This window comes from Oncorhynchus nerka, linkage group LG7 (assembly GCF_034236695.1).
Source record: "Oncorhynchus nerka isolate Pitt River linkage group LG7, Oner_Uvic_2.0, whole genome shotgun sequence".
Taxonomy (NCBI): Eukaryota; Metazoa; Chordata; class Actinopteri; order Salmoniformes; family Salmonidae; genus Oncorhynchus; species Oncorhynchus nerka.
In genome coordinates, this window is record NC_088402.1 from 54,510,144 (window position 1) to 54,632,376 (window position 122,233).

Sequence of the window (122,233 nt, forward strand, 5' to 3'; positions counted from 1 at the left end):
GCAGCACAAACATTACAGACAGGGGAAGGGAGCTTCCTAAAAGTCAGAGATGATGTGCAGTGTGTGTGTGTGTGTGTGTGTGTGTGTGTGTGTGTGTGTGTGCGCCTCTCTCTCTCTCTCTCACACACACACACACACACACACACACACACACACACACACACACACACACACACACACACACACACACACACACACACACACACACACACACACCAGCCCCCAGTCTAAACTTGTCAGGGACACCTCAGGATCTTTTAAACATTTTTCTAACTTGATTCCCTGACCTGGAGACCTGGTTACCCGGGTTTGTTATGGTGGTCTCCTTTCGGATTCCCACTTGGCACCACAAACCCAAGACCCGCGTCGCTCTCAGCACCTACTTTTACAAAACACCCCGCTGCTGAAAGGAAATGTCAATTGTGTGTGTTGACAAAATATGCACGCTTATTTTCTTTCTCTGGTAAGTGCAGTACTTCCCTGGAAAGAGGGAAAGAGAGGGATGGGTTGAAGGGGAGCCTCTGCACATTTCATCATGTGAAGTGAGGATGCTCTTAGAGGCGTGAGAGGGGGAAATTGGGAACCCTCTTTACCTAGGGTTTGGTGTGAGAGATTGCCTCCCCCACTGGTAATGTACTTATGTGCATTGAGACACAGTCCAAGTGGCGACACATTGTGTGTGTGTGTGTGTGTGTGTGTGTGTGTGTGTGTGTGTGTGTGTGTGTGTGTGTGTGTGTGTGTGTGTGTGTGTGTGAGAAAGTGTCAGACAATCTGTGCATTCCAGCTCAACGTTTTCAACACTTCCCTACGGAACACTAGCCACTGGCCACAGACGTCGGTTCAATATCTAGTTTTGATTTACATTTGGTTGAGTTGTCAACTATGGTGAATTCAATGTGAAAGAGAGAGAGAGTAGAGTACAGTAGACTATATGATTACAGACATTGACCCTTTCTCTCTCAGCGTATTCACTGTCAAGCCACTAACACCTCTGTCTGATCACAGCCAAATTACCTAGTTCCTCAAAAGGACAGACATGGAAACAACCACACATTCACAGCCCAGTAAGCTGTACAACATCAGACATTCACAGCCCAGTAAGCTGTACAACATCAGACATTCACGGCCCAGTAAGCTGTACAACATCAGACATTCACGGCCCAGTAAGCTGTACAACATCAGACATTCACGGCCCAGTAAGCTGTACAACATCACACATTCACGGCCCAGTAAGCTGTACAACATCAGACATTCACAGCCCAGTAAGCTGTACAACATCAGACATTCACAGCCCAGTCAGCTGTACAACATCAGACATTCACAGCCCAGTAAGCTGCACAACATCAGACATTCACAGCCCAGTAAGCTGTACAACATCAGACATTCACAGCCCAGTAAGCTGTACAACATCAGACATTCACGGCCCAGTAAGCTGTACAACATCAGACATTCACAGCCCAGTAACCTGTACAACATCAGACATTCACAGCCCAGTAAGCTGTACAACATCAGACATTCACAGCCCAGTAAGCTGTACAACATCAGACATTCACGGCCCAGTAAGCTGTACAACATCAGACATTCACAGCCCAGTAAGCTGTACAACATCAGACATTCACGGCCCAGTAAGCTGTACAACATCAGACATTCACAGCCCAGTAAGCTGTACAACATCAGACATTCACAGCCCAGTAAGCTGTACAACATCAGACATTCACAGCCCAGTAAGCTGTACAACATCAGACATTCACAGCCCAGTAAGCTGTACAACATCAGACATTCACGGCCCAGTAAGCTGTACAACATCAGACATTCACGGCCCAGTAAGCTGCACTACATCAGACATTCACAGCCCAGTAAGCTGTACAACATCAGACATTCACAGCCCAGTAAGCTGTACAACATCAGACATTCACGGCCCAGTAAGCTGTACAACATCACACATTCACAGCCCAGTAAGCTGCACTACATCAGACATTCACAGCCCAGTAAGCTGTACAACATCAGACATTCATGGCCCAGTAAGCTGTACAACATCAGACATTCACAGCCCAGTAAGCTGTACAACATCAGACATTCACGGCCCAGTAAGCTGCACAACATCAGACATTCACAGCCCAGTAAGCTGTACAACATCAGACATTCACGGCCCAGTAAGCTGTACAACATCAGACATTCACGGCCCAGTAAGCTGCACAACATCAGACATTCACGGCCCAGTAAGCTGTACAACATCAGACATTCACGGCCCAGTAAGCTGTACAACATCAGACATTCACAGCCCAGTAAGATATATAACATCAGACATTCATACAGATGGGCCCAAAACAGCACAGAAGAATACCAGAAAGCAACCTGTAACCAAAATGTCCAAAAACTCTTAGATAACTTTCTGGATACCACATTCTCTCACAGTGAAGACGGCATCAATCTATCAGTACAAAACATCAACCATATATTCACGCAAACGGCAAAAGAAGCACAATTGAAATGGATAAAAAACAAAAGAGAAAAGACCACAGATGACAACTGGTTTGATGCAGATTGTAAAATTATAAGGAATAGACGTAGAACACAACAATAGACGTAGAACACAACAATAGACGTAGAACACTTTCCAACCAAAAGGATAGAGACCCACATAATGGTGAATTACGCCTTCATTCCTGTGAGACGTTAAAACTATATACACTCAGATCCAAAAAAGCACAGTACAACAGCAGGCAGCTGACACTAATTGAGGAGTACATAAACACAGACAACTTGTGGCAAAATTGTAAAAAAAAAAACGTAAAAAATCGAAACAAGAGGAATTAGCGATACAAAATGGTAACATATGGACAACACATTTTAAAACACATTTTAAAACAAAACACCGTTCAAATTGACACAAACGCAGAACAACACCAAATACAGGCTCAGTGAGCACAGCCTTGCCATTGAGAAGGGTAAGACACAGGAAAACCTGGCTCCCTGTAGAGGAAAGGTTGTGCAACCACTGCACAACAGCAGAACCTGAGACATTCTGCATTTCCTGACAAAATGTCAAAATTATAAAACAATTAGAGTGTAATTTCCCCAAATTTGAAACCCTTATTCAAGGTTTCAAAGACCTCTCTGATGAGGATAGGCTACCCGTGCTGTTTGGAGGAGGACACAGAGAGCTGTGGGTTGGCAGCGCACTACATTGCTGCCTGCCATAAGATGAGGGACAGTGTCTGACAGACCAATCAACCTGCACATGTCCTCTACTGTATGCTTATTGTTATTGTTGAATGTATGGTTATTTTGACCCTTGGTTATTGTTGTTACTGTTGTCCCATTGACAATTTAGATTCTTATTTTAATTTATTTTTTATATTGTAAATATCCAAAATAAGCTTTGGCAATATGTACATTGTTACGTCATGCCAATAAAGTGAATTTAATTGAATTGAGAGGGAGAGAGAGAGAGAGAAAGAAAAAGAGAGAGAGAGAGAAAGAAAAAGAGAGAGAGAGAGCGAGAGAGAGCGAGACAGAGAAGGATATTGCAAAGATTAAAGAATAGAGAGCTCAACTGCATTCCCTCTGGTTGTGACCTGAGTAACAAACTGATCTCTCAACCAGAGGTTGCCTGTGACAGGGAACAGTATATGTAATGGTATATGTTTCTGTTGAATTACTCGTTGAATTACTGCATTCATGTTTTTGACTGTTTCTCACTCTCTCCTCTCGTCTCCCCCTCTCTCTCTCTCTCTCTCTCTCTCTCTCTCTCTCTCACCTCCCCTTTCTCTCTCTCTCTCTCTCTCTCTCTCTCTCTCTCTCTCTCTCACCTCCCCTTTCTCTCTCTCTCTCTCTCTCTCTCTCTCTCTCTCTCTCACTCTCTCCTCTCGTCTCCCCTCTCTCTCTCTCTCTCTCTCTCTCTCACTCTCTCCTCTCCCCTTTTTCTCTCTCACTCTCTCCTCTCGTCTCCTCTTTCTCTCTCTCACTCTCTCTCTCTCTCTCTCTCTCTCACTCTCTCATCTCGTCTCCCCTTTCTCTCTCTCACTCTCTCCTCTCTTCTCCTCTTTCTCTCTCTCTCTCTCTCACTCTCTCATCTCGTCTCCCCTTTCTCTCTCTCACTCTCTCCTCTCGTCTCCCCTTTCTCTCTCTCTCTCTCTCTCTCTCACTCTCTCCTCTCGTCTCCCCTTTCTCTCTCTCACTCTCTTCTCTCGTCTCCTCTTTCTCTCTCTCATTCTCTCTATCTCTCTCACTCTCTCCTCTCGTCTCCCCTCTCTCTCTCTCTCTCTCACTCTCTCCTCTCGTCTCACCTTTCTCTCTCTCACTCTCTCCTCTCGTCTCCTCTTTCTCTCTCTCACTCTCCCTCTCTCTCTCTCACTCTCTCCTCTCGTCTCCCCTTTCTCTCTCTCACTCTCTCCTCTCGTCTCCTCTTTCTCTCTCTCACTCTCTCTCTCACTCTCTCTCTCACTCTCTCCTCTCGTCTCCCCTTTCTCTCTCTCTCTCTCTCTCTCTCTCCTCTCGTCTCCCCTTTCTCTCTCTCACTCTCTCCTCTCGTCTCCTCTTTCTCTCTCTCTCTCTCTCTCTCTCTCTCTCTCTCTCTCTCTCTCTCTCTCTCTCTCTCTCCTCTCGTCTCCTCTTTCTCTCTCTCTCTCTTACTCTCTCTCTCTCTCTCTCTCTCTCTCACTCTCTCCCTCTCTCTCACTCTCTCCTCTCGTCTCCCCCCTCTCTCTCTCTCATCCAGTTTTTGCATGTGGAGAAAGTTATGTAAATGAAACTGAAAAAAGGCCTCTCCCTTAATATGCAGAAAACATGCATGAATGTGTGACGGCCGAGCACAATGGAGATACGGAAGGAAGGAAGGAAGGAAGGAAGGAAGGAAGGAAGGAAGGAAGGAAGGAAGGAAGGAAGGAAGGAAGGAAGGAAGGAAGGAAGGAAGGAAGAAAGGAAGGAAGGGGCACTTCTCCTCTGAGGATGCTGAGGGCCCCAGCATTAAGAAGGAACCAGAGGGGTCTCTTTGAGGCGAGAGCACAGTGGGGCACTGAGGGCTGGGGAGGTGGATGAGACATGAGCTTCAGGACAGCAGAGCGTTACGGAAGGCAACCAGGCGCCACGGAAAACCTCCCAACACAATGCTGGGGGCAGGCCAGGGTCAAGTGGAACTCAAGCCCCTGGTTTTGACCAGGCCTGTGGGTGTCTCTGACCCTCTTCTCTGGGCCTGGGGAGGTCCTGGGAGCGGACAGGCTGTCTCTCTCAGCAGACCCTTTCTCTCCTTCAGCCAGAGGTCTTCATCGCTCCTCCAGGATCCAATCAGGGGTCTGAAAGTGGGGCCTCGCCAAAATGAACACAGTTTTCACACGCGGTTGCTCTACATTGAGTTATATGACAACTCATGCTGAGATACCCATTACGTCACCATGCGATATTGCGCTCTACAGCACTTCATCACCACTACCTTTACTGACAGCTCAGCTTTTGCCACTGAATGTTTGCCTGTGATCGTAATACGGTTATTGAGTAGGGAGTGTCTGACAGACCAATCAACCTGCACATGTCCTCTACTGTATGCTTATTGTTATTGTTCAATGTATGGTTATTTTGACCCTTGGTTATTGTTGTTACTGTTGTCCCGTTGACAATTCTGATTCTTATTATTTACATATTGTAAATATCCAAAGTAAGCTTTGGCAATATCTACATTGTTACGTCATGCCAATGAAGCGAATTGAGAGAGAGAGAGAGAGAGAGAGAGAGAGAGAGAGGTGACCCATTATTGACCTACTGAACACAAAGCTGAGAATATCTCATTCTCCGTCTGGAAATTCTTAACACATGACTCTCGCTCTTGCTGTTAGAAACCTTATATGATCCTTGTACCTATCCTCTATGTCCCTCAGATGAAAGATGCTGCATTCAGGTCAGAGGAAACACAACTACCGTGAGGCTGGCACTCACTGGTCACTGGTCATGCTGACCACCTGGTGACCCTGGTCAGCTAGACCAAAGGCTGCGTGGGTTCACAGGCATCCTGTTTATGTATGACCTCTGACCTCACAGTGGGTAAGGCCTCAGATGTGTGGATGAGCTACAGGGAGCTGGTCAAAGGTCCAGTCTTCACAGAGCAGTGCAGTGAACCTGAATTAAACTGGGTAGCTGCTGCCCAGGTCCCATCACACTGGCTTTTAAGGCTTTATGGTCACACAGGCCCTTCGGCGAAGCGCACTCTCCCAGACACACACACAGGAGTGTCTGACTCTACAGTATCTCTGACAGCGGGGTTGGTGTATAAGTAGAGAATACAATGGAACAGATTACTGTGGTGTGGAGTTGTGTAGGGAGACCCTGTGGTCATTTCCACAGATTTCTGCCCAGCTAGCATATAACATTCTGTGAACCATATGTTTCTTAGGTGGGACTTTCAGTACATTTCCTACAGGCTTCCTCATGATTGTATTTCAGGTCATGCTCTCAAATTGTTCCCGAGAACATTAAGAAACAAATGTTTTCTGTGTGAATTTCAGTACTTCAGCATACTGTTTTTCTGCAGGATTCATCAAGGTTCTAGTTAAAGTCATGTACTTGGAACGTTCAGAGAACGTTAATAAACAATGTTCTCCTGTGTGAATTTCAGTACTTCAGCATACTGTTTTTCTGCAGGATTCATCAAGGTTCTAGTTAAAGTCATGTCCTCGGAACGTTCAGAGAACGTTAATAAACAATGTTCTCCTGTGTGAATTTCAGTACTTCAGCATACTGTTTTCTGCAGGTTTCCCCATGGTTCTAGTCAAAGTCATGTTCTCAGAACATTAAGACAACGTTCCATAAAAACCACAAGAAAACACTAGTAAGAATCTTCTACGTCCTCATAGTTGTGTTCAGGTGTGTTGGCCACACCTGATCTTAATGAGTGCGTGTTTCCTTTGAAATGGGGTCTATTTGAATTGAATAAAATGAACAGCTTAGTATGAATAAAAATATTAAAAAACACAGAATGCTAGCTATGTCCTGGTGGCACAGTGGACTAATTCCATGAATAGAAAACAGAGAGTAAGTAATAGGTTCAAATCTCACTGCCTCAATACAAAAAGTGTTTGCATGATTAATGCCGAAGCAAATTCATTTCCAAGGGTCCTATCTGCGCTTGGAATTAAAAAGAGTCAAACTAACCAAGCAGTGTTATTAAAACATGTTCTAAGTATGTTGTTTAATTACCTTCAAATAACCTATAATTTCCATTCTCGGAAGGTTAATAAAACATCCCATGAACACTTTCAGGGAACCATAGTAAAACGTTCTCAGAACCTCCCTGCAACCTAAAAATGTACGTTCCCAGAACAGGAGAAATGTTCACTTCCGTTCTCAGAACATTTTTAAAAAAGTTACGTTTACCCGTCAGGAAACGTATGGCTTCGTTCACAGAACCAACTGGAAACCAAAAACGTTGTTCCCACAATTTCCAAGGAACCAAATGTGTTAACTGGGTACAGACTAAGATTCTGATAAACAATGAGTAACAGGTAGGGAGGTAAACAAACAGACACTATGACATCAACACGTGACACACAACAGACGATACGGAAACACAGGTCACAGGCCACCATTGAAATACAGAACCGTAACACAAAGGCCACTGTATAACAGAGCCATATTTCTACAGATCGGCCCACTTCTCTCGCTCTGTGCCACTGGGTCCACTCTTGCCCCCGACAGTGCTTGTGTTTCCTTCCGCCTGCCTCTCTCTCTCTCTACTGGGTTCTGATCTTATGTTTTAGCCATCAGGGTACTACTGTTACCTCTCTGCTCAGTATTGACACCAGCCAACATCAACAGCAGAGGTGAGGACACGATGATGACTTAGCCATGCTGCCATGGTCAAAGATAGAGTCGTCTCAGCCAACAGCACCACCATTCACTACTGCTCTCTGGTGGTGGATACCAGAACTGCACTGCACTCCACAGGACGGTAAATTGAGATCCGGTTGGATAGATCAGATTAACTAGAACCACATGTTTACAGATGACCATGAAATATGGTTAAGCGATGGCGGCTTGGGTTCAACCCATCATAAATTATAGTAATCTAGAGGTATTGCTGTTTTAGCCCTACAGTAACAGAAACATTCATATTCAAATAAATTTGTCATGAGGAAAATTTAAAACAGGAGTACATTTTTGAAACTGCATTTTTCCCCCTATCCTCAGATTCTCTCTCACATTGTTTTGGGTTCTTTCAATCTCACCAAAGGAGGACTGAAGTATTGGATTCTACACCATCTGCCTGAAAGAGACTACTTTACCATGGAGAGATAGTCAGTTCTACCTTCATACCGAGTGTGAATGGTATCTATGAAGGTGTGGTTGTGTCCCCTGTGTAAATTATTATCTATTATCTGTAGAGGTGTCACTGTTCCCTTGTGGGAGTGAGTGTTGTCTGAACATGGCAGGTATATGTTTTTGTCTGCAGTTGACTGTGGTGTTTTGCAGTGTTGGGGAGTAGGGAACTAAATTCAGTAGTTAATTACTTGTTGTGCCATGTAGTGGTGTAGCTAACTACCGAAGCTAACCTATTTTTTTTCCCACAAAAATAAAATATGCAATAATTTTGTTTCTTTTTCGGCATCAGACCTGCCATGGTAACACTTTACTTGACACCTAGTCATAACACTGACAGTCATCCCCTTGTCATAACTGCAGAAATAACGTGTCATAAGCTGTTATAACACGGTCATGACACGCCATATATTGCGTGTCAGGCCTGTTGTGTCAAACTCACAAAACCTAACACACAAGGCAAAACATTACATCATTTTTTTTTTTATTGACTATATTACATTTCAATTGTCAGACATGCACCTACCCTAAAGCTCAGTTGCTGATGACCAGGATGAATGCAGGAGCGGGACAATCACACTGACGTCTGATAGGCCTATCAGGTGCATGCCCTCTATCAGGCTTATATGATTCTGATAGTCACAAGGCTTCTTGACAGTGTCATAAAGTGTATTTTCTTAGTCCAAGTCAAGTGACACGGGATGGTCAATATGCTTCACGAAAGTGTCAAAGTTAGTTTCCTACAAGCGGAATTAAAATATGAGAAAAAAAAAGAATTCACGACAAAGGATTTAACAAACTTTCAAATGAAAAGAAACTTCTTGGCAGGGAGAAAACTCATTTGAATAAATGTAGATTGAAACTTAGGTGTCAGTAAAAGCCACAATACAAATCAAATCCAATTTTTATTTGTCACATACACATGGTTAGGAGATGTTAATGCGAGTGTGGCGAAATGCTTGTGCTTCTAGTTCCGACAATGCAGTAATAACCAACAAGTAATCTAACTACCAATTCCAAAACAGTGTAAGTGTATACAGTGTAAGGGGATAAAGAATATGTACATAAAGATATATGAATGAGTGATGGTACAGAGCAGCATAGGCAAGATACAGTAGATGGTATCGAGTACAGTATATACATATGAGATGAGTATGTAAACAAAGTGGCATAGTTAAAGTGGCTAGTGATACATGTATTACGTAAGGATGCAGTAGATGATATAGAGTACAGTATATACGTATACATATGAGATGAATAATGTAGGGTATGTAACATTATATTAGGTGCATTGTTTAAAGTGGCTAGTGATATATTTTACATCATTTCCCATCAATTCCCATTATTAAAGTGGCTGGAGTTGAGTCAGTGTCAGTGTGTTGGCAGCAGCCACTCAATGTTAGTGGTGGCTGTTTAACAGTCTGATGGCCTTGAGATAGAAGCTGTTTTTCAGTCTCTCGGTCCCAGCTTTGATGCACCTGTACTGACCTCGCCTTCTGGATGATAACGGGGTGAACAGGCAGTGGCTCGGGTGGTTGTTGTCCTTGATGATCTTTATGGCCTTCCTGTAACATCAGGTGGTGTAGGTGTCCTGGAGGGCAGGTAGTTTGCCCCCGGTGATGCGTTGTGCAGACCTCACTACCCTCTGGAGAGCCTTACGATTGTGGGCGGAGCAGTTGCCGTACCAGGCGGTGATACAGCCCGCCAGGATGCTCTCGATTGTGCATCTGTAGAAGTTTGTGAGTGCGTTTGGTGACAAGCCGAATTTCTTCAGCCTCCTGAGGTTGAAGAGGCGCTGCTGCGCCTTCTTCACGATGCAGTCTGTGTGAGTGGACCAATTCAGTTTGTCTGTGATGTGTATGCAGAGGAACTTAAAACTTACTACCCTCTCCACTACTGTTCCATCGATGTGGATAGGGGGGTGTTCCCTCTGCTGTTTCCTGAAGTCCACAATCATCTCCTTAGTTTTGTTGACGTTGAGTGTGAGGTTATTTTCCTGACACCACACTCCGAGGGCCCTCACCTCCTCCCTGTAGGCCGTCTCGTCGTTGTTGGTAATCAAGCCTACCACTGTTGTGTCGTCCGCAAACTTGATGATTGAGTTGGAGGTGTGCGTGGCCACGCAGTCGTGGGTGAACAGGGAGTACAGGAGAGGGCTCAGAACGCACCCTTGTGGGGCCCCAGTGTTGAGGATCAGCGGGGTGGAGATGTTGCCTACCCTCACCACCTGGGGGCGGCCCGTCAGGAAGTCCAGTACCCAGTTGCACAGGGCGGGGTCGAGACCCAGGGTCTCGAGCTTGATGACGAGCTTGGAGGGTACTATGGTGTTGAATGCCGAGCTGTAGTCGATGAACAGCATTCTCACATAGGTATTCCTCTTGTCCAGATGGGTTAGGGCAGTGTGCAGTGTGGTTGAGATTGCATCGTCTGTGGACCTATTTGGGCGGTAAGCAAATTGGAGTGGGTCTAGGGTGTCAGGTAGGGTGGAGGTGATATGGTCCTTGACTAGTCTCTCAAAGCACTTGATGACGGAAGTGAGTGCTACGGGGCGGTAGTCGCTTAGCTCAGTTACCTTAGCTTTCTTGGGAGCAGGAACAATGGTGGCCCTCTTGAAGCATGTGGGGACAGCAGAGTGGTATAGGGATTGATTGAATATGTCCGTAAACACACCGGCCAGCTGGTCTGTGCATGCTCTGAGGGAGCGGCTAGGGATGCCGTCTGGGCCTGCAGCCTTGCGAGGGTTAACACGTTTAAATGTCTTACTCACCTCGGCTGCAGTGAAGGAGAGTCTGCATGTTTTCGTTGCAGGCCGTGTCAGTGGCACTGTATTGTCCTCAAAGCGGGCAAAAAAGTTAGTCTGCCTGGGAGCAAGACATCCTGGTCCGTGACTGGGCTGGTTTTCTTCTTGTAGTCCGTGATTGACTGTAGACCCTGCCACATACCTCATGTCTGAGCCGTTGAATTGAGATTCTACTTTCTCTCTATACTGACGCTTAGCTTGTTTGATAGCCTTGTGGAGGGAATAGCTGCACTGTTTGTATTCGGTCATGTTACCAGTCACCTTGCCCTGATTAAAAGCAGTGGTTCGTGCTTTGTTTCACGCGAATGCTGCCATCAATCCACGGTTTCTGGTTAGGGAATGTTTTAATCGTTGCTATGGGAACGACATCTTCAACGCACGTTCTAATGAACTCGCACACCGAATCAGCGTATTCGTCAATGTTGTTATCTGACGCAATACGAAACATATCCCAGTCCACGTGATGGAAGCAGTCTTGGAGTGTGGAGTCAGCTTGGTCGGACCAGTGTTGGACAGACCTCAGTGTGGGAGCCTCGTTTTAGTTTCTGTCTGTAGGCAGGGATCAACAAAATGGAGTCGTGGTCAGCTTTTCCGAAAGGAGGACGGGGCAGGGCCTTATATGCGTCGCGGAAGTTAGAGTAACAATGATCCAAGGTTTTTCCACCCCTGGTTGCGCAATCGATATGCTGATAAAATGTAGAGAGTCTTGTTTTCAGATTAGCCTTGTTAAAATCCCCAGCTACAATGAATGCAGCCTCCGGATAAATGGATTCCAGTTTGCAAAGAGTCAAATAAAGTTCGTTCAGAGCCATCGATGTGTCTGCTTGGGGGGGGAATATATACGGCTGTGATTATAATCGAAGAGAATTCTCTTGGTAGATAATGCGGTCGAGATTTGAATGTGAGGAATTCTAAATCTGTCACCTGTCACACCAGTTCTAAACATATTGGTCATATGACAAGTTATATCAGCTGTTATGACATATGACACCGAGTGTCAAGTGAAGTGTTACTGACCTGCCTAATTCTCACTTGAAACAGTGTTTAATAGAATTACATTATTTTAACATACGACCACAAAGTGATCAGTCTTGCAATTTGTAGTCTATGACATTTCCAATTGTCATATGAACACAAAGTAATTTGGATGCAGTGAACTACCCAGCTAGCACATAACGTTCTGAGAACCATATGTTTCTTAGCGCTTGGTGAGAACGTGGTTTATTTGCACACAACTTTCTGGGAATGGTGCAGGATAGTTGCTTGGCTTTTGAACATTCTCAGCACATTTAAGGGACTTCACAAAAGAGGACGTAATTACTTTAATAGAACGTTCCCTAAAAGTTCAAACAAGGTCACATTTTAGGTCATGTTATAGGAACCTTCTCCAACTGGTCTGACATTGGGAATGTTCTCGAATAGTTCAGAGAATCCTGAGAAACTGTAAATTTCAGTACAATGTTTCCTACAGGTTTCCTCGTGGTTCTATGTAAAGTCCAGGAACATTAAGAAAACTTCCCATAAAATCCACAAGGAAACTTAGTAACATTCAGGTGAGTTGGCTGTGCCGACTAATTGGCTACACCTAATCTTATTGTGTTTGTTTCCTTTGAAACGGGGTTTGTTTGAATAGACAAATGAACAGACTCGTATGAGTTTTTTAAAACCATGACACGCTAGCACCATTCTGGTTGTGCAGTAGACCAATTCCATGGATAGGAAACAGAAGATCATAGGTTTGAATATCACTGACGCCATGTGACAATAAAGAAATGTCTTTACATGATTAATGCCTAAGTAAATAAAGTTCCAACGGTCCCATCTGTGCTTGGAATTAAAAACAGTTCAATCAGCTATGTCTCGCTCCAATATAGCTTAACGTCTTCCAGTGTAATGGGTAGCACGGCAAACTAGAGAAGCTTCCCCAACACTGGTGTTTTGGATGCTTTCCAGACAAAACCACAGGAATCTCACATCTGCAGTTCAGTAAATAATCCATTGCCTCATGGAGCTCACGGAAGGTTGTGCACAATTTACAATCAACGCAAAAGGATGTCATTTTTCAACAAAACGTTTATTGCTATGATGCAACCATAGAAAACCAACACCAGAAGAACCTGGTAACAACTGAAATGTACAAAGGGAGTGCAGTACACGTGTGGCTGTCTTAATTCCACAGTTCTTTGTGCGTGTCCCCAGTCATACCAGTAGAGGCTCAGTGCAGGTGGAGGTGCTGCTGGAACCAAAGCACCACGTTGAGAAAACAGTCAGCCTGAGTGTCCACACGAGCCAGAGAGTGGGCATCCTCCGCAAACCAAAGCAACCTGCAAGGGGGGGAAGCACAGTTGTGTTTATGAGCGGACAATGTAGGAAAACAAAAACAACAAATGTCTTATTAGACAAGTTCAGGTAGTCCCGCCCTGTTTCAGTTTGTTTTGCTTCCGTCGGGTACCTAACAAACACTGCCCAGAGTTCACAGGTCAATGAACCGTCTAATAACATTGCTCAACTAGGACGGCGCTGCATAGCTGCCGTCTTATAGGCTCCTGACCAAATACTGCTATTTTGTGTGGATTTTTTCCTCCACTGAGCTTCAACTTCATTTGTACATAATGTTTCTGCCGTCATTTCCTGTGACGGAAAACAGCTTCTGGACATCAGAACAGCAATCACTAACCTCGATTCGGATATAGATTTCTACTTCAATGAGTCGGCAGCTCTGGTTGTTGACCCCGGACCCGATCCCCGGGACTCGAAAGTGGAAGCAGCGGCGAAAGAGCAGCGGTGTCATGATTAGGCTATGTCAGCGCGCATCTAGACCGCCATCGCCGTCTGTTTTGTTGGTGAACGTACAATCACTAGAGAACAAACTAGACAAGCTCTGTGGGCGACTATCCTATCAACGGGACCTGAAGAACTGCAATATCCTATATGTCGAGGAGTCTTGGCTAAACAAGGACAATACACCTCACTGGCAAGATCAGAAGGCAGTGTCGGGTAAGCTGAGGGGTAGGAGGTGTGTCAACAATACAGTGCCTTGTGAAAGTATTCGGCCCCCTTGAACTTTGCGACATTTCAGGCTTCAAACATAAAGATATAAAACTGTATTTTTTTGTGAAGAATCAACAACAAGTAGGACACAATCATGAAGTGGAACGACATTTATTGGATATTTCAAACTTTTTTAACAAATCAAAAACTGAAAAATAAGGCGTGCAAAATTATTCAGCCCCTTTACTTTCAGTGCAGCAAACTCTCTCCAGAAGTTCAGTGAGGATCTCTGAATGATCCAATGTTGACCTAAATGACTAATGATGATAAATACAATCCACCTGTGTGTAATCAAGTCTCCGTATAAATGCACCTGCACTGTGATAGTCTCAGAGGTCCGTTAAAAGCGCAGAGAGCATCATGAAGAACAAGGAACACACCAGGCAGGTCCGAGATACTGTTGTGAAGAAGTTTAAAGCCGGATTTGGATACAAAAAGATTTCCCAAGATTTAAACATCCCAAGGAGCACTGTGCAAGCGATAATATTGAAATGGAAGGAGTATCAGACCACTGCAAATCTACCAAGACCTGGCCGTCCCTCTAAACTTTCAGCTCATACAAGGAGAAGACTGATCAGAGATGCAGCCAAAAGGCCTATGATCACTCTGGATGAACTGCAGAGATCTACAGCTGAGGTGGGAGACTCTGTCCATAGGACAACAATCAGTCGTATATTGCACAAATCTGGCCTTTATGGAAGAGTGGCAAGAAGAAAGCCATTTCTTAAAGATATCCATAAAAAGTGTCGTTTAAGCCACCTGGGATACACACCAAACATGTGGAAGAAGGTGCTCTGGTCAGATGAAACCAAAATTGAACTATTTGGCAACAATGCAAAACGTTATGTTTGGCGTAAAAGCAACACAGCTCATCACACTGAACACACCATCCCTACTATCAAACATGGTGGTGGCAGCATCATGGTTTGGGCCTGCTTTTCTTCAGCAGGGACAGGGAAGATGGTTAAAATTGATGGGAAGATGGATGGAGCCAAATACAGGACCATTCTGGAAGAAAACCTGATGGAGTCTGCAAAAGACCTGAGACTGGGACGGAGATTTGTCTTCCAACAAGACAATGATCCAAAACATAAAGCAAAATCTACAATGGAATGGTTCAAAAATAAACATATCCAGGTGTTAGAATGGCCAAGTCAAAGTCCAGACCTGAATCCAATCGAGAATCTGTGGAAAGAACTGAAAACTGCTGTTCACAAATGCTCTCCATCCAACCTCACTGAGCTCGAGCTGTTTTGCAAGGAGGAATGGGAAAGAATTTCAGTCTCTCGATGTACAAAACTGATAGAGACATACCCCAAGCGACTTACAGCTGTAATTGCAGCAAAAGGTGGCGCTACAAAGTATTAACTTAAGGGGGCTGAATAATTTTGCACGCCCAATTTTTCAGTTTTTGATTTGTTAAAAAAGTTTGAAATATCCAATAAATGTCATTCCACTTCATGATTGTGTCCCACTTGTTGATTCTTCACAAAAAAATACAGTTTTATATCTTTATGTTTGAAGCCTGAAATGTGGCAAAAGGTCGCAAAGTTCAAGGGGGCCGAATACTTTCGCAAGGCACTGTAGCTGGTGCACAAACTCATTTTAAGGAAGTCTCAAGTTTTTGGTCACCTGAGATCAAATACCTCATGATAAGCTGAAGACCATACTATGTACCAAGAGAGTTCTCATCTACAGTACCAGTCTAAAGTTTGGACACACTCATTCAAGTGTTTATTTTTACTACATTATAGAATAGTGAAGACATCAAAACTATGAAATCATATAGTAACCAAAAAAGTGTTAAATCAAAATATATTTTATATTTGAGATTCTTAAGAGTAGCCACCCTTTGCCTAGATGCCAGCTTTACACTCTTGGCATTCTCTCAACCAGCTTCATGAGGTTGTCACCCGGAATGCATTTCAATTAACAGGTGTGCCTTGTTAAAAGTTCATTTGGGGAATTTCCTTCTTAATGCGTTTGAGCCAAATTCTATAGTAAGTACTGTGGTATTCTATAGTAATCTGTAGTTATTTTTTCATGTGGGCAGGATGATGGATTATATAACAAGCGGTTGTCACCTGACGGGGGAGCCCCTGCTCTTCAGAGAGCGGTACAGCTCCAAACCTTGGTGAGGGGACACTCTCCTGTCTTTACCCCCCAGCATCAGGAGCACTGGGGACTTGATCTGGACACAGAGGAAACCAAATGATATGCTTGTCTCATTGACAGCTTATAAGGGAGCGTGCTTGTATTTGTGTGCATGAACATCAAACCTGAGGTGCGTAGGATATGGGGGATTTCTGGAGCATGGTGGTGAGAGCCTCTGGGGTGGGCAGCTGGTCATAAGAGTACTGCAGCCCCACACAAGAGTAACGCCTAGGAAAGGTAGAGGGAGACAAAGGACAACTATCCATCAACCAACCAATTAATCACATTGTAAAAATAACCATTTAAAAAAATACAAGTACTATGCAAATACAGTCTTAAATATGCAGTGCACACAGCTTCCATCCCCTAACTAGTGCACTTTAATTAGTGTTTTACAGTCTCCACTCTCCAGTCCTATACACTGATAGACAGGGACAGAGAGTGTCAAGTCTCACCAGTCCACGATGTCACTGGTTCCCAGTAAGGTGGCAGCGTTGATGACTGGGTTCCTGACGGCACACGCCTTGTAGAAGTCTGGGTACTGGCCAATCAGGTGGCAGGCCAGGAAGCCCCCGTGGGACCCACCCATCACCACCACTTTATCAGGGTCAAGGGTTAAGAGCTTCTCAGCAGTTTGGTCAGCAAGGGCAGTTAGTACAGCCCTCTGGGAATGATAGTTAGGTTGAGGTTAGTTGCACAAGATGTGTTAGTAGTATTGAGTTAGAATACAAATTAGCAACCTGACTGGCACCGCGGGTTGAGAAACACAGTTGTATTGAAGGCTCTGACTGTAGATATTTTCAGCTGAGAGCTCACTCAGTACCTGCACATCCTTGACGTCTTGGCTCCCGATGTTCCCGGCCAGAGAGAGGATGCTGTCCTGGCCAAAGCCAGTGGAACCCCGGTAATTCACTACAACACAGAGAAACAATATTCTATCAGTGGATACCAGTGTGTGGATGTGAGGCAAGGAGGAAGTCCACTATCTTACCCATGAGTACAGCAAAGCCCAGTTTGACCAGGACTGCTGTAGTGACATTCCACTCTGCAAAGAACTGGGAGTGCGGCCCGCCTGGGAGAGAACACAAATAAGCTTCAGTCCGCCGTGAGCTCTTTCATAGATCAGTTCCCATATACATAAGAGTCTCAGAATAAGAATGCCGATCTAGGATCGGTTAATATACAAATTAAATATACAGCGAAGATTTGATCCTAGACCAGCGCTCCTACTACAAGATGCTTTATGAATATGGGCCCAGGATCTAGATTGTCCAGAGGTTTCTCTCACCATGGATAAACACCACCAGAGGGACCTTGGTGCGTGACGGAAGGTGGTTTGACGTAACCAGCAGGGCCCCAAAGTCTAGGCCAGCTGCATAAGAGACACACAACTTAATATTATTGTTTTTTTTCTCAAGGACATAGTTATGGCAACCAGACAAGTTCTAAACAACTATGGACTGACTCACAGTACTCTGGGTTCTCCTCCTGGGGCGTAGGGATGATGTCCAGAACATTGACGATGGCGCCACGTAGACACGACTCACCCAGAGGGTCCCAGGACACCTCCTCCTCGTTCAACGGAAGAAAAGCCACTGCCTGCAATTACACAAAGCATATATGTTAATGTACTGCAACTGTACATGATGGGATATGACCAGGTAACCTAAAGGAGCACCGTGTGGTATAGGGGTAACCTAAAGGAGCACCGTGTGGTATGGGGGTAACCTAAAGGAGCACCGTGTGGTATGGGGGTAACCTAAAGGAGCACCGTGTGGTATGGGGGTAACCTAAAGGAGCACCGTGCACCTAAAGGAGCACCGTGTGTGGGTAACCTAAAGGGGGTAACCTAAAGGAGCACCGTGTGGTATAGGGGTAACCTAAAGGAGCACCGTGTGGTATAGGGGTAACCTAAAGGAGCACCGTGTGGTATAGGGGTAACCTAAAGGAGCACCGTGTGGTATAGGGGTAACCTAAAGGAGCACCGTGTGGTATAGGGGTAACCTAAAGGAGCACCGTGTGGTATAGGGGTAACCTAAAGGAGCACCGTGTGGTATAGGGGTAACCTAAAGGAGCACCGTGTGGTATAGGGGTAACCTAAAGGAGCACCGTGTGGTATAGGGGTAACCTAAAGGAGCACCGTGTGGTATAGGGGTAACCTAAAGGAGCACCGTGTGGTATAGGGGTAACCTAAAGGAGCACCGGAGCACCGTGGTATAGGGGTAACCTAAAGGAGCACCGTGTGGTATAGGGGTAACCTAAAGGAGCACCGTGTGGTATAGGGGTAACCTAAAGGACCACCGTGTGGTATAGGGGTAACCTAAAGGACCACCGTGTGGTATAGGGGTAACCTCAGTGTTTCCCACAAGCACATGGAGTATCTAACCAAATATAAAAAAAGTAACCAGGTGGGATCACCCAGGCCAGGTGGTTAATCATTTTCTGGGAAACAAGCTCCATTTTGGTGTCCTCTAATACATTCTAATGCCTCGATTCCAGCCGAAATAATCAAATTATTGAATACTTTTGAGTTTTGATTTTTGAAAATTTGATTTTTTTCTGGTATTGTGTTTAAAATTAAAATGACTGAAATGTATGAATCCAGTGTATTGTTCATGTTTATTATATATTGTCTATGCTTAGATGCTCAGGACAGATTTTTTAAGTAAGCAAACAAACCTTTATAAAACATTTATCCAGTCTTCTCTTGAGATTAAAGAATTTTACTGCAAGACATGAATTGCCACAATGTTTGTTCTTCAAATGATATTTTATTAAGACAAGACAAAAATTACCAGTATGCGAAAGATGAAGCCAAATGAACTCTTACCGATGCGATTCGGTAGACTACTGACAAGTCACTCACTTTTAACGTCCTGATCGAGTTCATATCGAAAATTCAAAACGAGATCTTTAGTTTACTTGTCCCGATGCGATACCATGGACATACAACGTAGTTGTATGATTTATGAAATGGTAAGGATATGAGATTGACTTTTCAGGTTAGACAACATTGAGTCAAGCTGGTTTGTCAATCAAATCACAGTTCTGCCCTACCAAGCAACAGAGCAGTAAATGCTCATAGAGTGAAACTGAAAAAAACAAAAAGGACTTGATTTATTGTCCAGCCAAATTAATTGTAGGCAGATCATTGGAGATGTGGTTGTCTTACTAAGGTCATTTTTTATTTACATTGACATGATCTTTGACCTTAGATGGCAGTTACTGCCTTCTAGCTTGATACAGCAAATGAAATGCCTTTCCATGACGATTCTGTTACACAAACATGTGTTCCCTAGTTGCGCCTTGATTGGCTGTGTTCTGTCACTCAAGGGGACAAAAACTACAGGTAGAGTTCGAAAACTCAAGCCCCTTGGGTGCTGTCATAGGCTGCATTCCAAACACTTAAGACACATCCTTTCCCCTCAGCTCTCAAATTAAGTGGACACTTCTGATGACGTATCATGACGAGTACACACTTGCAGAGCAAGGGGCGAGGGAGGAAGGAATGATTTTTTAAATGGACCGTCCTTGACCAGAAATTCATCACTCATTTATCCTGCGATGATTGTGTTTTCAGCCACCGGTGGCTTATGGGTGCTTTATATGCCCTACAGTCAATGATTGCATGTCTATATATTTATTAATATACGCCAACTGTATGATAGCTAGCGTTAGCCTGCCTAGCTGGAACTTTGAAGGAACATTTTTTAATTCTACAATTTCCAAAAGCTAACCAAACAAAAACATATGAGACGTGTTTGTGTATTAGCAGCACAATTTCTAACTTATTTACATTCGTTTTTACTTACTGTTGACTCCATATTGACCTTGAGGTTTTACGTTTTGGCTGACTTTTCTTAACGGATGTACAATAATCGTGAACTGAATTATGGGGCGTTTCAGGACCCTATGTGAACATAATTGCACAACCACAAATTCCATTAAAAACAAGGGCTGAAGGGCTTTACGTTGGAAACTTCCCTTGCTTGGCTAATCATTTGGACCGACGACAAATATGGCCGCAGGGATTCCCCCAAGGGCCTAAGGCGAGGGTAAGTGGATGAGAGCGTCTTTTCTGTTTGAAACGCATCCATTGAGTTACATTAGCAGTGCCCATCCAAGAAGGCTCAAGGTCGTTGGCCACAGATAAAATGCCGTCAAATCACATATCTACCGTAGCTTTGATTGTACTGACCATGTCAACGTCATACATTCAAAATATTAGCGAGTAGTCATCATGAATTAAGTCGACAATCTACTGGCAAATCGTTGTCATATGAAGAGAAATGACAAAACTTATCGGTGCTCGTCGGCCGTTGGACATCAACATTACACACCAAGTAGGAAATCGCTAACTCGCTAATTCAACAATGAGTGATTTGGAAGGAATCAGTGGCTAACTGCAAACGTTGCAAAGCAATTACTAGCCTGCTATTCAGTGGAGTGGGTGTTTAAAAGGATAAACATTGAACACCATGGAACAGAAAAGGTTGAATACATTAGCCGTGCTGTCAATCCAGCATGACTTCTGCAGCATTCAAAACAACTGGAAACTCGGAAATCTCAAGACACATTTATTTAACCTCTAGTGACACCCCATCCCATGAACGGGACCGTTGTCATCATCTGACTAATTAGCATAACGCAACGGACATAAATCTTCCTAGAAAATATTCCTATTCGTGAAAATCACAAGTGGAATATATTGGAACACAGCTTAGCCTTTTGTTAATCACCCTGTCATCTCAGATTTTCAAAATATGCTTTACAGCCAAAGCTAGACAAGCATTTGTGTAAGTTTATCGATAGCATAGCATTATGTCTTGCTAGCAGCAGGCAACCTTGTCATGAAAATCAGAAAAACAACCATATTAAATCGTTTACCTTTGATGAACTTCGGATGTTTTCACTCACGAGACTCCCAGGTAGATAGCCAAAGTTAATCTTTTGGGAACTAACATCAAGGCGGTGGCCCGTTCTTGTAGGTTCATGCTCTACAACATCCGCAGAGTACGACCCTGCCTCACACAGGAAGCGGCGCAGGTCCTAATCCAGGCACTTGTCATCTCCCGTCTGGATTACTGCAACTCGCTGTTGGCTGGGCTCCCTGCCTGTGCCATTAAACCCCTACAACTCATCCAGAACGCCGCAGCCCGTCTGGTGTTCAACCTTCCCAAGTTCTCTCACGTCACCCCGCTCCTCCGCTCTCTCCACTGGCTTCCAGTTGAAGCTTGCATCCGCTACAAGACCATGGTGCTTGCCTACGGAGCTGTGAGGGGAACGGCACCTCAGTACCTCCAGGCTCTGATCAGGCCCTACACCCAAACAAGGGCTCTGCGTTCATCCACCTCTGGCCTGCTCGCCTCCCTACCACTGAGGAAGTACAGTTCCCGCGCAGCCCAGTCAAAACTGTTCGCTGCTCTGGCCCCCCAATGGTGGAACAAACTCCCTCACGACGCCAGGACAGCGGAGTCAATCACCACCTTCCGGAGACACCTGAAACCCCACCTCTTTCAGGAATACCTAGGATAGGATAAAGTAATCCTTCTCACCCCCCCCTTAAAATATTTAGATGCACTATTGTAAAGTGGCTGTTCCACTGGATGTCTTAAGGTGAACGCACCAATTTGTAAGTCGCTCTGGATAAGAGCGTCTGCTAAATGACATAAATGTAAATGTAATGGGAAAAAAATATTTTTGTAGGCGAAATAGCTCCGTTTGTTCTTCACATTTGGCTGAGAAATCGACCGGAAATTGCGGTCACGACAAATATTCCAAATTAGCTCCATAATATCGACAGAAACATGGCAAACGTTGTTTAGAATCAATCCTCAAGGTGTTGTTCAAATATCTATTCGATAATATATCCACCGGGACAATTGGTTTCTCAGTAGAAACGATTGGAATAATGGCTACCTCTGTACTTTACGTGAGATTTTCTCTCCGGGAGCATCATGTGACCACTTGCGCAATGTAGCCCCCTACGGGAATTCTTCAACATAAATGCGTAAAACTACGTCACAATGCTGTAGACACTTTGGGGAATACGTAGAAAGCGTAAGCTGGTTCATAGCACATTCACAGCTCAATGGGGACACATTGGCACTTGCGCTTTCAAAACCTGGGGCACTTCCGGATTGGATTTTTCTCAGGCTTTCGCCTGCAACATCAGTTCTGTTATACTCAGACAATATCTTTACAGTTTTGGAAACGTTAGTGTTTTCTATCCAAAGCTGTCAATTATATGCATATTCTAGCATCTTGTCCTGACAAAATATCCCGTTTAAAACGGAAACGTTTTTTTTCCAAAAGTGAAAATACTGCCCCTAGAGTCTCAACAGGTTAAGCAAGTCAGCCATATCAGCTATTATTTTTTAAAGGCAGCAAATGTGGCTGAAAGAACAGTTTCGCTGCCAGACAAGGCTCCGCTGACAGGCAGGTGTAGCAGTGATAAGGATTCACTCTGGCGCTGAAAAGAAAGCTCTATAGCTGGGACAGCTTTATGTAGGTCTTAGCCGTTTTGTGGGCACTGTTGGTCACCGTTATAGTGCAATTAAATGTACCGTTTAGTGTTGTGTAGTGGCTTTGCTAACATGCACCGAAAAATAAAAAACTTGGGAGGGGGAGTTTGTCCCACCAAGATGTACATGCAAAATGGCCATGGAGCACAAGAAAATAAATGAATGTGCCAGAAAATAATGTACGAAGTGGATTTCGACTCATCGTTAGCACATTATATGGGACATGCAAATTGACTCACAGACAATGAAAGAGCATCATGCTCTCTGAGGAGCTACAGAAAGATGGGCTCATTGTGATGGCTGGCACATAATTTATGGAACGGTATCAAACATATGGAAACCACATGTTTGACTCGGTTCCATTTCAGCCATTACAATGAGCCCATCCTCCTGTAGCTCCTGCCACCATTCTCCTCTGTGCTCTATCCCTCCGTGTAAAACAATGCGACTACAAGCACAGCGTACACAACACACACCCAGGAGGTAGAGAGGCGGGACAGACAGGAGACTGTCAAACCAGCAGCGTCTCCCTGTCGTCGCTCACTGACTGACACGCGCTATAAGATGCATATCATTCATTTTAGTGGGAGAGGGCTCGGTGGACTTTCTTTCCACCCAGACTTGTGAATTGTAAAAATTTGCAGTTAATTTAAGTGGAAAAAGTACCCGGGTGAAAATGTGTGTGTAACCGGCTGTATAGCTGACAGCCGGTGCTAATGGAAAATACTGTAACCTAAATGCCCAGAGCTCTGTATAGAGGTAACCTAAATGCCCAGAGCTCTGTATAGCTGACCCAGAGCCTGTATAGAGCTAATGGAAAAGGTAACCTAATGCCCAGAGCTCTGTAAAACCTAAATGCCCAGAGCTCTGTATAGAGGTAACCTGAATGCCCAGAGCTCTGTATAGAGGTAACCTGAATGCCCAGAGCTCTGTATAGAGGTAACCTGAATGCCCAGAGCTCTGTATAGAGGTAACCTGAATGCCCAGAGCTCTGTATAGAGGTAACCTGAATGCCCAGAGCTCTGTATAGAGGTAACCTGAATGCCCAGAGCTCTGTATAGTGGTAACCTGAATGACCAGAGCTCTGTATAGAGGTAACCTGAATGACCAGAGCTCTGTATAGAGGTAACCTGAATGACCAGACCGTTGTATAGGCGTAACCTGAATGACAGGAGCGATATATGAATGACCACAATACTGTATTACCAGGCGTGGGGCCTCGTTCAGATGGGAACAGTGGACCACCATCAGGTTATTCTGGATGGTGAGCAGCTTCCAGCTCCCAAATTTCTCAGCTGAGGGGAGAGAGAAAGATAGAATGGTTTGCTACAGTTCAGACATGTTTCAGTTTGAGAGGCTCGAGATGAAAACCTAACAGACTAATAATCATATAAAAGGAGAGCTTACGGTCAGAGATGCGAGTTACTCTCCTAGTGGTCCTGTCCACTACAAAGAGGTCCTGGGAGAGAGGGAGAGATGGGAAAGTGAGATCTTGGAGTACAAAATTATTTGCGTCCGCTTGTGTGCATGTTTACACTATACCCTCCAGTTCCTCCGGGCGCTACTGAAGACCACTCTCTGGCTGTCTGACGCCCAGCAACGAGGTGGCAGAGCCTCATACAGCCCAGCAAACTCATCTAGGGACAGACAAGGGGGAGGCCACAGGAACGGGAGGGAGAGGGATTGATAGATTGGTCCGGGGAAGGAAATGGGTGAGAAGCAAGAGATGGAAAGTGCAGTAGGAATGAGGTGCCATTCTATGTCAAGCTCAAAATGTTGCGTTGAAGTTATTCAATTTCTGTACCTTTCTTTGGCCTATTGACTACATCCACCAGCAACGAGATATTCCTCATCTCCAGGTCATACTGTGGACAGAGAGAAGGTACGGATATAACAGTATAATAGTGCAGAGTACCACCAGCGAAGCATAAACAGCACTCCACTGACCTCCAGACCATCCTTGCTTCTTTCTGATAAGGCGATAACAGTTCCTTCATGAAGGGGCTGGGAGCAGGGGTCTTGAGGTAACGCTGAGGACTAGGGGCAAGGCTGGGAGCGGGGGTCTGGAGGTAACGCTGAGGACTAGGGGCAAGGCTGGGAGCGGGGGTCTGGAGGTAATGCTGAGGACTAGGGGCAAGGATGGGAGCGGGGGTCTGGAGGTAACGCTGAGGACTAGAGGCAAGGCTGGGAGCGGGGGTCTGGAGGTAACGCTGAGGACTAGGGGCAAGGCTGGGAGCGGGGGTCTGGAGGTAAGGCTGAGAACTAGGGGCAAGGCTGGGAGCGGGGGTCTGGAGGTAACGCTGAGGACTAGGGGCAAGGCTGGGAGCGGGGGTCTGGAGGTTACGCTGAGGACTAGAGGCAAGGCTGGGAGCGGGGGTCTGGAGGTAACGCTGAGGACTCGGGGCAAGGCTGGGAGCGGGGGTCTGGAGGTAACGCTGAGGACTCGGGGCAAGGCTGGGAGCGGGGGTCTGGAGGTAACATTGAGGACTAGGGGCAAGGCTGGGAGGGGAAGGGTCTGGACTGGAGTCTGGGAGTTGGGAGGCTGGGGACTCACCTGCTGCATGGTGAGACACTGGCTGTGGGGGCCAAAAACCTGTCCCTCCAAGTACACCAGGAAGCGTCCATCAGGGCTCAGACGGGGGGACGAGACAGAGCTGGTGTCCCCAGACAGACACTCTAAGGATAGACAAAGGGTTGGAGGTTTGAGAGGAAAGATAAGCTTTGTTGTTACTTCACTGCGAATTAACAAGTTGTTTACCATGACAATGAACAAATCAAGAAAACATAAAATACTCACCACAGTTTCCTTCCAGGTCCAGACAAAACAGAGCTGACCTGAAATTAGATGTTTTCATTTGAGTCTTTCTAAAACAACACACAAGGGCATCTCTTGATCAGTCTATTACTCTGGAATATTGATTAGTGAGATGACGTAAACATAGTAGACTACACAGGCTGCTCCTTACCTCCTATTGGAGCAGAACCTCAGGCCCAGTCTGAAGGGCTCATGCCACCAGCCCACAAAAAAAACACACTCGCCATCATGGGCCCAGAGAGCCTGTGTTAACCAGACAGGCAATCAGCATGACAACAATTACTGTACATTACATGGCATAACATGATATTACATAGACTTACATGATTACAAGACATGTGACTGGTGATCCTTCTAGTGAAGTTGCAAAAACCATATGATGCTCTGCTAATACCTTCATGGGTGTGTGTGTGTGTGTGTGTGTGTGGCCCCATTTTTGCTCACCTGGCCTGGGGAAACATGTGAAGGGACACCCTGCAGCACTGTTACCGTGCCCTTGGCCACGTCGGCCACACACAGCACTGGGACACTTTTACTGGTCAAGCCTTCCCCCCAGTCCTCCCAGTACATACTCCTGTCCTGATGCACAACAGGGGAAAGGAAGGGTGTTGAAGCCATGAAAATAAAATAAACAATGGATCATGTTTACGCAACATAGCAGCCATCCTAAGAGTCCTTCCAGAACCACCCGAATGTCAGACTGCATCCAACTGAATGTATGGCTAAACATACAAAGACAATGAATAGAGGAGTGAGCAGGGTGTTTCGGATACCTTCTCAGAAGGGCTTCCCAAGGGTCTTGCTGTTGACACTCCAGCTGATGGGCTGGAGGCTGAAGTGTATGAATCTCCTATAGACCTTTTCCCCTCAGCTACATACAGCAGCCTGCTCTCACATGTAGACCAGGCCAGGCAGCCAAACTGAGCTGCACATAAACAGACGGCGAACAAGAGACAAAGACAGACCGACATGGAGAGAATGACTGGCTGAAGAATTCAAGCAAATGGCCCTGATTAGGTCCACAGTGGAAAACGTCTAGTATCAGACAGAATACTCAGAGCACCGTAGGCATTAAAACCACCCAAGAAAAGGCCTTTACCATCCTCATACACTCTCCCATGTTTGTTGAGAGCTGTGAGATGGATGATCTTTTTTAAGCTGCTGTTGCTCCACACCTGAAAATGAACAGACCCTATAAAAGTTCAAGCAAACCAGTATGCACCGTATCCGGGTGGGTGAAGGAATTTAGCCAAATGATGACCGACACAGCCAGACCACTCCATCCTTACCTCTAGGAACTGTTGTCCAGCAAACTGACCGCTGGTTTCCCTGACAACCGCCCTCAGATCTCCAGACAGGGAATAGGAACTCAGCAATCTATTTGAGCAGAAAGGAAGAAAACATGGAAAATGGCAGCTTAGAGAAGGACCTATCGTACCTTTAAATAAATACCTACACAAATCTCACACACATTACGTCATCAACACCAGACACTGGGATGGAGAATGAGTGGTGGGGGAGAGTTAATCTGCCCGTCTGTCTACTTACTCGCCGTGTAAAAGGCTGCAGGGGCCTGGTGGTTGGATGTCTATGTCGGTCTCTTTACTGTAGTTTTGAATCAGTGTCCACTGCTGGGCATAGTGCAGTCTGGCTCCCCGGAAGGTCTCACTCTGACTCCACTCTGATAGGTGTAGGCAAAGGAGAGGTTAATAACTATGATTTTTTAATTTATCAATACATTAAAAAAAGTAATTCAAACTATTTTTTCCAACCAAGCAAACATAATAGCATATGTGAAGTCAAAAAAAAAAAATACACATGTTCATGGCACAGACACAAAGGTAAGTCCTCTATGTAACTCTAAGGTAGCAGCAGAGACCGAAGAGGAAGCAAGAAACCCCACACCCTAATTGTTTCTGGTTACATTACAGTCAGTCATTGTAAATAAGAGTTTGTTCTTCACTGACTTGCCTAGTTAAATAAAAGGTTACATTTAAAAAATACGCCCTTTCAGTTTGTTAACCAACTCCGAAGCAGAAGAAAATTGACGACTTCAAAATGGTGATGGCCTCAGGCGCTACCGGTGGGCTCACAGAAACCATAGTGGGACAGTTACAACGTTGCGATCTCTATTACATCTCTATTGTGTGTGCGTGTGTGTGTGTGCGCAGTGTCTCACCTGCAATTAAAGTGAAACTCGTGCCGTTTAATAGTGCCATGTAGTCATTCGCCGTCACGAAGGCAGAAATAGGGGTGGGATACCCACTATATTCACGGTACAAAGTGCTGATAGCATCGGGTTCCATTCGTGCCTAGGTGCAGTAGCGTTAGTTAGACAGGCAGCTGTCAACTGTTTTTGGAAACACTTTTACAGTGCATTAGCAGGCTAACTAATCACTTCCATCGATTACAGGTGATATTAAAGCCATGTGACTGCATGCATTCAACAAACTATGTATCAGCTTCATTTTAAAGGCTAGAGAGACGAATGTTAAGATAAACATAGACGGAACACAAATGTCCATTTTGAGCTAAAGTGGTACTTGTAAAATAAGTAATAATAACAATAGTTGTCTTTTACCAGGAACTCCATGTCGACACGACGGCCGATACCATTTAATACAGGGGCTGATGGAAGAGACCAAACGCAAGGCGGCAGCAGCAACACATTTTGTAGGATTTCACAAAGGAAGTGATTAATGGCGCCTTGGGATTTCACCCCAACTCTGACGTCACACCAACTCTGGTCCAAAGAATCCCAGATAGCACTAACCATTAAAAAAAAAAATCTCCTGCCCCCTCCAATCCCACAGTGATACATAAACTCAGCAAAAAAAGAAAAGAAACGTCCCTTTTTCAGAACCCTGTCTTTCAAAGATAATTCGTAAAAATCCAAATAACTTTACAGATCTTCACAGATCTTCATTGTAAAGGGTTTAAACACTGTTTCCCATGCTTGTTCAATGAACCATAAACAATTAATGAACATGCACCTGTGGAACGGTTGTTAAGACACTAACAGCTCACAGATGGTAGGTAATTAAGGTCACAGTTATGAAAACTTAGGACACTAAAGAGGCTTGTCTACTGACTCTGTAAAAACACCAAAAGAAAGATGCCCAGGGTCCCTACTCATCTGGGTGAACGTGCCTTAGGCATGCTGCAAGGAGGCCTGTGGACTGCAGATGTGGCCAGGGCAATAAATTGCAATGTCCGTACTGTGAGACGCCTAAGACAGCGCTACAGGGAGACCAGACGGACAGCTAATCGTCCTCGCAGTGGCAGACCACGTGTAACAACACCTGCACAGGATCCGTACATCCGAACATTACACCTGCGGGACAGGTACAGGATGGAAACAACAACTGCCCGAGTTACACCAGGAATGCACAATCCCTCCATCAGTGCTCAGACTGTCCGCAATAGGCTGAGAGGCTGGACTGAGGACTTGTAGCCCTGTTGCAAGGAAGGTCCTCACCAGACATCACCTGCAACAACGTCGCCTATGGGCACAAACCCACTGTCACTAGACCAGACAGGACTGGCAAAAAGTGCTCTCACATGAGTCGCGGTTTTGTATCACCAGGCAGGGGTAATGTTTCCATACCCTGCATTACTCATATACTGTACTCTATATCATCTACTGCATCTTTATGTAATACATGTATCACTAGCCACTTTAAACTATGCCACTTTGTTTACATACGCTACATTACTCATCTCATATGTATACACTGTACTCGATACCATCTACTGCATCTTGCCTATGCCGTTCTGTACCATCACTCATTCATATATCTTTATGTACATATTCTTTATCCCTTTACACTTGTGTGTATAAGGTAGTAGTTTTGGAATTGTTAGGTTAGATTACTTGTTGGTTATTACTGCATTGTCGGAACTAGAAGCACAAGCATTTCGCTACACTCGCATTAACATCTGCTAACCATGTGTATGTGACAAATAAATCTGATTTGGTCGGATTCGCATTTATCTTCGAAGGAATGATCATTACACTGAGGCCTGTACTCTGGACCGGGATTGATTTGGAGGTGGAGGGTCCGTCATGGTGTGTCACAGCATCATCGGACTGAGCTTGTCATCATTGCAGGCAATCTCAACACCATGCGTTACAGGGAAGACCTCCTCCTCCCTCATGTGGTACCCTTCCTGCATGCTCATCCTGACATGACCCTCCAGCATGACAATGCCACCAACCATACTGCTCGTTCTGTGCATGATTTCCTGCAAGACAGGAATGTCAGTGTTCTGCCATGGCCAACGAAGAGCCTGGATCTCAATCCCATTGAGCACATCTGGGACCTGTTGGATTGGAGGGTGAGGGCTAGGGCGATTCCCACCAGAAATGTCTGGGAACTTGCAGGTGCCTTGGTGGAAGAGTGGGGTAACATCCCACAGCAAGAATTGGCAAAGTCCATGAGGAGATGCACTGCAGTAAAATGCAGTTGATGGCCACACCAGATACTGTTACTTTTGACCCCCTTTGTTCAGGGACACATTCAATTTCTGTCAGTCACATGTGAAACTTGTAGTTTGTCTCAATTGCTGAATCTTATGTTCATACAAATATTTACACATGTTAAATTTGCTGAAAATAAACGCAGTTGACAGTGATAGTACGTTTCTTTTTTTGCTGAGTTTAATTGGTACCTTTTCATGCCTTGCCTTTGGTATCTGCAGTACAATGTCAACATTCAAATATATTTTTTAAACCCACTTAAGGAAAATAATCAACAAATAGTCTTGGTGTGAGTGTTTATTACATTTAATTTATCCATAATCAATTAATTTGCCGAACCCTTTGGGTTATTATAGCATTGCTTGTCAAAATACATCTCCATTCTTCAATGCACTCCTTGAATACATACATATGCATTTGTATATACATATGCATTATGCACAACCAACCTGCATAAAAATATACATGAAAAATTACACCATAATTCTCTTAGTCCTCTTCCCATATTTGAAGTCTAAAAATAACTTACTTTAAAAATCATACTGTTCTCCCACTTTCAATAAATTAGAAAGTAAAATACATGACCAAAAATGGTTTAGATGTTCTTCCAAAATACTAATTAAAAAAAAAGAAAAAAAGGTACAATAAACTACCTTTTTGTTTTATTTTCAGGCATCTCATAGGTCAGTTTTATTGAGGTGTTAAATAAAATAAAAACACACGTTTGCACTGTCTGCAAAGTCCCTGGTATGGCAGCAGCCACTGGGTCCTGTGAGACGAAGGGTAGGGAGCAGGATGACAATGCAACGTTACAGAAGGTTCACTATAGAAATGTACTGTGTAGAACAGATAGGATTGTCTGTCATTTTGACTAGGAAATCATGTCAGCTCTATTCATTACATTGGTCTCCAACATTCCAGACCTTTAGCTTCAATGAATTCACCCCAGTATTCTTCTCAGTCCTCGTCCTATATGGCTACGGCACTTTCATAAATTCCTCACATCACATCTGCTCTCTTGTCCCTCACTTTGTTCCTTAGTTTAGTCCTGGCTTTGAATGCCGCGGAGTTGAACAGATGCTGTGAGAGGAAAATAAAAACAGGTTAGACTTATACCCTTCAAAATAAAGAATGCCAATATGGAGGGCAGTCCTGTGAAGACTAGGCAAACTCATAACATTTCATGGTACTGCTAAATCAAAACGGACCAGTACATTTTTGTTTAACCGACATGCATTTACACTGAACAAAAATAAACACAACATGTAAAGTGTTGGTCCCATGTTTCATGAGCTGAAATAAAAAAATCACAGACATGTTCCATTCGCACAAAAATCTTATTTCTCTCAAATTTTATGCAAACATATATATTTTTTAACACCCCTGTTAGTGAGCCTTTCTCAAGATAATCTTTCTACCTGACCAGTGTGGCATATAAAGAAGCTGATAAAACAGCATGGGCATTACACAGGTGCACCTTATGCTGGGGACAATAAAAGGCCACTTTAAAATATGCCGATTTGTCACAACACCACATATTTTTCAATTGGCATGCTCACTGCAGGAATGTCCACCAGAGTTGGTGCCAGATAATTGAATGTTCATTTCTCTACCATAAGCTTCCTCCAACGTTTTAGAGAATTTAGCAGTATGTCCAACCGGCCTCACAACAGCAGAGCATGTGTAACCACAACAGCCCAGGACCTCCACATTCGGCTTCTTCATGTAGTGGATCGTCAATGGGGGGCTTCTAAGGAGTTTTTCTGTCTGTAATAAAGCTATTTTGTGGGGGAAAACTCATTCTGATTTGCTAAGCCTGGCTCCCCAATGGGTGGGCTGGCTGTTAAGTGCGTGGGCCTATGCCCTCCAAGGCCCATCCACTTGGCTGCACCCCTGCCCAGTCATGTGAAATCCATAGATTAGAGCCTAATGAACTAATTTCAATTGATTGATTTTCCTTATATGAACTGTAACTCAGTAAAACCTTTGAAATTGTTGCATTCTAAGTTGATATTTTTGTTCAGTATAATTAGACAGCAGAGATCTCACATGAAATGCACCATGTGGTTGTTGAACAGATAAGTGTCAGGTTAAGTGGGTATTTGTCAGTGGTCGTGGTTTCATGACGAGTGGTTATGTGCTGGTGGTAGGTGTGTTTGGAGACAGTCATAGGCCATGGGGGTCACCTTCTCGAAACGGGAGATCTTGCTGGATTTGACAGACGAGTCCAGTATCAGGGGGGGTCCCAGGCCAAATATGTCCCTCACCAGCGGGTTAAACTAGAGAGACAAGACCAGGCACACCATTGAAAACTAGCCATTTCCAAAGGATATATAAGAGGCAAGCAAGCATCAAACACCTTCCAGAAATATTTGATTAGAACATGCTGGTTGCAGAGATAGTCTTTTTATAGCATAGATATCAACTATATCCTACAAACACAATTATAGACCTAGATGTTTGCTCAAACCTGAAGATGGTGTCTCACTCCAGACTCCAGCACCTCTTTGAAGGCGTCGTAGACCCTCCTGCGCATCCAGCTGTCGATGTAGATGCCCTCCACACCAAAGCGGATCTTCTCCTCGGAGAAGTCCTCGTTCTGCACGACGTCGGGCAAAAATATAATTAAAAAATAATAATCAACATGACATATTTCTCTCACTGACTGACCAACGGTCTCCAGTTACAGTGACTGGCCTGGTGTGATTTAAAAACCCTTGAGCAACGTTAGAACCTTGCACCGGTTCAGGGCGACTCGTGGTTCCTCACCTCGATGTAATGTAGCACCTCTCTGAATATGGTGCGCTGTTTCCTCCTGTCGTTCTTGGCACGGTGCTTGTTGCCGTCGGTGGCCAGGCCCTTCAGGGACTCGCACAGCGTGTCGCTGTCTTCAAACTCAAATTCCTACACAGAAAAACAAAGATCAGCGGGGATTTCCCCCCACTTCCTCTACATTGCCTGCATATTGTGTTTGAGCTGCCGAGCGAGTAGAACCAGGGCCTGTATTCACAAAGTGTTAGAGAACGTCGGTGCTGATCTCAGATCAGCCACCCCCCCTCCCATGTAATCATATTCATTGTGATCGAGAAAGCAAAACTGATCAGAAATCAGCACTTCTACTCAGATGCTTGATCCTTACAGCCCCGGGTTGTTCATTAGGCAAAACATACCCTGTCTAGATCTCTTCCCAGTTCAACCAGCAAGGCTATGGTCTCCCCCACAGCTATCCTGTAGTTCACGTCGCTGCTCTCCAGGCAGGCCTGTAGCTTGGGTAGATGTCTGAGCACAAGAGGAGACAGAGGACGTGAGATGAGCAACGTGGCAGGTTATATATATATTCAGATCCTGGTTGTGTCTCAAATGGCACCCTATTCCCCATGTCGTGGTCATGCAGTGCACTTCTTTAGTCAAATATGCAGGACAGCACTACGGCACTAAATGGGGAACGGGGGTGTCATTTGAGACACCGTCGGTCTGTGTGTGTCACTCACAGGTCCAGCAGCACAGTGAGGCGGGAGGCGGGGCAGAGGGTGACGAGCAGGGCCCAGGCATGCAGGGCAGCGCCGTGGAGCCCAGGGATACCGGCATTGGGGGTGGGCAGGGTGCCCTCGCGGTTGGGGTACGACATGGTGAACACACTCTCCAGGTGACTCATGGATTTCACCAAGTCCTGCCACAGAGGGAAAGAGGAAAGTATTATGACAGAGAAAAAGCGAGAGAGAGAGTTCAGACTCAATTTCTGGATCTTGATTTTTCATACTACATCTCTTTTCCAGCTACAGAGAAATAGGATGAAAAGGATTTCTAGAGAATCTCACCTCTCCGTCTTCCGCAGCAGAAACGTAGCAGCACATACCCAGCGCTCGGGCACACTGCAAGAGGAAGAGGGATGAACAGCTTTTTAAAAAACGGCAACTTACAAGAAGGCACTCTTAGTGGAAAAACTGCCGTCGACAACAGGAGTGTGACGAAGGCCAACGGTGACACTCACGCTCTGGCGGGCGGCCACACTGGCACAGCCGTCAATCATGATGGCGCTGAGGACGGGCCGGAGGATCTTGAAACCCTCCTCACCCTCGTCCCCCCCGCCGAGCTGCACACACAGCTGGGCACACACGATGGCCGCAGCAGCCTGCTCCTCTCCACCACCTGAGAGAGAAGAACGGAGAGAAGGGACAGAAACAGAGTAGAGGGACGGAAAAGGGGTCAGATCCCTTTTTACAAGCTCGACAAGAGAAATCCGGCTATCGCGGGACTTGGTCAATCAGAAGATTAACTGAATTCGTAGAGCTTCAATTCAGACTCGATGAGGGTCCATTTAGGATAGAAATAGTTACATTTCAAGCCAAATAAAAGGTATGGTAGAGCAAGTGTAAGTCCTAATCATCTTTTCAAGTTTTTACTCAGACCAGCACCACCTAACGTGATGTACGTTTGACTATATTTACCACCGTAATTCATAGACCACAACCCACACACAGTGCTGTGGCGTCTCACCCTTGCGCAGGCTCCTCTCCAGGCAGTCGCTGACGGTGAGGCGTCTCTCTAACAGGAAGTCATAGAGCAGCTTGGAGGAAAAGGCCCCTCCCAGAGAGTCTAGGGCTGCCAGGCGCGTCTTTGCACTGAGCGGGATGGGAGGAAGGGCCACGTCAGTACGTCGCTACACATCTCTGCCTAATGCTGTCGTTACGAGAGGACAACTCTTACACCATTGTTGGAAGTATTCGCAGCACTTGACTTTTTACAGAGTGGGATTTGTGTAGATTGTTTGTCAACGATTTACACAAAACTCTCTCTCATTGGAAGATTTGTATAAAAAAAAAAAAACTACATATCATGAAAAATAAAACACTAATATATCTTGATTAGATTAGTATTGAGTCAATACATGTTAGAATCACCTTTGGCAGTGATTATAGCTGTGAGTCTTTCTGGGTAAATCTAAGAGCTTTGCACACCTGGATTGTACAATATTTGCACATTAGCTTTAAAATTATTTAAGGTCTCAAGTTGTTTGTTGATCATGCTAGACTGACAGGTCTTGCCATCGATTTTCAAGCAGATTTAAGTCCAAACTAACTAGGCCACTCAAAAATATTCAATGTCGTCTTGGTAAACAACTCCAGTTGACATTTGGCCCTGTGTCTTAGATTACTGTCCTGTGGAAAGGTGAATTTGTCTCCTGGCATCTGTTGGAAAGCAACAGACAACCAGGTTTTCCTCTAGAATTTTGCCTGTGCCTAGCTCCATTCCATTTCTTTTTATCCTAAAACCTCCTTAGTCCTTGCCAATGACAAGCATACCCATAACCCCATGCAGCCACCACCATGCTGATGTGTTGTGTTAGCCCCAAAAATAATGCTTTATGTTCAGGACAAAGTCCATTTCCGTGCAACATATTTTGCAGTTTTACTGTAGTGTCTTATTGCAAACAGGATGCATGTTTTGTAATATTTTTTAGTCTGTACAAGCTTCCTTCTTTTCACTCTCAATTTTCTTCCAGTTCCTCTCCGGCAACTGAGTTAGGAAGGACACCTGTGTCTTTGTAGTGACAGTCATAGACTGTTCTCTCTACTACCGCATGGCAAGCGGTACCGGAGTTCCAAATCTAGGACAAAAAGGCTTCTCAACTGTTTTTACCCCCAAGCCATAAGACTCCCGAACAGGTAATCAAATGGTTAGCCGGACTATTTGCATTGTTCGCATTTTTTTCGCACTATTGGTTAGAGCCTGTAAGTAAGCATTTCACTGTAAGGTCTACACCGGTTGTATTCGGAGCAGGTGACAAATACACTTTTATTTGATATTGATACACCATTCAAAATGTAATTAATCACTTCACCAGGCTCAAATGTCTGCTTTTTTTATTTAAAAATGACTTGTACCCATCTACCAATAGGTGCCCTTCTTTGCAGGGCATTGGAAAACCTCCCTGTTCTTTGTTGTTGAATCTATGTTTGAAATTCACTGCTCGACTGAGGAACCTTATAGATAATTGTATGTGTGGGGTACAGAGATGAGGTAGTCATTCAAAACTCATGTTAAACACTATTATTGCACACAGTCCATGCAACTTATGTGACTTGAAGCACATTTTTACTCCTGAACTTATTTAGGCTTGCCATAACAAAGAGGTTGAATGCTTATTGACTCAAGACATTACATTTTTTTATTATTAATTTGTAAACATAATTCCACTTTGACATTACGGGATATTATTGTGTGTAGGCCAATGGCAAACAATGTAAATTAAATCAATTTCGAATTCAGGCTTTAATGACAAAACGCAGAAAAAGTCAAAAGAGGTTCGAATACTTTCTGAAGGCACCGCATGTTCCTATTGTCCATTTAGTCAAGTACTAGCAGCATCGGTGGCTTTCGTTTTTTGTGCAGTAAGAATGTGTACAATAAGTCCTTCCGTAAAAACATTTTAAAACCTGTGAGACGCACCTTTTGTCCATCAGGTTATCTATGCATTGTTTCAGCTTGTCCTCTGTCTCCTCCTGGGCAGTCTGTTCATCTACTGGCTCACCACCTCCCCCTGCGGTGGACCAGATACACAAGGCAATGATGCTGTCCTCTCTGTCTGTGTGTGTGTGTGTGTGTGTGTGTGTGTGTGTACCCACCAGTGGCCTCGTCCACTACTGAGGCGCTCTCGCTGGCGCTGCTGTAGTGACTGAGCACGTCAGACGCCAGCTCATCATCACTGGCACCCGACTCACCCTTCACCCCATTCCTCCCGCCTATGAGAACAAGAGAAAGAATTGAGGACAGAGAGGAGAGGAAGTGAGAGCAGGACAGGGGGACCGGGAGGGGGAGGAGAAGAAGAGTGAGCTCGAAGTGAACCATGTCGCTGTCAGTGGCTCAGCTGTTGGTGTCCGTCAGTAATGATATCCTAGGAACCGCTCCTTATAGAGAGCAGGGTCTATTCTGCCCACGGTGCTGACACGAGCACATCCGCGTAGCTAAACTGGGAATGCTGGCCGCGTTGTTCCTGCGCCCATGACAGCGAAGGTAACTGAACTAAATGGCTATCGCCCCGCACCACTCACGTCTGTCACTATGAAGTGCTTTGAGGGGCGAGTTAGGGGCCATATCACCTCCTTACACCCTAGACCTGGGGTTCTTAAACTTTTTCAGCTTGATACCCAAATGAGAAACTAACAGTCAACCCATGACCCAAATCGTCCTCCATAGGGCCAAACTAAGAAATAACTGTGTGATTATAGATGTATTCCCATAACTCGTGACCCAGCTCTAACATGCCCAGGGCTCACTTTGATTCCCGAACCATAGTTTATGAAATCGCCATCCCACTTGGACAAGAGAAATACCTATTACGAATGCTGTTCATCGACTATAACTCAGCCTTCAACACCACAGTACCCTCCAATCACATCACTAAGCTCAGGGCCAATGGGTCAGAACCCCTCCCTGTTCAACTGGGTCCTGAACTTCCTGACACCAAGTGGTGAAGGTAGGCAACCACACTGATCCCCAACAGAGGCCCCACCAGGGTGGCGTGTTCAGCCCCCTCCTGTACACCCTGTTCACCCATGACCGCGTGGCCACGCACTCCTCAAACAAAATCATCAAGTTTGCTAACGACACAACAGCCTGGTTACCAACAACGTTGAGACCGCCTACAGGGAGTAGATTAGAGCCCTGGCAGACTGGTGGAAAGAAAATAACCTCACCCTCAACACAAATTAAAGATTGTGGACTACAGCAGAAATCAAGCCCCCATCCAAATCGACGGGGCCGCAGAAGAGGGTCAAAAGCTTCAAGTTTCTCGGTGTGCTAATCACTAACAACCTGAAACGGGCCTTTCACACAGTGTGGCGAAGACGGCCTAACAGTACCTCTTCAAACTCAGGAGGCTGAAGACTTGGCTTGGGCCCTTACGACCCTCACAAACTTCTACAGGTGCACAATCGAGAGCATCCCGTCAGGGTGTGTCACCGCCTGGTACGGCAATCGTACCATCCGCAACCGCAGGGCTCCCTAGAGGGTGGCACGGTCAGCCCGACGCGTCACCAGAGGCACACCGCCTGCCCTCCAAGAAGATCAAAAGGACCTCAGCTACCGAGCAAAGGCCTGTTCACCCCGCTAACATCTAGACGGCAGAGACAGAGGTGCATCAAAGACGGGACCGAGTGACTGAGAAGCAGCTTCCATCTCCAGACCATCAGACTGTTAGGCAGTCAACACTTGCAGCCCTCTGCCCAGTATCCTGCCCTGAACCTTGAGACTCCTGCCCTATGTACATACAGTCACAGAACACTGCTCACTTAAATGGTTACATACTACACATAATATACTGTATTCTAGTCATGGCTCATCCTAGGTCATTTAGAGAATTTTTCTGGATTATGTGCGTTTTATTTGTTGCATTGTTGGAGCTTGACGCACAAGGATTTCGCTGCACCTGCGATAACATCTGCAAATCTGTGAATGCAATAAATGAATAACCTTTGATTTGAATCGACTGGCACTGCCATTAGCACAGCTTCCGGACTGTGGCCCTGACCTGACAGGTGGCAGAAACACCATAGTCTCCATAACATTAACATTTGACTGGTTCTGCACTGTCTACTATTAAAACTACAGATACCAACTGTTGGGCAAATGTTGATTTCCTGTCTTAATTCAAAGTGAGGGCCAGCTCTTCAGGACAACCTCTCACAAGTCTTTCAACTTGTACATGTGATTCAATTAAATCAACAGTATTTCTGGTCAATTGGATAACATTTGACTTGTATTTTTCCCTCTTGATTTGACAGTTCGTCTACCATGGAGGGCTTTATGGATATCAATGAGATCCATGACCTCAGTGGCCCTGACACAGGTATGACCTTTCCTCTTACTACAGTACTGTTCCCTGTAGACGCCATAGTTTCCATGTTCCACAGTGAGGTAGGACCCTCTGGGTCACACTGACACGACCTGCCTGACCCCCATCCCACTCACTGCAACGACTATGTGACTGGCCCACGGTAATCCTGACAACATTAGAAAGTCCTGAGCCAGCATGGGAGCCTAACCCAGTCCTGGCCAGTCTGACCCCCCCACAGCCCAACCCCCCACACTTCTACCTATATCTCTGTCCCACTAGCCCAGCCAGTCATCTGGCCTGCCCTAGCAGAGAGAGCTTTACTGGAGGAAAGTTCACCGGGCTGACAGACCTGGACGGAGGGAATCCAGCGATACAATCCCCTTCCTGTTCAATACAACATTATTGTAGTGTCCTCAGGCTTGTATAATAGTATGACCTCCAAGCGTATGTAATATGGGCTCCCAAGTGGTGCAGCGGTCTAAGGCACTACATGTCAGTGTAAGAGGCATCACTACAGACCCTGGTTCGATGCCATGCTGTATCACAACCGTAATTGATTGGGAGTCCCATAGGGTGGCACACAATTGGCCCAGCGTCGTCAGAGTTAGGGTTTGGCCGGGGTAGGCCAATTTGTTCTTAACTGACTTGCCTAGTTAAATAAAGGCTTAATTAAAAAATATACATAGTATGACCACATTTACTATGAAGTCCAAAGATAAACAATGGCTTCCAGAAAACATGTCCATTAATTTAGTTTCTATTCTACAATGACTGCCATTGATTTAATTCAATAAGTGTCACTCATCTCACCACTCTGTTACTAGTGATCCTGAGTGGGCCTTTATCAGTCACGTGACTTACTGGTCAACCTTGACCCCCCTGGGGGAGTGCGTGCCTGTGTTCCGAAACACCATGCACGTGTCAGCCCATAGCGATCACTCAATGTTGCCACAACTGTCTACAGTGCACCTCAGTCATGCCAAGGGGAGGCGCTTGAGTGGCAGGGCTTCTCTTCTCTCCAGACGTCCAGTGAGAGGAAAGGGCGGGACCTCATTGTCGTCACCCCCCCCTTACTGGGGAATATACTGTCTCTCACATACCAGCATGGGCTTCCTGTGCCCACATATAGACTTAGTCTTGGCCAATCGGGTCTTTAACACAGATTTTCATAAGCAATTTCCCAGCTGCTCAAGGTTAAAAACCTAAGTCAGATTCTGGCACATCACAACATGACTGGAATTTCAAACAGATTTCTCTGAGGAAAGAACGTGAACCATAGAGCATCAAAACAACACAGGGTGTATGCGATAGGAAAGCTGACGAATGGTAATGCTATGGTTTTGAGAGAGTGCCATGCAGCATTCTGAATGAAGCCTCTATGAGAAGAGTGAGGTCAGTGAGTTGGCTAACATGGCATCACAATCAGGAGAGGGGAGGGTGGCGCTGGGAGTATCCATCTGGTGATACAGCGTTAGCAGGACAGAGGGGGAGAGAATGCTGGGAATCCTGGGACATGAGACCAGCTGAGGTGATGTAAGGTAGGGGAAAACATATGGCAGTCAACTCCCAAAAGACAAGAGCTGTGTACAAATACTCATATGAATCACACTATTTGTGGCATAAATTGAGTATGTGGTACTCAACTGGTCATAGTACGGATATAGTTAGTACGCCAAAAGTTCCCGGATGTCGTTCTAAATTCGCCCAAAATATGAAGTATACAAGCAAGTGGACACTATTTCTGTGCTTTTGGGCCCATAATGCATTTCTTCAGCAAATGGGCATGGCTTCACAATTCTCAGATTTGAAGTAAACGGCAGAAAATATACTTTAACTAACTATGACAAATGTTAAGAAAATGTAATAAAGTAATGACTTTTCAAATGAGTTACGTTACACATTGTTGGCAGAATTAGTTAGCTACGCTATCCTTATGAACCACATCGCATTATAGCAGTAATATGTACCGGTATGTTGTTAACTAGTTACCTAACGTTAGTTGACTACTAATACTTTGAACTAGCCAGGCAGTATATTAATTACAATCTAACTAACCAACGTTTATTGAGTTGATTATTCGCGTCATTCTTAGCTAAGTGTCATTGTGCGTTCTCAATGGACATAGACAGAATTAACAATCCACTTCGATTTCAGAGCACTCTCGTCTGAGTGTGCCAGAGTGCAGAATAACGGATGAATTTATCGAACGCTCAACACCCATTGAATATATGTTGGCAAAAAAAAGCGTAATTAAATTGTTGCCAGCAGCACAGTTAAGGTCACCAACACTCTGGACAACAAACAGTCTAGCCAGCTCTGCCAGGGCAAGTAAAATGGTCAGAGTGAGTTCTGTTCTCTCATTTGTGTCTGGAAATAGCTAGCCAACGTTAGCCAGGTAGCTTGGGTGCTTGACTGCTGTTGTGAGGTCAGAAAGCTCGGATCAACCCTACTCCTCGGTCAGAGAGCGAAACACTCTGAATTTACGAACGGACAATCTGACAACGCTCTGGATTTACAAACGCCCAGAGCGCACTCTGGCACTCCAGATTGCATTTACGAACACACCCGAAATCATAAAATGTCTAGCTAGACATTTGTTATGCTAACAAGCTAGCAAGAGGTTGCAAAGCAACAGCATCAACTTCCAGGTAGACAGGCGAAGCACTAGTACGCTCAACTGAAATGATACCGATGGTTTACAGTATACTGAAATGACCTAATAGTATATAGTATGTTGTATATACCCATTAAGTATGTAATATACACTATGTTAGTATGGGTATTTGAACACAGCTATGGTTAGGAATGCTTGAAAGCAGCTATCACACCTGCAACATCATGGGCCATGCAAGACCATATTAATTGTGACAATGACGTCTAATGGTAAAGAGGAGTTAAGTGGGTGGGGAAGTATTGGAATGTGATGGTCAAACGGGAATAGTTGATTGATGGCCATAGGCATAGAATGGGTCCAGGTGACAAATGAGGAGTAAGGTTTGAAGCAGGCCAAAGGGTTGGAGCTCTGCTGTGTTACCTTTGAGAGACAGGGGGCCCTTGGCTGACAGCTGCAATTGTAGAACCTCATGTCGGAGAGAGCCTGTAAAAGGGGTTCAGGTGGAGAGGGGAGGATGGATAGCAAGTTGGCCATGGGTGGAGGAAGAGACTTTTAGACAGAGACTAAACCTCATGTTGCTTTCAGAAATGTATCGCTTGCTTCCCCCAGACAGTCTCCTCTGTAAACCCGTCAGGACATTTTCTACAGTTGATGAATTCTGCCATCTTTAGTAGTCATATGGAGAGTTGTGTGTAAGTGTAAAATCTACTATGAGATTAGTCTGTGGTTGTGATAAACCTGGATTTTACTTGGAGATAGCTAGCTAATGCATTCTAGTTGAGCATAAATTCATTATGATCCATAATTTGGAGGTTTCTGACACACTTCTGACATTTGGCCACCTGTACATCTGGCAAAACTGAGTTTCAGCTTCATCAATCCGACACAGAGAAGAACCCAATGGCATGCTCCTCTTCTCCCCCTCGTCATATCCTTCTCAAAATCCATTGGATGAGAAAGCCAGAGGTCCCTCCCCTCTGATCTTCTCCTCCAATGGGTTTTGAGAAGGAGACGAAAACGTGAGGAGTACGCCATTGAAATGTCCACGGGAGATGTGTTGCGTCAGCATGTGATGTGCACTACTCACATCAAACCACAATTTACCAGGGGCGGCGAGCAGAACGCCCTGCTAGTTATATTGCTACAAGCGCTGACAAACCTGTGGTCGGCACACGATAGGTATTACGAAAAGCGCACACACAATCATTGTAACTGTATGTCCCGCATTCCGATCTAAACGTGTGAAATGTGACAGCATTGCGGTCAAAGGACCAGGCTCGAGTCGTGTTGGCCCATCACAGGCAAATGACCTCACATGAGACATTTTCAGAGACTGACACGAACCCTGCTAAAAAAGAATCTCAGGGACAAGCGTTTTACTGTTCATGCTTGTCTCGCTTTAGAGCAGACCTGTCACTAACGTTATGTTACACTATGTCACTTTGAATGATCAAGTGGTAAATTATACAAACCAAAGTTAGCTAAGGCAAGATGAATTGGCTAGCTAGGAATACAAAAATAAAACAATGCATAGCATACAGTTTTGTCTTATAGCCGTTATAATGTATTAGTATCAAAGAAATTTACATTCAATAAGGAAGTACTATAATAGCTAGTAACTTTGTTCCATATGCAGATCAATTCTGGCAGTTGCACAACACTTAGCTAACTAGCTATGCCATCTTACTTTGTCCAGTATAGAAGATATTACTTCTACTACACATGATCGTGTGTTGGTATAAAAATTAAAAAAATAAAGGGTTAGCAGTTAGCTTACACTTGTTTGAACCACGTTTCCCTTTTTTAATCCTTGGCATGTCGCCAGTCAGGTTTCTTCACCACTTCCCTTCCAATTGTCAGCAGGGCACCACCGGTGTCAGTCTTTTGACCACAATCCCAGAGGATATTCAAGTTCTCAGTTTGTGCGATGACACCAGATTTCCAAAACAAATATAGCCAAAACTTGGCTAGCCAAACTAACAATACACCCACGTCGCGTTTTCAGTGGCACCACGCTTCAGCCACCACGGCAGACAATATCATTGAGTTAGCTTTACAACTCGATGAATCTCGTTTTCTTCAATGTTTCAGAATATATTATCTGTGATTGTCTCCGGGTAGCCGATATCTAATGCCAGGTTGAGATAGAAAATATTTGTCAAAGTGTTTGGGACAGAGTATCGAGCACATTACTGTTTCAAATTCCACCATCTTCTCCTCAGTAACCGCTTTCCAGACCGGACATGCTCCACCTCTTTTTAGATATTGTAGGCGAAGTTGGGTATTGTAGTCATGGGATGATTCTCACTCAAGTGCCCAAAGCATGAATTCATCGAATCAACCTGTTTGGGTTGTCTGTCTGAGGATTTGTGTGGTGAGAAACGGAAATAACACTAGCAGTTTGAAACTAATTCATTGGTTTATTTTGTGCCTTTTATCGTGTTTAATTATTTATAGAATAATTTATAAACAACACAATCTCAGTTAAATGGACAAAAACACAGTGCATTAATCAATCTCCATTGAGGCATTCCACAACGAAGGGAAATGTGTATTATATTGTGAATTACACCCTATATGACAAGGAAAATAAAAGGGTGCTAGATACAAAAACGACATAATTACCTAGCTATACAAAATGAAGGCATTCACACGTCAATCCCAAAACAGTGAGACAATATTTCAGTCGTACAGGGGAGATGCGAGACGCCGAACACCTCTAAGTTACTTTACAATAGTCCATGTTAACGCATATCATCAGTGATGTAGTGGTGGGAGAAAAATATATAGTTGTATAAAACTGATCGCCAGGTCCCCTGTGAAAAAAGTAAAGGTCTCTATACTTTCGACAAATTTCTCCGTAAAAGGTGGGTCATTTGTTGAATTAAAAAAAAAAGGGGATGAGCTGCACTTAGCCTCCACTACACACCGTGTTTTGTATTGTTAAGTTTCACTTTGTTGGGAATGTTGTTGGGAACTAAGATCATTGTACAAGCCTAATGACATATAATATCACAATTTGGAATCATATGGAGAGTTTGGTCCTGTTGATATATAGTATTAGGTTAGTAATTAGTGAACATTTATGTAACACACACGTCATTGGGTCACGAAGCCTGCAAAATGCACGTTTTTTAAAAATTCAACGTCTAATTGGTATTAGAAAGGAGAAAATAAGTTTTGCACACTAATCCTGTTCAAGCGACATCCTGCTTTGTCTCTTGGTTTACGTAGCACGTTACACTGCTTTTGAGGACCAGTCAGCGATTTCCCTGTCCTGTCCTCCCAACCGTATGGCTCATTCATACAACTCACTGTGGTCTGAGGACCATTAACACGCTTCAGATAACAGGAGTGAAAAGCCTCATCATCAAGGGTTCAGCTGTGTTTATAGTTGTGTTGAGCTGTGGCTGCAGGCGAGGCCACACACACACACACACACACACATAACCCGTTTTCTGTTGCTAAAGAAGCCTCGCCGTCCTTCAGCTTTGAGTGTCAATGCTCGAGGTAAACACAAGGGGGCAGAATTGCTCTGATAAACTGATCTCTGGTGGGAGAAGGTATGTCTGGTCAGGTCACTGTCCACTGGCATGCAGGCTGATCGCATAAACTGGGTGTCCATTGAGAGACAGATCTACTGGCCAGAGTAGTAGTTCGTAGGCATAAAGGGCTTCTTGGTGACCACCGGCTTCTTCCTCACCTCCACCTGAATGGGAGTTCCATTCTTGGCGTATGGTGCATCCACGTAACCCATGGCAATGTTCTGCTTCAGGCAGGGGGAGGGGCAACCACTGGTGACCTCACCTGAAGAAAAAAAAACTGATGAAATGAAAGTTGAATCTAATCTCAAAAGCAATCCACACACAGCTGCATTTCAACGGAACAGTGGGCCAGTTGGGCCTAAATAACACGACAGTGTAGGCCCACTGAAAGATAACTGAAATAATCAGGCATGGCATCCTGATCCTAAGTAGGTATGATAACATTTTTACATATGATTATTCAAACCTCACCACAGTGAAAATACATAGATTGTTCTTGTATTTTGTCATAGCTAGTAGAGATGCTCTAACTGACCCTGAGGATGGGGGTGTGCTGTCTGACAGGGGGTCCCGAGGACACCAGACCCACACGCTTCCTCGCTGTCTTCGCCTTTATCTGGGGGAGAATGATCTCCGCACTGGGGAAATCCTTCGCCTGACGCCGTCGCTTTCCTGCAAGTCCATCAAGCAACCAGGCGGCAGGGTAGCCTAGTGGTTAGAGCGTTGGACTAGTAACCGAAAGGTTGCAAGTTTGAATCCCCGAGCGGACAAGGTACAAATCTGTCTTTCTGTCCCTGAACAGGCAGTTAACCCACTGTTCCTAGGCCGTCATTGAAAATAAGAATTTGTTCTTAACTGACTTGCCTGGTAAAAATTTTAAAAATTAAACCCAATTAGCACAAACAGAGACACAAACGTACACACACACACACCAATACTGCTCTATAGGGGAGTGTATAATTTTGAGGAGTCACCTATAGTCCACAACAGGGTTGCCTCCACAGGGGTAGTAGACTCATCAATGTCGTTGCCATAGAGACAGAGGCCTGCTTCCAGCCGCAGACTGTCTCGCGCCCCCAGTCCGGCCAGCTTGACCTCACTGTTGGCCAACAGGTGCTCAGTCACGGCCACCACGCCAGACTTAGGCACTGAGATCTGAGCAGGAGGAAATGTCTAATACTTGACAGGTTGCTTCACAGGGAAATAAACACATTCTTGTTTACAAAGGCCTACTGCTTTCAGACAAAGGAAATGCACACAAGAACATCCACCTCTACTGAAGTACCAGAAACGAGTGAAAGAGACACCTCCACTCCATCCTCTCCGGGGGAACTACAGCAGGTCAGCCTGCAGCCCTGGATCCCAAACACTGTGGCCAAGGTGCTGGTCATGAAGGTCAGCTTGCTGAGGTCATCTGTCAGACCCGACTGGAGCACCTGGGTCATGGAGGGACCTGAGGAGGACATGTACAGGGTTGTATTCATTAGTGCACACTGTAGCCAAATGTTTTTCAATTGGAAAACAAAAACAAGTGTTTCTTATTGGACAATATCAGTTACTCGCTCCCTGTTTCAGTCTGTTTTCTTCCATTTGGTGCCTAATGAATACGACTCAGGTCAAACACTACTTTAACGCAGGGCCATGTTCAGGAGGGCACAACGTTGTGGAACCTTCCGATATAAACATATCGAGTAGAACCGTTGCCATAAGAGAACTTCCCTTGAACGGCAATCAAACATTACTCCAGAAACTCCAGATCCACACCATGGCCAGCTGCTTTAAACTCTGCCAGTCTAGCTTACAGCAAGCACAGAAAGTCTCAGATAAACTAAACACATGACATATTATCAAAGCATTACAAATCCATCCAAAACTTTGATGTCTGCAGACTACTGACCTTCATGTTGGCGGAGTCCTTGTCTGCACAGCCAGCGTTGGACACCACGTAGAGGTAGCCTTGGTCTGTCTTGGTGACGATGAGATCATCATTCATTCCTCCCTTGTCATTGGTGAAGGGGAGCGTGCCCTTGAGATTTAAAAAAAGTGGGAGGAGTGTGTGTGTGTGTGTGTTATGTGTGCTTGTGTCTGTGTGTGGGCATGCACGCACGTGTGTGCCTTGGCTTTCAGACATTTTTCTCACCTGGTTGTCCGTCAGCTCTGCTACGTCTCCAACAATCATAGACTCCATGAATTTCCCTCGGTCTCTCCCCCATGGACTTTGCTCTGATAGAGAGACACAAAATGGACGCTATAGCCAATACAATGACTGCCGGATATCTGACAGTTCCCAAATCTGCATAGTGAAATCCCTCTCGCCTGTAACACGTGGCTAGACGTCGAAGATGGAGCGGTGCTGGCGAGTGCTTGATAGGTACGATGTGTTCAGTGTTCCCGGATGCCTACCTACCTACTCTTCTTAATTTACGATAGAGAGTGGAACGACAGTCCTACATACATTCTTTACAATGGTAAATAGCAGTGAGAGGTGTAAACAAGGTCTAAACTAAATATAACATGCCACTCTTAAAACGGATTAGTTCTCAACCCCTCGTTTTTCCACGGGGATACTATTAATCGAAGGAAGATTTCTGAGAAGGACCCTGTGACTGTGCAGTGGACTAGTCTAGCCTTGGAGAAAGACATTACATTCTATTAACATGTGGCAGTAAATCTCCAGCAGCGTAAATGATGAAATGAAATCTCACGAGAACTGAGAACCGGGACTATGAATGGAATGGATTGTTCATTCAAATAGATTAGTTCTCGAGATAATGGTTCTGAGGCGGGGCTATCAATAATCCCCTACTCTCATGCTTTTAATTAAAATCCACATCGGTAGCAGCCTGTCAAGTGAGGGCATCGGCGCAGGTGTGGAGGCATTCCGCTGGGACAGATGTAGATTTGACTTGCATGACCAAGTGTGTCACAAAGAAGAGGGGGAAAAAACCTGGAGCATGAAAAACATGATCACTGTTCTGTCATATGGTTTATGCATCAAAATAAGAACAAAATCAAGGTTTGATAATAAAATATATCGAAATCTTATACAGTTGAAGTCAGTTGATGTCATAAACTATAGTTTTGGCAAGTCGGTTAGGACTGTGCATGACACAAGTAATTCTTCCAACAGTTGTTCAAAGACAGATTATTTCACTTATAATTCACTGTATCACAATTCCAGTGGGTCAGAAGTTTACATACACTAAGTTGAATGTGCCATTAAACAGCTTGGAAAAGCTTCTGATAGGCTAATTGACATCATTTGAGTCAATTGGAGGTTTCCTGTGGATGTATTTCAAGGCCTACCTTCAAACTCAGTGCCTCTTTGCTTGACATCATGGGAAAATCAAAAGAAATCAGCCAAGATCTCAGGAAAAACATTGTAGACATCCACAAGTCTGGTTCATCCTTGGGAGAAATTTCCAAACACCTGAAGGTACCACGTTCATCTGTACAAACAATAGTACGCAAGTATAAACACCATGGGACCACGCAGCCGTCATACCGCTCAGGAAGGAACGTTCTTTGGTGCAAAAAGTGCAAATCAATCCCAGAAAAACAGCAAAGGACTTTGTGAAGATGCTGGAGGAAACAGGTACAAAAGTATCTATATCCACAGCAAAACGAGTCCTATATCGACATAACCTGAAAGGCCGCTCAGCAAGGAAGAAGCCACTGCTCCAAAACAGCCATAAAAAAAGACAGACTACGGTTTGCAACTGCACATGGGGACAAAGATCGTACTTTTTGGAGAAGTGTCCTCTGGTCTGATGAAACAAAAATAGAACTGTTTGGCCATAATGACCATTGTTATGTTTGGAGGAAAAAGGGGGAGGCTTGCAAACCGAAGAACACCATCCCAAACGTGAAGCACGGGGGTGGCAGCATCATGTTGTAGGGGTGCTTTGCTACAGGAGGGACTGGTGCACTTCACAAAATAGATGGCATCATGAGGCAGGAAAATTATGTGGATATATTGAAGCAATCTCAAGACATCAGTCAGGAAGTTAAAGCTTGGTCGCAAATTGGTCTTCCAAATGGACAATGACCCCAAGTATACTTCCAAAGTTGTGGCAAAATGGCTTAAGGACAGCAGAGTCAAGGTATTGGATTGGGCATCACAAAGCCCTGACATCAATCCTATAGAAAATGTGTGAGCAGAACTGTAAAAGTGTGTGTGAGCAAGGAGGCCTTACAAACCTGATTCAGTTTCACCAGTTCTGTCAAAAGGAATGGGCCAAAATTCACCCAAATTATTGTGGGCAGCTTGTGGAAGGCTGCCCAAAACGTTTGACCCAAGTTAAACCATTTTTAAAGGCAATGCTACCAAATACTAATTGAGTGTATGTAAACTTCTGATCCACTGGGAATGTGATTAAATAAATACAAGTTGAAATAAATCACTCTCTACTGTTATTCTGACATTTCACATTCTTAAAATAAAGTGGTGATCCTAACTGACCTAAAACAGGGAATTTTTTACTAGGATTACATGTCAGGAATTGTGAAAAAACTGAGTTTAAATGTATTTGGCTAAAGTGTATGTAAACTTCCGACTTCAACTGTATATGAAAAAATAATCCAAAAGTAGGTTCAAATGAATATACAATATTTCCAAGCACAAGGCCAACTGCATATACAAATATTTTAGAATTGTTACGTTTTGGGTGGCTTTTAGTGAGCTGCATACATTTGCCCTGCAGGTTGATGGAACAGTACCTCTGAATTTGAAGCATGCCTCTCCTGCCTCGCGGCTAATCCGAGTCCAGCGCTCTGTAGACACTCCCTCGGGTCTCGGAAACCGAATCCGAACCCGCGGCCGCCAGACAGCATCCGAGCCCACATCGTATCTTCATTGCAGACGAAAACACTTTCCATAAACACGTCGCCGTCGCCAACTCTTTCGACTCCGTACTCGGAATTCTGCTTTCTCGATAAAACAGCGACCATGGTCAGACCAAGGAATTTTGGGAAATGTAGTTGATTAAGTTACACATTCTTCAAACATTTGGAGGAAAAACACTACACAGGCTGGGATTGTGTATCAACACTAAAATGTTGCTGGCATGAACAAAGAAAGATCGTACATGATTTGTTTCTACACTTCTCTTTCTTTCTATACATAAATAGTATGCATATTGTAATAATTTATGATTGTATAGGGAATGATGACGTTATAACAACATTTTCACACAAGCTCTGTCTTACTGTCTTTGCCTATTTTTAAAAACGTGAATACGCCTACTGTCAGGACACTTTCAAAACACAACCATCTCTGTCAGGAGGTCTGGACTTCCATGGCACAGATAGTAGGCCTACACTGAAGTCTCGCATAAGGTACTGTAGCCCAGGGAAGGGCAACTAGTGGCCGAGGGGAATTTCAAAATTGGGTTCCGCATCAACAGTTTTTCTCTTGTTATGTCCGTGACTGATAGTCAGGCAATCAGCCATATGTCAGCAAAACAAAATGTGATTGGTAGTTACTCTAGCAGCCAGCAGAGAGGCTCCCATTGATCATGTTTGTCAGTCTCACTCAGCTCTCACATTAAACTACAAACATCTTTTTACACCCCATGGCAAAATGATTAGAATTGCATCAAATGTGTTATGAAATTGCTAAATATTATCTCTGCATGGCAAAATGTGTAGAATTGCAGCAAACTTGCTTAAAACTGTAACATTTCTGGATCTGGGGTGATGGTACAGTAGCCTACCTCTCAAGCAGTAGCAATGTGTTACACTATATTGTGTCTCCTCATCCACTTCAATATAGCCTGATGTGTCTCACATTGAATAGATAAACTGTTAGCTTTACACTGTCATTGGATCACTTGTTGAATTGCATATGAATAACATATTAACACACTAAAAAGCAGTCTATTCGGGGACCTTTCACTTTGCTCTGGGTTCTGTTGCTTACTGTGTCTCCTCTGCCCCTGCTGGATAATGGAATGATCCTATGGCCCAGTAGCAGCTATTAATACCACCTTAGTTCCAGCTTCTATTTTAGGGTCGAAGCTGTTAGGGTAGGGGCTAGCAGCAGGGAACAGGGCAGGGTTCGGGGTCACAAGACACAGACTCAAAACACTGGGACTGGACTCACTTCCGTGTGACGAGGCAGTATTTCAACCTGGACTCTATTCAGAAGGCTAATACCGTGGTGGATGAATATTCTGTTTGTGTGTATTATGGTCCTGCGTTCACCTCACCTTTTCCATCATTTGTTGTCGACACGTATCGGGAACGTATTGAAAGCAGCTTTCTGTTCTTGTGGAGACACACTCAGAGACATGTGAATTCAGTATCTTTCTTCTGTATCATCATTAACAGAAGGTAAGAACAGAGAGAGGGAAGAACGCAAGGTGGCTGATTTTGGTGGATGGCACTAGCTGGACACTTGATTGATTGTGTGGATATTGTGTCCCGAAAGTTTTTGGGTGAAGCCCGGATACCAGAATAGGAAAAGGGGTAGAAATGCTTGGTTTGATGAATCATCCATGTGTTTTTGTGTGTGTGAAAGTATTTCATGTGTCCCTTACATCATCAAAATAATAGTGCCTGCCTATCAATGCCATCATGCCAATATGTAGCAGCTTAGTGTGCTTATAGCATTGTTGTACAGTACATTTGTTCTGATATCAACTAGGCTGCATGGCTAAAATGGCTTCTTATTTTGGCTTGACGTGGGGGAGAAAATCGCAGCCGGACAAAAGGCCTGTTCTCAATCAACTCTCCACTGGTCTTAGCCCTGAGTCCAAATTCCACGTTTCAGATAACAGTTTTATATAGATTTTCAGCAGTAACATTTAGAAATCTGGTGTCCATGACAGGCCATGTGGGTTCAATTTTGTCGCCCTCTTCTCTCTCTCTTCCTCCTTCCCTCAAGGGGAAATGGCAAAACCCCCTCCATCCCCTATCACTTCAGTATCATCCCCTACCACTCCAGTATTTTTTACCCGGATCAGTGATCGGGACCTAACTGAGATCGAGCTACATTCCGTGGAGTCCATCAACGACCTACACCGAACCCACCCAGAATACAACCACAAAGGTACTAGACATTGCATTTATAGACTTGCATCCAAAGGCACCACTGAAATGTGCTGCTCATTGTTCCCCATTGGTTATAGTCGCTATAATCTCCACTGTCTCTATGGTCTCTTCAGGCAGCAGACGACCTCCTCTTCCTCCTGCTCCCTCCACCAATGGGAACCCCCATCTCAGGGACAGACCGGTGGTCTGTCAGACGGGGCATCCAATGACAAGTCTATGGCAGAGGACGTTCCGAGACCTGTTGACGCCCACCTCGTTTCGATACACCGTGATAGCACTGATGCTATTGATGCTACTTCTTATCTTCTATTTCTTAGGTAAAGCTATTAATTTGCTCTTTCTCAATCCAACGGTGCCTGCACGTTTTGCCTTGGTGTCCCTTTGTATGACTGTTTCTGCGTTCCCCCCTCCAGTGCAGCAGGGCAGCACTCTCCGGTCCCTAACTAAGGCAGTGACGGAGAGACAGGCTGCAGCCCTAGAGATCTCTCAACTCATCCAGGAGCTGCAGGCGCTGTGCCATAACCTCTCAGCCATCACAGGAGGACTCTGAGGAGCAGAGGTCAGAGGTCACTGAAAGGAGAGGTCACTGAAAGGAACACCCTTCACCCCCTGGCCCCTGAGGGACCTGTCCTACAGGCCCCATGGACAATGAGACTGTTACACCAATATCAAGTCAAATCCCTTCCCTGCACATGGTATTGGAACTTGGGCCCATCCATAAACAACTCCTAGCCCCTACTCCCATATGAGCAGAGCCCAGGTGTTATAAAACCCACAGAGAATGTTTCCTTATACTGGATATTTATATGTTTGATTTGGTAGACATATAACACAAAGAAGAGACTCATACAGTATAAATGCAGGGTTCTGAACACTTTATAGCATCTATAGGAACCACACTCTTGAACTGACAATGAATGTACTCACACAACTGCACTGCCACTGTTCTCAATTTGATTTGGAATTGCAATGAGGCCATTGTACAACAACTAAATAAACAAGAGGTATTATTATATTATATATTGGTGATAGAGGCTATCCTTTCCTGACACTCCTCACCTAAGTATTAGTGATCGAGGCTATCCTTTCCTGACACTCCTCACCTGCCCAGTCCTGATAGCACTGGCACAGGAAGTTAGCGAGAAGGCGACAGAGGTCATGACACGGGTCAAAGAGGAAGTTAGAGAAGGGGCCAGAAAGGAGGATCATGTGGTCAGAGTATGGGTCCTGTCTGGCACAGCAATCGTTGCCATGGTATCGCTCTTCGCTGCACCCCTCTCTTCAGGGTGCTGATGTACTCTCCCAGTTCAGAATGAATGTAGTCCGTCAGTATCACACACTGACGAGAGGGAGAGAAAGGTTCATTTACAAATACAAAAAGATAATCTAATAGAAACTGAACTGCATACACCGTCATGGTAATAATGGCAATAAATGTACATTATAGTGGATGTGCGTGCACAGACTGAGGTCTTTAGGATCTGATCTTTGACTTAGCGAACCTCCGCTCCCCCCACAGCACTGCTCCTGCTTTCCCCAGTGCTGCCCTCTCTCCCAGTGTGTGCTCCAGGTCCATCTGCACGCACACACACGCACACACACACACACACACACACACACACCACAGGAGGTTGGTGGCACCTTGATTAGGGAGGACGGGCTCGTGGTAATGACTGGAGTGGAATCAGTGGAATGACATCAAATACATGATTTCCATGGTTTCCAGGTGTTTGATGCCAATTCATTTGCTCAGTTCTGGCCATTTTTATGAGCCGTTCACCCCTCAGCAGCCTCCACTGACACACACACACACATCTTTCCTGGTGTGTGCTGGTATCTCCTGCCAGGTGTGCCCATCTGGGCACTGTCAACATGCCCAGATTAATGGGAGACCAACTTTATTACTTTACCTACAACTTAGGTTCATATCATCCATGAGAATAGTACATTCTGCCAGATATTATATCAAAGACGGTATAATATTCATAACATAAGAGCATCAGTGGTAGTGGGTTTTTCAGAAGTGATTATAACTCAGTAATTGTCAGAAGGTGAGTGTAGCTGGTGCATGAAGTCAGGCGCAGGAGAGCAGAATGAGTGAGCAACGTACTTTACTCAACAAGGCACAAGGTAAACAATTACACTTGACCAAAACAAGACGGTAAAGATAACACACGGGTGCACCCGTCAAAAAAACAGCCATCAAAATAAACCTAACTGAACATGTAATAAATATTTGTGGAATGGAAAACAGGTGTGTGAAAACAAAGACAAAACCAAAGGAAAAAGAAAAGTGGATCGGCGATGGCTAGTAGACCGGCGACACCGAGCGCCGCCCGAACAAGGAGAGGCACCGACTTCGGCGGAAGTCGTGACAGTACCCCCCCCAACACGTCCTCCACCGGCACCCGGCATCTTTCCTCCGGACCATACCCATACCAGACCCTGGACGTGAACTGGGGACCCTGATCAAAAACTATGTCCTCAGGCACCCCGTAGTGCCAGAAGACGTGTGTGAACAGGGCCTCCGCAGTCTGTAGGGCCGTAGGGAACCGGGCAAAGGGAGGAGATGGCAGGACTTAGAAAAACGATCCACAACGACCAGGATCGTGGTGTTGCCCTGTGAGGGAGGAAGTCCACCGACAGGTGCGACCACGGCCGTTGCGGAACGGGTAAGGGTTGTAATTCCCTTTGGGCAGGTGCCTGGGAGCCTTGCACTGGGCGCACACCGAGCAGGAGGAAACATAAACCCTCACATCCTTGGCCAAGGTGGACCAACCAGTACCATCCTACTAAGGCAACGCACCGTCCGACCGATGCCAGGATGACCAGAGGAGGGTGACATGTGGGCCCAATAGTTCAAACGGTCGCAGACAGCAGACTGAACGTACAGACGCCCAGCTGGACACTGGAGGGGAATGGGCTCTGTGCATAACGCCCGCTCGATGTCTGCATCCAGCTCCCACACCACCGGTGCCACCAGGCAAGAGGCCGGAAGTATGGGAGTGTGATCCATGGACCGCCCCTCTGTGTCATACATCCGGGACGGTGCGTCTGCCTTAGCGTTCTGGGAACCTGGTCTGTAGGATAGATCATAGTTCATAGCCCACCTTGCCTGGCAAGGGTTTAGTCTCCTCACCGCCCAGATAAACTCCAGATTTCGGTGGTCATTCCAGATGAGAAAAGGGTGTTTAGCCCCCTCAAGCCAATGCCTCCACGCCTTCAGAGCCTTGACAACAGCCAACAGCTACCCAATTACTGTGTTCCATCACATCATAGTTTCGCTCTGCCGGGCTGAGCTTCTTTGAAAAGAAAGCACAGGGGCGAAGCTTTGGTGGCGTGCCCGAACGCTGAGAGAGCACTGCTCCTATCCCAGCCTCGGACTGCATCCACCTCCACTATGAACGCCAAAGAGGGATCAGGATGAGCCAGCACGGGAGACGAGGTAAAGAGAGCCTTCAGCTTTCCAAAATCCCTGTCCGCCTCCGCTGACCACTGCAGCCGCACCGGTCCCCCCTTCAGCAGTGAGGTAATGGGAGCTGCTACCTGACCAAAACCCTGGATAAACCTCCGGTAGTAGTTGGCAAACCCCAGACACCGCTGCACTTCCTTTACCGTGGTGGGAGTCGGCCAATTACGCATGGCTGCAATGCGGTCACTCTCCATCTCCACCCCTGACGTGGTCTTGGAAAATGGAAAACAGGTGTGTGATAACAAACACAAAACCATAGGAAAAAGAAAAGTGGATCTGCGATGGCTAGTAGACCGGCGAGGCCGACCGCCGAGCGCCGCCCGAAGGAGAGGCCCAGACTTCGGTGGAAGTCTTGACAGTAAATGTTATACTTTACCTTGTTGAGTAAGTGGAGTGTGTGGGCGAATGCCAGTGCAATGCATAGGACAGTACAGGAGTGGCATGGGTGGCAGCTGATCACTAGCAATTAGCAATCTTAAAAGGTGACTCATAGAAAACATGTAACAAGACACTTAAATACACAGTTCTTTATTTCAACAGCAAGTGACATGTGACATGGGTGAATGGCCTGTGGTCAGCCAGGCCCTCAAACTCAGATGTCCTTGAAGATAGGAACTCCTTTAGACTTCTCGGTAGGGTGTCTCCTCAAGGGTCCGAACCACCAGCTGGGCCGGATACTGAGGAGGAGGAATAGAGGGAGGAGCAGGTGGAGGAGATAGACAATAGGGAGGAAGGGGAGGAGGGGATATAAAGGGAGGACGAGCTGAAGGAGTAGGAAGACTAGAAAGAAGAGGAAGACAGGGAACACTAGGTGGGGGAGGAGGAGGCGGAGGCCCTAGAGGAAGGACCATGTTTCTCATTATTTCACCCAGTTGTATGTTTTATTTCCCAACACCCAATTTTAAAGACAAAAATTATCGTTATTGCTTAATTATACCACGGCTGTCAGCCAATAAGCATTCTGGCTCAATCTACCCAGTTTATAATGAAACATTACAGGATAGGCGCTACAATACACACTAGGTACAAACTGCCACCCTTCACTCACACCACCAAATAAGGACAGATAAAAAATAAAACATAGTGACAGCGCTTGACACAATGTAACCGTTTTTGTCCTAAATGCATTGCGTTTACAGTACAGAATGCAATAAATAATGGAGGCCATCTCTGTGAACTCCATCAAAGGCAACATAAATCGTGCTGGTTCGGTAGTCTGTTTCTTAAAGTGCACTGAAACAGACTATTCTAAAGGATGCCTCGACCTCAAGCACTCATCCAGGAACCTTTCTTTCAACATATTTCCAAATATCCAAGACCTAACTGCCAATGTTTGTATTCGGTTAAAGTGCAAAGCAATTGTGAAAAAAATGCATGCTCTTATAGCCTAATGCCACAACTAATACCTACATTTTCGGGGTTTCACGCTTCTCCCGCTGAAAGTGGGATGCACCGTTCCTGGATCGGTGATCAAACTAATCTGTCTATGGTTCAGTCACTTTCACTGGTCTGCGATCAGGATTTAATCACGTCATGCACTCTGTCGGGTAATACACTAGAAAATCTTTGGCTGTGAGCTCGTTTCAATGTGGGCTCCCGAGTGGTGCAGCGGTCTAAGGCACGTCCCTGGTACTGCAGTCCCTGGTTGGAATCTAGGCTGCGATTGGAAGTCCCATAGTGCGGCGCACAACTGGCTCAGCGTCGTCTGGGGTAGGCCGTTATTGTACATAATAATTTGTTAATTGATTTGCCTAGTTAAATAAAGGTATAAAATTGGGTCATAGCATATTTTAGAAAACAACAGGAAATAAACCATATAAACTCAAGTCATTGGATGATTAAATAGGGGTGACCCCCCCCCCATTCAAACAATGGCTCTTCTATAATCAGGAAACCTTAACATGAAATAAATGTATATTTTCACCCAATACAACAAACACACTGACACAGCAATATAATAAAAATGTCTGCTTTATTCTTATCCAGGACAACTCATTCAGAATGATCAAGGAGAAATAAGCACTATATTTTTGTTTGACATTGTCGGAGATGGTGCTTTATCTCTGAATTGGTCAAAGTAAAACAAAATAATGAATATATAATAATACATTAATCAATACAACATGTGTGGATTAATGATAATAACAATAGCCCTGAAACGTAGGGTCCTCTGTGGTAATCACCGGCACTAACTGAATCAATCAACAACAGCAGGAGAGCTTTCAGAAAGGACTCAACCCCAAATAAACACTTTTAAAAAAAAATTTAAATCATATTTTATCAAAGCTTCGGTTTATCTTCATAAAATGATTCTAAAACTTCTCTTTAAACCTTTGCATTTTTTACTTTGCTCTCTTTTTAAATGTATTTTCTTTTTCACCAGGTGTCTGTATTTGAAAGTGTGGGTGGTGCCTGTGTGTGCGCATGGGTCCTTGGCTGAGGTTTGGTGTGTGTGTGTGTGTGTGCATCTGTGAGAGAGAAAGGACAAGCCTTCATGTCTGAGTGCATGCGTGTAGTATGTCCTTGCTGTGCTGTGGCGGTGGCAGGGTTGTATCAGCAGGGACATTGCTTTTTCAATTCAAACAAAGAGGCTGAAGCAGGTTCAAGGAACTGTAAGAGGGCGTGTGATATTTCAGGGTGAGTAGAAAGTGTGTGTACACCTATTAGTGAGCTTATAAAGGAGGGTTGAGCTAGAAAATCTGTGTGTCAGGGTGTACTTATACTATGTAAGTGGTGCGTCTGAACGTGTAGGTATCTTTTCATTCATGTAAATTTGCTTGTGTAAGGCACGGAGAAGGGTGGTCAGTCTCTCAGGTCCATGCTGGAGCCAAACAGAGCTACCAGCTGCTCCTCGTAGTGGGTGATGTTCCTCTTCATGATCTCCTTACAGGAACCCAGCAGACGCTCAAACGCCTGAATGTCTATTACTGAAAAACACAGGAGACAGCATCACTCACACAGCTGCACAACAGATAGTGAATATGACCCAGGTGTCAATCTAACAACCAAACGGAAGCAAACAGGCCGAAATGGGGAGAGACTTCCTGAACTTGTTTTCATGTTCCGTTGCAAAACGCTTCACTACGGTGCGCACTAATGAATATCACCCTGTTGTAGCGTACCCTCCTGTATAGTTTATTTGCGAAGGTTCTTTGCCATGCTTAGCGTAAACACTCCAGACCTTCCAGTCAAAACATTGCAGTAAAACTATAGTGGAGCACGCTAAAGTGAGCAGATATTGTTATTTAATTCATATGACAATGTCGGTACCCTAACAATACGCCTGGAGAATTGTGAGATGTGCAAACACTTTTGAATTCATAAGAGCTGAACATTATCACGAGTACGTCTAAGGGAAACAGCTGTGTAGCTATGCGTTTAGGGGGGAGATATTCATCTACAACACTTACAAGCCAGTAATCTACCATTAAGAGATTCAGGGAGACACAACAGACAGAAAATCTCTCTCTCTGTCACGCAGATGGACACCCACTCATGTGTGTGTCTGTGTCAAAATAAACACAAACGCATGCGTGCACACACATCTGTAAACGTATGGCGGGGCCTTACCCAAGCACTTGACCTCTCCCACAGCATACACTGATGCAGCGCGGGGCTTGTTGGTGACCAGGGCCAGCTCCCCAAAGTACTGACCCCTGCTACAGCGGGTGATCTCAACCTCCACATTATCCTCCTGGTTCGCCTTTGTCTGGGGGAGAGAGGAGTTTTGTTTTGGAGGGGGGCGGCGGGGCACAGAAAAGATGATTTGATTTGTTTACTCTTATTTGAATAATATGTAGAGGATTCAAAATCATTGGTTGCCGATTCAAATATTCACAAAATTAAGTTTTAGCATGGAGCACGAGCACCAAGGAAGCCCAAACGTGTTGTGTATAGGCCATGTCTGCTGCAGAGGGACAGAGTCAGACCTGGGTTCAAATATATGGGCATTTTTAATTTAAATACTTATTTTCTGTGTATTTTAGTATTTTCAAATAATGTGGCCAAATCAGAGACAAATAACTTCCTATAGATAGCTGAACAGTTTAAATGCATGGTGTATTTAATATATTTGTATTTTCAAATACACGCCAATATTTTCCAAGTGTACTTTGAAATACATTCCAATATTCAGCTACTTGTAGAAAATCAAAATACTTCCTTTCTAAGACATTTTGAAAGTAATTGAAATACCCTAAATAGTATTTGAACCCAAGTCTGGACAGAGCCATGAGAAAACTCACTATTGAGAAAAATTACATTACTGATCACGAAAGGGGAAATTTGACTGCAGCAGCTAATACATACAACACCAAGTAATACACAATAATGGACATGCAGACAAAGCAGCACACAAACAATGTGTTATGAAAACTAAAATGTTCATATATATATAAAAATATATATAAAAAACTCATAGCAGAAGGTTGACAGGATCTGGAAATGTGCTGTCTTGCACCGTTCTGTCTTATATAAAAGTGCTGGAAACAAAATGGTTGGCCCACCATTTACTAAAAAGGTATCAGATGGAGAAGTTACTTGGATGAGAAGGAGTTTTGGCGCCGGTACAGCCAATTAGCGCTAGTTAACGTTAGGAACCATAGCTACGTAGCTAGCTAAAATATCATTTAAAAAACATTTAGTTGATTATGAATGACAAATATTCAGATTCGAATTGTTAGATTTTTTCAAAAGGATCACTGTGCTCAACTCGTATTATTCTTCATATTAATATTACAATTCAAATGATCAGTCATACCATCTTTGTCTTTGGGCGCAGGTGTGTTATGTAGTACATATGAGAAAAAAGGAGAGAAAAGAAAAAACAGGGTGACTTGAACATAAAACAAAGCCTTTTTTTCCCTTCTTTTTTAAAAACATTATCTGGTGATGAGGCACAGACATTAACGAGGGGATGAGAAAAGGAGGAAGTAGACTTTACTTTGCTCTTCATCATAATCTTCACTTCTCCGGTCTCCACGATGTAGAAACAATCTGCCCTGTCCCCCTACACCGCAACACAAACCAACAGGGACTGTCACATTTACAACTCTTCCCGGTCGTCATTACAGTAATGCCAAGACAACCTCCAGTACGTTAACAACGGAGAACTGTCCTACCTGCATGATGATGCGTTCTCCATCGGAAAACGTCTTCATTCCTAATACATCCACAATTTTCATCCTCTCGGATAACTAAAGAGAGGTAAAAGAGCGGGAGAGACGTTTGATAAGGAAAAGCAAAGGCAAGTTGGCCATTTCAGTGCTACAATGTATCACTGTCCATCTTCCCCTCCTCACCTCCAGAGACTTCAGTAGAGGCACAGACTCCACAAATTGCTCGTACAGCCTTCTCTTCTTGGCATTGTTCTTCACAATGAGCCTACGGAACGTGGCCCGGTCCTGGTAGTGTCACAGACAGCATCGGTCACGGTCACAGACAGGCAGGATAACACTCAATCACACCAACATAGGCTAAACACAGACCGGCCATTTCCTTCTTATGTTATACATTTCTAGTGGGGGAAAGTTATGGATAGATCTGCCATCATTTCCTATAATATCCATCTACTAATCTTCTATAACATTTACAATCATCTAATAATATAAACAATAAATCATTCATTCAACTGTTATAGCGCTATTCATTTACACAAAAGAGTCTTCAAGCTCAAAGAATCTCAAAAGCACAATATCTAAGACGTAGGGACGACACATTAAAGACCCACACCAGCCTCCCTAGCACCTAATGTTTCACTTTTCAAAGACCTGAAATCATTGGCCACTTTAATCAAATGGAACACTAGTCACTTTAATAATGCCACTTTAAAAATGTTTACATTTCTCGCATATGTATATACTGCATTCTATACTATGTATTGCATGTTAGCCTATGCCGTTCTGACATTGCTCATCCATATATTTATATATTCTTATTCCATTCCTTTACTTAGGCTTGTGTGGAAAAGGTATTTGTTGTGGAATTGTTAGGTATTACTTGTTAGACATTGCTGCACTCTCGGAACTAGAAGCACAAGCATTTCGCTACACTCGCATTAACATCTGCTAACCATGTGTATGTGACCAATAACATCTGCTAACCATGTGTATGTGACCAATAGCATCTGCTAACCATGTGTATGTGACCAATAGCATCTGCTAACCATGTCTACAGTCAATCACGGATTACAAAATGAAAACCCGCCCCGTCACGGACCAGGATGTCTTGCTCCCAGGCAGACTAAATAACTTTTTTGCCCGCTTTGAGGACAATACAGTGCCACTGACACGGCCTGCAACCAAAACATGCGGCCTCTCCTTCACTGCAGTCGAGGTGAGTAAAACATTTAAACGTGTTAACCCTCGCAAGGCTGCAGGCCCAGACGGCATCCCCAGCCGCGCCCTCAGAGCATGCGCAGACCAGCTGGCTGGTGTGTTTACGGACATATTCAATCAATCCCTATCCCAGTCTGCTGTTCCCACATGCTTCAAGAGGGCCACCATTGTTCCTGTTCCCAAGAAAGCTAAGGTAACTGAGCTAAATGACAACCGCCCCGTAGCACTCACTTCCGTCATCATGAAGTGCTTTGAGAGACTAGTCAAGGACCATATCACCTCTACCCTACCTGACACCCTAGACCCACTCCAATTTGCTTACCGCCCAAATAGGTCCACAGACGATGCAATCTCAATCACACTGCCCTAACTCATCTGGACAAGAGGAATACCTATGTGAGAATGCTGTTCATCGACTACAGCTCAGCATTTAACACCATAGTACCCTCCAAGCTCGTCATCAAGCTCGAGACCCTGGGTCTCGACCCCGCCCTGTGCAACTGGGTACTGGACTTCCTGACGGGCCGCCCCCCAGGTGGTGAGGGTAGGCAACAACATCTCCACCCCGCTGATCCTCAACACTGGGGCCCCACAAGGGTGCGTTCTGAGCCCTCTCCTGTACTCCCTGTTCACCCACGACTGCGTGGCCACGCACTCCTCCAACTCAATCATCAAGTTTGCAGACGACACAACAGTGGTAGGCTTGATTACCAACAACGACGAGACGGCCTACAGGGAGGAGGTGAGGGCCCTCTGAGTGTGGTGTCAGGAAAATAACCTCACACTCAACGTCAACAAAACTAAGGAGATGATTGTGGACTTCAGGAAACAGCAGAGGGAACACCCCCCTATCCACATCGATGGAACAGTAGTGGAGAGGGTAGCAAGTTTTAAGTTCCTCGGCATACACATCACAGACAAACTGAATTGGTCCACCCACACAGACAGCATCGTGAAGAAGGCGCAGCAGCGCCTCTTCAACCTCAGGAGGCTGAAGAAATTCGGCTTGTCACCAAAAGCACTCACAAACTTCTACAGATGCACAATCGAGAGCATCCTGGCGGGCTGTATCACCGCCTGGTACGGCAACTGCTCCGCCCACAACCGTAAGGCTCTCCAGAGGGTAGTGATGTCTGCACAACGCATCACCGGGGGCAAACTACCTGCCCTCCAGGACACCTACACAACCCGATGTCACAGGAAGGCCATAAAGATCATCAAGGACAACAACCACCCGAGCCACTGCCTGTTCACCCCGCTATCATCCAGAAGGCGAGGTCAGTACAGGTGCATCAAAGCTGGGACCGAGAGACTGAAAAACAGCTTCTATCTCAAGGCCATCAGACTGTTAAACAGCCACCACTAACATTGAGTGGCTGCTGCCAACACACTGACTCAACTCCAGACACTTTAATAATGGGAATTGATGGTAATTGATGTAAAATATATCACTAGCCACTTTAAACAATGCTACTTAATATAATGTTTACATACCCTACATTATTCATCTCATATGTATACGTATATACTGTACTCTATATCATCTACTGCATCTTTATGTAATACATGTATCACTAGCCACTTTAACTATGCCACTTTGTTTACATACTCATCTCATATGTATATACTGTACTCGATACCATCTATTGCATCTTGCCTATGCCGCTCTGTACCATCACTCATTCATATATCTTTATGTACATATTCTTTTTCCCCTTACACTTGTGTGTATAAGACAGTAGTTTTGGAATTGTTAGTTAGATTACTTGTTGGTTATTACAGCATTGTCGGAACTAGAAGCACAAGCATTTCGCTACACTCGCATTAACATCTGCTAACCATGTGTATGTGACCAATAACATCTGCTAACCATGTGTATGTGACCAATAACATCTGCTAACCATGTGTATGTGACCAATAACATCTGCTAACCATGTGTATGTGACCAATAACATCTGCTAACCATGTGTATGTGACCAATAACATCTGCTAACCATGTGTATGTGACCAATAACATCTGCTAACCATGTGTATGTGACCAATAACATCTGCTAACCATGTGTATGTGACCAATAACATCTGCTAACTATGTGTATGTGACCAATAACATCTGCTAACTATGTGTATGTGACCAATAACATCTGCTAACTATGTGTATGTGACCAATAACATCTGCTAACTATGTGTATGTGACCAATAACATCTGCTAACTATGTGTATGTGACCAATAACATCTGCTAACTATGTGTATGTGACCAATAACATCTGCTAACTATGTGTATGTGACCAATAACATCTGCTAACTATGTGTATGTGACCAATAACATCTGCTAACCATGTGTATGTGACCAATAACATCTGCTAACTATGTGTATGTGACCAATAACATCTGCTAACCATGTGTATGTGACCAATAACATCTGCTAACCATGTGTATGTGACCAATAACATCTGCTAACCATGTGTATGTGACCAATAACATCTGCTAACTATGTGTATGTGACCAATAACATTTGATTTGACCCGATTCACTTCAAAGTCCAATGCAGCTGTCTTTAAAAAAGGATCATTCTTTTTTTTCAATAGCAAATCATTTCTGGGTAACAATTAAGTACCTTACTGTGATTGTTTTCGTTTAAAATAGTCAAAAATAAACTAAAATTGCTTCTTAGCAAAGGGCAATTTTAGAAGCAAGAATGTTGCTAGGACTGTTTGGGACTGGTCTGGGAGTTGTCTGAGTGGGGAGGGGAAAACTGAAACTAGCTGTTATTGGCTGAGAGGTTTGGAGCTCTTATTGGTCTATTAACTTATTTACTGCCTGGTGATGTAGGCCGAAATCACCCCACTAAAAGAGGCTGAACTGGCAACTCCTTGAACTGGCAACTCCTTGAATTTCGCAATGGTGTCTAAAAAAACCCCAACTATTTTGCTCAAAACATAATGTATCTCTAATATATGGCCACTGTGTTATTCTCCCTGGTGTCCACAGGGAGGTGCTGTGGTAGAGCACAGCAGTGTGAACTTAAGGTCAAGGGTCAGGGCAGTGTGGGTGTATCTCTCACCAGGCCCCAGAGCGCCCCCTCCTGGGTGGCAATAATAGTGGCAGCGCGGGGGGTGTTGTACATCAGTGCCAACTCCCCGAAGCTGCCTTTGTTGTCATACTGCCCCACACACGTCCCTACGCCATCAATCAGTACCACGATGTCATAGATTCCTCTGAAAGAAAGGAGAGAGAGGAAGAGAGAAAGAAAAAGAAAAAACAGGGGCGAGAGAGTAGAGAGAGAGAGACAAGAGAGAAATTAATAACGGTCTAAAAATATTAGAAAACTCAAACATGAGATATTTGGAAACCATGCAGACTACTCTTCATCTACAATAAAGTTGATCACTGATCTAAATCTCTCATCTATAGCTTGGTACTACGAGTACTCATCTGTAGCTTGGACCAAGAGTACTACGGAGTTCAGTTCTGGGAATTTACTTTGTGGTTGCCGGTGGAGCATTAACTTTGTTAGGGGGGGGGATTAGTATGATGGTCACCTGGCCATGTAGGTGACCAATGGGTTTCCCATGATGCTTTGCAAGGCAGAGCGTAGGGGGGGGGAATTGGTTTAACATGCTTATGACGTGCATCTAGAGACCTAAGCCTCCCAGGCTGAGGTACTAGCATGACTGAGGAGGGAGCTTAAGGCGCGGCGAGAATAAGCCCACTCACAGGGTGCCATTTGGGACACAGGCTATTACCGATGTAGCCCACTTCTTTTGACCAAGGCCATATGGGCTCTGGTCAAAAGAAAGTGCACAAGGAAAACGGTGCCATTTGGGACACAGACATAGAGGCTAGGCCCAGGACGCACGGCAGACAAAACAACTAGAGGATCATGCCCAAGCGGGGCTTGTTGGAAGATGAGTGGAGGTGTGTTTGTTATGAATGCTGCTTTCTAGTGAATGCCTTGATTGTTAAGATTCCTAAGTAACTACACACACACACCTCTCGATAACGTAGAAGTTGTCTCCGTCGTCTCCCTGGTCGATGACATGCTCCTGGGGCTGTACGCGCAGTTCAAACATGGCGTCCAGGACTTCCGAGAACTGCTCCTGTGAGGGAGAGGACAGGCAGGCAGGAGAGGAGGGGGTGATTAACACCCGCCACCTGCCAAATCCAGATAGATTTTGGCATTGGCGGGTAGATGTCTTTCACTAGCCACGTTGGCGGGAGGTCAGGGTTCCACAGTGCATTTCACTCGCATTTGTGAGTTCTACTAAGCATATGGAATTGTTTTAAGATTGTCATACCAAGGATCATTTAGCTATTTGATTTGGAGTTGTAGGCCCCCCTTAAGGTATCAAACAAATATATATAAAAAAATATATAAAAAATTTGAGCATGAAAATCTTGGTGGGGCAAACTCGACCAATTTAAAAAACAAAAAAAGGCATGCCAGCAAAGCCACTAGACAACACAACACATTAATTGCACTGTAAATGGTGACAAACGGTGCCCAAAAACTATTAGGGCCTAGATAAAAGCTGTTCCGACAGCAGAGCTTTCCTTTCAGCACTGTGGAGTGAATCCTTACCACCGCTACGCTACACCTTCTCAGCCGGGCTTCATCTGGCAGCAAAACAGCTCATTCAGCCTCATTTACTGCCTTTCTAAAAACCATAGCTGATACGGCTGACATGCTTTTTTTTCTACTGACTCCTTGTGGATTCGTGTAACTTGATAAGAACCGTGTTCTCCTTCAATAATAAACGAATGCCGACACGACTTTTGAACCATACACAACCATCACATTTATGTTCAGTAAATTCATAATGTTTGTTTTTATATCATTAGCACTTAGAGCTAAGTATAAGCAAGTGCAAGCAAATGAGCTACGACAAGGTAGGCCTGTTCGTTCAGCACTTTTCAAAATGGACACCGACAGAAATTCAGGTAGATGTCGCAAGACGTTGAGACCTTAACTTGACTCTTCTTTTAGTCACCACACATAAAGAGAGAAAACACTCAGAAAATATGTCCCAACCAAATCATCACAAAGCAAAAATAAAGATATCACCTATTAGAAAGTCAACAAAAAAAATCAAAATAAACTTCAATGCTAATCGTCTCTAAACAGACAGTACATGGTGTCAGACTGTCTGACCACTGTGACAGACAGAACACTGAGGATAACACTGACTAGGTACAGACTCAGTGAGCAATCTGGCTATAGGGACCCGTCATCACAGGCAAACCTGGCTGCCCAGAGAGGACAGGCTGTGCTCACTCTGCTCCAGGGGAGCAGTAGAGATCTTTGTGGGCTATACTCGGCCTTGTCTCAGGATGGTAATTTGGTGGTTGAAGATATCCCTCTAGTGGTGTGGGGGCTGTGCTTTGGCAAAGTGGGTGGGGTTATATCCTTCCTGTTTGGCCCTGTCCGGGGGTGTCCTTGGATGGGGCCACAGTGTCTCCTGACCCCTCGTATCTCAGCCTCCAGTATTTATGCTGCAGTAGTTTGTGTGTCGGGGGGCTAGGGTCAGTTTGATATATCTGGAGTACTTCTCCTGTCCTATTCGGTGTCCTGTGTGAATTTAAGTGTGCTCTCTCAAATTCTCTCTTTCTCTCTTTTTTCCTCTCTCTCGGAGGACCTGAGCCCTAGGACCATGCCTCAGGACTACCTGACATGATGACTCCTTGCTGTCCCCAGTCCACCTGGCCGTGCTGCTGCTCCAGTTTCAACTGTTCTGCCTTATTATTATTGGACCATGCTGGTCATTTATGAACATTTGAACATCTTGGCCATGTTCTGTTATAATCTCCACCCGGCACAGCCAGAAGAGGACTGACCACCCCACATAGCCTGGTTCCTCTCTAGGTTTCTTCCTAGGTTTTGGCCTTTCTAGGGAGTTTTTACTAGCCACCGTGCTTCTACACCTGCATTGCTTGCTGTTTGGGGTTTTAGGTTGGGTTTCTATACAGCACTTTGAGATATCAGCTGATGTACGAAGGGCTATATAAATAAATACATTTGATTTGATTTAGAGACAGAGTTGCATTTTCTATTACACTGTGATAAATACTCAGACCTAAGAGAATATTTATTTCCCAAAACTATCAATCAGTACAAAGAATGTTAAAGTATAAAAATGTGAAGAAATTTTATTTAAATATATTTATCGGGTGAAAAGCCTAAAATGTGCAGTTTTGGCAGCCAAAATGTGTGTCGTCCTGCCACAACCTGAGGGACAGCCAGTGAAAAGTGCAATGTAACATTTCCCATTTTGGTTGTTTTGTTTCTCATATCCTGTCATGTGGCTTCTCAGTCATGTTGAGACGGGTCTACTACTATTGCTTTAATGTATTGTTATTCTCATTAATATTGTTGTTGTAGTTGCTGTTAATGCTAATCACATTTCCACTACTATTACTGATGCCTTATTGCCGTTGGTCTCACAATTGTCTGTTATATGTATACGTTGACAATGTAAGTCATTTAACTTGCCGTGTCAATAAAGTCAACTGAATTGATTTGAAAATTGAGAGCGAGAGACAGCCTAACATTTGAAGTATTTTAATAGGCCTATGTGGTCTAAAAAGTAAGGAAAATACAATCACGAGGATCCACTTATAGACAATATACCGACGCACAGACAGCGCATTGCGCAAACAAAACAACCCTCGCAATATCAACTGGAATTACATGGGTCCATTACTGAACTTTTTGTTTTGGGCTTCCCGAGTGGCGGGGCGGTCTAAGGCACTGCATTGCACGGCAAGTGGTACCTGAGCGCCAAGTCCAAGATAGGTCCAAGATGCTTCTAAACAGCTTCTACCCCCAAGCCATAATACTCCTGAACAGCTAATCAAATGACAACCTGGACCATTCGCATTGCCCCCCACCCCTTCTAAACGGCTGCTACTCTCTGTTATTATCTATGCATAGTCACTTTAATAACTCTACCTACATGTACAAATTACCTCAATTACGTCGACACCGATGCCCCCGCACATTGACTCTGTACCGGTACCCCCTGAATATATCCCCGCTATTGTTACGTACTGCTGCTCTTTAATTACTTGCTATTCTTATCTCTTACTTTTTTTGTGGTATTTTCTTAAAACTGTATTGAAGGTTAAGGGCTTGTAAGTAAGCATTTCACTGTTGTATTATGGTGCATGTGACAAATAATATTTGATTTGAAATAATGGGGGCATATAAGCAGACAACGAAAACTCTTAAAATATTCAATGACATTTCTCTAAATCAGGCAGTAGGCTATATGTGCACCACCAGGTCAGAACAGTGTATTCTAAGGGTGAGACACATGGGCTAATGACAGCTTACAACACAACATACACTTAAGTATTACTTTCTTAGCTACAGTATTCATATATCCCTGGAATATTACATCATTTACTGTATGTAGTAGCATACCAGACATATTTTTGGACTTTGTTGTGCTCACTTGAACAGGAAGGTGGCGCGGCGGTCTGCCTTGTGGGCAAACTGTCATCAAACGTAGTCAAAGTCTGGCATTCTCTGGATGAAGTCCTGCTGGATTGACAGCGTGGCCAATGAATTCCAGCCCATGGTGTCACGTGTGAATGTTTACCATTTTAAAGTTTGGGAAAAAAAGAGGCCCTTTCAGACAGAGGTTTTAAATCCTTAAACCCGGACTTGGACCGCACTCCCTTCCCACTGAATAGCAAGCAGGGGAAGCAAGATAGTGATTGCTTTGCGACACTTGCATTTTCCCACTGATTCCTTCCAAACCACTCATTGTTGAATTTGCGATTTCCGACTTGTTGTGAAACGCTTATGACCAATGGCCGATGAGCACCGATACGTTTTATCTATATTTTCTCTTCATACGAGAAGGATTGGAAAGGGTTTGCCAGTAGATTGTCGACATGCTTCATGATGACTGCTTGTCTAGCTAGCTAAGACTTTGAAAGTATGATGTTGACATGATCAGTCCAATCAAAGCTACGGTAGATATGTTATTTGACGTAATATTCTCTTAAATGTCTGTCCTATACCTTTTTTTGTTTTTGATGTATTTAACCACTTTAGGCACCAAACCATCTATACATCCATAAAAAAAATGTAAACTAGTACCTAGCTACCTTCTGAATAGTCTTGTGAGGGGTCCTAGAGCAAAACAACCGACATGTATGCGTTTGTGAGAAACTCGCCTTTCCGTAGAGTGACGCTTCTGGGGGGGTGGGTGGGGGGGGGGCGTAGTGCAAAACGGAGAACACCATCGTGTTCATGAGAGTCTCATCTTTCCACAGAGGGGTTTTGTAGGCCAAACCGTTTGGACTCTACAGGCGTGAGAAGATCGATTTCCGGGATGTCTCATGGTCTGACAAACACCGCTCTAGCTCTGCCACCTTTCACCGCAGGTGCGACATCGTGCAACAACAACAAAAAGATACCATCTCTAGCTAAAACTGACAGATTTTGATGCCGATGATTTATTATGCTAATTGATTCCACTCGGGGGTTATTAACAGAAGGTGTGAGTTGTGCCTGTCTGGCAGCTTCTGTATTACTGTGTGTTACCGAGTGTACCAGGAAATAAACCAACTAAGCAGTAACCCTTTATCCCAAAAGACTGAACGATTCATTTCAATGCTTTAGAATTGAATGAGTGTTCTATTAGGTTGTGAATGTGCTGACGTGAAACTACAACCTATTAGAACAGAAGCGCATGAGACTGTGTAGCTCATCGTAGACTGGAGTAAAGTGAAGGGGTTTCCTGTCACTGTGGTTACGGCGCGTCTGCCTCGTCTTCATACCTGTTCCAGGGTCTTGAACAGTAGAATATCTTTGCAGGCGTCCTGCAGCCGGCAGCGCTGCTCGTCTGTTTTGGGATGCACCACCCTCGGCTCCTCCACCTCGTCATCGTCATCTGGGTTGAAGGCCTCCGCGCACACTAGTGGGGGAACACTTAGATTGTAACACAACACCTAAAGTCATAGTAAGGCATTCCTCACTGTGCTAGTCACAACGGGGGAACACATTGTAAAGCACACTTCAAGGGACTAATACCAGTGTGACACACCCTGAGAAGTTATCAGCATATAGTGTGATACACCAAGACAACCAGTAGTAACTTAGTGTCAACACCAAGGAGGCATTCAGAGGGCCGGTAAGATTACACCAGAGCAAAGATCTCCAGCTACATCTACTTAACATGCAAAACGTCGCCGCTGAAGATTACATTAGGGAGTAGTGACGTCAACCAGAACTCACCTGACACTCTGCGGTTGTATCTGCTGGGGGGAGGGGCTGGAGGGAAAGAGAGAGGGAGAGTTAGCAGTGAACACTCTCTCCTGTTCACAGTTCACACGTCACTGCAACTGTAGAGCCTGTGGTTCCGACCTCTGACATAAGTGCTAGCAGAGCGCTCTCGAACCCGGCAGAGAGAAACAACTCAAACACATGAAAGGAGACCTGACACGCATACATTTATGTATTCACACTCTACACTGCTATAAAACCAGACAAAATATAAAAATCACACAAAAGAAGAAAGCACACCACCAAACCCACACATTTCCCAAATTCCCAACGCACAGCCTGTTGCGTGGGTGTCTCAGACTCTTAGGGCTGTGACAGTAGGGTCGGACAGACAGCGGAGCATGGATTGCCTGGAAGGCCCGTGTTGATCATGAATATGTATCCAGTGTACTCCGGTTGTGAATATGAATGTTTAATGAGTGAATGGAGGAACGCTCCTATAGAGAGATAGCTGGAGGCCTGTGATGCGAGTGTGTGTACTGTGGGGTCCGTGAGGAGGTGGGGGGGGGGGGGCAAATGACAGGACAGTGTCAATACCACAGCCCAGGGTTCCCATCCTCTGTCTCCCTTCACACTCTATTACCAAGCTGTCAGCAACCATTAACTGGGCCATGTGAACGCAGGCCCGACGTAGAGGCACACATTTCAACCCCCTCACCTTCCCCTTCCTCATTGGGACACACTTCAGAGTTTATCCCCTAGGGCCCACGGTCTACAGCTTAAAGACGTCCTCCAGCTCTTTTGTGAAAAGCAATGTCCCAAGTATAAATACAGTAAAGTACACACACTTAAAGTTGCACTCTTAAACTCCTGGATCATTTCCGCCTGTGGTTTTGAAAGTGGTGCTCCCGAGCCAAAAGTGGCCCCGTCACCCACTTCGTACGATGTTACGTCCTACAATTTCATTATCTGCAAATTGGTACTATACATTTGTACGGCTTGTGGGAACAATAGAGGAGCAAGACAGAACAAAAGAGGGAAAGGTCCAACCCCCAGGGTTTAACACCCTCCACCCAAATGTGGGTAGAGACATTGTTGGGTAAGACGTCAGCGAGTGGTCACAGAGCATTTGGGAACATTTCAAATGTATTTTTATCCAAAGCCCACATTGGTTGAATTGACCCAAAAATACTATGTCCTCGTGTTTCTTGGCTAGTTACATAGTTTTGTTCACACGCTAGGTTGTTTTTCCAATATTAGTTTGTGTTTTCTGCAACTGCCTGCTGTGATGATCCTCTGACAGACACAGAATGCCCTGTTACCATGGCAAATGCCCACCCTTTAAAATGGGCATCGAAACATTGTCCTCTCACCTAATGACTCAAATATGAGGGTACATTGAGATTGATTGAGCATGGACCACTCCAGAAAAAACATTTAATTCCTCATTTAAAAAAAAACTCCCAAATACTTCCATTGTGCTCATAAAAGGGTCGGGACTTTATCGTTTCTTGATGTTCATTTGTAGAACTGTTTCTGTTTTTACGATTGTACCTAAATTATTTCGTTTGACATATTCAGGTCACAAAAATGAAATTGAGCAAGGAACCACATTACTATTTCTTAGTAGCAATATTACAAAGCATTCTCATCCTTTAGTGATTTCTTTGTGCATTTTTTTTCTTTCTTTCTACCTGCCACGGTGCCTAGTTCATTTCCTACCATGCCCATGAGGATACCTGGAACACCTACTGAGATGGTGCCCTGGAACACCTACTGAGATGGTGCCCTGGAACACCTACTGAGATGGTGCCCTGGAACACCTACTGAGATGGTGCCCTGGAACACCTACTGAGATGGTGCCCTGGAACACCTACTGAGATGGTGCCCTGGAACACCTACTGAGATGGTGCCCTGGAACACCTACTGAGATGGTGCCCTGGAACACCTACTGAGATGGTGCCCTGGAACACCTACTGAGATGGTGCCCTGGAACACCTACTGAGATGGTGCCCTGGAACACCTACTGAGATGGTGCCCTGGAACACCTACTGAGATGGTGCCCTGGAACACCTACTGAGATGGTGCCCTGGAACACCTACTGAGATGGTGCCCTGGAACACCTACTGAGATGGTGCCCTGGAACACCTACTGAGATGGTGCCCTGGAACACCTACTGAGATGGTGCCCTGGAACACCTACTGAGATGTGCCCTGGAACACCTACTGAGATGTGCCCTGGAACACCTACTGAGATGTGCCCTGGAACACCTACTGAGATGTGCCCTGGAACACCTACTGAGATGGTGCCCTGGAACACCTACTGAGATGTGCCCTGGAACACCTACTGAGATGTGCCTTTTCTTAAGGGCAATTCCACGGTAACAGAGCGATGCTGAGACTTTAAAATGCATGTCAAACAAAAAACAATGATTGTAATTGTATGGTTTGCAAAGTTAAACAATTTCCACGGAAAAGTTAACAAAACACACACTTGCTTGAAGAACAGTGCAGACGCAAAGTTGGGTAACAGAACTACGGTTTGTGCGGTCATTCTGTTAGCAAACCTTGCATCTGCACTGTTTTTCAAGTAAATGTGTTTTTATAACATTTTCAGTGAACATTTTTGAAGTCGTCCTTGTGCATAGAGTTGTATGTTTTGTTTAACTATACAATCATTGGTTGTAAAGTATAGACTTTTAAGTGAAAAATCAGAGTCAGCGTCACTCTGCTACCATGGAATTGCCAATAAGTAAATCAGTTGATAAATAAGGTGAAAAGGAGACTGGAGTAGGACCTTAATTCTTGCCGTTGCCCTAGATCTGTCCGTCTTCAGGACAGTCAGTGACACATCTGGGCCCGTACATTTCAAGTGTCTCAGAGTAGGAGTGCTGATCTAGGATCAGGTCCCCTCGTCCATGTAGATTAGATTAGTTTATTAGTCACATGCAGGGTACAGTGAAATTGTTATGCTATGAGTGCCAACAGTGCAGGCCAATTTAAAACAAAAACAACAAAAAGATCACATTCATTGTGATCCGAAAGGCAAAACTCATCAACGATCAGCTCATCTTACCAAACCGTGAGCACTGACTGAGTAGAATTGGATTTGAGGAAATATAGGCATGACTAAAGCTACTTAAAAAATGTTTTTTAAATAATTTAAAAAAAAGTTATTTCACTTCAGTTAAATAAATTCACGGCCAGAGTGGCCTTTGCCTGAATCAGGCACAAAGGGCATCAGCTCGCCAGGCATAAAGTTAAATAAGTGATTCATCATGTGAAAGCTGAAACAGCAGGCTAGTTCTAGGCTACTTTGTGTTTTCAATCTGTATCGTTTGATTATGTGTATTGATTTATATTAACATAATGGTCGTTTCAGGGTGTCATAATCATTATACTAAAGTGCATTTCTGGGAACGAGTGTAGACTAAGTGTGCCATTGTGCAAGGACATGTGTATTTGCGTGTGCTGCGGGGTTTGTAAGGAGAGTGTGTGAAGTGCTCTCGCCTGTCGTCACGTATGGGGGATATCAAGTGCCTGAAGTTGCCTTGACAACAAAACACAAGGAAGACCTCATTCCCATAACAACCCCCCCCCCGCCTTTCCCTCCTGAAACTACCTCTTCCTAAATGCCAGATTAACCCTCTATCTAACCCGGTATTTTCCCCCTCTATCACGATAGCAATTCATATGCTACGCTGGCTGACGTCTAAATTGATTTCTATTACACGCTATCACTGTCTGCCGGCCCTGCTAATTGCAGCTAGAGCTGAAGATGATCAACGTGGCACGGCTCTACTCAGCCTGCCCATGTGAGAGAGTGGAGGAGAAGGGGAGCAGTCAGAGAGCACTTCCAAACAAAGATACATTTACATTACATTTAAGTCATTTAGCAGACGCTCTTATCCAGATCGGATAAGAGCGGTGTGAGTGGTTTGTTGCATCCCACTCTTGTGTACAGAGCATAAACAAAATGGTGATAACGGATAGTGCGAATATTGACCAGACTGGCTGTGTACGGACTGTCCTGCTGTTAGTTGAGTAGGCTTCCCTCACCCTCCCTCAGTGTTGCTTTCTCACCTCTCAATCCCCACTCCCACTCATTATTTGTCAGTCTCTCGCTCTCCCTCTTTGTCCATTTCTTCCTCTCCCCCCCCCCCCCCGTTTATCTTTCACGTACTCTTCCCTCACCCCCCTCCCCGGTGTTATAGTCAAGGCCTGTCTGATAAGCACGGGGTCATATGAAGAGTTGCCCGGGGAGGGAGCGGTGCGTCTCACGTGTCTCCTCGGCAACCACAAGCTCAGAGGGCGTGGCTTCGTTGATGGAGTGGAACATTGCAAACGGGGGGTGACGTGGTCATCAAACATGGGTACAGTTAGTGGTTGGTTGTTGTCGCTGGCTGCGTTTTTAGTGTTTATCTCTTGGCACCACATGAACACGACAGAGCATTATCTTATATGCGCAGACAGAGCGACTGTTAATAAAGACAGGACTGTGAAGTAGCAACCAGTGTCAATGGGTTGATCAGGAAACACACAAGGACATTAAGAAGGGAAATGTTGTTGTGAGGCTGTAGGGAAAGAGACTAGGAGGGGACGGGGGTTTAAGTCAGAACACGCTCTGTTGGCATACTGTTGTGGTTAGAGCACCGCGGGGACAGGGCAGGATAGGGGCATCCGTGTCTCCAAACCAACATGGCCGACCTTGCCAATGGGGCGAAGCCAGCCATGAAAGCAGTAGGGAGAACAGAGGCGGCTAGACTGGCTGGGAGCTCTCTCGCGCTCTCAGATACTGCCACAGCTGTATACGACTGTAAAAGAGTCTATTGTAGTCAAGGCTGTCACACTGCTCAGATGATCAGATCTCACAATGCCTGGAGAAGTGTATAATGACTACAGGAACCACTACATTAACAAGATGTATCATGGCACTGTTAAACTCTTCATTCTATAGTGTGCATTAATACCTTATAACGCACGGTATAATTAAATGTTCCATTTCTGAGCTGCTTTTGAAAGCAAAAGTCGAATTGAAAACATTATTGGTGAATTCGATTTTCATAATAGCAAGCTAGGATGACGGTTTGGTTAGCGACGCTAGCAAGTCTTTTTGGTTACCAAGGCAGCTATTGTAAGTAAACTTGCTAGCTACTTCGGTGGATGTTGTCACATTTCTATTGGCAAATCAATAAATTTCTAGCAGAAAAGTTTGCAGACGACACACCAACAACGATGAGACAGCCTATAGTCAGAAGGTCAGAGACCTGGCAGTGTGGTGCCAGGATAACCACCTCTCCCTCAACATGATCAAGACAAAGGAGATGATCGTGGACTACAGGAAAAGGAGGACCGAGCACGCCCCCATTCTCATTTACAGGGCTGTAGTGGAGCAGGTTGAGAGCTTCAAGTTCCTTGGTGTCCATATCACCAACGAACTGTCATGGTCCAAACACACCAAGACAATCGTGAAGAGGACACGACAACACCTATTCCCCCTCAGGAGACTGAAAAGATTTGGCATGGGTCCTCAGATCCTCAAAAGGTTTTACAGCTGCACCATTGAGAGCATCCTGACTGATTGCATCACTGCCTGGTATGGCAACTGCTCGGCCTCCGACCGCAAGGCACTACAGAGGGTAGTGCGTACGGCTCAGTATATCACTGGGGCCAAGCCTCCAGCCATCCAGGACCTCTATGCCAGGCAGTGTCAGAGGAAGGTCCTAAAAATGGCCAAAGACTCCAGCCATCCTAGTCATAGACCGTTCTCTCTGCTACCACACGGCAAGCAATACCGGAGCACCAAGTCTAGGTCCAAAAGGCTTCTTCCCCCCAAGCAATAAGACTCCTGAACAGCTAACCAAATGGCTACCCGGACTATTTGCATTGACCCCACCCATTTGTACACTGCTGCAACTCATTTATTATCCATGCAGTCACTTTACCTCTACCTACATATTACCTCAAATACCTCGACTCTGTACCCGTACCCCCTGTATATAGCCTCCACATTGACTCTGTACCCGTACCCCTGTATATAGTCTCCACATTGACTCTGTACCCGTACCCCCTGTATATAGCCTCCACATTGACTCTGTACCCGTACCCCCTGTATATAGCCTCCACATTGACTCTGTACCCGTACCCCCTGTATATAGCCTCCACATTGACTCTGTACCCGTACCCCCTGTATATAGTCTCCACATTGACTCTGTACCCGTACCCCCTGTATATAGCCTCCACATTGACTCTGTACCCGTACCCCCTGTATATAGTCTCCACATCGACTCTGTACCCGTACCCCCTGTATATAGCCTCCACATCGACTCTGTACCCGTACCCCCTGTATATAGCCTCCACATCGACTCTGTACCCGTACCCCCTGTATATAGTCTCCACATTGACTCTGTACCCCCTGTATATAGCCTCCACATTGTATATAGCCTCCACATTGACTCTGTACCCGTACCCCCTGTATATAGTCTCCACATTGACTCTGTACCCGTACCCCCTGTATATAGTCTCCACATTGACTCTGTACCCGTACCCCCTGTATATAGCCTCCACATTGACTCTGTGACTCTGTACCCGTACCCCTGTATATAGTCTCCACATTGACTCTGTACCCGTACCCCCTGTATATAGTCTCCACATTGACTCTGTACCCGTACCCCCTGTATATAGTCTCCACATTGACTCTGTACCCGTACCCCTGTATATAGCCTCCACATTGACTCTGTACCCGTACCCCCTGTATATAGCCTCCACATTGACTCTGTACCCGTACCCCTGTATATAGCCTCCACATTGACTCTGTACCCGTACCCCCTGTATATAGCCTCCACATTGACTCTGTACCCGTACCCCCTGTATATAGTCTCCACATTGACTCTGTACCCGTACCCCCTGTATATAGCCTCCACATTGACTCTGTACCCGTACCCCCTGTATATAGCCTCCACATTGACTCTGTACCCGTACCCCCTGTATATAGCCTCCACATTGACTCTGTACCTCCACATCGACTCTGTACCCGTCCCCCTGTATATAGCCTCCACATTGACCCGTCTGTATATAGCCTCCACATTGACTCTGTACCCGTTACCCCTGTATATAGTCTCCACATTGACTCTGTACCCGTACCCCCTGTATATAGCCTCCACATCGACTCTGTACCCGTACCCCCTGTATATAGTCTCCACATTGACTCTGTACCCGTACCCCCTGTATATAGCCTCCACATCGACTCTGTACCCGTACCCCCTGTATATAGCCTCCACATCGACTCTGTACCCGTACCCCCTGTATATAGCCTCGTTACTGTTATTTTATTGTTGCTCTTTAATTATTAGTACTTTTTTTTATTACATTTTCTTCATTTATTGTTTATTTAGTAAATACGTTAACACTTATTTTTTTTTATCTTAAAACTGCATTGTTGGTTAAGGGATAGTAAGTAAGCGTTTCACTGTAAGGTCTACACCGGTTGTATTCGGCGCATGTGACAAATAAAATTGGATTTGAAATATGTTCATTTATAGCCATGGTATAAAAAGGCATAATCAACTCCAGGGCTCTATGCGTTCCCTGGAAAATAATGCAACTCCGTGGAAGGTCAGTTCCACTCTGCTAACGCGTCACTCTGCTAGCCCCTCGTTGATTATCCCTTACTTAGCCTATAGCCTATGGATTAAGATAACTTATGAGACACGCGGCAGCACAGAGGCAATAGACGAGCTGGAAGGCAAGCCATTGGCTGCGTCTGAAATGGTTATCCACACCCCCCAAAAAATCTGCCATACTGAATAGGGTTCCACTTCAGATGCAGAAATGGTTGTGTCTGCAAGCTTGTTGCCAATTCTCCTCTGTGCGGATGCTGGACATCTGCTAAGCTGATTGCTTTGACACAACCTCTTAACCGGTGATCAGTGAGGCCCAAGCCGCAAGGAGACAAGGTTAGCCTTACCCTCATACTTCACTATGTTACTCTGGTATACACACGCATGCACTCACTGACTCTCTCAAGAGGGCACAGCTGTGTGTGTGTGTGTGTGTGTGTGTTTCCCCTGTACGTTTATAGCCCTGTCACTTTTTTATTTAGCCAGGATAGTCTACTCGGTAACAATTGCCACTGTTTAACAGCGAGTCCTGTCCAATTTCAGCCCTGCTGTTTTTCCTCACATACACACATCTCTGTGTTTAATGCATACATGTTCCAAAACAGGCCCGACGATGATGGGTCAAGGAACGTTGCGGTTGGCTTCATTCACCCGTATAGTCCTCTGTGCTATCAATAATGTTCTGCATTTAGACGTCACCAGTCAATGTGGCCCCTCCCCAAAGTGCACCGCTCAGCACTTGACAGCACTGTATAGACCAGTCACTAGGCTGAGTAAATCCAGCCACACCCACAGTCTAATCCGCCATTTTCCCTGAACATCAAGGCGGTGGTGTGGCGAGGAGGCGTGGATAAGTGATCATGGCGAGTGAATATGCACCGTGTTTTGCGTTTCACGCTGCTTCAGAAACCTCCCGTCATGTGGGAGTCATCTGTGGATGCTGAGTTAGTACACAAAGGCCAGTGATAAATTGTTGTTTCGCTACCAAATTGTAGAGGCCCTGGACACGCTACAACGAGCCATGCTAAGCAGGACTGTTGAAAATGATTTGACATTTTGGTCATTTAGCAGACTAAGAGCAACTTAAAGTTCATTCATCTTGAGGTAGCTAGGTAGGTGGGACAACCACATATCACAGTAAGTACATTTTCCCTCAATAAACTTGGCTCCCAGGAAAATCAGCGATAGTAAGAAAGAAAAAAGAAAGAAAAGTCAGCTAGTAAGGGGAAAAATGTATGGTATGTCGGTGAAATTACTAGGGCAGGCCAAATGCTGGGAAAACATGTACTCAACGGCCTACTTTTCCCACAGCCACCACAGGTTTACCACTGTGTGACAGAGAACATTACACATTACACACACATTCCACACACAGGCTGTTCGATTTTCTGCTCTTTGCGAGAGGATTTCCACTACAATCTGGAGTACAAGAGATTACTCCGAATTTTCAGCTCGTCTTCAACTGTTGTACTCATGGAAATTAATCATATATATATATATATATATTTTTTTATCTCCCCGTGTCTTTTCCCGGCTTTCCCTCTCTCCCTGTCAATCTGCCTCCTTTACTATGCCCAACGCTCGCTCGTCACTTCACATTTCCCTCCCCCTATCTAACTCTCCCTCTCCAGACTAAAGTCCTTAAAAGGAAGTGGCCCTGTCCTGTTTAGTGCTTGCGATGTTAACCCCTTCATGTCGGAGAGGTCTGGGTGACAATTTTATGGCAGATGCACTAGCTAGGACTTTGGCCAAAGATGTAACAACTCCACATTGGTAGACTAGAGCCAAAATCAAGTGGAAGCTTGTTGCGTGGGCAGAGAAACAGCAGCGACGCGTTCGAGGGTCTAGAGACTGCCATGTTCAAACCTAGTCCTGGTGGTGGTGACAAACAGCACTGACTCACATGTGCCCATTTACAGTAACGGCCTTTCTACTTTGTGTGTTTAAACTTCACAATTGAAAGCTTGTAAACCAGGTCACCAACCAGTCGATCACGATGGACTGGTCGATCGCCAAGGCATTCCTAGGTGATCACCAAACATTTCTGTAAAAAAAAACAACAACGATAAAGCCTTACGTTAACATTTTTATATTTGGTTTCGGGGGCCGTCGGCAGAGGGTGCACTTGATTCAGCAACCCTAGCGACGGGAAGGCAAAGTGTTCCCATTTTGAACCATTTCATGCGTCCGAAGGTAGAACGCCGCCTGCCCGGCAGGCCCAGAGAGCGAATCAAGTGCACCTACAGGCCTACCGCTGGCCAATCAGGTAGCTCAGATCACCGTGCCCACAGTTCCCTCGAGCCATAGACTGTAAAAGAAAGCAGAGTGCACAGCATAGTTGATATTGTGAGATTTCAAAAACATCAAAACCGGTTGGTGACCACCGGGTTAGGTTAACAAGCTTTCAAATTGTGAAGTTGAAACACCAGTCGAAAGGCTTTGTTACTGTAAATGGGCACATGTGAGTCGGTGCTGTTTGTGTTACCAACACCAGAGAGCGAAGCACGGCTGTTTTTATGAGTAAGTTCATGTTGAAGTTGTTATTCAGCACTGTCAACACTTTATTCAACACTTTGATAAGCCATAAAATGTGCGTTCTCCCTACAACGTGCGCTACAGTGCTTCGATAAGCTTGCATTTTTATTAGCGGCTTGTCGCTTTTATATGGGGCAATATTTCACTTTCTCTGGAAATCGGATTAACAACATGAATTGGTGCATGAGGCAGAAATAATGCATCAGCTGGGAGACTGTGTCCCCTTTTCTCAGTGAAGGGAGAGAGAGCGGAGGGACGGTGAGTCGGGCGAGAGGCAGCCTCACCGTTGCTCCCTCCCTCCCCTCAGACGCAGGCCCTCATTCCAGTAAAAAAAAAAATGGTAATTACGCTCACTCAGCTAAGGAACACCTGCTCTTTCCATGACAGACTGACCAGGTGAATTCAGGGGAAAGCTATGATCCCTTATTGATGTCACTTGTTAAATCCACTTCAAAATCAGTGTCGATGAAGGGGAGGAGACAGGTTAAACATTCACTATGCAGAAATCGCTCTGACATTTCCTGGTTGCTAAAATTGTATATAGTTCCGCTAATTTCAGTTTGTGACAAAACAAGCTAGGAGTGGAGAGAGTCATTGTACCATCTAAACTGCTGTGAAATACCTTTTCCATCATCAAAAATATTGTATTTTCAGCTGTTTGAAGGTGGTGTGCCAAACCAAAAGTAAAAGCTGCAAAACTGAAACTTATGAACGGGAAGCATAGAAATAACGCACATAGAACAGATCTACCTCTTCATAGACTGGCTTTCATTGAGAATGACAGATCTATAACTACATTTGGTCGGGTCGCCCAAAAAGTTACATATTGCAGCTTTAAAGAAGGATTTTTAAGCCTTAAAATGTGGATTGTGTAGGTTTGCCATTCAGAGGGTGAACGGGCAAGACGAAAGATTGAAGTGCCTTTGAGAGAGCCCTAGGTGGGTATGGGATATAGTGCTTCATAAGCTGTTCATTTGATTGTGGGGTTTGAATAGTGTGAGAAGACAACATATTTGGTGAGAATCACAACATAGGGTACAAAACAAATTCTCTCTCTTAAAGGGGCAGTAGCCTACAATGGGTGTATCATTTTCAATTACAGGATTTACTTAATCTGCAGTTATTTTTCTGCTGTTTATTCGGTTACAAATATTAATAATACATAAATAAATGTGTTTTCTTCTTAGGGAGAGGATCAACTTTAATATTGCAGCTTCCATCAATATAAATTGTCTGCATCATTTCGAATCCACCATATATTTTTGGGGTAAGCACACACACAAAATATATTTTCCTTTATTATTCCCTGCAAACCCTACCACCCCTCCCCTAATTGGAGTAAACTAATAAACAATAAAACTTAGGCTTCCACTTCCAGCTTAAACATGCTATATACACTTTACAGGCACAATCTATTTGATAATAGTTATATTAGGTTTGTTTTTAATCCTGGCCTTCCCTTTATTTCTCATGTCCATCCAGTTCTGAACCTACATACATTTTACAGATGATTTTACAATTGTTATCTTGTTGTCATTAGTTCTACCCTTCGGCTTCATGCAACCCCTACCGTCTATCTCTTATCCCCATCCATTTTGGATTTCTATTTGCCATATATTTTTCAACTGTGCTGTGATGCTTCACAAAAGTTCTGAACCTTTCTATTCTTATAGTTACTACAGATTGTACATTTTCTATTGATCGATTGACTAGGACTTCTGAAATGACCCAGTATTGCTATCTGCAGAGGTAGCTCCAGGTAAAATGTTGCATTTCTTCAGCCTTTCCTGGACCTGTGACCAAAAATGAGCTACATATGAACAGTACCAAAATAAATGATCTAATGACTGCCTCCTCGCAGCAAAATCTGCAGAGCTGGGAAGGTTGACACACACACACGTTCAAAAGTTTGGGGTCACTTAGAAATGTCCTTGTATTTGAAAGAAAAGCACATTTTTTTTGTCCATTAAAATAACATAAAATTGATCAGAAATACAGTGTAGACATTGTTAATGTTGTAAATGACTATTGTAGCTGGAAACGGCTGTTTTTTTAATGGAATATCTACATAGCGTATAGAGGTCCATTATCAGCAACCATCACTCCTGTGTTCCAATGGCACGTGGTGTTAGTTAATCTAGGTTTATCATTTTAAAAGGCTAATTGATCATTAGAAAACCCTTTTGCAGTTATGTTGGGACAGCTGAAAAAAACTGTTGTCCTGATTAAAGAAACTTGCCTTCTTTAGACTAGCTGAATATCTAGAGCATCAGCATTTGTAGGTCCGATTACAGGCTCAAAATGGCCAGAAACAAAGTCTTCTGAAACTCATCAGTATATTCTTATTCTGAGAAATGAAGGCTGTTCCATGCAAGAAATTGCCAAGTAACTGAAGGTTTCGTACACCGCTGTGTACTACTCCCTTCACAGAATAGAGCAAACTGTCTCTAACCAGAATAGAAAGAGGAGTGGGATGCCCCGGTGCACAACTGAGCAAGAGGACAAGTACATTAGTGTCAAGTTTGAGAAATAGATGCCACAAGTCCTCAACTGGCAGCGTCATTAACTAGTACCCGCAAAACACCAGTCTCAACGTCAACAGTGAAGAGGAAACTCCGGGATGCTGGCTTTCTAGGCAGAGTTCCTCTGTTCTTTTGCCCATCTTAATCTTTTCTTTCTATTGGCCAGTCTGAGATATGGCTTTTTCTTTGCGACTCTGCCTAGAAGGCGAGCATCCCGGAGTTGCCTCTTCACTGTTGACGTTGAGACTGGTGTTTTGCGGGTACTATTTAATGAAGCTGCCAGTTGAGGACTTGAGGTGTTTTGAATGCGGCATCGTTTTGCGTGTCAAGTCATAAACCACGCGCCATGGAATCAGGACATCAAATCTCTTCCCAACTATTTTGCAATCTATATGGCACACCTGATAAACTTTTGTTATTGACCAAATACTTATTTTCCACCATAATTTGCAAATAAATTCATTAAAAATCCTACAATGTGATTTTCTGGATTTTTTCCCCTCATTTTGTCTGTCATAGTTGAAGTGTACCTATGATGAAAATTACAGGCCTCTCTAAGTGGGAGAACATGCCCAATTGGTGGCTGACTAAATACTTTTTTGCCCCACTGTAATTTACAAAGATTATACTTTTTCTAAAAAATATATCGAAAAATAGTTATTTTTATCAATTAGTATATTGGAGTTTAACCACAATATTTGTTGTATTATTTGTTCTGTCTTTTCTGGTCGATTAAACTGAAATTGCAACCAACTTTCCATGGCTTCTTTAAAAAATAACCATAATTTGGACATTATTTCATTTTCAAAAAACGAAAGTGAGCATTTGTAATCTGAATAAAGGGAAAAGGGCCATTCTTGAACATGGGGTGAGACATTCTTACTAATTTGCTAGAGAACCAGTTTGGATTTAAGTATAACTTTTGTATGACTGATGCATTTAGTGAGAGGTCTAACGCTTTAATATTTAATCATTTCTGCCCTCCGAATTCATATGCATTTACATGTTAATCGTATCATCTGATTACAACGATGTCTCATATTTGAACTAAAACACAATCTATTAGCTTCCAGAATTTAAGTAGGTATATCTAGCTGTCAGATAACACATTCTGATGAAATGGCTTGTCCTGCAGTTTGTAAAAAACCCACAGTGTATTGTGTGAATGCTGGAAAAAGATCTAGGTTCCTTTCTAAAACAGATATGTGAATGTAAAGAGGACTTGAACAACAAAAACAGGTCAAGTGAACTAGCAAGGGGCATAAAGAGAACAGAGTTACTTAGCTTCTTTTTATCCCAGTGTTTTAAAGAGGACTCGGGCCTCTATTCAAATAACTGATCTATATGTGAAAACACCCTTAGTGAACTACTACTCAACCCATGCGCTTATCTACTGTCTGATTAGGCAAGGTCGCTGCCTGTCCACTTTATTCCCACTCTAATTGGTTTAGAGAGGACAGGGCCGAGGTTGTGGCCTGGACAGTATTCACTCTACTTTGACAAGACAAGGTCATTTCAGACAAAAACCTGGAAAATGTCAGACATCTTCCATGACTATTTTCATGTATTGTAGCCAGTGTTTGAGATGTAACTAAATTTTGTAGTAGCTTGGTGGTAGTTGAACTAAATTCTAATCTTGGTAGTGTTTTCAGTAGTTAATCACTTTTTTGCAATGTAGCGGTGTAGCTAACTAATGGCACTCCACTAGTTTTTTTGCCAAAAATATAGTGAAATAGGCAAGAATTTCCCTTGAAACAGTTTGCATTTAATAGGCTAAATTACACATTCTGTTAACATCCGAGTCTAGAGTGATCGGTTCTTGCAATTTGTAGTCTATGAAATTTCAGATTTAGATATGAAAATGTATCATGACGTAGTTTGGATGTAGTGAACTACTTTTTCAAAGTAACTTCAGTAAACTATATTTATCTTTAGGGTAGCTTAACTTCAAGTGTTGGGGAAGCTACTGAAAATATATTTGACCAATTACCTAACACTGATTATTGCCCATATTATGCCTACTCTACTAAAATACCATACATATAAAATCGGTACTGTTTGTTAGAGCCAGGCGATTAGCTCCCTCAGCTCCAGCACCTTTCCAGTGGTGTAAAGTACTTAGTAGTACTTTAAAGTATTTTTACTTAAGTCGTTTTGAGGTATTTGACAACTTTCACTTTACTACATTCCTAAAGAAAATGTTGTACTTTTCATTCCATACATTTACCCTGACAACCCAAAGTACTCGTTACATTTTGAATGCTTAGCAGGACAGGAAAATTGTGAAATGCACACACTTATCAAGAGAACACATGGTCATCCCTTCTGCCTATGGTCTGGCGGACTCACTAAACACAAATGCATCTTTTATAAATAATGTCTGAGTGTGGGAGTGTGCCCCGTCTATCCATTAATTTTAAAAACAAGAAAATGGTGCCGTCTGCTTTGCTTAATGTAAAGAATTTAAAATGATTGATACTTTTGATACTTGAGTATATTTTAGCAATTACATTTACTTTTGATACTTAAGTATATTTAAAACCAAGTACTTTTAGACAAGTAGTATTTTACTGGGTGACTGTCACTTGAGTAACTTTCTATTAAAAAGGTATCTGTACTTTTACTCAAGTATGACTATTGGGTACTTTTTCCACCACTCCCCCACCCTGACAGCATCTGTCTCTGTCTTGTTCCCACTCTCCCTAAACTAGTGTACCCCCCCCCCCCCCCCCAACAGCACATTTTTTATGTAGTCCTTGACAAAGTCACCTGGTTAATCCAGGGCTTGATGATTAGTTGGCAAATTGAATCAGGTGATGTTGTCTGGGGGGGGGGGGGTACTTGAGGACATTGTGTCCTCCTCCCAGAGCGCTAAGAACCTTGGCGTGATCCTGGACAACACCCTGTCGTTCTCAACTAACATCAAGGCGGTGGCCCGTTCTTGTAGGTTCATGCTCTACAACATCCGCAGAGTACGACCCTGCCTCACACAGGAAGCAGCGCAGGTCCTAATCCAGGCACTTGTCATCTCCCGTCTGGATTACTGCAACTCGCTGTTGGCTGGGCTCCCTGCCTGTGCCATTAAACCCCTACAACTCATCCAGAACGCCGCAGCCCGTCTGGTGTTCAACCTTCCCAAGTTCTCTCACGTCACCCCGCTCCTCCGCTCTCTCCACTGGCTTCCAGTTGAAGCTCGCATCCACTACAAGACCATGGTGCTTGCCTACGGAGCTGTGAGGGGAACGGCACCTCAGTACCTCCAGGCTCTGATCAGGCCTTACACCCAAACAAGGGCACTGCGTTCATCCACCTCTGGCCTGCTCGCCTCCCTACCACTGAGGAAGTACAGTTCCCGCGCAGCCCAGTCAAAACTGTTCGCTGCTCTGGCCCCCCAATGGTGGAACAAACTCCCTCACGACGCCAGGACAGCGGAGTCAATCACCACCTTCCGGAGACACCTGAAACCCCACCTCTTTCAGGAATACCTAGGATAGGATAAAGTAATCCTTCTCACCCCCCTTAAAAGATTTAGATGCACTATTGTAAAGTGGCTGTTCCACTGGATGTCTTAAGGTGAACGCACCAATTTGTAAGTCGCTCTGGATAAGAGCGTCTGCTAAATGACTTAAATGTAAATGTAAGGACAGGAGCTGGGAAACACTACACTAAACCACCTTGTATAATCAGATCAAGAAGCTATGCCGTCACACCCAGCGCGGGGAGAGTAAGATCTGCGTGTGTTAATCCTTGACGGCTACTATGTGCCTGAGTGAGAGAGACAGGACAGTCTTGGCGGTGTGTTTTAAACTTGATTTCAATGTTAACGATATTACAGTGGACCGGTAGTATCAAGATAAAGTCCGGCAATCTGGGGCACAAAGCCACAGATTATTAACTACATCAAAGCATGCAACAAGTTAACACTTTTTGCAGTCTCATTGTTAGCTACGTCATAGGTTATTATGCATTCCATAACAATATGTACAGCACACTGAACAAAAATATAAATACTACCGAGTTATAGTTCATTGTCCCGGGTTTGTGGCTGTCGAGATCCCTGCTGTTTGTTGTCATCAATCTTCCCCGTGACCTGCCCTGTCTGGAACTGCGAGGAGTAACCTACGTTGCTAGCTACCATGACAAAGACCAAAGCCGGCAGGAGTACCGTTGAGGACAGTGGTGTCTATCACACATGTAGGATTTAAATAAATAAGATACCTACAAGCAGCTGTTACAACAAGAAAATAGCTTCAAGTGTTTTGTCCAAATACTCGTGGATTCCAAGAATGGACGACCTGACCAGAGGTCCAGGACCTGAAGAACAGCTTGAAGTTCTGCCAGGGTCAGCTCGATGAGTTGAAACAGGAGAACGGCAAGATGAAAGCAATCTGTAAGTCATTGAGAGAGGACATCAGTTGTGTGTGTGTGAATCCATGACAACAATGACAGATCTGATTTATTTCGAAAGACAATCAAGGCGGAACATGGTTTTGGACGGAATTGCAGAATCTCCACGAGACCTGGATGGAGTCTGAGGACAAAGTGAAGGAAATGATCTCTGAGAAATTGAAGATGGACCACAGGAAGATTGAGGTGGAGCGCGCCCACAGAACTGGAAAACCCACCCCCGGCCCAGGCCGATAGTGGTCAAGTTCCTGAGGTTCAAGGACAAGGTAGCTGTTCTTGAAAGAGCCAAGAACTTGAGAGGAACTCATATCTTCCTCAACGAGGACTATCCTGAAGCTGTGAGCCAGAAGAGGACAGAAATGATCCCAGCCATGAAAGCTGCCAGAGCCCCTGGGGACATTGCTTACATCCGCTATGACAGGCTCATTGTCCACCCTACCTCCCAGAAGCCTGGAAGGGATGAGAGAGCCAAGCCTATGGGTTTGTAGCTTAAACCCCGCAGCACGTACACACAGACCAATTGATTAATGGACTGCTGAATATATACATTTTTTCTTTTGCTTTGTTTGCTCGTTTCAGTATTAAGCCCATCTCTGATAAGCTACCGAGGAAAGGGCTGAAAATAGCCCATATTAATATATGTAGCCTTAGAAATAAGGTTCATGAAATCAATAACTTGCTAACATCAGATAACATTCATATATATTAGCCATTTCTGAGACTCATATCCGACTGGCTTACTTGCTGTAAATTGAGAAAGTATGTGACTAAACTCAACAAAAAGAAGAAGAAACTGTATTATGAAGCCAAGATCACTGATATAAAGAATGATGGAAAAAAACTTGAGTACTTTAAATGAAATCATGGGCAGAAAGACAAATTCAACTCCATCTTTCATCAAATCAGACGGATTATTCATCACAAAACCATTTGATGTCGCCAATTATTTGAATGATTATTTTATTGGCAAAGTGGGCAAACTTAGGCAGGAAATGCCAAAGACAAACAGTGAGAAATTGTATTCATGCATAAAGGAAAAGAAAAGCATTTCAAGTTTGAATTTTGTAAAGTTATTGTGGGAGAGGTGGAAAAATTGTTATCGATCAATAATGACAACTTAAACTTTGACAACTTAGATGGAAAGCTGCTTCTACACCCCCCCCCCCCCCCCCCAGACAGTTTAGAGTGTGGGTATCGAGGATGCTAACCATTCGATTATCCTACATGCACAATCGGGCCTGGTAATTAGGTCACCTGTTGGGACATCCGATAGTGACCACATTTGCTCCTTTACTTCCAGTGAATGGCACAAAATGATGCTCGAAAACGGTAATCTATTCTCATGTCGTTACATGCGTTTGATCCCGCTAACACCGTTTTCAATAAGGCATAGGGGCACTAACGCACACTAGGGCTAGGCATTATAGTAGGCCCAATCTCTGTCCATTCCACATGAGTAGAGTGACTGAAATGTGTTGCAAAAAGTAGCTACACATCAGTCAGAGCGCTGTCTGCTGACAGAATGCCCGTTCGTGAATGCGGGAATTTGATTGTTAGACCAACGAGCAAAGATTTCTCATCTGAGTGGAGAAGTGCAACTGAAGCACAAAAGTCAAACAGTCAAACAGAAGTTACAATAAGAAGCATTTTAGATCAGCATTTGCAAAACGCAGCAAGATATTTATTATGCTTCTCACCTCTCCCCCCCGCTATGTGAAAAACATAATTCTGGGTTAACACAACCCCTGTGATACAAAATCTGGTTACAGTAACCCATCTGCAAAGTGTCCTGACAATTGCCTGCAGTCTGTCATGTTTTCATTCGGGTGATTCTCCTCTATTCACGGGGCCTTGAAATGCACTCAGACAAGTTATGAAGTGCCTGTGTAAATCGTTCTTCCTCTTCTTACAGGCTCGCTCTCTCTATACCGCTAGTCTACTCCTCCTCCTGTCTTTTACAGCCCATCTATTCATCTGTCTCTCAGCATTTAAAAAAAAAAAAACATTTTAAAACATCAATATACCATTATTCATTCATTTCCCCTCCTCGCAATAACAAAACAAGGTCAGTGAGGAAAGAACGAAAATGTGCAAAAATGTTAGGAGGCTTTTGGTTCAAATGAGCTCTAATGGCGCTTCTACTTCGATGACAATAGGATTGAGGCAACAGTTTGTTTTCAAATCTATATTTTAATTCCTTTAAAAAAGGTGCTACAATTTCTCCACTATGTGGAAGCTAGGTGAATTGAATACAGGACTAGACTGCATTCAAAACAAAATCTCTCCCTCATCCAATTTCCCCATAACATGGAGACTCACACTTGAACCTTTTACTTTTTGTCCTCAGTTGTAAAGTGTTTTTTTGCTTGTTATTGAAAATATATTTAGACAGTACAATGACTCCCTACACTATTCAGTACTTGTTTTCTCACATAAACAGAAATTGAACAGTGTAGAATTTTAGCAACCAGGAAATTACAGCGATTTCTACACTGGCCACTAAATAGTCAAAACAGCTTTCCCATTTTGACAACAGATACCGCTTTAGCGGGAGAAATAAATATGCGAATAAGACAGCCAATCACAACACTGGCGGGTATTCAACACGGTAAAATATCATTTAACTATTGCTGCAGATATATGGTCATTTTCTGAAATTGCAACGCAAAAAAATGTAAGGAAATCCTATTTGTAGCACCTTGAAGTAGCTTGAAGGGACAAACTGCAGTTCAAAGGGCAAGAGAAATGTAACCACTCAAATTCATACAGAACTATGGACGCAAGGACTGACCATCCATGAATTCAAAATGACAGTTTTAATCATGTTTTGAGGCTAAGTGTTTAAGTCAGAGAAGCATATTTTGGGTAAGACATTTATATTCTTTAAGAATCAATTTAGTCAATAAATAGATGTAGCAAATTGCCCCTTTAAGTATGGCGCTGAATATTACTGCAGCTACGGTCGTTTACACAATAAACAAGTTACAAAACAGTGTCAAGTTCGATGATGGGAACTTCCATTATCGTGGGGACCAAGGGTCTGCCATAATATGCCAATAACATTTGAAGAAACTGTCCAAGCGTGTCAGTGGCTGAAAGTAGTGGTGTTATGCGTGAGCGATGGTTTCCACGCCAAGTGAGGAATTCTCAGCTTGAATGTCGGGCCCACCACCTCAAGCTCAACAGGACTGAGCTGCTCTTCCTCCCGGGGAAGGCCTGCCCGCTCAAATACCTCTCCATCAAATCGACAACTCTACGGTGCACCCCTCCCTGAGTGCAAAGAACTAAATAAGCTTTGTTGTACAATTAACGGACAATACACTGCATTTCAAACAGTCAGGAACAATCTAATGAATTCAGGGCTTGTAAAATTATACCTAGGCTAAATATAAGCCTTCCACAACCACATGGACCACATTTATAAAACACAGACTAGACAGCTAGCACATAATAGTATTGTGGCTAAAAATGCAGCAAGCAGTACCACAATGCCGCACGCAGCAGAAACTGAGCATACATTTCCCAGAATCATATTCATTAATACTGTTGGACCAAACCTCAAACGCAAATAGCGAGTTGAAAATGCTTGTTGTCAGAGAGGAATAAGTGATCTTTCGCCTTTGCTGTTGTAAGTGGCAGGGGGAGGGGTCTTGGTGTCTGTGTTACGAGTGAGAAATTGCATAGTGCGCACAGAAAGAGTAAGGAGACGAGACCAAAAATAAATAATTATCATAAAAAAACTAAAATAAAACTTGATTCTTGTGATACAGGCATTTGGAACATTGCGCTAAAACACACAGTACCGGTCAAAAGTTTGGACACACCTACTCATTCAACAGTTATTTATTTAGACTATTTTCTACATTGTAGAATAATAGCGAAGACATACAAACTATGAAATAACACATGGAATCATGTAGTAACCAAAAAAGTGTTAAAATCTAAATATATTTTAGATTCTTCAAAGTAGCCACCCTTTGCCAAGATGACAGCTTTGCACTCTCGGGCATTCTCTCAACCAGCTTCACTTGGAATGCTTTTCCAACCGTCTTGAAGGAGTTCCCACATGCTGAGCACTTGTTGGCTGCTTCTCCTTCACTCTGCGGTTCAACTCATCCCAAACCATCTCAATTGGGCTGAGGTCGGGTAATTGTGGAGGCCAGGTCATGTGATGCAGCACTCCATCACTCTCCTTCTTGGTCACATAGCCCTGACACAGCCTGGAGGTGTGTTGGGTCATTGTCCTGTTGAAAAACAAATCATAGTGCCACTAAGCGCAAACCAGATGGGATGGCGTATCGCTGCAGAATGCTGTGGTAGCCATGCTGGTTAAGTGTACCTTGAATTCTAAGATCTTCCTTTCACCTTTTTTTTATTTTTTTTATTTCACCTTTATTTAACCAGGTAGGCTAGTTGAGAACAAGTTCTCATTTGCAACTGCGACCTGGCCAAGATAAAGCATAGCAGTGTGAACAGACAACACAGAGTTACACATGGAGTAAGCAATTAACAAGTCAATAACACAGTAGAAAAAAAAATGGGCAGTCTATATACAATGTGTGCAAAAGGCATGAGGTAGGCGAATAATACAATTTTGCAGATTAACACTGGGGTGATAAATGATCAGATGGTCATGTACAGGTAGAGATATTGGTGTGCAAAAGAGCAGAAAGGTAAATAAATAAATAAAATAAAAAAACAGTATAAAAACAGTATGGGGATGAGGTAGGTGAAAATGGGTGGGCTATTTACCAATAGACTATGTACAGCTGCAGCGATCGGTTAGCTGCTCGGATAGCTGATGTTTGAAGTTGGTGAGGGAGATAAAAGTCTCCAACTTCAGCGATTTTTGCAGTTCATTCCAGTCACAGGCAGCAGAGTACTGGAACGAGAGGCGGCCAAATGAGGTGTTGGCTTTAGGGATGATCAGTGAGATACACCTGCTGGAGCGTGTGCTACGGATGGGTGTTGCCATCGTGACCAGTGAACTGAGATAAGGCGGAGCTTTACCTAGCATGGACTTGTAGATGACCTGGAGCCAGTGGGTCTGGCGACGAATATGTAGCGAGGGCCAGCCGACTAGAGCATACAAGTCGCAGTGGTGGGTGGTATAAGGTGCTTTGGTGACAAAACGGATGGCACTATGATAGACTGCATCCAGTTTGCTGAGTAGAGTGTTGGAAGCCATTTTGTAGATGACATCGCCGAAATCGAGGATCGGCTACTCTGCGTCTCACAAAGACACGGTGGTTGGAACCAAAAATCTCACATTAGGACTCATCAGACCAAAGGAAAGAATTCCACTGGTCTAATGTCCATTGCTCGGGTTTCTTGGCCCAAGCAAGTCTCTTCTTATTATTGGTGTCCTTTACTAGTGGTTTCTTTGCAGCAATTCGACCATGAAGGCCTGATTCACACAGACTTGAACTCCGTGAAGCATTTATTTGGGCTGCAATTTCTGAGGCTGGTAACTCTAATGAACTTATCCTCTGCAGCAGAGGTAACTCTGGGTGTTCCTTTCCCAGCGCTTGGCGGTTTTTGCGACTGCAATTTTCTGGATTGATTGACCTGCATGTCTTAAAGTAATGATGGACTGTCATTTCTCTTTGCTTATTTGAGCTGTTCTTGCCATAATATGGACAAATAAAGTACAAATAAAGAAACCCTTGAGTATGTGTGTCCAAACTTTTGACTGGTAGTGTAAATAATTGAGAAAAATGTGATTGTATTTTTCTTCCCTTTTTACATTACAGGTAAAAATGGAAATCGACAACTCTCTGACTCAGTCTTCATCGGTTTCATTCTTATAAGCATTTTCCTATCCTGGAGTCAGACCTTGTGGAAATCTGTGGTAGAGAAGATAAATGTATGACAATTTAGCATAGACACTACATTCCATCTAGTGATCATCATGATTTTTATAGTTTAGGCATATAGTTAGCTAGTTGTGGTGTTACCCAGCTAACAATAATAGTCCTTGCTAACACTAATAAATAAGTTAACTGCATTGAAAATGAACTAATGAACTAAGTGTATTGACACAAGTAGCTAGCTAGCAAGCTAGTGTTAAGATGCTGAGTGTGTCTCACGTAATAACCTTGGGTAATGGATACCCCGAGAACAAGGTTAAGGGAAGATCAGACCATCGAGCCCAGTTAACGTTAGCTAGCTAGAGAGTAGCAACTATAGCATATTTCACCACCTTTAGCTAGCTAGCCTTGGTTAGAAAACTAGCTAGCTGATAAAAAAAAGTTGAACACCCCCTTTGCGTGGAAAGTCTATTCTGTTTTAGGTAACACGCTAGCTAGACTAATGGGCAAGCCTGTGTCTCCCGTGTTGACGTTTTTTTTTATACCTACAACACTTTCTTTCGCTGCAATGTCTGGATTTTGTACACAGACTCTCTCGAACCCCATTCTTTGCACACTTGTTACATGTTAATGTCAACACATGGGCTTGTTTAAGGTAGTTCCCTCAAATTTTTGTTCAACACTGAGCAAATTTCAGGTCGGCTGAGCGCAAACTTGAATGTTGTGAAACTTTTGTGCAAATTCCTGTGTGCGTTTACAGTGAATTGAAGCTGTACCCACATTAAGTTACAGTTTCAGAAAGTGGTCAAGTAGGCTACTGTGGCTGCCAGAGTGGCCTGCCATAAGAGCGTCTGCTAAATGACTTAAATGTAAATGTAAATAAAAAACAATGGAGAAAATACATCCCATAACATTTTAACGTGGAAATAGACGTGTTATCATTCAGCCTACAGTAGCAGCCAATGTGTGCTTTTCAATGTAGGCCTACATTCCATGAGACTTTCGAAAGAAAAAAAAGTATGCAGAGCTTGACTGTAACCTGTTTATCCACTTGTCCGTCAGACAAGGAGTTGACTAAGGTTTGTTTTGTTTGATGCAAGAAACCACTTTACAAAAATAAAATTCATTATTATTCACATACCATTATTAGAGATAATCAGACAAACGATGCTAACATATGCCTATTGGCTACTTAGCTTATTCAAGCCCGTCTCAATACAAAACTGCTCCTTTAAGGGAAAAAAATAAAATAACTCTTTACCAGACTCACTTTTCAAAGATGTATTGTGCCCTTGTAAGAAACAATCCCTCACCCATTGCTGACTGAAAACGATCTAGGACTGGACTAATAACTCACTAATTAGCAAAGGATATGAACAAATGTGCACACGTGGCTACATGCAGCTCTGGCTTTGATATCAAAACAAGCACATCTACTCACGATCACTCATGCTGTAAACACAGTCAAGTTCAAAGTGAATGGCACAGATCCATTATAGCAACGGTCTATTTGCATAAAGTCCTGCAACTCTGATTGGTTATGCTGCACTGGTCTGCGTAGAGTACGGGCTGGGTCGTGCATGTTTACACAATAGAATCCTACTCCGATGTTCCGCCTAAAACAAAATCTCTTGTATAGTTTGTTTTGTTTCGGTATGTTGCATCGAAAGTGGCTAATATTGCGTTGACTTGATCACAATTCCCAAAGTAAAGGGAAACGTTGACAGTGTTAACCTGTTGATCCTACCCCCTACTTTTTCAAACATTCTGTTAAAAATCGCGCAACATTTCAGCGCCCTGCTACTCATGCCAGGAATATAGTATATGCATATGATTAGTATGTGTGGATAGAAAACACTCAGACGTTTCTAAAACTGGTTAAATCACGGCTGTGACTATAACAGAACGTGCGTTTCATCGAAAAGCGCAGGAAAATCTGATCACTGAAAATGGGAAAATATATCAATGCGCCACTTGAACGTATTGTTGAATAGAAACCACATTAAATGGGGCCGAGGTTGCAATACCTACAGCTTCCACACGATGTCAACAGTCTTGTCATTTGCCTGGGCTTTGTTTCTTGGTCAAACGAACAAGAGACAGCCCATTTCTTCCGGTCTCCGACCGGATATTTTGGTTGAGATTTACCCGGACATTATTTCAAGACGTACAGCTATAGAATATACATCGCCTCGTGATCAATTTGATCGATTATTAACGTTTACTAATACCTAAAGTTGCATTACAAAAGTATTTCGAAGTGTTTTGTGAAAGTTTATCGTCGACTTTTTTAATTTTAAAAAATGACGTTGCGTTATAAAACGCAGTTTTTTTCCTTGATCACACAGTCTTCATAGATCGATTTCTAGACTATATATGGACCGATTTAATCGAGAAAAAAAATACCCAATAGTGATGTTTATGGGACATCTAGGAGTGCCAACAAAGAAGATTGTCAAAGGTAATGAATGTTTTATATTTTATTTGTCCGTTTTGTGTAGCGCCGACTATGCTAATTATTTTGTTTACGTCCCCTGCGGGTCTTTTGGTGTGTTGCATGCTATCAGATAATAGCTTCTCATGCTTTCGCCGAAAAGCATTTTAAAAATCTGACTTGTTGGCTGGATTCACAACGAGTGTAGCTTTAATTCAGTACCCTGCATGTGTGATTTAATGAACGTTTGAGTTTTAACGAGTGCTATTAGCATTTAGCGTAGCGCATTTGCATTTCCAGATGTCTAGATGGGACGTCTGCGTGTCGGGGGGACGCAAGAGGTTAACTAAGGCGGAAAACACTTAGAACTTAGAAACGTAGAAAATTTAGTTCAGTTCAATCTTGTGCTTCTCTGTGCGGGTTGATATTTATTCTGCACCAAGGAATCTCATCCAAACGTGAGACTGTTCCTCAACAGTGAAACCCTTGCAATGTTACAGTGCATTCGGAAAGTATTCAGACCCCGTCCCGTTTTCCACATTTTATTACGTTACAGCCTTATTCTAAACTGGATTAAATAAAATTCTTCATCAATCTACACATAATGACAAAGCGAAAACAGGTTTAGAAAGACAAAACAGAACTACCTTATTTACATAAGTATTCAGACCCTTTGCTATGAGACTCGAAATTGAGCTCAGGTCCATCCTGTTTCCATTGATCATGCTAGAGATGTTTCTACAACTTGATTGGAGTTCTGTGGTAAATTCAATTGATTGGACATGATTTGGAAAGCCATACACCGGTCTATATAAGGTCCCACAGTTGACAGTGCATGTCAGAGCAAAAACCAAGCAATGAGGTCGAAGGAATTGTCGGTAGAGCTCCGAGACAGGATTGTGTCAAGGCACAGATCTGGGGAAGGGAACCAAAAAAATATTATCCAACATTGAAGATCCAAGAACACAGTGGCCTCCATCATTCTTAAATGGAAGAAGTTTGGAACCACCAAGACTCTTCCTAGAGCTGGCCGTCTGGCAAAACTGAGCAATCGGGGACGAAGGGCCTTGGTCAGGGAGGTGACCAAGAACCCGATGGTCACTGACAGAGCTCCTCTGTGGAGATGGGAGAACCTTCCAGAAGGACAACCATCCCTGCAGCACCCCACCAATCAGGCCTTTATGGTAGAGTGGCCAGACGGAAGCCAATCCTCAGTAAAAAAGGCACATAACAGCCCACTTGGAGTTTGCCAAAAGGCACCTAAAGAATCTCAGACCATGAGAAACAAGGCTCTCTGGTCTGACGAAAACAAGATGTAACTCTTTGGCCTGAATGACAAGCTTCACGTGTAGAGGAAACCTAGCACCATTATGCTATGGGGATGTTTTTCAGCAGCAGGGACTGGGAGACTAGTCAGTATTGAAGGAAAGATGAACGGAGCAAAGTACAGAGATCCTTGATGAAAACCTGCTCCAGAGCACTTGACTTCAGACTGGGCCGAAGGTTCACCTTCCAAAGGAAGGACAACAACTCTAAGAACACAGCCAAAGCAACACAGGAGTGGCTTCGGGACAAGCCTCTGAATGTCCTTGAGTGGCCCAGCCAGAGCCCGGACTTGAACCCGATATAACATCTCTGGAGACCTGAAAATAGCTGTGCAGCAACACTCCTCATCCATGCATGCATGTATGTATAGAACTACTCAACTCATCTCGGTTGACCAACAGCCTAACAATCAACCAGTCAACTAATTGGTGTCATCCCTAAAACCATTATTCAACCAAGCTTTATAGGCATACAATTTGGCAAGCACGAATGACTCCCACATTCTTAACCATAACTTGAATGTGTCAATTTTAATTGATGGTTTTTTAATTCACCCATTATCAAATGCACAGTCAAATGATTCAACAATTTAAAGTATTTTTAAAAATGTTATCGTTTCTGAACCCGTTTTGCCACCAAGACTCCAGAGCCCTTTATTGCACAGATGTGTCTGCGAGGTGGTAGGTTATCAATTGGCTAACAATTATCACGTGGTTTGTGCAGGCAGAAATATTGTGAGTTGGGATGCTATAGGACACTTGAACACTTTGTAACAAGCATGGTAACATGCTTTGTTACACCACTATAATTAGACTGCAATTACAGTGTAGTTATGAATTATTAAAATACTTGTTACAGTGTAATTACTTATGTAATAAGGACCCCTTAAAATGAAGTGTTAGTATAATAATAATAGATTTAATTGTCATTTTTGGCTATTTACTTTGAATTAGTTATACTATGTTGATATTGATTACTGCGCTGTTGGGTAGAGCTTGCAATGTAAGCATTTCACTGTACTTGTGCTTGTGACAATACAACAAACATGGCATCTTATGTCCGGCCAGGGCTGGCAGACATTAGCTGGCTGCATCTTTTTTTCTGTAAATATGTTTTTCATGGCATGGGTGTGGGGTGCATGCACTTATGTCATCATTGAAGACAATTAACCAACCAAATAAGATCCGCAGTGGGATCTAATATAACATGTGCAGCCTATAGGATGTCACTGACAGTTGCAGTCATAAGACTAACTAGTTTTAACTAAGGTTCTCCAACTACAGTCCTGAAGTGCAGACTTTTAGTCCATCTGTACTCATCTCTATCACATCTGTTTCAAATGACCAACTAAGCATGATCGTATTCAGTCTGGGGCATATTAGGTGGAAGGCCTTATCAGGCAGTAACTTACGCTCGAAATCAGACTCGTCGGACCCGTCTTCGTCTCCATTCGACTCGGTTTGCATCGGCTCCCCATCAAACATCACTCCTTTCCCGAGCTTGACAGCAGCACCCGCCCCATCTTGGCTTCTGGTGTCTCGCAAGCGCGTGAAATATTGCACGGCGAATTCCACCAGGTCCGGTGGCCTCTGTCGAAGCACCTCCACCGTGTAGCCTTGCAGCAATTCCGTCAATCCCACCGGTATCTCGATACTCATGACTGTGTTTAGATGGCGCTACCTAACTACAAATATGTTCAGGTATACTGTGTTTTTCTTACAAAAATATAAATGTAGCTAGCTACGAATTCTATCAGTCCATGTGTAGCACGCTTAGTTAGCTACTGCTACTGTGAGATAGCTGACACTGGTAATAGCGTCAGAGAAACTGGGTTAGCTTGCTGACATTGATGAGCAGTTCACCGGAGAGGTTGCTTAGTTTAGCCAGCTAACAAAATGTCCAAGCAAATAGTGACACTTCTTTTTGTCGAAGGGAGGTCGGTCTTGTGTAAAGAATGAAATATGACCAGTGACGTTAGCGTTAGTTTATGATATCTGACTGAGCTGTCAAGTTGGGTAAGTTAGCGTGAGCTAGATAGCTCGCTCGCAAGATGCTTTTATGACAGCTGACCCGTAAACGTTAGCACAAATGATAACGACCGTTAGCTGGTTCCCTCGCTGGCCTCCCTGTTCTCTTTATTTCGCCTCCTCTTTTTCGCCCGTCTCCTTGCCAGGGTAGCGGCTCAACCCCTCCGGCTAATGGTATAACGGATCAATATCAACAGCACGGAATAATTGACCTAGCTATATAGCTAACTAATTATATCCAATCTGAGTTAAACTAGCTAGCTGATTAGCGAACAGACGACGTAGCTACTTACTACTGTTACACCAGCTAGCAAACTATCCAGCTAATTTAGCATATAATTAATGATACTTTGGAGGGTGGGACTTGTGAATGTAAGTTAACTTTAGCTAGCCAGGTTAGCTAACAGGTTTGTTCCGATTAAAGAAACTAACTAGAACATATAATTAAATAGCCGAGGGCTGACTTAGTATTATACGCATAAGTAACGGCGGTTATAGCTAATAGATCACGTTACTTTAGTTAGCTACCGGTAACTAAACTAGCCAACAAGCTGGCTAGCTAGAAGCGTCTGATGTTACGATTGCATACAGTTCAGACAATCCGAAACCGGTGTATCCTAAACTCCTGTAAACAAGGAACGTCAGGGACAACCTAGACGTTACCTTGAATCCAAATTACCCAGTGTTTCAAAAAAATGTGTGGTATGTTGGTATCGTCATTTGTGATATTCGGTAAATCCGTTTCTGCCTACAGTTGAGGCTCTTCTTTTTCTTTTTTTTTCTTGCTCCACCACACGAGCGTTATTTTCGGGGGCGTGGTCACTCTACAGGGATGAACGTAAGACACGGTTGATTGACCAATCCCCTCGAAGACTCATGACGCGCAAGGATTTATCGCGTTCATTTAAGGCCGATGGGGCGTGCACAGAGGAGGACGATGAAGGAGGGGGCGAAAGACGCTGACCAGTGACGTCTGTCTGAATGGGCGCGTTCGATATTGCAGCCGGCTTTAAAGGCGAGTAAAGATTCACTAATCGACAAATCACCGTGCATCAGAAATAACTACTCAGTATTGTTTGTAGATCACGCAGTCCGTCAACATTTACCCATGAAATATCATGGTTTTGATGCTCTCGAACACGGCCTTAGAGTGGCGCACCAAGCATATCAAAGGGAAGGGATTGGGAACACAATTGTATTATAATCGATCTATATTTGTTCAATGCATTTCAATAACAATACACAGTGTATTTGTTTTTCTTTCAAGATAACAGTATTTGTATTACCTGTAGTTGGCCCTGTCTGTTTTATTGGGGTCCAACAGGTAGGCCCTGTTTATTTAGGCCCTATATATTTTGACCATATTTGGCCTATATGGGCCAAATCAAACAGACCCTAGTTGTGGCCTTTCTTACAACTGTGTTAAGAATCTCCCCACATAATCACCGGAGCCACTTCACGCATGGCTTTCCCACATGTTTGCAACATGTTGTATGGCAAATATAATGCAGCCTATTCCTAGTCTCCCTTACCTCAGAGGCATAGGTAAAGCCGTTGCCATGATCACATTGGAACTGGCTGACTTCAAGTCCTCAGATTAACCGACCACTTGTAGGAGAGTCTTGCCTTGAGTCTCCCTCTGGTGGATAAAGTAGTACAATAGCCAAAGAGTATATAGTTATGCTACAACAACAGTGTCGTTCTGAACAATATTTCCCAGGCCCTGTAAAATGAGCTACATAATACTAGTGGTTAATCTCTATGGTTATACAGTGATTAATTCCCTGGGGAGGTTAATCTTTTGGCACAGGCTCTGTTTTTTTTACTGGGTAAAAATGATGCAGCACTGAGAATGATTGACAGTGACAGATGGGGATCCAGATGTTTTGGACCTCTCCAATTGGCTCACAGCGCTCCTTGTTATTTATTTATTTTTTCGAAACAAGGCTTTCGTGTTTTTCGTTACGGTAATGTGGGTCCCAGCAGTCTGTGTATATGGTGTGACAGTAAGGCCTGGCTATTCATGACTGTTTGTTTGTTGATTGCAAGAGAACCAAACAGTTGAATAAGATGGACACAGCCAGACTTACTAATGCTGTGTTTACATTTACATTTAAGTCATTTAGCAGACGCTCTTATCCAGAGCGACTTACAAATTGGTGCGTTCACCTTAAGACATCCAGTGGAACAGCCACTTTACAATAGTGCATCTAAATCTTTTAAGGGGGGTGAGAAGGATTACTTTATCCTATCCTAGGTATTCCTGAAAGAGGTGGGGTTTCAGGTGTCTCCGGAAGGTGGTGATTGACTCCGCTGTCCTGGCGTCGTGAGGGAGTTTGTTCCACCATTGGGGGGCCAGAGCAGCGAACAGTTTTGACTGGGCTGCGCGGGAACTGTACTTCCTCAGTGGTAGGGAGGCGAGCAGGCCAGAGGTGGATGAACGCAGTGCCCTTGTTTGGGTGTAGGGCCTGATCAGAGCCTGGAGGTACTGAGGTGCCGTTCCCCTCACAGCTCCGTAGGCAAGCACCATGGTCTTGTAGCGGATGCGAGCTTCAACTGGAAGCCAGTGGAGAGAGCGGAGGAGCGGGGTGACGTGAGAGAACTTGGGAAGGTTGAACACCAGACGGGCTGCGGCGTTCTGGATGAGTTGTAGGGGTTTAATGGCACAGGCAGGGAGCCCAGCCAACAGCGAGTTGCAGTAATCCAGACGGGAGATGACAAGTGCCTGGATTAGGACCTGCGCTGCTTCCTGTGTGAGGCAGGGTCGTACTCTGCGGATGTTGTAGAGCATGAACCTACAAGAACGGGCCACCGCCTTGATGTTAGTTGAGAACGACAGGGTGTTGTCCAGGATCACGCCAAGGTTCTTTGCGCTCTGGGAGGAGGACACAATGGAGTTGTCAACCGTGATGGCGAGATCATGGAACGGGCAGTCCTTCCCCGGGAGGAAGAGCAGCTCCGTCTTGCCGAGGTTCAGCTTGAGGTGGTGATCCGTCATCCACACTGATATGTCTGCCAGACATGCAGAGATGCGATTCGCCACCTGGTCATCAGAAGGGGGAAACTGTGTTCATCATCACAGACATCCATTCTGCATTTACCATTCTATTGTGCTCCCAATATGGCATCAGTGGTGTCAAACCCCATATCATGAAATGACTGGACAATTCACAAAATTGCTTTATGGAACACTACAATTCTGTACTTTGATATGGCGTGTTACAATATGATAGATTTTTTTTTTTAAATGTATAATAAGTATTTGTTTAATGTTTTAAATGTTTATCTATGTGAGTTGTTTACAGAAGAGCACTTGTGTCGAGATCACAACTTATATATCGCATGATCCCAACATAAAAAAAGTGTTGTTTTTTATATCACGAGATCATGTCTTCATTTGTGTTTGGAGCTCATTATCAGTTCATAAATTAGAATTTTTAGCAAGCTAATTGTCCGTTACCTTGATCTAAGAGCTCTTGGGGAATCTAAGCCCTTGTAGGGCATTTAAGCCCTGAACATGCCTGACAGGCAACACAGTCTCCCAGTATGCCACCCCCAAGACCACAGCCAATCGCATGCAAGCAACAACGCAGCTACAGTGCCTTCAGAAAGTATTCATACCCCACCCATCGACACACAATACCCCATAATGACAAAGTGTAAACATGTTTTTAGAAATGTTTGCAAATTGATTGAAAATGAAATACAGAAATATGTCATTTACATAACAAAGGGGTTGAAGACTCAAGACATTTCTGCTTCATATTTTAATTTGTAAACATTTCCAAAAACACAATTCCACTTTGACATTATGGGGTATTGTGTGTAGGCCAGTGACAAACACATCTAATAATATTTACATAGTGGGTGAGCTTATCAGATTCAATTTCAGCCTCGGAGCTTGATCAAATTCAATAGCAGTCTCAGAAGCTGATAAAATCAGGATTCTACCTTGTAGGCTGTTTCATAGGTAAAGCTCCTTGCAGGCAGATTAGCAGTCAGTGCATTATGTATATGATCAAGACTGGTGCGCTCTATTCCTGGCAGGCTGACCTGATTCAATAGTAGCCACAGAGGCTGTTAAATCAGGATGCTGCCTAGTAGGCTTCCTGCAAGGAGCTTTACCTATGAAGCAGCATCCTGGCATCAGCCTCTGAGGCTGCTATTGAATCTGGCCAGCCTGCCAGAAATGGAGCTCAACCACCGGATCAGATATGCATCTGCCTATAAAGCACTTTGACAGCTAATCTGCCTGCAAGGAGCCTTACCTATAACAGAGCCTCCAAGCCAGCATCCTGATTTATCAGCCTTTGAGGCTGAAATTGAATCTGATCAGCCTGTCAGGAATGGAGCTCACCCACTGTAAATTTAAATATTATCCACAAAGCATGAAGTGTCCCTTTTAATTATACACATATCACTTATGCAAGTTAACAACCAGCATAGATAACAAGCTAGCTATCTATCTATCTAACAAGACTACGTATCTAACTAGCTGGCTCACAAGACAAAATTAGCTGTGTTGTTCCTTACATGCGATTGGCTGTGGTCTTGGGGGCGGCACGCAGTCTGGGAGACGGGGATGCCTGTCAGGCATCGTTCACGGCTTAAATGCCCCGCATTGTGTTACATGTTTGTTTTTTATGTATGTATGTAAATTGTAAAGTATTTTGTCTGTAACTTATTTGTTATGTGTCGGACCCCAGTAAGACTAGCTGTCGCCATTGGCGTTGGCTAATGGGGATCCTAATAAATTGTAAAAAATGGTGATCTACGCAGCCACAGGGCTCCTTGATGAAGTGATTATCATGGGTCTGAATAAATGAACGGCTAATGCGTAGTACTTTTGATTATCTTGTGATCTCGACTAAACAACTTTTGTTATGTCGTGATCATGAGTTAGTAAGTTGTGATCTTGACATAATGAGGGAACCATTTATTTGTATTCATATGTCCTCTCTGCACTTCCGTAGTTGTGTCTGTTGAGTTAGAATCAGAAATGCCAGACAAAGCCCTTTACATGGCTGGGAGAAATGTGGCATTATATCGCCATCTATTGGCCAATGTGTAATGTTATTGTGTAATGTGTCATTTACTATAATAACCTACTTGCTGATTGATGCCTGGGCGATCCTCGATGAGAATCTCATAATTTCCCAGCTATCAAACAGACAAGCATCTGATAATGACCTGATAATGATCACAAGTCAACAGTTTAGAAAAGAAAACGAGACAAGGAAATAGCTCAAGTCAGCTCAACAGTCAAGGTTTATTTATAACATTGTTTGAATAGGTTTTTAGCTAGTTTAATAAGTTGCTTGTTTCACAGTGGTCACACGTCATTTCAATATATAACATAGAACATATACAGCAGTTAGTGTTCAACAGTTTTTTCAGTTTGAGGAATACAAATGACAGATCCTTAATCATTGCTCCACCATCTTTTCATCAGTCTCTCATCAACATCTTGCATGTAACCAAAACCATCATAGCCCCAGACCAAATCAAATCAAATCAAATTTTATTTGTCACATACACATGGTTAGCAGATGTTAATGCGAGTGTAGCGAAATGCTTGTGCTTCTAGTTCCGACAATGCAGTGATAACCAACAAGTAATCTAACTAATAATTCCAAAACTACTGTCTTATACACAGTGTAAGGGGATAAGGAATATGTACATAAGGATATATGAATGAGTGATGGTACAGAGCAGCATACAGTAGATGGTATCGAGTACAGTATATACATATGAGATGAGTATGTAGACAAAGTAAACAAAGTGGCATAGTTAAAGTGGCTAGTGACATAAGAATGCAGTCGATGATCTAGAGTACAGTATATACATATGCATATGAGATGAATAATGTAGGGTAAGTAACATTATATAAGGTAGCATTGTTTAAAGTGGCTAGTGATATATTTACATCATTTCCCATTATTAAAGTGGCTGGAGTTGGGTCAGTGTCAATGACAGTGTGTTGGCAGCAGCCACTCAATGTTAGTGGTGGCTGTTTAACAGTCTGATGGCCTTGAGATAGAAGCTGTTTTTCAGTCTCTCGGTCCCAGCTTTGATGCACCTGTACTGACCTCGCCTTCTGGATGATAGCGGGGTGAACAGGCAGTGGTTCGGGTGGTTGATGTCCTTGATGATCTTTATGGCCTTCCTGTAACATCGGGTGGTGTAGGTGTCCTGGAGGGCAGGTAGTTTGCCCCGGTGATGCGTTGTGCAGACCTCACTACCCTCTGTAGAGCCTTACGGTTGAGGGCGGAGCAGTTGCCGTACCAGGCGGTGATACAGCCCGCCAGGATGCTCTCGATTGTGCATCTGTAGAAGTTTGTGAGTGCTTTTGGTGACAAGCCGAATTTCTTCAGCCTCCTGAGGTTGAAGAGGCGCTGCTGCGCCTTCTTCACGACGCTGTCAGTGTGAGTGGACCAATTCAGTTTGTCTGTGATGTGTATGCCGAGGAACTTAAAACTTGCTACCCTCTCCACTACTGATCCATCGATGTGGATAGGGGTGTTCCCTCTGCTGTTTCCTGAAGTCCACAATCATCTCCTTAGTTTTGTTGACGTTGAGTGTGAGGTTATTTTCCTGACACCACACTCCGAGGGCCCTCACCTCCTCCCTGTAGGCCGTCTCGTCGTTGTTGGTAATCAAGCCTACCACTGTTGTGTCGTCCGCAAACTTGATGATTGAGTTGGAGGCGTGCATGGCCACGCAGTCGTGGGTGAACAGGGAGTACAGGAGAGGGCTCAGGACGCACCCTTGTGGGGCCCCCGTGTTGAGGATCAGCGGGGAGGAGATGTTGTTACCTACCCTCACCACCTGGGGGCGGCCCGTCAGGAAGTCCAGAACCCAGTTGCACAGGGCGGGGTCGAGACCCAGGGTCTCGAGCTTGATGACGAGCTTGGAGGGTACTATGGTGTTGAATGCCGAGCTGTAGTCGATGAACAGCATTCTCACATAGGTATTCCTCTTGTCCAGGTGGGTTAGGGCAGTGTGCAGTGTGGTTGAGATTGCATCGTCTGTGGACCTATTTGGGCGGTAAGCAAATTGGAGTGGGTCTAGGGTATCAGGTAGGGTGGAGGTGATATGGTCCTTGACTAGTCTCTCAAAGCACTTCATGATGACGGAAGTGAGTGCTACGGGCGGTAGTCGTTTAGCTCAGTTACCTTAGCTTTCTTGGGAACAGGAACAATGGTGGCCCTCTTGAAGCATGTGGGAACAGCAGACTGGTATAGGGATTGATTGAATATGTCCGTAAACACACCGGCCAGCTGGTCTGCGCATGCTCTGAGGGCGCGGCTGGGGATGCCGTCTGGGCCTGCAGCCTTGCGAGGGTTAACACGTTTAAATGTCTTACTCACCTCGGCTGCAGTGAAGGAGAGACCGCATGTTTTCGTTGCAGGCCGTGTCAGTGGCAATGTATTGTCCTCAAAGCGGGCAAAAAAGTTATTTAGTCTGCCTGGGAGCAAGACATCCTGGTCCGTGACTGGGCTGGGTTTCTTCTTGTAGTCCGTGATTGACTGTAGACCCTGCCACATGCCTCTTGTGTCTGAGCCATTGAATTGAGATTCCACTTTGTCTCTGTACTGACGCTTAGCTTGTTTAATAGCCTTGCGGAGGGAATAGCTGCATTGTTTATATTCGGACATATTACCAGACACCTTGCCCTGATTAAAAGCAGTGGTTCGCGCTTTCAGTTTCACGCGAATGCTGCCATCAATCCACGGTTTCTGGTTTGGGAATGTTTTTATCGTTGCTATGGGAACGACATCTTCGACGCACGTTCTAATGAACTCGCACACCGAATCAGCGTAGGTTTGACCTAGGTCAAATACATGCTGTATGTCCAATACTGTATTTGAAGTGCACTCAATTAACTTGGCGTTTGCACTTTTGGGACTATTTCATTGGTTCCATTGTAGGCAAGCCAAATCAAGTGCAGCTAATCTAGTTGAAACTATTTATCTATTTGACCTAGTAGGTCTGCAGAGAACACCTACTGTATGAGGTGATTCAAAAATAACTTTTGATTGGCTCCAGGCCCTGTCTAGACTGACTGCTGCGTGGCTTGGCTGATTCTAGTGGGTCACATGAGAATGTAGCTTAAGCCCTTCAGCAATGTTCAGTCAGTCTTTAAGTGACCAAGGAGTAGAAGTTATTTTCACATAGGTCATAGGAATAAGGCACAACGCAACACGAATCACACACCAAAATAAACTACACTTTTAATAGAAATGTGGTTTGTTCAAGTAGATTCTTGGTCAAATCAAATTGTATTGGTAACATACATGGTTAGCAGATGTTATTGCGAGTGTTGCGAAATGCTTGTGCTTCTAGTTCCGACAGTGCAGTAATATCTAACAGTAATCGAACAATTCCACAACAACTACCTAATACACATAAATCTAAGTAAAGGAATGATAATATATACATATACAGTGGGGCAAAAAAGTATTTAGTCAGCCACCAATTGTGCAAGTTCTCCCACTTAAAAAGATGAGAGGCCTGTAATTTGTCATAGGTACACTTCAACTATGACAGACAAAATGAGAAAAAAAATCCAGAAAATCACATTGTAGGATTTTTAATGAATTTATTTGCAAATTATGGTGGAAAATAAGTATTTGGTCACCTACAAACAAGCAAGATTTCTGTCTCTCACAGACCTGTAACTTCTTCTTTAAGAGGCTCCTCTGTCCTCCACTCGTTACCTGTATTAATGGCACCTGTTTGAACTTGTTATCAGTATAAAAGACACCTGAAAATATCCTGATCAAAATACATATACTATAAATCACAAGTCTGTATGTAGGCAGCAGCCTCTTTGTGTTACCGATGGCTGATTAACAGTCTGATGGCCTTGAGATAAACAGCTTCTATCAGTCTCTCAGTCCCAGCTTTGATGCACCTGATGGTAGCAGGGTGAACAGGCAATGGCTCGGGTGATTGTTGTCCTTGATGATCTTTTTGGCCTTCCTGTGACATTGGGAGCTGTAGGTGTCCTGGAGGGCAGGTAGTTTTCCCACGGTGATGTGTTGTGCCGACCACACCACCCTCTGGAGAGCCTTGCGGTTGTGGGCGGTGCAATACCCGTACCAGCAGGTGATACAGCCCGACCCGATGCTCTCAATTGTGCATCTGTAAAAGTTTGTGAGAGTTTTAGGTGACAAGCCAAATTTCTTCAGCCTCCTGAGGTTGCGCTGTTGCGCCTTCTTCACCACACTGTCTGTGTGGGTGGACCATTTCAGTTTGTCCGTGACGTGTACGCCAAGTAACTTAAAACTTTTAAGGACTGCTGTCCCGTCGATGTGGTTAGGGGGGTGCTCTCTCTGCTGTTTCCTGAAGTCCACAATCTTCTCCTTTGTTTTGTTGACGTTGACTGAGAGGTTGTTTTCCTGGTCAGATTGGGTTCCAAGGGCTATTTTCTTAGAAACAGACCTCGAGTCTTTGTGGACGCTACAAAGCACACACTTGAAGTAATGATGGCCATCTAAAGCTCATTTCCTGCATTTCTACTAGGGCTGTCCCCGACAAAAAAAAAATCTTATTCAACCCAGAGTAGTCTTTTCTTTAGACCAATCAATTGGTCAAAATGTGTATTTCTCCATTTATAGACCCAACTTATGTGTTTTAATTAAGTGCCATTAAGCTCCTGAAGTTGCCGGTAATAGTCTACACCAGCAATCGGCAACCGATTCAATTTGGAGTGCCAATTTATCTGGCCATTTCTACCAATCTGTGTTATGATTTTCATATGCACAGTTTAATTTAGTTTATAATAGTCTTTGTATCTCAAAATCATTGTCTGTGGTTAATCTACTTTCCAAATCTAAATGAAAATGATACAAATCAAAAAGTAACTTTTATTGCCATTGCCAGCTATGTAAAAATTGGCTATGTAAAGCCAACACATAAAAGCAGCCTGCAGGTAGAAAATATCCTGATCAAAATACATATACTATCAATCACATTGGCTACGCAGGGCCTGTCTGCAATGAACTTGAAACATTGTATGAACTATCAACTGGGTCGGCCGAAACTCGGGCTAGCAGACTTGACACATTGTATAAAATATTCTTGTCCCGAGCTCCAGTGAGCCGTCTCTGCTCAGGACAGAGACAGCTCTAGGCTATTTGTACAAGAGATAAGAAATAATCACATATTTTAGGACGTTTCCACTGGATCCCCAGAGCGTTACATTTTTCCCTTTCATACCGAGTGGCAATAAGGGAGAGGGAGAGAGCTGGAAATATTGTTCAAATCATTTTGAGGATTCTAAAAACAGACTAGGTTTACTTGCTGTTGGAGGTAAAGAAGAATTAAGTTGAGAAGCTCCACAGCTCATTCATTCATCAGTGATGGTGAGTTAAGAAAATCAGAAATACTGTCAGACGGGGCGGCAGGGTAGCCTAGTGGTTAGAGCATTGGACTAGTAACCAAAAGGTTGCAAGTTCAAATCCCCGAGCTGACAAGGTACAAAATCTGTCGTTCTGCCCTTGAACAGGCAGTTAACCCACTGTTCCTAGGCTGTCATTGAAAATAAGAATGTGTTCTTAACTGACTTGCCTGGTAAAATAAAAATAAATAAATCCCCAACTGGGCACATTTTTAAGCCTAAATTTGCACACAAGCCGGGTGAACTAGTGCTACTTCTCTATGTGTAAACAGGTGTGAGTCCTGACTCAACATATAAGGCACCCAGACTTTATGAAAGTTGCACAGTATAGCCTTAATCTGGAAAATAAATCAAATCCGCCATCCATTGTGACATTGTGGGAGGATAACCAACCTTCCAATTCATGTCCCCTTTTGTGTTTTACACCTCCAGCAGAGGAATGACATTTCTGAGTGCATGATATTCAGTTCCACTGCTATATTGTATGTTTGTTCTCTGGATGGTCTTAAACTTCAGTAATTTATGTCTGAGATTATATGACCATGAGGGAAAAAATATCAGTCTCTCGATGTGCAAAACTGAGAGACATACACCAAGCGACTTACAGCTGTAATCGCAGCAAAAGGTGGCGCTACAAAGTATTAACTTAAGGGGGCTGAATAATTTTGCACGCCCAATTTTTCAGTTTTTGATTTGTTAAAAAAGTTTGAAATATCCAATAAATGTCGTTCCACTTCATGATTGTGTCCCACTTGTTGTTGATTATGTTTGAAGCCTGAAATGTGGCAAAAGGTCGCAAAGTTCAAGGGGGCCGAATACTTTCGCAAGGCACTGTATATGCGTCGAGCCCCGAGTTTTACGTCACTGTCACGGCCAATGGTAGCCTTGAAGTAGGGCTCATGTACCACCACTACCCGCTGTGCTTGAGCCAGGATTCCAGGGTCACGGTTCATCACCTCATATGCTACCTTTTGATTTTTAAGTCCCTGATTTTTAAGTCCCTTAATAAGGAAAGCATTGGTGGCAAGCTGGTCCTGAAGTACCAAGCCACCACCAGTATATGCAAGAGAAACTAGGTGGTTGACCTCCTAGGCAAACTCAGCAGGTAGCCTAGTGGTTAGAGCATTGAGCAAGTAACCGAAAGGTTGCTGGATCAAATGCTCGAGCCGACAAGGTAAAAATATGTTGTTCTGCCCCTGAGCAAGGTAGTTAACCGACTGTTCCCCGGGCGCCGAAGACATGGATGTCGATTTAGGCAGCCCCCCCCCCCCCCCCCTCACTTCTGATTCAGAGGGGCTGTGTTAAATGCGGAAGACACATTTCAATTCAAGGCATTCAGTTGTACAGCTGACTTGGTATCCCCCTTTCCTTTCCCTTTCCTCCTCACAGCTGTGGGTGGTTTGCTCTTCCAAAACCTGGTCTGCGATGAGTTGATCATAGTCTTCCCTAATGTGCTCCGAGAGGGAGTACACAAAGTGAATGGTGTCGGTCCTCAGACACTCGTGCAGCCTGACAACTTTCTCCCCCAGTCCCAGTAATACTTGTGTGTTAGGTCCTCAAATGAATTATGAAGGAACCCAAGTCCTCCTTCCCCTCGAATGTAGCCAGCGTGGCCTTCGGACCATCACCTCCATAGAAGTGACCCTCGTTACACATGGGAGTGCTGTGCATGGGCCTGCAACTCTCCTATGTGTGTCCCTCCTCTACCTGCTGACTGACCACGGGAGAAATGGATATGGATACTGTCCAGGGCATGCCTAACCATGGTGTGTTCGAAGTCCACAGGAGGGTTCTGTATAGGCCTAAGACCGGCTCCCTCTGTCTGACTGAGGGTTTGGGGGAAGCTGAGCTGTGGGCATACTGGTCAATGACATGTAGTTCTGCTGCAAAGGGATTGGAGGATGATGTTTGGTAGAACCCCACTGTGAGAGAGACCAGCTGCAGCACCATGGTATCTGTGGTTAGGTGGAGCAGACTCATGTGACCTCAGGATGACGTCAATCTTCCTGTCCATCCTCTTTTCCATTTGGTCTCACCTGAAGAGGAGATCCAGGAGCCTGTCTAAATAGCCTGTAATGTTTTTGAAAAGGGAAATGTTTGTTAAATGGGTAAGTAATTGAATTTCCTTTTTATTTACTGTTCTGAGTTATGATGCTATCAATTAGTTGATGTAGTGATCTACTCATTCTACAATGTGTTTCCTGGTGTATTTGAAGTACTCATTTAGAAATATGCAATATTTGGTTGTGCACTTTTCTGTTAAACTTTTTAACGTTTGTGTTTTGAATTTGTGTGTGCCTGAAATAACTATGGGAGTTTCTCAAAATGTATACTACCGTGCTCCGAGCACGCAAATTGGAGCCCAGGAGGCTCAGAGTGCGAGTCCAAATCAAAGTATGTGAACGGAGCACAGAGGGCACTTCTCAAATGTGTACTCCGTTTGTACATATTTTGAAGCACGCATCGATGCAAGCTTAAACGGAAAGTATGCAAAGAAATATGATGCCACAATGACGCAAAATGTATTGAAATCAATGGCGGCCGACTGAATGTTGCCTATTCACAATTCATATGTTGCCTGACTACAATATGTTATCTTGATACGTTAATAAATACATGCTGTGTTAACAAGGGCATTTTTACCTACCTATATGGCAAGGCCATAAGTCAATAGGGCTAACTGGCTAACTACTATCCCAGAAACCCTAGACACACTACAATTTGAATACTGCCCCAAGAGATCCACAGATGATGCAATCTCTATTGCACTCCACAATGCCCTTTCCCACCTGGACAAAAGGAACACCTATGTGAGAATGCTATTCATTGACTACAGCTCAGCGTTCAACACCATAGTGCCCTCAAAGCTCATCACTAAGCTAAGGACCGTGGACCTAAACACCTGGCTCTGCAACTGGATCCTGGACTTTCTGACAGGCCGCCCCCAAGTGGTAAGGGTAGGAAACAACACATCTGCCACTCTGATCCTCAACACGGGGGCCCCTCAGGGGTGTGTGCTCAGTCCCCTCCTGTACACCCTGTTTACCCATGACTGCATGGCCAAGCACAACTTCAACACCATCATTAAGTTTGCTGACGACACAACAGTGGTAGACCTGATCACTGACAACGATTAGACAGCCTATAGGGAGGAGGTCAGAGACCTGGCAGTGTGGTGCCAGGATAACAACCTCTCCCAAAACGTGATCAAGACAAAGGAGATGATCGTGGACTACAGGAAAAGGAGGACAAATCACGCCCCCATTCTCATCGACGGGCTGTAGTGGAGCCTGTTACATTTACATTACATTTAAGTCATTTAGCAGACGCTCTTATCCAGAGCGACTTACAAATTGGTGCGTTCACCTTAAGACATCCAGTGGAACAGCCACTTTACAATAGTGCATCTAAATCTTTTAAGGGGGGGGGGTGAGAAGGATTACTTTATCCTATCCTAGGTATTCCTGAAAGAGGTGGGGTTTCAGGTGTCTCCGGAAGGTGGTGATTGACTCCGCTGTCCTGGCGTCGTGAGGGAGTTTGTTCCACCATTGGGGGGCCAGAGCAGCGAACAGTTTTGACTGGGCTGCGCGGGAACTGTACTTCCTCAGTGGTAGGGAGGCGAGCAGGCCAGAGGTGGATGAACGCAGTGCCCTTGTTTGGGTGTAGGGCCTGATCAGAGCCTGGAGGTACTGAGGTGCCGTTCCCCTCACAGCTCCGTAGGCAAGCACCATGGTCTTGTAGCGGATGCGAGCTTCAACTGGAAGCCAGTGGAGAGAGCGGAGGAGCGGGGTGACGTGAGAGAACTTGGGAAGGTTGAACACCAGACGGGCTGCAGCGTTCTGGATGAGTTGTAGGGGTTTAATGGCACAGGCAGGGAGCCCAGCCAACAGCGAGTTGCAGTAATCCAGACGGGAGATGACAAGTGCCTGGATTAGGACCTGCGCTGCTTCCTGTGTGAGGCAGGGTCGTACTCTACGGATGTTGTAGAGCATGAACCTACAAGAACGGGCCACCGCCTTGATGTTAGTTGAGAACGACAGGGTGTTGTCCAGGATCACGCCAAGGTTCTTAGCGCTCTGGGAGGAGGACACAATGGAGTTGTCAACCGTGATGGCGAGATCATGGAATGGGCAGTCCTTCCCCGGGAGGAAGAGCAGCTCCGTCTTGCCGAGGTTCAGCTTGAGGTGGTGATCCGTCATCCACACTGATATGTCTGCCAGACATGCAGAGATGCGATTCGCCACCTGGTCATCAGAAGGGGGAAAGGAGAAGATTAATTGTGTGTCGTCTGCATAGCAATGATAGGAGAGACCATGTGAGGTTATGACAGAGCCAAGTGACTTGGTGTATAGCGAGAATAGGAGAGGGCCTAGAACAGAGCCCTGGGGACGCCAGTGGTGAGAGCGCGTGGTGAGGAGACAGATTCTCGCCACGCCACCTGGTAGGAGCGACCTGTCAGGTAGGACGCAATCAAGCGTGGGCCGCGCCGGAGATGCCCAACTCGGAGAGGGTGGAGAGGAGGATCTGATGGTTCACAGTATCGAAGGCAGCCGATAGGTCTAGAAGGATGAGAGCAGAGGAGAGAGAGTTAGCTTTAGCAGTGCGGAGGGCCTCCGTGATACAGAGAAGAGCAGTCTCAGTTGAATGACTAGTCTTGAAACCTGACTGATTTGGATCAAGAAGGTCATTCTGAGAGAGATAGCGGGAGAGCTGGCCAAGGACGGCACGTTCAAGAGTTTTGGAGAGAAAAGAAAGAAGGGATACTGGTCTGTAGTTGTTGACATCGGAGGGATCGAGTGTAGGTTTTTTCAGAAGGGGTGCAACTCTCGCTCTCTTGAAGACAGAAGGGACGTAGCCAGCGTAGCAGCACAGGCCTGCTAACCGTCTGAATCGCCGCATCCCAAACACTCACTGGACCCATATTTACTTTCTATCTCTTTTCGATTTTTGATTTGTTTATACCTTCCGGTAACCTGCCTCACCCAATCTGATACGGAATCGCTATTATTTTTCATTTTTAGAACACACTCAAGAACCTCCAGAAGCTAACCAGCTAACTAGCTACAAGCTATTTAGTAATTGTTAGCCACTGCTAGCAGCTTTTACCTTTTGCACAGCCAGACAGTTTTTTTTAACCTGGATAACACTCGCCAGTCCAGCTTCCCTGCCCCATCCACCGCTGCCCCCCTGGACACTGATCACTTGGCTACATAGCTGATGCATGCTGGACTGTCCATTTAATCACGGTACTCCATTCTGCTTGCTTATGTTTTATCTGTCGGCCCCAGCCGCACTCAGGCTCTGTGTGTAGTTAATCCGACCCTCTCTGCCTAGTCAACGCCATTTTACCTGCTGTTGTTGTGCTAGCTGATTATCTGTTGTTGTCTCACCTACTGTTTTAGCTACTGTTTTAGCTAGCTCTCCCAATTCAACACCTGTGATTACTGTATGCCTCGCTGTATGTCTCTCTCAAATGTCAATATGCCTTGTATACTGTTGTTCAGGTTAGTTATCATTGTTTTAGTTTACAATGGAGCCCCTAGTTCCACTCTTCATACCCCTGATACCTCCTTTGTCCCACCTCCCACACATGCGGTGACCTCACCCATTACAACCAGCATGTCCAGAGATACAACCTCTCTCATCATCACCCAGTGCCTGGGCTTACCTCCGCTGTACCCGCACCCCACCATACCCCTGTCTGCGCATTATGCCCTGAATATATTCTACCATGCCCAGAAATCTGCTCCTTTTATTCTCTGTCCCCAACGCTCTAGGCGACCAGTTTTGATAGCCTTTAGCCGCACCCTCATACTACTCCTCCTCTGTTCCGCGGGTGATGTGGAGGTAAACCCAGGCCCTGCATGTCCCCAGGCACCCTCATTTGTTGACTTCTGTGATCGAAAAAGCCTTGGTTTCATGCATGTCAACATCAGAAGCCTCCTCCCTAAGTTTGTTTTACTCACTGCTTTAGCACACTCTGCTAACCCTGATGTCCTTGCCGTGTCTGAATCCTGGCTCAGGAAGGCCACCAAAAATTCTGAGATTTCCATACCCAACTATAACATCTTCCTTCAAGATAGAACTGCCAAAGGGGGAGGAGTTGCAGTCTACTGCAGAGATAGCCTGCAAAGTAATGTCATACTTTCCAGGTCCATACCCAAATAGTTCGAACTACTAATTTAGAAAATTACTCTCTCCAGAAATAAGTCTCTCACTGTTGCCGCCTGCTACCGACCCCCCTCAGCACCCAGCTGTGCCCTGGACACCATTTGTGAATTGATCGCCCCCCATCTAGCTTCAGAGTTTGTTCTGTTAGGTGACCTAAACTGGGATATGCTTAACACCCCGGCACCCTCATAGACGTCATCCTGACCAACTGGCCCTCCAAATACACCTCCGCTGTCTTCAACCAGGATCTCAGCGATCACTGCCTCAGTCAAACGACCACCCCTCATCACTGTCAAACGCTCCCTAAGACACTTCTGTGAGCAGGCCTTTCTAATCGACCTGGCCCGGGTATCCTGGAAGGACATTGACCTCATCCCGTCAGTTGAGGATGCCTGGTCATTCTTTAAAAGTAACTTCCTCACCATTTTAGATAAGCATGCTCCGTTCACAAAATGCAGAACTAAGAACAGATATAGCCCTTGGTTCACTCCAGACCTGACTGCCCTCGACCAGCACAAAAACATCCTGTGGCGGACTGCAATAGCATCGAATAGTCCCCGCGATATGCAACTGTTCAGAGAAGTCAGGAACCAATACACGCAGTCAGTCAGGAAAGCTAAGGCCAGCTTCTTCAGGCAGAAGTTTGCATCCTGTAGCTCCAACTCCAAAAAGTTCTGGGACACTGTGAAGTCCATGGAGAACAAGAGCACCTCCTCCCAGCTGCCCACTGCACTGAGGCTAGGTAACACGGTCACCACCGATAAATCCATGATTATCGAAAACTTCAACAAGCATTTCTCAACGGCTGGCCATGCCTTCCGCCTGGCTACTCCAACCTCGGCCAACAGCTCCACCCCCCCCGCAGCTACTCGCCCAAGCCTCTCCAGGTTCTCCTTTACCCAAATCCAGATAGCAGATGTTCTGAAAGAGCTGCAAAACCTGGACCCGTACAAATCAGCTGGGCTTGACAATCTGGACCCTCTATTTCTGAAACTATCCGCCGCCATTGTCGCAACCCCTATTACCAGCCTGTTCAACGTCTCTTTCATATCGTCTGAGATCCCCAAGGATTGAAAGCTGCCGCAGTCATCCCCTCTTCAAAGGGGGAGACACCCTGGACCCAAACTGTTACAGACCTATATCCATCCTGCCCTGCCTATCTAAGGTCTTCGAAAGCCAAGTCAACAAACAGGTCACTGACCATCTCGAATCCCACCATACCTTCTCCGCTGTGCAATCTGGTTTCCGAGCCGGTCACAGGTGCACCTCAGCCACGCTCAAGGTACTAAACGATATCATAACCGCCATCGATAAAAGACAGTACTGTGCAGCCGTCTTCATCGACCTTGCCAAGGCTTTCGACTCGGTCAATCACCATATTCTTATCGGCAGACTCAGTAGCCTCGGTTTTTCGGATGACTGCCTTGCCTGGTTCACCAATTACTTTGCAGACAGAGTTCAGTGTGTCAAATCGGAGGGCATGCTGTCCGGTCCTCTGGCATTCTCTATGGGGGTGCCACAGGGTTCAATCCTCGGGCCGACTCTTTTTTCTGTATATATCAATGATGTTGCTCTTGCTGTGGGCGATTCCCTGATCCACCTCTACGCAGACGACACCATTCTATATACTTCCGTCCCGTCCTTGGACACTGTGCTATCTAACCTCCAAACGGGCTTCAATGCCATACAACACTCCTTCCGTGGCCTCCAACTGCTCTTAAACGCTAGTAAAACCAAATGCATGCTTTTCAACCGTTCGCTGGCTGCACCCGCACGCCTGACCAGCATCACCACCCTGGATGGTTCCAACCTTGAATATGTGGACATCTATAAGTACCTAGGTGTCTGGCTAGACTGTAAACTCTCCTTCCAGACTCATATCAAACATCTCCAATCGAAAATCAAATCAAGAGTCGGCTTTATTCCGCAACAAAGCCTCCTTCACTCACGCCGCCAAACTTACCCTAGTAAAACTGACTATCCTACCGATCCTCGACTTCGGCGATGTCATCTACAAAATTGCTTCCAACACTCTACTCAGCAAACTGGATGCAGTTTATCACAGTGCCATCCGTTTTGTCACTAAAGCACCTTATACCACCCACCACTGCGACTTGTATGCTCTAGTCGGCTGGCCCTCGCTACATATTCGTCGCCAGACCCACTGGCTCCAGGTCATCTACAAGTCCATGCTAGGTAAAGCTCCGCCTTATCTCAGTTCACTGGTCACGATGGCAACACCCATCCGTAGCACGCGCTCCAGCAGGTGTATCTCACTGATCATCCCTAAAGCCAACACCTCATTTGGCCGCCTTTCGTTCCAGTTCTCTGCTGCCTGTGACTGGAACGAATTGCAAAAATCGCTGAAGTTGGAGACTTTTATCTCCCTCACCAACTTCAAACATCTGCTATCTGAGCAGCTAACCGATCGCTGCAGCTGTACATAGTCTATCAGTAAATAGCCCTCCCATTTTTACCTACCTCATCCACATACTGTTTTTATTTATTTACTTTTCTGCTCTTTTGCACACCAATATCTCTACCTGTACATGACCATCTGATCATTTATCACTCCAGTGTTAATCTGCAAAATTGTAATTATTCGCCTACCTCATGCCTTTTGCCACACAATGTATATAGACTCCCTTTTTTTTCCTACTGTGTTATTGACTTGTTAATTGTTTACTCCATGTGTAACTCTGTGTTGTCTGTTCACACTGCTATGCTTTATCTTGGCCAGGTCGCAGTTGCAAATGAGAACTTGTTCTCAACTAGCCTACCTGGTTAAATAAAGGTGAAATAAATAAAAATAAAAAGGTTGAGAGCTTCAAGTTCCTTGGTGTCCACATCACCAACGAACTATCATGGTCCAAACACACCAAGACAGTCGTGAAGAGGACACGACAACACCTATTCCCCCTCAGGAGACTGAAAAGATTTGGCATGGGTCTTCCGATCTTCAAAAAGTTCTACAGCTGCACCATTGAGAGCATCATGACTGGTTGTATTACTGCCTGGTATGGCAACTGCTCGGCCTCCGACCGCAAGGCACTACAGAGGGTAGTGCGTACGGCCCAGTACATCACTGGGGCCAAGCTTCCTGCCATCCAGGAGTTCACCCAGCCTTTCACCTATTGTATTCGGCGCATGTGACAAATACAATTTGAATTGATTTGACTTACAGTATGTTGGGTTTGTCTTCACAGGCTTCACAGCATATCTTTGCCTTGGCTGATTTTTTTTGTATCACACCATTCCTGCTGTGGTGGTTTCCTGGGAAGCTGTGCAGACAGAGTAGTTGTTGAATTTTCTAAAATGTCTATCATTACAGCTGATTAGCCCCAATGACACAAACATCAACTGATTTTACATACATTTGTTTATATCCCTGTTAGTGAGCATTTCTCCTTTGCCAAGATAATCCATCCACCTGACAGGTGTGGCATATCAAGAAGCTGATTAAACAGCATGATCATTACACGGGTGCACCTTGTGCTGGGGACAATAAAAGGCCATTCTAAAATGTGCAGTTTTGTCACACAACACAATGCCACAGATTTCTCAAGTTTTGAGGGAGCGTGCAATTGGCAGAAATTGAGACAGAAACCATCTCAGGGAAACTCATCTGCATTATCGTCGTCCTCAGGGTCTTGGCCTGACTGTAGTTTGGCATTGTAACCAACTTCAGTGTGCAAATTCTCACCTTCGATGGCCACTGGCATACTGGAGAAGTGTGCTCCGGTTACAACTGTACCGGGCTGGTACGTCCCATTCATCCGCCACCCAGTAGTGGAAGCCAAACCAGTAAAAAAGCCATATTGCAACCTGTTGTGATGATAGTGTTGTTTGCTCTATAACCCATTAGTCCATATGTCACTATAATATACAATAAGGCCATGACAACAAAAATGCAACAGTCACACAGTGGCGGAATAAATTCACATGTTTGTTTAATCACAAAACCGGAGAGCAGCATCTGTTCGTGAAGTCCGCAAAGCATATATTGAGTACAAACAGTTATATCACCGTCAGCATAGTCAAGTAAGTTAATGTTTTTGACAGTTTACTAAACAACTACTGATTTAGAGCCAAAGAGTTACCGCAAGTCAGCACAAAGACAACAGGAGCACTGCCTCCGCTATTCCAGCTCCATTTCAACTTAAACATCATCAAATCAACAAGGCTATATCTGCTCAATTTAATATACTGAAAACTTAATACCCTGTGGCTGTCCATAGTACTGATTTCTGTTTGTCTGTTTGTCCTCTCTTTCATGTTGGCAAAACGGTCTATGGCTCTGTCATACAGTACACTTGTAGTTTTTGTTGTCAGACTACCTAGCTAAAATGCATGCTAGGCTAACTTCCTGGCATGGGCAACAATGAACCAGCTAAGTTAGCTAGCTAGTTAATGCGAGCATCTAGGCTACACATTGAACTTCAATTATCTCAGGCCAGTGGCACAACATATTTAATTATGGTTACATCAGAATCGTGCCATAATCATTGGCCTGTATGGAGAATTAAGTCAAAATCACAAGTCCAAATCCCCACCTCCATCCATGGCTTAGGAAAGTTTTTTTGCAAGCTAGCTACTGCAGGACATCAACACAAGTAGACCAGAAACTGACACGTTTTCCTGAAAATTATGTTTTGCTTAAGATGTTATTTGATTGATGTGATGCCAAAACCAAACTGGCCTTCATTGGGGAGCATGTTGCTGCACCAGGACAACCCACAGTTGAGCCCAGCTCAACGTTAATTATTATTCATTTTTTACCAAGGGAGGCCAAATGCTTGCTGGCATCAACCAATCAAATGCCATAGCAGCAACATGTTGTACTCTTTTGGTCCAGACAGCATCACATACATGGGCCACACATACTGAGACAGAGGGGCGCTGATTCCCTCCCTCGGGTACTTGTGAATTGACAGAAAATTGTGGGGAAAAAAGGTAAATGATTTTATAATTAAAAAAATATTTATTGATCAAATATTTGGGGAAGCCTGGCCTCCCTTGGCATCCATGAATACACGCCACTGCCACCACCATCATCTCATGTTTCAGCATGATAGTGCACAGCCCCATGTCGCAAGGATCTGCACACAATCCCTGGAATTATCCAGCAACTTCGCACAGCCATTGAAGAGGAGTGAGACAACATTCCACAGTCCACAATCAACAGCCTGATCAACTCTTTGCGAATGATATGTGTTGAGCTGCATGAGGAAAATGGTGGTCACGCCAGATACTGACTGGTTTTCTGATCCATGCCCCTACCTTTTTTTTAAAGGTAACTGTCACCTACAGATGCATATCTGTATCCCCAGTCATGTGAAATCCATAGATTAGGACCTAATGAATTGATTGCAATTGACTGATTTCCTTACATGAACTGTGACTCTGAAATTATTGCACGTTGCGTTTAGATTTTTATGTTCAGTGTACAAATGCTATACACACACACCACAACTCCCTTTGTGGACAAAATTCCTTTGTGTCCGCTGTGTGCTGGCAGTTCTCAGACTCAACGTAGGGGGCTTAGGGACTGAAGAACAAAATAAACATATAGTGACTATCGGGTGTGTTACAGAAAATATACCATTCACAAGTCAACAGCCACAGTTATAGCCACTGCCACCGTGTCAGATTCATCAAACTCTGATACTTACATTATGGTCAGCGCTTGAAAGATCCCCTGAACCACTGTTCCAATGATGGTACAGCATCCGTCTTCAGGATTAGTTTCCTGGCAAGAC

General features: G+C 44.4%; 5 protein-coding genes across 13 annotated transcripts; 1 reads left to right on the plus strand and 4 right to left on the minus strand.

The window, feature by feature from the left end:
• Positions 1-13,162: 13,162 nt before the first annotated feature.
• Positions 13,163-28,340, minus strand: zgc:136971 (S9 family peptidase). Its single transcript, XM_029664082.2, has 22 exons — positions 28,233-28,340; positions 27,831-27,963; positions 27,200-27,332; positions 26,941-27,028; positions 26,751-26,826; positions 26,425-26,576; positions 26,096-26,230; positions 25,803-25,894; positions 25,634-25,671; positions 25,391-25,512; positions 24,641-24,701; positions 24,379-24,473; positions 24,244-24,295; positions 24,043-24,131; positions 17,782-17,911; positions 17,601-17,684; positions 17,304-17,384; positions 17,136-17,224; positions 16,768-16,976; positions 16,438-16,540; positions 16,243-16,349; positions 13,163-13,431 (listed from the first exon to the last, which is right to left on the minus strand). The coding sequence occupies exons 1-22, from the start codon at positions 28,242-28,244 to the stop codon at positions 13,323-13,325; spliced, it is 2,190 nt and encodes a 729-aa protein (XP_029519942.1). The 5' UTR covers positions 28,245-28,340; the 3' UTR covers positions 13,163-13,322.
• A 2,073-nt stretch (positions 28,341-30,413) lies between these two features.
• LOC115131962 (interferon-related developmental regulator 2-like) lies at positions 30,414-43,830 on the minus strand. Of its 2 annotated transcripts, XM_029664083.2 has the most exons (13): positions 43,359-43,830; positions 42,002-42,064; positions 36,758-36,874; positions 36,582-36,672; positions 34,629-34,753; positions 34,123-34,280; positions 33,950-34,003; positions 33,623-33,801; positions 33,302-33,410; positions 32,901-33,035; positions 32,602-32,730; positions 32,318-32,410; positions 30,414-31,211 (listed from the first exon to the last, which is right to left on the minus strand). In XM_029664083.2, the coding sequence occupies exons 1-13, from the start codon at positions 43,396-43,398 to the stop codon at positions 31,131-31,133; spliced, it is 1,374 nt and encodes a 457-aa protein (XP_029519943.1). In that variant the 5' UTR covers positions 43,399-43,830; the 3' UTR covers positions 30,414-31,130. The 2 variants fall into 2 exon arrangements, with proteins under 2 accessions (XP_029519943.1, XP_029519944.1); XM_029664084.2 differs by lacking the exon at positions 42,002-42,064 and having other exon boundaries at positions 43,359-43,829.
• Positions 35,623-53,199, plus strand: si:dkey-20d21.12 (uncharacterized protein LOC556245 homolog). 4 transcript variants are annotated; one of them, XM_065020626.1, is made up of 5 exons: positions 35,623-35,797; positions 38,915-38,979; positions 52,013-52,177; positions 52,293-52,496; positions 52,593-53,199. In XM_065020626.1, the coding sequence occupies exons 2-5, from the start codon at positions 38,925-38,927 to the stop codon at positions 52,727-52,729; spliced, it is 561 nt and encodes a 186-aa protein (XP_064876698.1). In that variant the 5' UTR covers positions 35,623-35,797; positions 38,915-38,924; the 3' UTR covers positions 52,730-53,199. The 4 variants fall into 4 exon arrangements, 3 of the variants coding, with proteins under 3 accessions (XP_064876698.1, XP_064876699.1, XP_064876700.1); XM_065020627.1 differs by lacking the exon at positions 35,623-35,797 and having other exon boundaries at positions 38,899-38,979; XR_010464367.1 differs by lacking the exons at positions 35,623-35,797; positions 38,915-38,979 and adding an exon at positions 50,197-51,459 and having other exon boundaries at positions 52,052-52,177.
• LOC115131963 (aminomethyltransferase, mitochondrial-like) lies at positions 43,982-50,054 on the minus strand. 4 transcript variants are annotated; one of them, XM_029664085.2, is made up of 7 exons: positions 49,846-50,052; positions 47,267-47,349; positions 47,024-47,152; positions 46,398-46,579; positions 46,101-46,281; positions 45,662-45,834; positions 43,982-45,388 (listed from the first exon to the last, which is right to left on the minus strand). In XM_029664085.2, the coding sequence occupies exons 4-7, from the start codon at positions 46,569-46,571 to the stop codon at positions 45,353-45,355; spliced, it is 564 nt and encodes a 187-aa protein (XP_029519945.1). In that variant the 5' UTR covers positions 46,572-46,579; positions 47,024-47,152; positions 47,267-47,349; positions 49,846-50,052; the 3' UTR covers positions 43,982-45,352. The 4 variants fall into 4 exon arrangements, with proteins under 4 accessions (XP_029519945.1, XP_029519950.1, XP_029519949.1 ...); XM_029664090.2 differs by having other exon boundaries at positions 46,412-46,579; positions 47,024-47,349; positions 49,846-50,054; XM_029664089.2 differs by having other exon boundaries at positions 45,662-45,798; positions 47,024-47,349; positions 49,846-50,054.
• A 5,163-nt stretch (positions 53,200-58,362) lies between the features above and the next one.
• prkar2aa (protein kinase, cAMP-dependent, regulatory, type II, alpha A) lies at positions 58,363-99,620 on the minus strand. 2 transcript variants are annotated; one of them, XM_029664092.2, is made up of 10 exons: positions 99,283-99,620; positions 71,232-71,267; positions 70,775-70,911; positions 65,978-66,084; positions 65,049-65,202; positions 60,952-61,053; positions 60,772-60,846; positions 60,594-60,659; positions 59,222-59,360; positions 58,363-58,578 (listed from the first exon to the last, which is right to left on the minus strand). In XM_029664092.2, exons 1-10 carry the CDS (start codon positions 99,527-99,529, stop codon positions 58,454-58,456), a joined length of 1,188 nt encoding a protein of 395 aa, XP_029519952.1. In that variant the 5' UTR covers positions 99,530-99,620; the 3' UTR covers positions 58,363-58,453. The 2 variants fall into 2 exon arrangements, with proteins under 2 accessions (XP_029519952.1, XP_064876701.1); XM_065020629.1 differs by having other exon boundaries at positions 60,411-60,659.
• Positions 99,621-122,233: the final 22,613 nt, after the last annotated feature.

Bases quoted from the DNA above. Each gene is read 5' to 3' on its own strand.
- zgc:136971 (XM_029664082.2), bottom strand. The intron at 25,895-26,095 runs GTGAGCAAAAAT...TGGTTAACACAG, and splicing joins CACATGTTTCCCCAGGCCAG to GCTCTCTGGGCCCATGATGG. The intron at 24,702-25,390 runs GTGAGTCCCCAG...CTCTGTCCACAG, and splicing joins AGTGTCTCACCATGCAGCAG to TATGACCTGGAGATGAGGAA.
- si:dkey-20d21.12 (XM_065020626.1), top strand. From the start codon at position 38,925: ATGGAGGGCTTTATGGATATCAATGAGATCCATGACCTCAGTGGCCCT. The intron at 52,178-52,292 runs GTACTAGACATT...TGGTCTCTTCAG, and splicing joins CCCAGAATACAACCACAAAG to GCAGCAGACGACCTCCTCTT. The intron at 52,497-52,592 runs GTAAAGCTATTA...TCCCCCCTCCAG, and splicing joins TCTTATCTTCTATTTCTTAG to TGCAGCAGGGCAGCACTCTC.
- LOC115131962 (XM_029664083.2), bottom strand. From the start codon at position 43,398: ATGCCAAGGATTAAAAAAGGGAAACGTGGTTCAAACAAGT. The intron at 36,673-36,757 runs GTGGGTACACAC...GGTCCACCGCAG, and splicing joins AGTAGTGGACGAGGCCACTG to GGGGAGGTGGTGAGCCAGTA. The intron at 32,731-32,900 runs GTGAGGAACCAC...GACGTCGTGCAG, and splicing joins AGGTGCTACATTACATCGAG to AACGAGGACTTCTCCGAGGA.
- LOC115131963 (XM_029664085.2), bottom strand. From the start codon at position 46,571: ATGACCCAGGTGCTCCAGTCGGGTCTGACAGATGACCTCAGCAAGCTG. The intron at 45,835-46,100 runs GTGACTCCTCAA...TCTAACCACTAG, and splicing joins AACCCTGTTGTGGACTATAG to GCTACCCTGCCGCCTGGTTG. The intron at 45,389-45,661 runs GTCAGTTAGAGC...TTTTTTCTTCAG, and splicing joins AGCACACCCCCATCCTCAGG to GTGAGGTCACCAGTGGTTGC.
- prkar2aa (XM_065020629.1), bottom strand. From the start codon at position 99,529: ATGAGTATCGAGATACCGGTGGGATTGACGGAATTGCTGCAAGGCTAC. The intron at 60,847-60,951 runs GTGAGGAGGGGA...ACCTCTCTTTAG, and splicing joins CTCTACTGAAGTCTCTGGAG to TTATCCGAGAGGATGAAAAT. The intron at 59,361-60,410 runs GTATGACTGATC...TCTCTCCCCCAG, and splicing joins TGCGCCCAAAGACAAAGATG to ACAAAGGCGAACCAGGAGGA.